Genomic DNA, 112,053 nt, shown 5'->3' on the forward strand with positions numbered 1-112,053 from the left:
AAATGGAGTTTCCTTAATCCTGTCCCTGCTTTTCTGGAACATGTTTGAATCCTAGAGTCCTCATAATCGGGCATGAAGCTGATAATTCAGTTTGTGTTCTGTTGTGATGCTGTGAGCTGCGGAAGTGACTGAGGCCTTCATCCTGACTCCACTGAGGCCTGGCTTCTCTCTGCTCAGGCCTGCTTCCTTTACTCCCCAAAGCACTGATTTTGAGAGTGCTTTTCAATAAACTTCTTGTGCAGAGATCACCATCACAGTGTCAGCTGTGCGGTTTTAAAATGCACTTCCCTGATGACCAGATAGGTTGAGCACTTTTCTATGCTTACGGGCCATTTGGTATCTCATTTGGAAATCATCTGTTCAGGTTTCTTGCCTGTTTTTCTGTTGGGATGTCTGTCTTTTTCTTAGTGACTTGTAGGAACTCTTTAAATATTTTGTATACCGGTCATTTGGAAAAGATTTAAGGCGGGAAGAGGAGGGGACAACAGAGGATGAGATGGTTGGATGGCATCACCAACTCAATGGACATGAGTTTGAGCAAACTCCAGGAGATGGTGAAGGACAGAGAAGCCTGGCGTGCTGCAGTCCTCGGGGTCGCAAAGAGTCGGACACGACTGAGTGGCTGAACAACAACAACAACAACAACAAATGTATTCTAGGTAACGCCTTTTGTAGAATAGAAATTCTTAATTTTGATATAATTCCATTTATCATTTTTCTTTGTATTTAGTGGTTTGGAGTCCTATTTAAGAAAGACGTGCCTACTGTAGGATCATGGCTATGTTCTGCTTTCCCCCTAAAAGCTTCCTGGTTTCATCTTTCACATTTTGGTCTGTATTTCACCTGAAGTTGCTGTTCTGTATATGGTGGAGGCCCAGCTGACTCTGAGCAGGTTTTTGAACCCTGTGTCCTGTCCTGTCAGCTTTGTTATGAACAAGTGCCTGTATGCCTGTGCGGTCTTTCTAGACTCGTGTTCTATTTCATTGGTCAGCTTGTTTACCCTTAAGTGCATCTCTGTTGATTCTTACTTTTTACTTGTGCTATAACGTTTTCCTTTGCACATATCATTTTTCTTCACTAGGTTTTTTTTTCCTCCACTGGGTTCCGTGAAGATGCACTCCATTACTGATCAGTCTTTTTATGGTATCATTTTGCCCAGAGACAGTGCCTTCAATACATAATTGCTGGTTGTTGTACATTCCCCTCCTGCGTGCTCAGTTCCTCAGTCGTGTCCAACTCTTTGTGACCCCTTTGGACTGTAGCCCACCAGGCTTCTGTGTCCGTGGGATTTCTTAGGCAGGAATGCTAGAGGGGGAAGCCATTCCTCCTCCAGGGGATCTTCCCGATCCAGGGTTCCAACCTGCATCTGCTAGGACTCTTGCATTGCAGGCAGATTCTTTACCACTGAGACATCAGGGAAGAAGCCCTGTATATTACAAACATCTAAATAAATGCTCTTTTATTTTTATAAAATTTTGGCTGTTTCTGGCAGCATGTGAAACTTACCAGGCAAGGAATTGAACCTGTGCTTCCTGTATTGGGAGCTTGAAGTCTTAACTACTGGACCATCAGGGAAGTCCAGATGTTCTTTTAAAAGAAATAGTCTACCTGTATTATCACAAATTTTAAGATATGAAAACCTCCATCTGCTCTTACTATTTTGCTGTCCCATTCCATTGAACTGGAACTGTGATCAGAGAAAACCATGTATTGTCGTTGTCTCTGGCTGTTACTTTTTGTGTTGGGCCAGTAATGAGCCAAAATGTTTCCTTTTTTCAGTGGTGAGGGTTTAGGCTGACAAATTCTAATGGCAGTTTTTGAAGAATTAAATGCAGAATGTTGGGTAGACGGGTGTTGCTCCCAGCTCTTCACTCTTCCTTGTGTGAGATTTCACCTGGATTCCCTTCACCGTGTGATGCTGCAATGCCCTCACCAGAGTAGTCAGTTTCTTCCCCTGTTGCGCTGACACTGGGCTTGGGGTGGGGTTCGCTTTGACTGGTAGGATGCTTAGCAAGTGTTGCGTGAGCATAGGGTTTCCATGTACCTATGTGGTTTGTCTTGGCTTCTTGCCACTAGAACAACATGCTCCAGTGGGCGACTGGTTGAGGAGACACAGAACAGGCCGGTATTAGTTCAGGCTGCCGTAACAAAATACCATAGACGGGGGGACTTAAAGAACAGAAATTTATTTTCTCACAGTTCTGAAGGATGGGAGTCTGAGATCAAGGTGTCAGCAGGTTTAGTTTCTTCTGAGACCTTTCTCTTCGACTTGCATACGGCTGTCTTCTGTCTGTGTCCTCGCATGGTCTTCCCTCTGTGCTGTGCATTCCTGACACCTCTTTATGTATCCAGACTTCGTCCTCTTCAAGAACACTAGTTGGATTGGATTAGGGCCCACCCTGACAACCTCGTTGTGACTGACTTACCTCTTTAAAGGGCCAGACTCCCAATGCAGTCACATTCTGGGGTACTGTGGTTAGGACTTCAGCATATGAATTTGAGAGGACACCATACAGCCCATGACAGACCTGTAGACAGGTCCAGCCAGTCCCAAGAGGCCAGGACAGCCACAAATCTCCAGCAGACCCTTAAGCAGGAAGTAAATGATACCTGTTGCTCTTGGTCACTGAGTTCTGATGTGGAGCTTATTATGTAAGATTATGGTAGCAATAGATGACTAAGTAAATGCATCACTTCATTCACTATTATTTTTCATCAAGGGGAGATTCACATAGCACATAATTAGCCATTTTAAATTGTACAATTCAGTGATATTTCATGTACTAGTCATAGTGCTGTTGTTTTAATTTCTTTTTCTGGCCATGTGGTGAGGCAGTGTAAGATCTTAGTTCTCTGATCAGGGATTGAACCCGTGCCCCCTACACTGGGAGCAGAGTCATAACCACTGGACCACTAGGGGAGTCCCCAGTTTCTTTAACTTCTAATGTGCAATGTCAGAGGTACTTTAACTGAAGGAAAAGTAGACCTTTTCTTTCCTCAATGGAAAAATATTTTTCTGAAAAAGAAAACATCATTGTGGTAGTATCTAAAAGTTAAAGCATATGTTACACTTGGGAAACACAGACTGAAAAGAGAAGGAACTTGGTGCTATCCAGAGCGTTTTAGTCTCCTCACAATTACGTCTGTTCCAACCACATTTCTACAAAAATTGCCGGACCTTTAATTTATTTACTTATTCAGTATTTGCTGACTGATTACCGCATACTGGCCCTACTCTTGTGTCTGGGGATTCAGTGGTAAAAGAAAAGGCAAAAAATTGTTGCCTTCTTGAAGCATGTGGATTCTAGTAGGGAAGGTGCTAAGAAGCAAAAATGACAGGGAAGATTGATACAAAGTTTTCAGTGTTTTGAAATTTTATATATTTTATATAGGATGATCAAGAAAGGCTGAGAAAGTGATTTTTAAATAAAGATCTGAAAAAAGTAGAAGAGCTGGCCATGTCAACATGAGAGGGAAGTGTGTGCTGGGCAGAGGAGACAGCAGGGGCAAAGGTGTGGGGCAGACATGTGGCTCCTCTGCTCAAGCCTGTGACTCGGGAGTGCAGAAGGAGGGGCGGTAGAGTAGGGGACGGTTGAGCAGAGATGAGCGGCTAACAGGCTGCATCCCGTGGAGCTTTGCTCCATGACATGGAGCATCCCTTGGGATGTTCATTGTCATCAGCAAGGCCAGGCTGTTCCCTGTGGCGAAACAGGAGTCACAGGAGAGTTTTGAGTGTAGGAGTGGATGTGGCCCAACAGGATCACTCCTGCCGCTGCAGGGAGGATGGGCTGCAGGTTGGCAGGAGCAGTGATACCACTGAAGAGGCTCTTGCAGGCATTCAGGTGAGAGATGAGGCAGTGTTGGACCAGGGTGCCTAGAGAAGCGGTGGTGAAAAAGACTGAATTCTGGTGTATTTCAGAAGTAGAGGCAGTAACCCTGTGTACCTGGAAGAATGAACTGACATTGAGGAGAGGAAAACTAAGAATGACCTATTTTAGGAGAAAGATATGCGTAGACTCATTTGGGCAGGTTGAGTGGAGATGACAAATAGGCAGTTGAACATTTGGGTCTAGAAGTAACTCAAGGCTGGAAATGTAAATTTAAAAAGTCATCATGTAGATGGATTTAAACCCAAAATAGTGAGTGAGAGCACCTACAGAGTGATGCCACTCTGAGTCCACAGGTGGACCTTAATATTAAAGTCCTGGAGCACTTTAATATTCAGATGGTAGGGAGGGGAGGGGTCAGCACTGCTGGACAGGAAGGAGGAAAAGTGGTCCAGACGGGGCTCTGAAACCCTGAGAGCAGAGAGCTTCCCAAGCCCCAAAGAGTCACTCAGCATTTTAACGTTAGTAACATCTCCCCATTTGTCTCCCAGCTAGTGGCGATTGCTCCTCTTCAGCTAGAAAAATGACGATGTTCAGGAACTTAAAACTTCTTCTCTGGAAGAATTTCATTTTAAAGGTGGGTATGGTTATCTGTGAATGTGAGTCTCCTTCGGAGGAACCGAATGATTTAGTTAAATTGGTTTCTAATCATGGAGTAAAGAAAAAATTAAGAACTCGTAAAGGAGCCCTTTTCTGCAGATGAGCCACGTTTCTGTGGTAATTCCGTTCGTTAGCTCTAATTACTGAAGAAAACCATTGTTGCTACTGATTTCTAGCCATTGGTATTACAGAAAAGATAAAAGCAGATGTTTCTAGCTAATTCTCATTCTGTTTTTTTTCTTTTTTATGTGTTGTACAGGAAGGCTGGAAGAAATATAAGCATTCTTTGATGCACACACACACACACACACACACACACACACACACACATATAAGTGAAGCATAGTTGATTGAAAGTGTTCTTAATGGAAGAACATTTGCCATGTCGTGACTTAATGCTTGTGTTCTATTTTGGATTAGCATATTTATGAGTGAAGTGTAGTTGATTGACAGTGTTCTTAATGGAAGAACATTTCCCATGTAGTGTCTTAACGCTTGTGTTCTATTTTGGATTAACATATGGCTTTTGTTTTTATTTTAGAAACGAAAGACTCTGGTAACAGTCCTTGAAATCTTGATGCCGTTACTGTTTTGTATAGTTATACTATATCTTCGTTTTGGTAGTTTGCCAAGAAAGAGACCTCCTGTAGACTACAGTGTAATTGACATCACTTCTCTGCCGGAATTCTTCAATCAATTTCCTCTGAAAAGTAAATTTCAATTAGTTTATATCCCTTCCAAAAGTGAAACTTTGAAGAATATCACTGAAATGGTGGAAGACTTCTTTCCTGTTGAGTTTGAAGGTTAGCCATAAAGATGGGGGCGGGACAGAGGGGTCATTTTTATAAAGTCTAGTTTGAAGTTTTTTCCTGTGAGTTCTTACAGTAGTGGTTCCACATCTGGGCTCTCCAAATTCTAAAGAGTCTGCATGTGTCTTTATTATTTCACACAACACACATGAGAGACTTGTATATTTATGTCACAAGCCTTCAAGGCTAATTAAAATGTGAAGTGTTTGTTCTAACTCACCCAAAGTGACACTGGTCATCTCATATATTTAATCAGAAGTCCTGGTTTGCAGTTATAATATGTCTCTGTCTAACAAACAGAAAACACTCAGAGATTCTGGGTTAGCCTTTTCCCCGATCTCTTTTCTCCTCTTCTTGTCCCATTCTCATCCAGTCTCTAGGTGGAGCCAAAAAGGTCTTTAAAAGACGGGTGGGATCTGGCCAGTCCCCGGCCTGCGTCCCCCAGCGGCTTCCCGCCGCACTGAGTCAGGTCGGGCCTTCCCAGTCTTGCCTGCTTGCTCTCCTCGTGCTCCCTTTCATACCCTGGGCTCAGGGAGCCTTTGCTCCCTCTGACAGAATGCTTTGCCTCCAGCTTTTCCTTCTTATCATTCTGGTTTCAGCTAAGATGGCACTTATGAGTGTAGGTTTTGGGTTTCCCTATTCTGCCTTTTTCTCCCTCACAGAATCCTGTTGGCTGTGTTCACAGCATCTTGATAACTGTTTAGTTACATCGCAGCTCACTGCTTCCTGTGCACTGTCTGCCTTTCCCGCGGCGCTCTGCCTCCGCCACAGGGCAGAGGATGTGTGCGTTCCATCCACACACTGTGCCCGGCGCACAGTAGGTGTTCAGTACATACTTACTGAGTGAATGAATGCAGTTAGGTAGGTAACATTTTTCAAAATGTGGAATACTTTTTCAAAGTTACTATAATTATATGTTTTTATAAAGTATTCTGATAATACATAAGGCAGAAAGTGAAAAGAAAGAGTTCTACTCCCCCACCTCTTGAGTGCCACTCAATGTGACAGTTCTTTTAAAGGTCCTCAGTTGTAGAATGTGGGGAAACTGTTTCGAAAGTTGCGCTTTATGCTTTCCTAGTATTCTAAAATACTATTCTAATTCAGCTACCTTTTATAAATACGAGATTACAAAATTAAAAAAAAAAAAAACCAGAAATCCTCCCTGGTGAGGTGATAAAGTGTGATAAAACGTGATGGTCTACCCATAGGAAATGGGAGGGTGGTGGGTTTCAGGGGCTATCCAGGAGGGGGACAGCAAGCAGCCAGTCCCTCAGGTGACTGAGGATCTGGAAGTCAACAGGTGAAGCTGATGTGGTAGAGCTGGGTGAGGTTGGGCACGGCTATAGGAGCACAGCGTGCAGAGCTTCGCTAGCCTTGCCAGAGCGTCGGGCTTCCTCCTGCGTGCAGAAGGGTCCATTGCAGGACTTTTGAGGAGACAGGTTAGACTGCAGTGTCACTGTTGTACCGAGATTTCTCCGACTGTCCTCTGGAGCGCTGATTGGAAGGGGCTAGTACTTGCAGCGGAGAAGGCAATGGCACCCCACTCCAGTACTCTTGCCTGGAAAAATCCCATGGACGGAGGACCCTGGTGGGCTGCAGTCCATGGGGTCGCGAAGAGTTGGACTCGACTGAGCAACTTCACTTTCACGCACTGGAGAAGGAAATGGCAACCCACCCCAATGTTCTTGCCTGGAGAATCCCAGGGACGGGGGAGGCTGGTGGGCTGCTGTCTATTAGGGTCGCACAGAGTCGGACACGACTGAAGCGACTTAGCAGCAGCAGCATCAGTACTTGCAGACATTCAAGAGGGAAAGATGACTTGCTGACTGCTAGATCCAGCACTTTCTCTCCTTTGTCCTTATCGTGTGGGGCTGCTTTCATGCATTTCCTGTCTGGAATTCTCTGCGGCTTGAGTGCTGTGATACTGCAGTCTTCATCTGTTTCCACCTCCCTTCTGTTTCCATGGGTGTCTTCCTGGCTCACTCCTTGTCCCCAGACAGCTCTCGCCTTATTACAGAACCACATGTGACACAGAACAGAGTTCGGAGTTAAAGTCCCTTCCCTAATTCCACTTCCCAGAATTCTTTGTTAACTGTTTGGGATGTATGGAATTAATTTTTTATGGAATTAAAAAGATTTTTTAAAGGAACTTAAAATTTACAATAAATACAAGAATTCCTTGCTTTGAAAAATTGCAAACAATATTACAGAGATAGGGTTTATGCCATGGGCTTCCTTAGTCACTCAGTGGTAAAGAATCTGGCTACAATGCAGGAGATGCGGGTTCAACGCCTGGGTTGGGAAGATCTCCTGGAGGAGGAAATGGCAACCCACTCCAGTATTCTTGTCTGAGAAACTCATGAACAGAAGAGCCTGGCAGGCTGTGTTCCATGGGGTTGCAAAGAGTCGAACACAATTGAGCGACTGAACAACAACTAATACCTTCAGGCCATTCCCCTAAGCAGATCCTCCAGCCTAGAAGTAAGCACAAGCAGTAGCTTGATGATCTCTTCCAAACCACGACAGACATCTGGGTTTTTCTTCCCAGCATCTACCCACCCTTTTGATATGCACACAGAGCCTGTTCCTCCCTGGAGGCCTGATTCCTTTCCCACTCTGAGCCCGTGATGGCCCCACCCTGGGTGCAGGTTGACTTGTAATCTCTCTGTACTAGTTGGCAGTCCCCTCACTGTAGGGGTTTGTGCAGGGAAGACACATAACTCAGTAAGACTCAAGGAAACAGGAAGATTTTTTCCTGGGGATCTCTGGGAAAGAGATTATTGCTGTTCTGCTTCTGGAAATATGGCACACTAGGTTATTTGGACCAACCCAACTATCAAGACAAATAAAATAGGGTAAAAATATATTGATCCAGGGAATAATTACTTAGATGTTAATTTCATAATTGTTCATTAAACTGAACATTTGTGTTTCGTATGCCTTCCTGTAAGTATACTATTTTGTGCAATTTAACAAAATATGTGTATGTATATGTGTGTGTTTAAAAAGGCAACCTAAGTAAGGCTAAGGAAACAAAATAACAACAAATCTTTATATAGGATAAAAGGAAAATTTACTCATAATCCTATCACCCAGATATAAGGGCTATTTAAAACCTTCTATGGGCTTTCCTGGTGGCTCAGCTTGTAAAGAATCCACCTGCAGTGCGGGAGACCTGGGTTCGACCCCTGGGTTGGTAAGATCTCCTGGAGAAAGGAATGGCTACCAACTCCAGTATTCTGGCCTGGAGAATTCCATGGACTATATATAGTCCATGGGTTGCAAAGAGTTGGACACGACTGAGTGACTTTCACTTTTATTTTTCAAAGCCTTGTATACAGCCTTCTTTCCTTTTTTCTAACAAAAATTGGATCGTCTTGTATGAACTCTTCTTAACATACTTTTATTGTATTGTTAAAATATTTCTGTACTCTTGGATATTTTTCTAAAAAAAAAAAATCCAGGTGAAGGAAAGAACACAGAGGTCAATGGAATCCTCAAACTGCTTCTTGTGAAACCTGCATTGTACAAGAGGGAACTGAGCTCATTCAGGTGGGATGTCTCATAGGAGACCATCTCCCATAGAGCCAGGACCTCAAATGCCTGTACTCTCACTGTAAGCTTGAGCCAGCAGAGAACAAGCCTCTTTCCCACCCCGGTTGGGCTTCGAGAAAACAGCACAGCAGCAGGAGAGCCCACCCCTGGAGTTTGGAGCCCTGATTGTCAAAAGAAAAAAAGAGAAAACCCCTCAAAGTACAAAGTAAGATGTTGATGGCCAGATGCAAATGTCACCCTCCTCTGAAAGAACATGCCATGATTCTGTATCTCAAAGAAGGGCAGCCACAAATATGTCACAGTCAGTGAGCACATACCAGGAAGCAAGAGAGCAAGGGTGAAGATCAGTGTGAACGACAGATGGCAGAAACAGAACCAGAGATACTTCAGATACTGGTATTATTAGCCTCACATTATGAAATCACTGTGTTTACTAGATTTAAAAATATAAAAAACAACCTGAAAGTGTTTGTAAATAGCATTCCACTGTAAGAGTCACCTAGCAGATGTGAGGGGGGAAAAAGAGCCAAACAGAACTTCCAGAAGTGAAAAATAATCAGAATATAATACAAAACTCAGTTGAAGGTAAAACTGGTGAACTGGAAGACAGAGCTGAAGGAAACTTTCAGAAAACAACACAGAGAAAAGTGAAATGACAAAATATAGAAGAAAGGTTAAGAGACAGGGCCCTCACTATTCCATTTAGAACTTCAGCTGGGAAGTCTTAGTCCCAGGAACTGCTAGCAACCATCTTAGGACATCAAAAAAGTAATACAGAAGAGAAAGAAAGTCTTTTTTTAAAAAAAGTTTTGTATTGGAAGTTCCATGGGATCCCAAAGGAGTTGAGCATGACTGAGTGACTAGACAACAATGACGACAGCATTGTGTTGGCTTCAGGTCTACAGCAAAGTGAGTCCGTCACACACACACACACACACACACACACACACACACACACACACACACACCCCTCCACTCTTGCAGGCTCCTTCCGTGTAGGCCACTACGGAGTGTCTTAATGAGTGCTCTACAGTAAGCCCTTATTATCCATTTTATATGTGGTGTGTGTGTCGGTCACAGGCTTCCAGTTTATCCCCCACCTTCACTGTCACACTGAGTGAAGTCAGAGAAGGACAAATACCATATGATATTGCTTATATGTGTAATCTAAGAAAAGGGTTCAAATGAACTTACCTGCAAAACAGAAAAAAGTCTTGATCATACAGTTTGAGAACTGGATCAAGTCTCAGCTTTTGTGGATCAAGTGGTTGTTTAAAGAGTGGGTTTTGTTCTGGTAGAAAGGTAAAGTTCAGTTTCACCAACAAGTCTTTTCAGGAGTTGTTTTAACCTTTTTTGTGTGTGGGGCAAGGTGTGGAACAGCTTTTGCCTTAAAGTTAATTTATTCCATTACTAAGGTGTGACTCTTCTGAACACCTCAAGTGATCACCAAGAACTGTCCCCACTGGCTGGTCAGAACTCAAGTGCCTGCTGGTCTCAGTGGGCTCTGGGCACCACTGAGCTGGTCCTGTCCTGCTCACCCAGCCAGGGCACATCATAGTAGTCATTAAAGTGTTCTCTGAGCAGCTTTCTGGGGCCATTTCCCAGCACAGCCTTCTCCTGGGAACTCTGGCCTGCAACTTAAAGCCACTTCAGACTCTTCCAACTCAAACCTCTGTCGATGCAGCCACATAGCTATCTGTGTTCCACTTGGGTTTCCCCTCCCTGTTCTGTGGTCTGAAATGTGCCTTCAGACAGAAAACCAGAGCACTCTTAGTGGTCATCTTATTTGTTTCTCTTTTCCCAGGAATCATAATGCTGTGCTATGTATTGACCGTTGTCTGAAAAACTTGATTCTCTTCTTTCCTGTCCAGTGTTTTGGTTATTTGTGGTAGGAGGATAAATTCAATCTCTGTTACTCCATCATGGCCAAAAGCATAAGTCATGGATTTTTTTTTTTTAACAATAATGTTTTTTATTATACAAAGCATTATAATTTTCTCAATATTCTTCACTCAATTGTCAACAAACTTTCCACTGTATTCATTTAACAAATCAACAGTGTCAAACTACACTTCACTACCTTTCAGCCTCCAAGCACTCAACTTAAAGAGACCAACAAAAAAGTGCTTAGAGCACCAAATGGAAAGAGAAGAAAACCTGGAAAGGTCAACAGAGATACTTAGAAGCAGTTAAAGGGGATGGGTTAGGGGAGGAATTAAATTCCTGAGTACCATCAGATTTCCCTCATGGGTCAAAGAGGTTTACAGAATCAGTTTTAAGACATGAGATTAGAACTAGGGAATCAGAGGAACCCATACTCTGGGATATTGCAGGTCATCCAAGTTCCTGGGTTGGCAGAAGTAAAAAAAAGAGGGACAGAGAAAGTGGGAATGGGGAGCAGAGGAGAGGCAGGACAGAGACAGGTGGTGAGACGCACAGAGGGAGAAAGTTGTGCCTATAAGAAATAAAGTTTGGAACTTGTCCTGAATTGGAAAAATGAAAAGTAATAGTCACAAATCTGGAAGATGGACTACTGGACATGAAAACCTGGAATTTTATACCTTCCAGGAAGTGATGACAAATCTTGAAACTGTACAGTGGCAGGCAGTGAGGTGCATTTAAGACTAAACTATCTGTTTTATAAGAGTAAGACACTGGCAACCTTGCTTAACTAATTCTACTCTGTGGATTTAAAAACAGTATGTGCCTAGAAGGGAGCCTTCCAAGCAGGTTACACGTAATATAGAAGGGCTCTAAGCCAAGTGGGTCTGTAGAAAACAAAATTCAATTAATGTTACTGTCAAGTGAAGAGACAGCAGATTTCATTGTTCTCTTCAACCTTGTTAGTAGTTTCCTAAAGCTAAGCCATTCTGACCACTTGAAATAAGCTAGTATTGCCAAATACTGTATAATCAAATAGGTTGACTGTGATCATACCCTAATTTTTCCTGAGCCTTAACTGCCTCTGTAATCTGGGACACAGTTGGCAGTGTGGAAGTTATTATTACTTTTCTGGGGGGCAGGGAGGGAACTGGGGATCAACAATTGCCTAATTATATGTGTATGTAAACAAAAGAGATCAAGAGGCAAGAATCCCTCTTGCCAAAAAGTTATAACCTTGAGACTGATTAAGCAAAACAGGATTCTGCCACTCAGATGCTCTGAGTCTGGGAAGCACTGGCTTTGATGATAATCCTGATGATAATTCAGTTACTATTTCAATCTTCTCAGGCTCTTCTTCTGCCTAAGACTACTCTGCCCAGCCGGAAAAAGCTTCACACAAATGTGTACCAGGTTTTTGCATGGTTCATTCCAAGGGGCGTCTCCCCATCGTCTTCAGTTGTCCACTTCCTCCTCTTCATTCTGTTCTTCTTCCTCCAGCCTTCCCTCATCTTCATCCCTGCTTTTGTCCTGCTCTTCCGAATCTGTTTTTTTGTCTTTGTCTTTCTTCTTTTGCTCTGAAGCTTCCTTCTTACCTTTCTGCTCCCTCCTATAAGCTTCCAGAGCTTCTTTTAATGGGGTAACGAACCGCTGAAACTCCATCTCCTCCATGGTGGACAGCACATCGCTGGCATTCAGTGTCTTGCATTTCCCTTTCATCACAAAGTTGTTGGCACAGGATGTGGCGTACAGCACGAAGACGCTGGCGGCGCGGGAGATGGCACTCTGGGCCTCCTTGGAGCTGTTGACACCATCCAGGAGTGCCTCCTTGATGATTCTGGTGATTACAGCATTGGGCAGGTTTAGGTCCTCCGGCCTCTCCGCCATGGTCGCGGCCAGGGACCGTCAGATTTTTTTTAATACACAAAAGAAACTGGCTTACAGAGATTGTGTCGTGATAAAGGAATCAGGAGCCAATGGTAGCTGAAGGACTCTACCGTTTAACCTTTAAGATCACTCAGAGTTCTACCAGGTGCATGCCCTGTTTTGTTTTTTTTTTAAATCTAGTTAATAAAAATTCCTCATTAGTATTTTCAGAGACATTTGAGAAAATATTGCCACTCCAAAGTGAAACTAGCCTCCCATAAAAAAGGAAACAGTGGAAGAAACAGAGGACTTGGAAATTAAAAATGATTATCAAAATAACATTCATGGAAATAATAGGATGGACAAGTGTGAAGTTCTGTTGGTGATGGGGAAGGTAAAGTCAAGAGAAGCCTCTAAGACTATAAAGCCAAGAGACCAAGAAATGGATGAAGGAATATGTATGAAGGATGAGGGGATAGACATGAAGGGCATGTCTGGAAGTCCCAGCTCGTCTGTTCAGATTTCTGAAAGGAAAAAAGGTGACAAATGATGGGAGGAAAACAGCAATAGAGAAAAGCTTTCTGAACACTGGCATCTGCAGCTTGGGTGGATGTGCTCATCACAAACAAGGGAGCAAGAAAGAGCAAACGTGGGCCTGTGTTAGTGACATTTCTGAACCCAGGGATCAAGGAACAGAAGCATCACAGGTTTCTAGTTGCCTCCGAGGAATCAGATATTCCCCTTGGCAGTGCTGCGCGCTCAGTGGTGTAGTCACACCTTTGACCTTCAGAGAAAGAATTATTCTCAAGGAGGATCCTGAATTACCAGTCAGATGTGAGGGCAGATGACTTTAAAAACTTAATTCTTTCATCAGAGCAGCTATACTTCTTGATGATTTTGTTTCCACTTTTGGTTTTTATAACCATGAAGAGAAGCTGGAAATGCAGTGATGATTTTCTCATTAACGTGAACAAGAATTGTGTTCTAACTACTTCAGTCCCAAGCAACTTTGTTGTTGATCAGTCACTAAGTTGTGTCTGGCTCTTTGTGACCCCATGGACTGCAGCACACCAGGCTTCCCTATCCTTCACCATCTCCCGGAGTTTGCTCAAACTCATGTCCATCAAGTTGGTGACACTATCCAACCATCTCATTCTCTGTTGCCCCTTCTCTTGCCCTCAAATCTTTCCCAGCATCAGTGTCTTTTCCAATGAGTCAGCCTAGAAGAACTCAAATATGCAAGAGCTTTGAGACCCCACAGAGGTTTAGCTGTTATCATCGACTGTGCATTCCCACTGCCCAGGGTGTTTCTGGGTGTCTTATATAGGATGTGCACATTCGTTTGCAGGATGAAGGAGTGAGTGAGTGACATTTGCTAGCCAAGGAGGTGGAAGTCCATATCTCTTGGGTTAGAAGAGGGTGGTTGGGCAGCATTTAACACCCTCATCCTCACCCCCCTGCCACCCACTCACTAACTGGATTTTTCTCTTTGCAGTTCTAGGCTGCCCTTCAGTACCTTTGTTTGAAAAGTACATAATTCAAGATCCCAAAGCTTTTTACGTATTGACTGGGATTGTTTTTGATCATAACTTCAATGACAGCACGGAACCCTTGCCACTTGAGGTAAGAGCATCTCTACCGTCACAGTCTTGTGATGCCCGCCTTCAACGTGAGTTCAGTAAGCAGTCCTGCTGCCGAGCTGCGCCTCGTCAGCTTTGTCGGCTGGTGGCTGTCTTATATCCAGAGGAGATGAGACAATAATACTGATTTCTTATCTTACATCCTGTTTTCTTATTCTTCAAAAGAGAAGACATTTTGGAGCGAGCCTGTGTCCTGAGGGTACAGGATGGCATAGTTTCAGCCACTGGGCTATGGAAGGGAGCCCCAGTGCTCAACCCCACAGACTGGAGTCCCAGTTCTGTTCTTCCTCCTGTGTAACCTTGGGACAGTCACTGACATTCTTGGGCCTTAGATTCTCTATCAGTTTAATGGAGTTAATAGTAGTTCCTAACTCATAGTGTGAGGATTAAATGAGTTTTATGCCTATAAAGTGCTTAGAATGGGGCCTGGAGTAGAGGCATTTTCCAGAAGGAATAGTAATTGTCATTATTACTAATCCCATGGACTTCAGATATGGTGGATCTGTTCATTTAAGGAAAAGGCAGGTTTATAAATATCAGAATATTTGATTTCTGCTTTAGGATGGGAAAACCACTGATGTATAGCTTTTGTGCTCTGCTGTGGCAAATAGATGGAGAAACAGTGGAAACAGTGGCTGACTTTATTTTTCTGGGCTCCAAAATCACTGCAGATGGTGATTGCAGCCATGAAATTAAAAGACGCTTACTCCTTGGAAGGAAAGTTATGACCAACCTAGACAGCATATTGAAAAGCAGAGATGTTACTTTGTCAACAAAGGTCCATCTAGTCAAGGCTATGGTTTTTCCAGTGGTCATGTATGGATGTGAGAGTTGGACTATGAAGAAAGCTGAGCGCTGAAGAATTGATGCTTTTGAACTGTGGTATTGGAAAAGACTCTTGAGAGTCTCTTGGACTGCAAGGAGATCCAACCAATCCATCCTAAAGGAAATCAGTCCTGAATATTCATTGGAAGGACCAATATTGAAGCTGAAACTCTAATACTTTGGCCACCTGAGGTGAAGAGCTGACTCTTTTGAAAAGACCCTGATGCTGGGAAAGATTGAGGGCAGGAGGAGAAGGGGACGACAGAGGATGAGATCTGTTGGATGGCATCACCGACTCAATGGACATGGGTTTGGGTGGACACCGGGAGTTGGTGATGGACAGGGAAGCCTGGTGTGCTGCGGTTCATGGGGTCTCAAAGAGTCGGATATGACTAAGCAACTGAACTGGAACTGGTACAGTCTATCTAACAATCAGTTGTTAGAACTGGTGCGGGATGTTGGACACTTACAAATGCCAGGCCCATCCCAGGGACCATCGTACTTGATCCCTCAGCACCCTGGAGGTAGGTACTGTTACCATCATTCCTGTTTTACTGATGAGGAAACCTGGCAAGGTTAGGTGACTTGCCCAGACTGCCGTGATTGCTCATTAGGAGATGGGAGTTTGGATCCCGGTGGTCTGGCTCCAGAGCCTGCACTCAGAGCCTTTTCACAGCACTGCTTTCCTGACGGGAGTCGTGACCCCTCTTGTTTCTTAGGCTGGTCACAGAAGGATGCAGGGAAGACACGTCCATGTTTGCCCCCAGAGGACGTCTGCCAGCATGGGTGCCCTTCCTCCCATCGAAGCTAATGTCAGGCACACCCTTGCTATGTCCTGTTCCATTTCTGAGTTCCTCGATCTCATGACTGCATTGGTTTTCTCTCTTTCTTCCTAGGTTGAGTACCACTTGCGCTTCAGTTTCTTTCAGAGGAATTATTTATCTTTGAGTTTAATCCTCCCTCAAGATGACGTCCAGGGCTGGCTCACATCCTTTCTTTATCCTCCTAACCTAAGTCAAGAGCCCCGAGACTATGGAGTTTCTGAAGGGGGAGCTCCAGGTGAGGAAGCCTCTGTGCATTGTCGTGAGCTGGTTTCATCCAGTCTTAATGACGCCATTTGTGTTGTTTTTGTGTCTGAACACTTGCTAAACTAACATTTCAGAAGAGATTGAAGCAGTGCATTTAGAAATGTGGCATTCAGGGAACTACCCTGGTGGTCCAGTGGCTAAGACTCTGTGTTCCTAATGTGGGGGGCCTGGGTTTGATCCCTGGTCAGGGAGCTAGATCCCACATGCCACAGATAAAGATCCCACGTGCCACGATTAAGACCCAGTGCAGCCAAGTAAATAAACATTAAAAAAAAGAAATGTGGCATTTAGTAAAATGCTTACATTCTAGAGTAAGTTAGTCCAGCAGTTTAGCCTCTGATTGTTTTGTAATGATACTGAATTGTTCAAGAGAAGAATGGAAGCATTTTACAAGAATGAGCACTTTCTTTATGTTTCCGTACGTGTTAACTTTCCCACTTATAACAACGTGTACTTGCCGTTAGCTCCCTGCACTGAGGGAAAACAGTGGGGCGATGTGGAGACTCTCTCATCCTCTCTCCTCCACAGTAAGCAGTGGCCTCCTGACTGGAGGCATGTGAACCAGTCCTCTCTGGGACTCGCGCCTTCCAAATCCCTGTCATGTTTTGGTCTCTGTCTTCATGAGTGGTTTAGGGTGACCGTCCTCTCAGGGCCCTTGGGGATGAACTACTCTTAAAAAACTAAGTCACCAGTCTGCAGCACCTTGTAGAGTGGCCACACTTTTGACCTGAAGCCTTGGGCTCGCAAGCCCTCCAAGTGGGAATCCCAAGTCCCAGGGTTTATAGTTTCATGTGATTCTAGAAAGGGTGTCAGCAGTTCTGTGGCAGTTCTCCTGCTTGCAATCACGGATATGTAACAGTTCCCAGAACTTTATCATTAACAATTTGTTCCTGCCCTTTTCACCCTGACACATCTGGAGGCCTCCCTAGGTCTTGGCCACCAGAAGACCTCAGTCCTCTCCACCCCAATGCTGGCATACCCCACTTGGCTCTGCCGGTGTGGAGGGCTGGCCACCCTTGCTTGGACATGGGCCATTATTTCTTAGAAAACTCCAGGACCAGGGATCTTTGCCTTTCAATCTATTTATTGTTCCCAAAAGCTGACCTTGGCACACCAGCTATGCTGTATTGAAACAAGAGTTGCTTATGGCGAAGACTGGTTTTGAGGTTTGGCAGCAAAATTCAGTGACCATAACCCTTGGACTTCAGCAGGGACAGTTCAGGGACAGGTCACAGCAGTTGAGAGGGGCTGCGTCTTCCAAGTTCTTTGAATTTGACTCTTCCTGTGTGGTGGAGAGCACAACTGCAGAGTGGGCACCCTCCCCAGAGCCTGAGGACTCAGGGGAGAAGATGCCCCCTGCCCCGAGGATGGTTGTGTTGGGTATCTCTCATTTGTCTGCCCAGAACTCCTGCTTACCCCATTTCTGATAAAAGACACCATCCCTCAGCCACACGAGTCCCACTGTGACTTTCTGCTCTTTTCTTCCATATCGTAGCACCTTGGCTATAGCAGTGCCTTTTCTATTCCTGACTGTGTGAATGGCTAGCCATCACCCATCTGAATTACCAGTTATTTTGCATCTTTGTTCTTAATCTCTTGTGCTTGATATCCATTGTTTTCTCATGTAGGATACTACCAAGAAGGCTTCCTGTCCATACAGCATGCGACAGATAGAGCCATCATGTGGCACCACGCTCCCACTGAGACGACCGGGCTGTTTCAGAGCCTCAGTGTGCTTCTGAAGAGATTCCCACACAGTGCCTATGTCCGGGACAGCTTCTTCCTGGTCCTGCAGAATGAGTTCCCTCTTTTCCTAATGCTCAGCTTCATCTGCATTGAGCTCATCACCATCAATTCCATCGTACTGGAGAAGGAGAGGAAGCTGAAGGTAATCGCGTCCTACAGACAGGTGGCCAGGAGTATGTGGGAACTGCTAATAAACAATGGCCAGGGTAGGAGGGAGGCCAGGGCAGGTGAGAGGTGGCTTTAGCTTTGAGAGCAGCCTTCGAGGTGAGTTGGAACTTGGATGTTCTTTCACCATTTTAACCGGCTTGCAGCTTAGCTCATGTTATTAGGTGAACTCTTACTTTCAGAAGGGGAGTGTCTGTCCTAGGTTCCTGACTTGCCAGCACACTGCCTCACACATGATAGGTGTGCAGAAATGTTTGTGAACTAACTAAAAATGAGAGGAATAATCATCCAAAATTAACTCAGTCTGTTTTGTGGCAAGGTAGACAGGGAGCGATCTCTAGAAGCCACAGCTTAAGATAGGGTAGATCTTTCTGCACTCCTCTGTTCCTTACTGAATCTCTTGTTACTTCTCTCCTCACGTTTTGCTCTTAGAGAAAGCCTCTTCTCCGTCTCTCCGGTCCCTCCTCTTTGGCTGATGCTCATGTGCTGAAGTAGGCGGCCAGTGGCTCCGTGAGCCGCACTCGGCCTCACCGGCGAGGCCTGGTTTGCTCTGCCTTCTCACGCGATCAGTCTGCCAGGGAGGCCGTGGCGGTGGGTTGCATTTCCTGCTTAATCAGACATGGTGGAGGGTAGGGGTGTTAACCCACTGCAACGGGTGCTGCTGAGACAGGGCCTGATGGCAGGCCTCTCCACTTGGCTCTGCATGGACTGTAAAGCTCCACGGAAGCCAGAAGCTTCTGGTGTGCTGTTGGAAACCCTTTCTCATTCCCAGCTCAGGGAAGGAGTTTTCTCTTTCCTATTTGTTAAGTCATTTCAGCAACAGATTGGTGGAGGGAAGGGGATGGGCATCAAATATTTTCACCCAGATCATTGACTTGGTTGTGTGTCTCCCATTTCACACTTGAGTTTGCTCTCTAGACAAAAATAAAGAACACTTTTGAAAAGCTTAAAAGTAAACACCAAATAGTATTTAAAAGTAGGACATTTAATTCTTAAAACCCTGGAGAAAATAAAAAGAAAGAGAATATAGTCCATATACCAAAAGACAAAAAACAAAGGAAATCATACACACACAAAAAAGCACATACAACAGAAGATGTAATATTAAATAAGAAAGCAGAAGGCCTTCTCTGGTGTCTCAGTGGTACAAAATCTACCTGCCAATGCAGGAGACACAGGTTAAATCCCTGGGCCTGGAAGATCCCACATGCTGTGGAGCAACTAAGCCTTTGTGCCACAACTACTGAACGCACGTGCTCTAGGGCCCACGAACTGCAGTTACTGAGCCTGTGTGTTGTAACTAGTGAAGCCTGTGGTCCCTCGACACAGGCCCATGCTCCACAGCAAGAGAAGCCACTGCAATGAGAAGCCCGTGGACCACCATGAAGAGTAGCCCTAGCTCACCACCGCTAGCGAAAAGCCTGCACCCCAGTGAAGACCCAGCACAGTCACATGAGCTCCAGTGCTCCAGTGAGCAGCACACACATCAAAAGAAGAGTTCATGTTCTGACATCACAGTACTGGCACACATTACATGTTTATGTGCTTTAATGAAGATAAAGTTTTAAATCATGTGTATGTCATTTTTGTGATTCCCTGCTTTAACCGACTCATTTTTGATTCATTGACCTACTACCACTTCTGATCTTTATAAAAGATAAAAACTCTATTTTTGTGCTTAGGGCATGGAGTATACAGAGTTATTACCACATATATATCTCCAGTACGAGACTGTGAACTTTTGGAATGCAGTCGCTCTACCTGTGGTATTTTTTCTGCATGGTACCCAGCATAGAGCTTTGCATTTATTCACTTACCAGACATTTTTTCACCAAACACGCTAGACATATGCATGTGAGTTACAGATACAAATGAAACCGTCCTTTTCCTCGGGTGATTCGTGGCAGTAAGGTCATGTTACAGAGGAACCCCCAGTGCCTGGGTAATGGGATGTGTGGATGTGCTGGCTGTATGGGGCTGTATGGAGCTGAGCAGAGAAGGCTTCACAGATCAGGTAACACTTGAACTAGGTTTTGAAAATCAAGCAAGATTTCAATAGGTAAAGAGAGAATGAGAGAAAAAAGAGAGCAACATGTGTGAGAGGCAAAGCAAACAAAAAAGACACAGAGGTTGAGATGTGTTTAGTGAATTATAGGAAGATTTTCTGTGACCAGAGCACAGGATGCCGAGGAGTTTAGATTCTATCCTCAGGGCCATAGGAGCCATTCACGGATAGTCAGTGTTCAGTAAATGAATGAACCAGCAGTTTACTAACCATAGCAAAAGAAGAATACTTTTAACCTAAGGTCTGTCTCTACCAGAGAAACTCCACTCTCTGGTTTGTTAATCTCTTTGCAACTCAGTCCCCACCACATCCATGATCCGCCTCTTCCCAGGATACACATAGGACCCTTCATCCCAGACTGCTCAGGTTTCAGTAACAGACAGCTAAACCAGACCAGTTCAGACTGAGCCGGAAGACCCTGTAACGTCTGGTTCTTTTCTCTTTCTAGGAGTATATGTGCATGATGGGGCTGCAAAACTGGCAACACTGGGTGGCTTGGTTCATCGTGTTCTTTATTTCTGCCTCCATTGTTGTTTCTTTCATGACCATTCTCTTCTGCACAGAGGTACACGTCTCTTGTCTTTCAGGATGTGCTAAGCTCTGGAGATAATGGGGGTAAAGTATGGTGTGGTGTGGGTGGTGGTGGTGAGATTCAAGAGATGGTGAAAACACAGTGATTGATGAACATTTTAAAAACCTCAGGTTGACATATGGTGGTATTTGCTAAGCCTTTGGCAGAGGAAGCATTGAAATTTATGATCTGGGAGAGCTTTGCCCTCCCTCCACTTCTCCAGTCTTCAAGTAGTGGGCCTGAGGGTGATTAGTTCATTAGGAAAGTTGAGTTATAAACTTTAAAACATTGCAAATTTTGTGCTCTGTAAATAATTGAAAATAGCTATTGTAAAAGTTAAGAATGTTCTTTTATGCTCAGGTATCTTGTTAATTGTTCCTTTTATGCTGTCAATGGAATTTTGTGTTCCAATTCACTAACTTGTGTTTAATAACTAAATTATAATATATGGATATATGAAAATCTGCCTTCTAAATTACCAAAATTGGAGCATTTTGAATGTAAAAAGGCAGGAAAACTCAGACTATATAACAAAATATATAAACAAAGAAAATTGCCTGAAAACAATAAAAAGAGGAGATATAAGAGATTGAAAGGAACACTAAAATTATTTGTAGTAGTTATAATGGTAAATATGATAAACTCTCTTATTAAAGCAAAAAGAACATTCACATTGGGCCAGAAATTAAATTCAAACTTATGCTTTCCTTAAAAAAGGTATACACACAGAGCATGATTTGTAAATGGTAATGGAAGCTGGATTAAAGGTCTGCCTTAAAAACCTATATATATATATATATATATATATATATATATATATAGTTTTATTTAAGATAGTCCTGGTTTTTAAAAATTTACATATTGTTTTAAGGGTCTTTTATGCCTTTTCTTCATTCTTTCCATGTAAGAATTATGTGCCTCTGTGATTATTTTGTAGATTGAAGAATCAGCAGTGTTTGGAAACAGTGACCCTAGTTTGATATTTGTGTTTCTAATGTGTTTTGCAATTGCCACAATTTTCTTTGCATTCATGATCAGCACTTTCTTCCAAAAAGGTGAGTCCTAATACAATTTTCTGTCAGGGAGTGTTTTTTTTTTTTTTTTAGGGAGTGTGTTTATGACTTCTTTTCTTGGTAGCATTGCTATTTCCATTACCTGTGGCATTAATTATTATTCCTTCAGAGTCAAGTTTTCACTTGTATGGTTACTTTAACAATGGAATAATTCCATTCCCCATTAAAGACATGTGAAATTAGTTCCGTATATGTACGCTTTTATGCTTCTGTGGGTTTCTAAATGTTATTTCAAAATAGATGGAAATGATAAGTCACAGTTTGGAAGGAAGGAAAGGCTAAGACATCCAGGGCAGATAATTTTCCAGGTCCTGATTGTGAAGTTGTTGCATAACAATAGTAAGACATCATAATAAAAGAGGAACTCCTGGGAATTTGGTTCTGTCAGGAGGGGTATTACCTCTAAAATGATAGGTAGAATAGATGAATCATGAAAGGCAAAAATAGTAAGAAGTTATGCCAAAGAGTGCAGGAGAATTGAGTTATGGGTCAACCTAGAGAGGTGCAGATAGAAACACTAATGGAGGACAGGCCTGGCAGCTGGCGACACAAAAAAAGAGGGTTTAAGAGAACTTGGGGAATTCCCTGGTGGCGCAGTGGATAAAAATCCTCCTGCCAATGGAGGGGACTTGGGTTCGATCTCTGGTTCAGATCTTCCTGGACCTTCCAGTTTCCCAGGAAGATCCACCATGCCATGGGACAGCTGAGCCTGTGTACCACAACTACTGAAGCTCACCTTAAAGCCCATACTCTGCAACAGGAGAAGCCCCCACAACAAGAAGTCTGTGCACCGCAGCTAGAGAGTGCACCTGGCTAGAAGTCTGTGCAGCTGGCTCAGCACAACTAGAAAACAGCCTGCTCACAGCAGTGAAGACCCAGTGCAGCCAAAGATAAATAAACAAAAGTAAAAAAAAAAAAAAAAAGAATTACCATATGATCCAGCAGTCCCACTCCTGGTCATATATCTGTAAGAGAAAAACTGTAATTCAAAAAGATACATGCACCCCAGTGTTCAAGACATGAAAGCAACATTAGTGTCTGTCAGCAGATGAATGAATAAAGAAGTTGTGGTGTACAGATAATGGAATATTAGCCATAAAAAAGAATGAAATAATGCCATTTGTAGCAACATGGATAGACCTAGAGATTATCATACTAAGTGAAGTAAGTCAGACAGAGAAAGGCAAATATCATATGATATCACTTACATGTGGAATCTAAAAAAAATACCAATGAACTTATTTACAAAACAGAAACAGACTCACAGACATAGAAAACAAACTTGTTAGCAAAGGGAAAAGGGAGAGAATAAATTAGGAGTATGGGATTAACAGATGCACACTACTATATATCAAGTAAATCAACAACTGGATTTACTTGTTACATATCAGAAGCTCTTGTTCTGGCCTCAGAGCACTGCATTTGCATCTCAGTGTTTATTCTGACTTTGAGCAGATCAAAAGATTCCATATCCATTTCTTTGGAAAATGATAGCACTTATAACATATTAGCAATTATTATCAGCCTTTACAAAAGAAGCAAATTCAGAGAAGCTACAGGACACCCAGAGTCCGCCATCATTCGTGTGGTTGGGTTCAATAAAGTGCTGCCTGATGCCTTAACGGTGGTTCTTTCTGTTATGTATGTAATCCTTACATTTTCGATCCTTGTTCTCTTAATTTCCTGGAATGCAAATGTTTGCCTTTATTTTATATTCATTTCCCAGACTTCTGTTTGATTGGTTTATCTCCAAATCTGGAACCACTATGCTTAGGGCCTGGAAATCTTGAATCCTTGACCCATTGTTTATGAGTCCCATGATCTTGAGCAAATTTATTTAATGTGGGTTAATAAATAAATTTCCTCCTCTGAAAAACAGGGAGGTTAGGAAGATTAAATAAGATACTATATATAAAGTGCTAGGCACAGTGCCAGGCAATGCTCCATAGATGCTGTTTAATCTACCGCTCATCTTTAGGCTTCCCTGATAGCTCAGTTGGTAAAGAATTTGCCTGCAACACAGGAGACCCCAGTTTGATTCCCCGGTCAGGAAGATCCCCTGGAGAAGGGATAGACTACCCATTCCAATATTCTTGGGCTTCCCTTGTGGCTCAGCTGGTAAAGAATCCGCCTGCAATGCAGGAGACCTGGGTTCGATCCCTGGGTTGGGAAGATACCCTGGAGAAGGGAAAGGCTACCCACTACAGTATTCTGACCTGGAGATACATAGTCATAGTTCATGGGGTCGCAAAGAGTCGGACATGACTGGGTGACTTTCACTTTCATCTTTGAAGAAGACGGTTTTTACTGTTGGAGATGTTATTAATGCACTATTGGAGAAGGCAATGGCACCCCACTCTGGTACTCTTGCCTGGAAAGTCCCATGGACGGAGGAGCCTGGTGGGCTGCAGTCCATGGGGTCGCTGAGAGTCGGACACGACTGAGCGACTTCACTTTGACTTTTCACTTTCATGCATTGGAGAAGGAAATGGCAACCTACTCCAGTTTTCTTGTCTGGGGAATCCCAGGGATGGGGGAGCCTGGTGGGCTGCTGTCTATGGGGTCGCACAGAGTCGGACACGACTGAAGCAACTTAGCAGCGGCAGCAATAGCAGAGAAAGTTCTAGGCAGTTAAATGCTTGTGCATTTTCATAAGATGTATTCATTTTTTTAAGTGCAACAAATCCTCTTCATCTTTTGATAGTGAAAGTACAAGTGTAAAAGGTTTCTATCAAAATTTCTGAAAAGACTGCTTGTGCATTATCAATGAAACTCTTTTCATTTCTGCCTTCTGAATCTGCAGCTCATGTTGCCACCGCCTCAGGAGGCATCATCTTCTTCTTAACCTACCTCCCATATCTCTACCTTGCGTTCACATACAGCCGAAGGAGCTCCTTCCAAAAGATTGCCTTTTGCCTCCTCTCCAACGTTGCCATGGCACTGGGAGTCCGATTAATCTCCACATTTGAAATAAGAGGTGAGCCTTACCCTTCTCAAGGTAAACTGCCTTGATGTCTTGCCATTTCCTGACAGGCAAAGTTGACCTTTATTTCCAAGCAAATATGACTGGTTCATTTTATTCAGTGTTTGGAGCATTTATAGTATACTTACATCGATGATAGGTACTGTAAGGAATACTTAGGAAATATGGAATAAAGCTTAGACTGTGCAGGTTGCAATGTAGTTTGGGGGAAAAACTAAAGTGTGCTGATGATTTAGGGAATTATATGCCTATATAATTGTATGGATCTAAAATGCATAGAGTTATAATTAGAAGTTCAAATAACCCCTCAGAACTTCACAGATGATGTCGTGCTGTTGCAGATACCATATTATATCCTCATAGGCCTCCAGGTGAGTCTTCTTTCACAACAAGCTAGTCTAAGGGACCGTCATCAGACGTGTCCTAGCTCCCTTACAGCCTACACACTTTGGGGTGGAAAGTACAATGCCAAGTTTTCATTTGTCTCATGTTTCTGAAGTTTGAAGAGTTTCCGCAATACCTACAGTCATTGCAGAAGATTGCAGCCAACATATCAATCTAATTGTAGAACGCTGAGCCCTGTGGGGTCTCAGTACTTACTGAGTGAAACTGTTTCACATTTCAGTGGTGGTAGGATGATCCACTCTGAGCACTCCAGCAAGTTGCTTCATTGCTCAGTGTTAGTTTTTATCACCAGAATCCACATCCCAAATGACACAGCTGGTTTTGCAGCAGATAGCAGGGATAGGAGTTGAAGTTGGGTCTAGTTTGCGGGTCTCCTTACTGCCACTGGGATAGTCTCCAATGGCCAGTTTAGAGGCATCGCCTACCAATGGATTTCTTTGTTAAGTTGGGATGGTCTAAATGGGTTAAGGGTACTTAAAATTTAATAAAAGATGTTAAGTTGGCCAGAATTTATTGAAGGTGAGTGATTTTCTTTAACAAAGCAATGTTGATCCCATAATTCACAAATACAGGGGAAAGAGTAGATTTTAAATGGTGTATCTGATTCCTTCCACATTTGTGAATGACTGTAGATGCTTAATGGGGTCTGTTTGTTAAAACTGAGGGAATCAGAGTGAGTGGTTGGGCCTATGCTAAATTTGTTCCTGTGCTAAGACTGTCTTGATTATTTATGATCAGTGTTTTTTGCTGAAAGGCATGGGATAGCCCACAAGTGCTGTGGCGTTACAGCTGAAGGAAATGCAAATGCATATGACCATAAACAGGTAGGATTCTCTAAGAATATAATTGATGAAATGTTAAAAATCCAAGGATAATATTTCTTAGAGTCCTCACGCTTTCACTGGATTAGGTTTTCCTGGTCATCTGACCTATCTGTTCAAATCAGACAGCAGACCTGATAGTGAGTGAATAAATGGAATTTCTCTACATTGTCTCAGTAAGTCTAGTGCAGGACTTTCAGTTCTAACCTGAAGCAGGAATCACTGTATATTAATACAACATAAAGCAGACCTGTGGTTGTATGGCAGAAACATTTTGACCTCTTTTTTTTTTTTTTTTTCAGTTCAGTTCAGTTCAGTCCCTCAGTCGTGTCTGACTCTTTGCAACCCCATGAACCACAGCACGCCAGGCCTCCCTGTCCATCACCAACTCCCGGAGTCCACCCAGACCCATGTCCATTGAGTTGGTGATGCCCATCCTCTGTGGTCCCCTTCTCCTCCTGCCTTCAATCTTTCCCAGCATCAGGGTCTTTTCCTGTGAGTCAGTTCTTTGCATCAGGTGACCAAGGTATTGGAGCTTCAGCTTCAGCATCGATCCTTCCAGTGAATATTCAGAACTGATTTCCTTTAGGATGGACTGGTTTGATCTCCTTGCAGTCCAAGGGACTCTCAAGAGTCTTCTCCAACACCACAGTTCAAAAGCATCAATTCTTCAGCTGTCAGCTTTCTTTAGAGTCCAACTCTTACATCCATACATGACTGCTAGAAAAACCATAGTTTTGTATTAGTAAACTAATTTACTAGATTAGTTTTAATTTTTAAGAGGCCCAGTAATTAATGCCTTTCCCTCCTCCTTAATTTCTGAACCAATTGAGAAACAAAACAAAGATGTCATTGTATTAATGCATTACCTCTTAAAAATTTTTTTGGATATGCAGAGTCTTAGTTGAGGCATGAGGGATCTAGTTCTCTGACTGGGGATGGAACCCATGCCCCATGCATTGTGAGCATGGAGTCTTAACCACTGGACCACCAGGGAAATCCCTGTACATTGTATAAAATAATGATGATAATGTCTTCATGGTTTTTTTTAAGAAATGGAATTAGAATATATAAAAGGATTTTTGAAGAGATAAAGTCAGAAGTCAATGGGAATAAATACTTTCTGGAAGGAGAGTAAAGATGTTGATTAGACTTTGCAGCAGAGTAGATCTGGTAATTCATTACTAAGCCCACCAGCAAAAGGCTAGAAACAGTGTAAAACTTTCAAACTTAATAGAAAATCGAATAATCAAAAGCTTGGTTAAGTCAGGAAGAAGTGGTGTGGGGGGATGAATTGTGTCACATGGCCTCTTCTACTGCAAAGGAGACTGAGAAGTCAGGGAAGAACAGTCAGGATCAAAGAGATGCAGGGGCAGGGGAATTTGCCAAACTCCTTTCAGCAGCACCTTACTCTCAAACATAATCGTATGAATTGTGCAAACAAGTAACATCTAACTCCTACCCAGTCCAAACTCCAGCAGTTTTTTTTTTTTAATAGAACTCAATGAGCTGATTCTCAGATTTACATGGGAGTATAAACAACCAAGAAGAGCCAAGAACTCTTGAGGAAGAACAAGAGAGAAAAAACGTGCTTTCCCAGATTTTGTGATTTATCATAAAGCAATAGTAATTAAAATTATAGTTGACAAATAGACTAATAGAAAAGAAGAGACAGACAAATGCACTGTTAGGTATCAGAGACAAGGCTTCAGAGCAGCGGGGTTTAATAAACAATCCTGGAGCAACTGAAGAACATTATGGAAAAAATTGAAATTGGACTTTGAATTCACACTATACACAGAAATCGTTTCCAATGTCAAAAAACTATTGTTTTTGGGATATGATATAAGAGAGTATGTTCATGTTTTTAAAGTAGGAAAGATTTCTTAAACAAGATACAAAAATAGCTGTCAGGAAAAGACTGATAAATAGTGACTTGAAACTGAGGAACACCATGAAGAAAATGCAAAGAGAAGCTACAGAGTGGGAGAAGATTCTTGAAACACATTTAACCTGCAAAAGGCTTGTATTTAAAGGATATTTAAAGAATTCATGAAATCAATTAAAAATTGTACTTTGTAGTATAAAAAAGCAAGTATAAAAATAGGTGCCTCACAAAAAAGCATATTTAAATAGCCAATAAACATAAACAAGATAGAAGGAAATAAAGTGACATGTTTAAGGTACTGAAGAAAACTCCTGTCAACCCAGAATTCTATATCCAGAAGAAAGTCAGGGATGACTTGCAAATAAACAAAAGTGACGGAATTGATTGCTAGGAGACATTACAAGAAATGTTGAGTTCCTCAAGCAAAAACAATATATCAGACAGGAGCTTGGATCTACACACAAAAATAAAGACCAGTAAAAATGGAAAATAGAATTTATTTTGTCTTTTGTGGAGTTTTTTTGGCTCTAAAAAAGAACTGACTGACTAAAGCAAAAACGGGAGCAGTGTGAGGTGCTAAATAATAACTTGTGTGACAGTAAAACTCAGGACAACAGTAGCAAAGGGTGGGAGGGAAGTACTGGAAACCGGAAACTGTTGTAAGTTCCTCACACTACACATGAAGTAACCTCCTTTTTTTTTTTTTTCATTCATTTTTATTAGTTGGAGGCTAATTACTTTACAATATTGTAGTGGTTTTTGCCATACATTGACATGAATCAGCCATGGATTTACATGTATTCCCCATCCCGATCCCCCCTCCCGCCTCCCTCCCCATCCCATCCCTCTGGGTCTTCCCAGTGCACCAGCCCTGAGCACTTGTCTCATGCATCCAACCTGGGCTGGTAGTCTGTTTCACCCTTGATAGTATACTTGTTTCAATGCTGTTCTCTCAGAATATCCCACCCTTGCCTTCTCCGACAGAGTCCCAAAGTCTGTTCTGTACATCTGTGTCTCTTTTTCTGTTTTGCATATTGGGTTATCGTTACCATCTTTTTAAATTCCATATATATGCGTTACTATACTGTATTGGTCTTTATCTTTCTGGCTTACTTCGCTCTGTATAATGGGCTCCAGTTTCATCCATCTCATTAGAACTGATTCAAATGAATTCTTTTTAATGACTGAGTAATATTCCATTGTGTATATGTACCATAGCTTCCTTATCCATTCGTCTGCTGATGGGCATCTAGGTTGCTTCCATGTTCTGGCTATTATAAACAGTGCTGCGATGAACATTGGGGTGCACGTGTCTCTTTCAGATCTGGTTTCCTCGGTGTGTATGCCCAGAAGTGGGATTGCTGGGTCATATGGCAGTTCTATTTCCAGTTTTTTAAGGAATCTCCACACTGTTCTCCATAGTGGCTATACTAGTTTGCATTCCCACCAACAGTGTAAGAGGGTTCCCTTTTCTGCACACCCTCTCCAGCATTTATTGCTTGTAGACTTTTGGATAACAGCCATCCTGACTGGCGTGTGTTGGTACCTCGTTGTGGTTTTGATTTGCATTTCTCTGATAATGAGTGATGTTGAGCATCTTTTCATGTGTTTGTTAGCCATCTGTATATCTTTGGAGAAATGAAGTATCTTCAAATAATATTGAATATAGACTCTAAAGACGATTTTACACCCTGTGTGTTGTTAGTCACTCAGTTATGTCCATCTCTTTGTGACCCCATGAACTATATGTAGCCTTCCAGGCTTCTCTGTCCATGGAATTCTCCAGGCAAGAATACTGGAGTGAGTAGCTATTCCCTTCTCCAGGGGATCTTCCCAACTCAGGGCTTGAATCCGGGTTTCCTGCATCGCAGGTGGTTTCTTTACATCTGAACCACCAGGGAAGTGCCTTTACACCCTAGAACAAAACTGAAAAACAAAATTTAGAGGTACAAATAATCATAGCGGAACTAAAATGGAATCATAAAAATTCTATTAATGCAAGAAAAAGAGGAAAAAAGAAACAAAAATTTGAACCGAATAGAAAAGAGCTGGCAAAGTGGTAGATTTTAATCCAGACAATCAATAATCACAGTAAATATGAATACCAAGTAAAAAGAGACTGTTTAGATAAAAATGCAAAATCCAACTAGAGGCTGCCTACAAACAAAGATGGCAGTGAAGTTGTAATGGGGGTGTGTATATCTGGGGTTTTGGGGGTGATTGACTTAGGTGGTAGCTGCACAAGGGTAATTCCTTTGTAATTGCTTGTTAAACTCCATTTTATGTACTTGAAATGTATATTCCTGATAAATAGATAAGGTGGCAATCAAATGTCTGCTGAGGTGGGGAAGGAGCCTCAACTCTTCTTTCCTTGGGACACTGTGGGCGTGCACTGAACAAGGTGCACCTGTCCTTCGTGAAATGCGTGCACTGACTTTACGGCACCTGTCTGTAAGCCGCAGTGAGAGGCACAGCTCTTGATTGGCACAAAGGCAGACACAAGTCAGGGAATGTCATCTCAGGAAGGGCTCCAGAGGTCTCCTGATGTTGGTCCTCTCAGCGTGGCCTGCGTACCAGCAGCATCAGAGCCCTGGGAGAACGTGTTGGAAACACAGACTCCAAGACCCGCCCAGACGTACAATCAGAACAACGTCCCAGGTGACTAGTGAGCACCATTCTAGCCCATCTGTCTGCTCATCAGCCCTTTATTTATCTGCTGTGGTGATGTTAGTTACCACCTCCTCAGTCCTGCTGTGTGGCAGCAGGTGCAGGTACCTTGGATGCTTTATGTGAGAAGTGCAGTCAGGTTGCATTCAGGTGAGACCGTTGGCATTACAAAGGATACCTGCCTTTATTCACACCCAGGAATCAGTCCCAGGCCCTTTCTCAGCACCTTCCTTTCTTCATGGAGCATATGTGTACTGAGCAGTTGCTGCATGTGAGGCCCTGGGTCAGAGACTGGAGAAACTGAGGTAATCTGACAGTCCCTGGCCCCAGGCTGGGGTGGCAGTAGGTGAGCAGATTTCCAGTGCAGAGCAGAGCCGGCAGTACTCACAGCTTGCACAGGGGACCCGGATGCACATGGGTTAGGCAGGTAATCCCAGAGGGAGAGGATGTGTGCTTGCTGGGGAAGGAGATACCTGTGCTGACCTACAAAGTAAAAATTAACCCAAGTGGAGGAGGTCAGGAGGAGTAGGAAGGGACCATTTTGACAATAAGAAAAATGTTTTATTGGGAATTCCCTGGTGGCCTAGTGGATAGGACTCCGCACTTTCTCTGCTGGGCCCTAGTTCAATCCCTACTTGGGCAACTAAGATCCTGCAAGCTGTGTGGTGTGGCCAAAAGAAAAAAACAAAAAAAGAGTTTTATCTCAAAAGAGAAACTAACAGTTAGCTTTTCCTTTCCTGTGCCTTGTTTTTGTCTCTTAATACTCCAGAGACAAATAGTCCAGTCTTCTCATTGGCCTGGTCTCTACTGTTTGATTGGAAAACTCTGGTAACTTTTCTCTGTCTCTGATGTGGTGACTGTCCTTCCTTGTGACAGGCACAGGCATCCAGTGGAGGAACATGGGCAGTATAGGAGGAGAGTTTAACTTCACTCAGGTGCTTCTGATGCTGCTGCTAGACTCTGTCTTGTACGGCTTAGTGGCCTGGTATGTGGAAGCCATCTTCCCAGGAGAGTATGGTACACCCAAGCCCTGGTACTTCTTCCTCATGGTGAGTACTGATGCTGCTGTTTTATAGATTGACACCAGGATTTTTATAGCTTGTCATCAATGTTCCTATCCCTCTTGGTGATATTGGTTGCACCTTCAAACTCTGAGAAATCTAAGTGGGGTTCTCTAATCTGGATTTACTCCAAACCTGTCAAATTATGGTTGCCAAAGGAGCATGATTAATGAGTCTCAGTCTCTCTGACCCTTGCCCCACTGCTGATTCCCTGTGCAGAGGCCCCTTAAGAGTGCGGTGGCTGTCTCATGTGCCCCCTTGAGTGGCATGCCCTACATTCCCCCACAGAATACCAGCGCAACAAGCTAGAGCCCTCAGGACTCCTTGGCCTCTTTTCTCTTGGACTGGTGGCAAGGCCCTGGCTCTCTTTGAGACCCCTGTGACCTGAGGGCACAGCTTTCATTGATGACCCCATGAAGTTCTCAGAATCTCTTCTCTCCTACAACGACTGGATTTTTCTTACAAAGTTGACCTCGTTATGCCTGATTCGGCCCTCCTGCAGATTCAGTCTGAGCCCATCTGAATTGCACAGGTCCTCACTCCAGGCCTTGGCAAAGGCCGCCATGCTTGCCCTTCTTGGTCTGTGGAGAAGTGGGTGGATTGTTAGCACCAGCGTTTCTCCAGGCCTTTGCCCACAGGGAGGCTGCTGGCCGTCCCAATAGCTTCTCCCCCCATGCACCAGGAGTATGCACATGAGGCATCTTCTGTAGCTCCATCCTCCAGGCCATGGGTTGTAGGTTGAAATGCAGTTTATTAGTAATGAGTCTGTGAGCAAATTCTTGACTCCTTCAGGCATCATCAAAGGTTCAATACCAGGAAATCTGGCTGGCGAGGCTGAGGATGGGGGTGGGAGGAGCGAAGTGTGAGAATTTAATTTACCGAAATATCTTTCTTCCAGGAGAAGAATCCAGTTCACCTAAACATATTAATGAGTTTACTTCCTCTCTAGCCCTCCTACTGGTGGGGAGAACCTACATCCCTTAGGAAACCTGTGCTAGACTTAGAGGATCCTCAGCAAGCTCTGGGAAACAAGTTCATTCAGAATGAGCCTACCAATTTGATAAAAGGAATTGAAATCCAGCATCTATACAAGGTATCAGCTCTCAGATCTTCTGAGAACTTTAGAAATAGTGTATAGAGGTTTCTGTTTCATTCTGACAGTTACAAGGTACATTTTGTGATAGATTGCTTTTTTTTTTTTTTTAACATCTCAAACAAGCAGAACTTTATTAAACAGGCAGTGAGGGCAGGCTGACCCCAAAGGATTGGCCTCGTGATAGACTTTTAATTCCCTCTGTCACATAATCCCACAAATTAGAAGTATAACATAAAATGTCCTATTTCCTGTCATAAAGTTAAATGACTGGGTAGAGGGTCTAGATGATCTCTCTTGAAACAGTCTTGCAAATGCCAGGCACCTCTTGTTTGGGATGCCGTAGAACTCAGTCATTTGATGGCCAGCTTTGATTCACCAGTGTTCTTATGCAACCAAATCAAGTAGTAAACCAGATGTCACTGTTGACTTCCAAATGTGGAAGTGTTCATCCTCTCTCCAGTGTCTGCTGAGTCCTGTGTTGACCAAGGGCTCCCCTGACTGGATGCCTGGGGGTAAGCTCTATACCTGCTGTGTCCTCCAGAGGAGTCTCCATTCCTCAGACATGATGGACCTATGGAGAGGTGGTGCCCTCCGTGTGGCTGATACACCGTCAAAGTCAAGGCACTAGCTCAGCACTTTGTGTCACCTTCCTGACCTGTGAGATCAAGTGGATCACATCCTAGTCCAGGGGATCCATGGCATGAGGGATCATCCCAGCTCCTCCACACCCTGTGGGAACAGCTGGGAATGCTCCAGCTTCACTGGATTTACTGTGGCTTCAGTACGCAGGGATTTCTCCTCTTTTTTTTTCTCATAACAGGCAGCCTGCAGGCACATGGTTCTGCCATGATGTCGGCTGCTCAGCAGAGCCATCCCAGAGCACTTTGCTTTCTAATTACTGACTTTCATTGATTTTCCCTGGACCAGTGGAAGCATGTAGCTCCCTGCTATGTGCTTGTCATTCCCTGGTTGCAAGACGGCTGTTGTAGCTCATCTATAGGGAAAGATAAGAGCAAGGGGCTTTCTTTTGGGAAAAATTTTTTCCTTCCTGCCTCCTCCCTCCCTCCCTTCTTTTCTGCCCTTCAGTAGATCACCCCTTCTTCTTGCCTGGAATTCTGCCAAGTGTCCACCTCAACTTCAGAAAGGAGACTGAGAAGTCAGGGAAGAGGCCTGTCATATTTGATTCATAATAATCACACCAAATGGTGCTGGGGGCAAGGAAGTGTGCCAGCTTCCCTTACTCAGCACCCTGCTCCCAAATGCAGTAGATGAATTGTGGGGAGGAGTGACACCCAGGTCTCACCCAACTATAGCGTCTGTACTCCAGACCTCGCACCTGGCCCTGAAATTGGCTAAGGCGTAGGCTGAAAGGTGATGTTACCTCTGCAGACAGCATTGTGGGTGTTTTCATTTTCTTCTTTATGCTCTTATAAATGGATTACTTGTATAATAAGAAAAAAATAAAAACAGGCCAGTCTGTCTGGGGTTCTCTCCCGAGGACAACACTGCCCACGGAAGAGGCAAGGTACCCTTTCTCAGGGGCTTGGCCAGCACTGAGGAGCGAGGTAGGCTTGAGAAGCAGGGAGATGGTCTCATTCCAGCTCCAGGCCCTTCGTCTTTCAACTCTGGCCTCTGTGGTCTTGCTGCTCTCCCACCGGGTTCCAGAGGCCAGGGAAATCCCCCTAGCCTTGCTGGTCCTCAGTTGCTCCAGGCAGCTAAGCTCTGAAAGAAAGGGCTCCCTTTGTGGATTTCCACTTGGAGTTCCACTGTTGAACTTTCAGGGGAAATTGGTGTGGGTGCTCAGCCTGTCATAGGTTCTTCAGAAACGCCGCAGGCATGTGTGTGTTAGGCTATCAAACTTGGCTTTTCATCAGGTGTTCTACAAGGGAAAGGATGAACTTATGGCAGTCAAAGACCTGACCATGAATCTGTACCAGGGCCAGATCACGGTGCTCCTAGGCCACAACGGAGCGGGCAAGACCACCACCTGCAGCATTCTCACAGGTGCGTGTGGATCAGCTCTCCCAAGGAGGCACTGGAGAGATCCTTGATCCAGATCAAGATTTTTTGGCTCGGGAGGGGGGATCGGGATGGGGAATACGTGTAGATCTATGGCTGATTCATATCAATGTATGACAAAACCCACTGAAAAAAAAATAAATAAATAAAGGGGAAAAAAAAGGAAAAAAAAAAAAAAAAGATTTTTTGGCTCCATTTCCGGTCATTGGATTTCCCTGACATTTTTGTTTGTTGTTTGTTTTTTACCATCTAGTGATTCACATTACCCTGTGTCAGGAGGAGAGAATATCTAACTTTTTCAGTCAGTCTGAGGTACTTAGTTCCAAACACTTCCAGGAAACTGTGAACACTGCTGGGCATGTTTCCTTCCAGGCAGAACCTTCCAGTACAGTGAGGCACCGCTGATCCCTCAATCAAACATTTCATCCAAACAAATCATACTTTTGATTGCCAGGGGCCCATTTAGAATGATACCTGGTGAATTATGCTGAAGTTGTCTGTTTAAGAATAATTTTTATGCCTAAATAATTCTTCCCATCACTAAAATAATATCTGTGACATTTGAAAACTCATTCATTCAAGAAAAATGTATTTATTGAAGGGTTAGCCCATGTAAGGCTCTGTACAAAACCAGCAAGATACATTTCCAAATCTCAAGGAGCTGTGAAAACCAACCAGTTCCTCCACTGGTTTTGGACACAGAACACCAGATGTCTGGAGAGCTGTGAGCTCCTCAGAGTCCAGCTGCCACAACCCTCCTCACAGGTTGCTAACACACCTTCCACTGAAAACATTGAAGAGCAGTGATATTGTGAAGCTTGGTCTGAGGTGCCTTTGGTATTGGGACACACACACACACACATATATATTCTTTTTTCAGATTCTTTTCCATTATAGGTCATTACAGGATATTAATGAATATAGTTCCCTGTGCTAAAATATAGTTTATCTATCTATGCTAAGTCACTTCAGTCGTGTCCGCCTCTGTGCGACCCCATAGACGGCAGCCCACCAGGCTCCGCCGTCCCTGGGATTCTCCAGGCAAGAACACAGGAGTGGGTTGCCGTTTCCTTCTCCATCATCTATCTATAGTGATGTATTAATCCCAAGCTCCTAATTTATCCCCCCCTTTCCCCTTTGGTAACCGTAAGTTTGTTTTCTATGTCTGTGATTCTGTTTCTGTTCTGTAAATAAGTTTATTTGTATTCATTTTTTTTTAGATTCCATATATAAGTGATATCATGATAATTGTCTTGCATTTTCTGCCTTCACTTAGTATGATATCTTTAGGTCCATCCATGTTGCTACAAATGGCATTATTTTATTCTTTTTTTTATGTCTGAGTAAAGCCTTCTTTATCCATTCTTTTGTTGATGGACATTTAGGTTGCTTCCATGTCTTGACAGTGAACAGTGCTGCTATGAACATGGGGTGCATGTATCTTTTTGAATTAGAGTTTTTCTCTTTTCCAGGTATATGCCCAGGAGTAAGATTGTTTGGATCATATGGTAATCCTGTTTTTAGTTTTTTAAGGAACCTCCAGACTGTTTCTTATAGTGGCTGCACTAATTTACATTCTCGCCAACAGTGTAGAAGGGTTCCCTTTTCTCCGTACCCTCACCAGCATTTACTATCTGTAAATTTTTTGAAGTTAAGATGGCCATTTTGACTTGTGTAAGGTAATACTTTGTTGTGGTTTTGCTTTGTATTTCTCTAATAATTAGCGATATTGAGTGTCTTCTCATATGCCTGTTGGCCATCTATATGTCTTCTTTGGAGAAATGTTTATTTAGATTTTCTGCCCATTTCTTGATTGAATTTTTTTATATTAATCAGTGTAAGTTATTTGTATATTTTGGATATATTAATCCCTCGTCGGTACATCATTTGCAAATATTTTCTTCCATTCTGTAGGTTGTCTTTTTGTTTTGTTTATGGTTTTCTTTGCTGTGCAAAAGCTTTTGGATCCCATTTGTCTATTTTTGTTTATGTTTTTCTTGCCTTAGAAGACAGATCCAAAAAAGTATTGTTATAATTTATGTCAAAGAATTTTCTGTTTTCTTTTAGGAGTTTGAGAGTAGCCAGTCTTACGTTTAGTTTTATTTTGAGTTTATTTTTGTATATGGTGTGAGAAAATGTTCCAATTTTGTTCTTTTACATGTAAATATACCAGTTACCTCACCACCACTTATTGAAAAGACTGTCTTTTCTACATTGTATATTCTTGCCTCCTTTGTCATAGATTAATTGACCATAAGTGCATGGATTTGTTTCTGCCTTTCTATCCTATTCCACTGATGTATGTGTCTGTTTTCATGCCAGTATCATACTGTTTTGATTATTGTAGTTTTGTAGTATAGTGTGAAGTCAGGGAGCATGATTCCTCCGATTCCATTCTTCTTTATCAAGACTGTTTTTGTGATCCAGGTTCTTTTGTGTTTTCATACAAATTAAAACCATCTTTTTGTTCCAGTTCTGTGAGGAAAAAATGCCTTTGGTAATTTGATACCAATGGCATTGGATCTGTAGGTAGCCTTGGTAGTTCGGTCATTGTAACAGTAATAACTCTTCCAATCCACGAGTGGTAGGTCCTTACATCTGTTGGTGTTGTCTTCAGTTGCTTTCATCAGTGTCTTACAGTTTTCCAGATTCAGATTTTTTTATTATCTCCTTAGGTAGGTTTATTCCTAGGTATTGTGTTCTTTTTTATATGATGATAAATGGGATTGTTTCCTTCAGTCCTTTTTCTGATATTTCATTGTTACTGTATAGAAATGCAACAGATTTTTGTATATTAATATTTTTATCCTGCAACTTTACAGAAATATGTGTCCATATTATTACTTAACTCTTACAGCAGTGTAATTACAAACACCTGTGTGTATTTTGCTCAGTTAACCACGTTGGAGCTCATCAAAAGCAGGAAGGACATGTGTTTCTGCTACCCCTAAATGTCCTCTTACACTGTCATGGAACATATACTCCTTGGATGCTGCTGACTGTGACATGAAACATAGGATAGTATGTGTAAGAGCAGCAGACAAAGCAGAGGTCATCATTAAGCCTTTGTACTGTTGTGGCTCTGAATGACAATGACTTTAGGATATTATGTCTTCCACTTGCTTCTAGGACTTATTACTCCTTCAAGTGGAAAGGCATTTATCAATGGATATGAAATTTCTCAAGACATGCTTCAAATCCGGAAGAGCATGGGCTGGTGCCCCCAGCATGATATCTTGTATGATAACTTGACTGTAGCAGAACATCTTTATTTCTATGCTCAGGTGAGTCAGTGGGTGATAGACTTGGTTTCCTCTGTATCCACTTTTAAGGATGGTAAGATAACTTGCAACTTTCTGACTCAACCTCAGAGGGACTTGAAACCTCTTATGGACACTATTCCCTAAACATTCAGAAAGAGGAAGGGGTGTGGCATTTAAAATCTTTGAATTAAAAAGTTTCTAGAAAGTATTTTTTTAGTCTAATTATTTACTTCATTGATGAAATTCACATATCATAAAATTCACCATTTTGCTTATTTTGCAATATAAAATTCAGTAGTTTTAAAAACTACGTTCACAGTGCTCATCACCACTCTCTAACTACGGAACGTTTTCATCTCCCTGAAAAGAAACCTGGATCCATCAGTGGTCACTCCCCATTCTTCCTGCCCAGCCCCTGAGCCACTAATCTGCTTTCTGTCACTGCAGGTTTGACTGTTCTGAGTAGTTCCTGTGAATGGAATCACACAATTTGACTGTCTGTGTCTGGTGTCTTTCACTTAAAGTGTTCAGGAATTATCCATATTTCGGCATGTATCAATACTTTACTCCTTTCAATGGTGGAATAATGTTCCATTGTGTGGAATTGTATGCCATATCTTGGTTATCCATTCATCAGCTGATGGACCCCTGGGTTGTACCTTTTGGCCATGTGAATAATACCATGAATACTAGTGTTCAAGTTTTTGTTTAAACACCTAGTTTCAGTTCTTTGGAGTATATACCTAGTATTGAAATTCATGGGTCATAAGATCTACCTCTGTGTTTAACTTTTTAAAAAACTTTCTGAGGTACTTCCATTCTAGGTGCCATAAATTGGTATCTCATGGTGGGTTTGATTTACATTTCTCCAGTGACTATAATGATATTAAGCATCTTTTCATTTGCTTATTGGCCATTTATTTATTTACTTGGAGAAATGTCTATTAAAGTCCTTTGCCCATTTTTCAGTTGAGTTGCTTATCTCTTTGTAGTTTAGCTTTGAGAATTTTTCGTGTGTTCTAGATGGTAGATCCTTATCAAGTATATGATTTGCAAAAAACTTTCTCCCATTTCTGTGCATTTTCTTTTCCCTTTGTTGATAATGTCCTTTGATGCACAAAAGTTTTAAATTCTGATGAAATTCAGTGTATCTGCATTTTCTTTAGTTGTTATGCTCTTGATGTCATATTTTAAAAAGCATGGCCTGGGATTTACACCTGTTTCCTTCTGAGAGTTTGTTACATTAGTTCTTACATTTAGGTCTTTGATACATTTTGAGCTAATTTTTAGATGGTGTGAGATAGAGGTCAGATTCATTCTTTTGCATGTGGATATTCAGTTGTCCAGCACTATTTGTTGAAAACACCATTCTTTCCCCATTGAATGGTCTTGGCACCTTTGTCAGAAATCAATTGACCGTAGATATATGGGATTATTCCTGGAGTCTCAACTCTATTTCATTGGTCTATGCATCTATCCTTATGCCAATACCACAATTTCTTAATTACTATAGCTCTGTAGTAAGTTTTTTAAAAATATTTATTTATTTATTTGGCTGTGCCAGGTCTTAGTTGAGGCATTTGGGATCTAGTTCCCTGATCAAACCTGGGCCCCCTGCATTGGGAGCATGGGAGTTTTTGCCCCTAGACCACCAGAGAAGTCCCTGTAGTAAGTTTTGAAATCAAAGAATGTGAGTCCTCCAACTCTTGTTTGTTTTCAAGATTGTTTTGTCTGTTCCAGGTCCCTTGCATTTCCATGTAAATTCTAGGATCAGCTTGCCCCTTCAACTGTTTATTCTTCTAATATGCTGTATCACTGCAATGCAATCCAACACTAACGATGGAGTCAGTGCACACTTCACATGCTACAGGCACACTTCCCCACAAGACTGCTGCCACATCAGAAAATAGCCAGAGCTTGGGATTCCCAAACAAAGCACTTCCAAGAACCTGACTACAAATGTAGGAGTTCCCACTGACTCCTCAGTTTCACTGATTCACTAGAATGACTCACAGAATTCAGGATTATATTATATATTATATGTGTATATTATAAAGGATATGTAAATCAGGACCAGCCAAGAGAATAGACATGCAGGGTGATGTCTGGGAGGGTCCCAGATGAAAAGCTTCCATGTCTTAAGGGTGTGTCACCCTCTTGGCGCATCACTGTAAGAGAGTAACTCACCTAAGCTTCACCTAAGTGTCTAGTTTTTATTGGAGTTTCATTACACAGGTTTGTGATCGAATCATGAACCTCATGACTAAACTTAATCTGCACTCGCTCCCTCCTAGCAGATCGGGAGATCAGACTGATAACCTGGCTCAAAGCCCCAACTCTCAGATCACATGGTTGATCTTTCTGGTGTGACCAGCCTGGATCTTTATCACTTCAGTAGCAGGTGTGACCTGAGGGTACTACCAGGAATAACAAAGACATATCATCACTCCCAGGATTTAGAGGCTCCTCCCAGTAACTGGAGACAGACACCAGCTAGATTCTTTATTATTTAATACTTACAATGATTCTTAATATATTGAACCTTTCTTGCATTCCTGGGATAAATCCCACTTGGTCATGGTGTATAACCCTTTTAATATGCTGTAGTACTTAGTATTAATAAGTCATTTATTTAGATGGTTCAAGATGCAAAAGCAAGGTCTTCTCTGGCAGTCAGTGGTTAAGACCCTGCCCTTTCACTACCAATGGCCCAGGTTCAATCCCTGGTCAGGGAACTAAGATCCCACATGCCTCACAGCTTGTGGAATAAAAAGATGCAAAAGCCTTGTATCCCTTTCCCTAAAGGTAGTAACTTTACTGTGTATTTTTCTCATGTATGGTTTATGTATATATGATAGCCCCCCCTTATTTGTAGGGGATTTGCTCCAAGACCACCAGTGGATGCCTGAAATCTCAGATAGTACTAAAGTCTATATGTCCTCTGTTTTTTTCCTGTACATGCATGCAACCTATGACAAAGTTTAATTTATAAATTAAGCACAGCAAGACATTAACAACAATCAATAAAATAGAACAATTATAACAATATACCGTAATAAAGGAGCTTCCCTGGTGGCTCAGATGGTAGAGAATACGCCTGCAATGCAGGAGACCCAGGTTCAATCCCTATGTCAGGAAGATTCCCTGGAGAAGCAGATGGCCACCAACTGCAGTATTCTTGCCTGGAGGATTCCATGGACAGAGGAGCCTGATGGGCTGTAATAAAAGTTATGGGAATGTGATCTCTCTCTCTCAAATTTTTTATTGTACTGTACTTAAAGGTGGTGCTAGTGGTAAAGAACCCACCTGCCAATGCAGGAGATATAAGAGTTTGGGTTTGATCCCTAGGTCAGGAAGATCCCCTGGAGGAGGACATGGCAACCCACTCCAGTATTCTTGCCTGGAGAATCCCATGGACAGAGGAGCCTGGCGGGCTACAGTCCATGGAGTTGCAAAGTCAGACACGACTGAAGCGACTTAGCGTGCACGCGCTGTTCTTGTGATTTGATGTGGTAAGATGCCCATGTGATGAGATGAAGTGAGGTGAAGGATTTCCGGCATTGTGACACAGCTTTAGGCTGTTGACCTGATGATTCATCAAAAGGAGGATCCAGGCTCCAGGTGATCCTGGATCATCAGATCATGGAACTGTTGATGGTGGTTGGATGTCAAAAGCAGACAATGTCGATGGGTGGGGATCCTGGACAGGACAGAGCAGCATGGCACACGATTTCAGTGTTCAGAAGGGTGTGCACGATTTAAAACTTACGAGTTTATTTCTGTTAATTTTTTATTTAATGTTTTCAGACTATGGTTCACTGTGGGTAGTGGGTAACTAAAACTGTGGAAAGAAAAATCTCAGATAAGGGAGATAAGGGGGTACTGATCTACAAGCAAAATGCTTGTTGGGCGGTCTCCGGCCCCGTTGGAAGCCCTGGCCGGATCTCCATCCCTGCCGTTTCAGCTGAAAGGCTTGCCACGTCAGAAGTGCCCTGAGGAGGTCAAACGCATGCTGCACGTGCTCGGGCTGGAGGAGAAGCGGGACTCCCGGAGCAAGTTTCTGAGTGGCGGGATGCGGCGCAAGCTCTCCATCGGCATCGCCCTCATCGCGGGCTCCAAGGTAGGCCCAGGGGCCTGCGGCGCGGCCTGCAGCCCGGGCGGGGCTCTGCCATCCTCACGATGCCGCCCCTCCGCCCTCCAGGTGCTGATGCTGGACGAGCCCACCTCGGGCGTGGACGCCATCTCCAGGAGGGCCATCTGGGACCTTCTGCAGCAGCACAAGAGCGACCGCACCATCCTGCTGACCACCCACTTCATGGACGAGGCCGACCTGCTGGGGGACCGCATCGCTATCATGGCCAAGGGGGAGCTGCAGTGCTGCGGGTCGTCGCTGTTCCTCAAGGAGAAATATGGTGAACGGGGTGGGCGGGCAGCCGAAAGTCCATTCCGCACGGGGTCCGCGTGGCTGGTCCAGGTGTGGGAGAAAGTGTCCACCGGTCACGTTCCCCGAGGGCCCCTGAGGTCAGGCAGGGAGCGGCCTTCTCTAGACGGCCTGTCTGCTCCCTGTGGGTGGAGACCCGAGGCCCAGGCAGAGGAGGAGGAGAGTGGAAAGAATCTCTGAGACTTGGAATCAGAAGGCCTGTGCCTGAGCTCCATGCTGGTAGCTCTTCACCCTTGTTACCAAGATAGTTCGTCGTTTTGTAGCCTTAGTTTCAGTTCAGTTCAGTCGCTCAGTTGTGTCCGACTCTTTGCGACCCCATGAACTGCAGCATGCCAGGCTTCTCTGTCCATCACCATCTTCCAGAGCTTACTCAAACTCACATCCATCTAGTCAGTAATGCCATCCAACCATCTCATCCTCTGTCATCCCATTCTTCTGCCTTCAATCTTTCCCAGCATCAGGGTCTTTTCAAATGAGTCAGCTCTCCACATCAGGTGGCCAAGGTATTGGAATTTCAGCTTCAGCATCAGTCCTTCCAATGAATATTCAGGACCGATTTCCTTTAGGATGAACTTGCTGGATCACCTTGCAGTCCAAGGGACTCTCAAGAGTCTTCTCCAACACCACAGTTCAAAAGCAGCAATTCTTCAGCTCTCAGATTTCTTTATAGTCCAACTCTCACATCCATACATGACTACTGGAAAACAATAGTTTTGACTAGACAGACCTTTGTTGGCAAAGTAATGTCGCTGTTTTTTAATATTCTGTGTAAGTTGGTCATAGCTTTTCTTCCAAGGAGCAAGTGTCTTTTAATTTCATGGCTGTGATCGCCATCTGCAGTGATTTTGGAGCCCAGGAAAATAAAGTCTGTCACTGTTAGCATTGTTTCCCCATCTGTTTGCCATGAAGTGATGGGACCAGTTGCCATGATCTTAGTTTTCTGAATGTTGAGTTTTAAGCCAGCTTTTTCACTCTCCTCTTTCACTTTCATCAAGAGGCTCTTTAGTTCTTCTTCACTTTCTGCCATAAGGGTGGTATCATCTACATATCTGAGGTTATTGATATTTCTTCTGGCAGTTGTGATTCTAGCTTGTGCTTCACCCAGCCTGGCATTTTGCACATAAGTAAACAGAGTGACAATATACAGCCTTGACGTACTCCTTTCCCAATTTGGAACCAGTCTCTTGTTCCATGTCCAGTTCTAACTGTTGCTTCTTGACTTGCATATAGATTTCTCAGGGGGCATGTCAGGTGATCTGGTATTCCCACCTCTTGAAGAATTTTCCACAGTTTATTGTGATCTACACAGTCAAAGACTTTGGTGTAATCAATAAAGCAGAAGTAGATGCTTTTCTGGAATTCTCTTGCTTTATCAATGATCCAGTGGATGTTGGCAATTTGATCTCTGCTTCCTCTGCCTTTTCTAAATCCAGCTTGAACATCTGGAAGTTCATGGTTCACGTACTGTTGAAGCCTCACTTGGATAATTTTGAGCATTACTTTGCTAGCGTGTGAGATGAGTGCAATTGTGCAGTAGTTTGAGCATTCTTTGGCATTGCCTTTCTTTGGGATTGGAATGAAAAATGACCTTTTCCAGTCCTGTGGCCACTGCTGAATTTTCTGAACTTGTTGGCATATTGAATACTGCACTTTCACAGCATCATGTTTTAAGAATTGAAATAGCTCAGCTGGAATTCCATCACCTCCACTAGCTTTATTCCTTGTGATGCTTCCTAAGGCCCACTTGACTTCACATTCCAGGGTATCTGGCTCTGGGTGAGTGATGACACCATTGTGTTTATCTGGGTCGTGATGATCTTTTTTGTATAGTTCTCCTGTGTATTCTTGACACCTCTTCTTAATATCTTCTCCTTCTGTTAGGTCCATACTGTTTCTGTCCTTTATTGTGCCCCTCTTTGGATGAAATATTCCGTTGATATCTCTAATTTTCTTGAAGAGATCTCTAGTCTTTCCCATTCTATTATTTTCCTTTATTAAAATGAAGATTAAGAGACCATGTTCCTCAAAGAGGGAGCTAATGCCTGCATAGGGTGAGTTGTCCTCTCCATAGCGGGGTGCACTCCTGCTGGACATCCCACCACAGACATCCCCCTGCCTTCCTGGACCCCAGCCCTCTGGGTTTCCCTCTAGCGTCTCTGACTGCTCCTCTGCATCACTTCTGCTGCTAGGCTTGGAAGCGCCCAGGCTGCTTCACTGCTTTTCCCCTGCTCACTGACTCAGCGGTCTCACTCAGGGTCCTGACTGACATGTGTCTGTGCTGAAACGTGTCTGCGCAGGACCTCTCAGTGGAGCTCCAGCTTGGTGCCTCTACTGCTGACTCTCCACACCCTCAGACAGGGAACGTGCCTGTTGGACTGTCCGTGGCTGATGCACAGCTGAACTCCAGCTCTTGACCAACACACCAGCTCACCCACAGTAAAGGCAGCTCCATCCGTTTAGCAGCTTGGCCAGAACCTCAGGGCCCCTGATCCTCTGTGTGTCATAGCCCACATCTGATCCATCTGCCAACCCCAGTGGCCTTGCCCTCCTGACACCCTGGCCCAGCCTACTGTCTCCCTGCCTGGATCATGGAAGTTGCTTCTAGCCCACGCCTGGCCTCTGGCCCACTTGTCAGAATGAGTGTGCCACTCTGCTGCTCAGTCCATTGATGACTTCCCATCCCACTTTCTGAAAGGAAAAGGCAGGGTCCTGGGAGTTGCCCAGATGCCTTGCTTAGCCTGGTCCTGCTACCCCAGCCATTTCTCCTGATATTCTTCTGCTCCCGCCTCAGGGCCCCCTTTCTGATCCAGGACATGGGCCGCCTCCTTCATCCCAGACCACATATCGCCACGCCTCCTCCTTTTCCTCAGGTCTTCAGTCCTTTCAGAGATGTCACATTCTCAGTGAGGCCTTCCCCACCTTCAAAGTCACGATCCCCAATATTCTGTATCCCCTTCCTGTTCATCTTTTGCCTTAGCACTTGACACTAGCGTGGCCTTGATTTACTTATTTACCTTATCATATGTCTCACGTTCCTGTAATGAAAGCTCCTTGAGTGAGAGTAGGGATTTTTGACTGTTTGATCTGCTGCTATGTGCTCAGTATCTAAAAAAGTGCCCGTCATGTCATAGGAGCTCAGTGAATGTTTGTTGAATGACTACAGTGCCAGCAATGTAGTAACAAGTGTTACTAGTAGCTTCTGAAAGAATGTTTAGAATACCATAGGGTATGTGTTCTCAAAACGTAATTAAATTATGAAAGAGATATTTTTGTTCTTAACTTTAATGTTCAAGGTCTCTCCCTGCTCAATTTTCACCTCCCCACATTAGTTATCCCTTAAGCAGAGTGTTGCCTTTAATGCAGCCCTCCTTTATTTTGCCTAGTATTGCTAAATGCTGTTAAGTGATAACAGCATTTATAACATAACATAACAGCATTGGGAAGTGTCCCAACTATGGAGTCAAAGGAGAGACTCAAGAATAGTATTATAGACCTCCCAAGGCAAATCCACCACAGGTCTCCAGCTTGTCTAGCCTATGGAGCTGTCCTGTTCTAGGCTATAGAACATTAAGTGTAACTAAAAAGAGAAAAACCGTTTCATGATGTTTTAAATGTTTCAGGTGCAGGATATTATATAACTCTGGTGAGAAAACCACATTGTGACTCAGAGAAGCTTTCTCTTCTGATTTACCAGCACATACCATATGCAGTCTTCCAGTCTAGCATTGGAGAAGAACTAACATTTATACTTCCTAAAGAGAGCATGCACAGGTATGGACCTGAGAGGGCTGGAGTAATTGTTTGCATATGCTCAGTGTTCAGTCATCTCTCCCGTCCCTGTCCTCACCAAGGGCTCTCAATTCTGTAATGGTCTGGATCTCTAGGCCTTTGATATTTCCTAGAAAGACACCGCACTCCAGCCAGAGTGCACTTGAAAATACAGGACTCTGTTGTTGCTGTTTAGTCACTGAGTCATGTCTGACTCTTTCGCAGCCCCATGTATTGTAGCCCGCCAGGCTCCTCTGTCCATGGGATTTCCCAGGGAGGAATACTGGAGTGGGTTGCCATTTCCTTCTGCAGGGGATCTTCCTGACCCAGGGATCGAACCTGCATCTCCTGCACTGGCAGAAGGGTTCTTTACCATCTGAGCCACCAGCGAAGCCTTTTGATCATGTTCCCTCCCTCCTTAAAAACCCCTGATGGCTCCCAGCTGCTTTCAGATTAAAATCAAATTCTTTATGATGGTGTCAAAGGGGCCCTTGACTGTGTGAACTCTAATTACAGGTACCCAAGTAACTGAGCTCAGATGAAAACTACTTGATTTTCCTTTATATTACAGTTGACCCTTGAACGACATAGGTTTGAACTGTGTGAGTCCACTTATACCCGGATTTTTCAATAAATAGGTTATTATGGTACTACTACACTACCCTTCATTTGGTTAAATCTGTGTATGCAGAACATTTGGATTTGGAGGGCTAACTATAAAGTTATAAGTGGATTTTCTATGTGGGGTGGGAGCCGAGGTCAGCCTTGTAATTATTTCAGACCTCAGACTCGTTCCCAACATGTCCCTCTCTCCCTCTCCTCAGTCCTCATGTTTCTTTTGGATAGGAATCTTAGTTATACTTCATTGAGAAAGTAAACACCATCCGACAAGTACTCTATTTATCCCTTTTAACAGACCTACAGACTTGCTTTTTTCAACACCAGCTCAAGTACTCAGCCACTTGGGAATTTGCTGGTTTGATTATTTCCTCTTTCATCTACATCATCAACTTCTCTGTCTTTGGCTCGTGTCCACAAACATATTAGTGCGCTCTGGAGATCCACTGTCTTGAGCCTGCCTCTCTTTCCAGACACCACTCCGTGTCCTGTAACCCTGCGCAGCTGAAGCTCTCTAAAAATAGGTTAATCAGCTTGCTTTATCTCATTGCCCATTCAGTCTACTTCACACTGACTTTCACACCCTTCATGTGAGCTGGAAAAATGCCTATTCAGGTCTTCTGCCTGTTTTAAAATTAGGTTGTTTGTCTTTTTGATATTGAGTTCAATGAGCCATTTATATGTTTTTGGATATTAACCCCTTATCAGTCTATATACTATTTGCAAATATTTTTTCCCATTTCAATAGCTAATCTTTTTTTTTTGTCAATAGTTTCCTTTGCTCTGCAAAAGCTTTTAAGTTTAATTAAGTCCCATTTGTTTTTGCTTTTGTTTCCTTTGCCTTAGGATATAAATCCAAAAAAATACTGTTACGGTTTATGTGAAACTGTGTTCTGCCTTTGTTTTCTTCTAGGAGTTTTATGATTTCTGGTCTTACATTTACATCTTAGTCCATTTTGAGTTTATTTTTGTATATGGTGTGAGAAAATGTTCTAATTTCATTCTTTTACATGTAGCTGTCCAGTTTATTTCTCAGCACAGCTTAACAAAGAGACTGTGTTTCCGCATTGTGTGTCCTTGTCTCCTCTGTTGTAAGCTGATTGGCCGTAGCTGCGTGGGCTTGTTTCTGGCTTCTCTGTTCTGTTCCATTGACCCACTTGTCAGTTTTTGTGCCAGTACCGTACTCTTTTGATTACTGTCGCTTTATGTGATACTTCCAGCTCTGGTCTTTTTTTTCTCAAGATGGCTTTGGCTATTGAGGCCCTCTTGCGTTTCCATGAAAATTTTAGAATTATTTGTTCTAGTTCTGTCAAAAATGTCATTGGTATCTTGATAGAGATTGCATTGAATGTGTAGATTACCTTGGATTGTATGGTCATTTTAACAATAATAATTCTTCCAATCTAAGAACAAGTGTATTTTTCTACCTCTTTGTGTTGTCTTCAATTTCTTTCATCAGTGCCTTATGGTTTTCCAAGTACTGGTCTTTTATCTCCTCAGGTATGTTTGTCCCTGGCTATAATGTTCTTTATGTGATGGTAAATGAAATTGTTTCCTTCATTCTCCTTTCTGATAATTTTTTGTAAGTGTATAGAGTTCTGTATATAGAACAGAACAATATAGAACAGTAGAGTTCTGTATATTAACTTTGTATTCTTCAAATTTTACAAATTCATTTATGAGTTCTAGTAGTTTTTTTATGGCATCTTCAGGATTTTCTACATAATAGTATCATGTCACTTGAAAATGGAGACAGCTTTACGTCTTCCTTTCCAATTTGGATTTCTTCTATTTCTTTCATGTCTAATTGCTGTGGCCAGGACTTCCAAAACTATGTTGAATGAAAGTGGTGAGAGTGAGCATCTTTGTCTTATTCCTGATCTTAGAGGAAACACTTTCAGTTTTTCACATCAAGTGTGATGTTAGCTGTGGGCTTATATGTGGCTTTTATTATGTTGAGGAACGTTCCTTCTATTCCCACTCTGTGGAGAGTTTTTATCATAAATGGATATTGAATTTTGCCCAGAAACTTTTCCTTCATCTGTGGAGACAATCATATGAGTTTTATTCTCTAGTTTGTTAATGTGGTGTATCACATTGATTGATTTGCAGATACTGAACCAACCCTTGTATCCCTGAAATAAATCCCACTTGATCACAGTATGTGAACCTTTTAATATGTTGTTGGATTCAGTTTGCTAATATTTTATTCAGAATTTTCGCATCTATGCTCATCAGTGATATTGGCATGTAATTTTCTTTTTGTGTGTGATAGCTTTGTCTGGTTTTGGTATCAGGGCCTTATAAAATGAGTTTGGAAGCTTTATGTCCTCTGCAGTTTTTTGGAATAGCTTGAGAAGGGTTTTTCTTCTCTAAATGTTTGGTAGAATTCACCTGTGAAGCCAACTGGTCCTGGACTTTTGTTTGTTTGGAGTTTTGTAAAATTATTTCTGATTCAGTTTCGTTACTGATAGTTGATCTGTTCATATTTTCTATTTCTTCCTGGCTCAGTCTCGCGTTTCTGTGAATTTGCCCATTTCTTCTTTATTGTCCATGTTATTGGTCTATGATTGTTCATAAACAGTTCTTATATTCCTTTGTGTTTCTGTGGTGTCCGCTGTGGCTTCCCCTTTTTCATTTCTGATTTTATTGATTTGGGCCCACTTTCTATTTTTCTTAATGAATCTAGCTAAAGGTTCATCAGTTTATCTTTTCAAAGAAACTCCTCTTAGTTTCATTGCTTTTTTCTATTGTTTTTGGTCTTTGTTCATTTCTGCTCTAATATTTATGATTTATTTTCTTCTACTAACTTTGGGTTTTGTTTCTTCTTGTTGTTCCTTTAGGTTAAGTTTAGGTCATTTATTTTAAAATTTTCTTGTTTCCTGAGGTTGGCTTGTATCACTATAAACTTCCGTCTTAGAACTTCTTTTGCCACATCATGTAGATTTTGTATTATTGTGGTTTCATTTTCATTTGTCTCTAGGTGTTTTTAAATTTCTTCTTTGATTTCTTCAGTGACTCATCAGTTGTTTAGTAGCATGTTGTTTAGCCTCCATGTTTGTGATTTTGTAGTTTTTTTTCATGTAGTTGATTTCTAGTCTTATAGTGTTTCAGTCAAAAAAGATGCTTCAAACAATTTCAGAGATGAATTAATATTTACTTTGCACCTGCAGTGTGCTAGGTGTATTTTGATTTATCCTTACAGAAAGTTTTGAAGTAAATGGTATTATTTATGCTCATCGTTCAAGGTCAGAGTTATGAAGCTCAAGAGGGACAGAATTGAGATTTGAACAAATATCTTCTTAACTCCATAACCCATGCTTTTTCCTTTGTAGAAAGCCAAGGGTAATAAGGAGGGATTCAAATAATAAGGATTATTTGATGAATAACCTGCTCTTCCCTTCCAGGTTTGAAGCTCTGTTTACTGACTTGGAACTGAGGCAGGAAGAGCTGGGCATTGCCAGCTTTGGGGCCTCTGTCACCACTATGGAAGAAATCTTCATTCGGTAAGTGAATACGGAAACCATAGATTCCAGGAATCTTAGGGTTGGAATGGTACTTAAACATTGCCCTGTGTTTGAATCCTTTCTGTAACATCCTCACTGAATAGTCTCCCAGCCTCTGACTAGTGCTTCCAATAATAGGGATATTCATTAGTGTAGAAAATATTGAATGTAATATCATCCAACAAACATAATTTTAACATAAATTCCTAGGAATGAAAAGCAAAAAGTGGCATCCTATCAGTTGGGATGCTTTTGACACTAAGTAACAAATAACCCAAACTCGACTGGTTTAGACAATTAGGAAGGTTTATTATTTCATTTAAAATAGCATTGAAACATGTTTATTATCATATGTGAAGTAGATCACCAGTCCAGGTTTGATACGTGAGACAGGGTGCTCAGGGCTGGTGCACTGGGATGACCCTGAGGGATAAGATGGGAGGGAGGTGGGAAGGGGGTTCAGGATGGGGACACATGTACACCAGGGCTGATCCATGTGAATGTATGGCAGAACCACCACAGTACTGTAAAGTAATTAGCCTCCAACTAAAAGAAGAAAAAAAAGATCTCCCAAGGTAGGGCAGCTCTGGCATTGACTGACTCATCCACCAAGCTATTTGAATGTAATGAAGCAGGAATGCTGGCTCAATGCTAGGAAGGCTTTGAGGGGGCCTCCCTGGTAAACTACCCAGGCAGCCACACTGGGCCATAAAGTGGCAAGGAAACCAGGTCAGTATTATTTTACCCAGTCTGGTAATGTTTGTCTTTGAAATAGAATATGCAGGCTATTTATGAGTATTACTTATGATATATTAAAATTTATATCTATCATTTTATCTTATATTTTCTACAAGTCCTGTTGAGTCTGTATGGCATTCTCTCCCTTTTATGGATTATTTTTTTCTCATTCTGCAGTTTCCTCCCTACCCCACAGTAGTTGGAAACTATATTTTCTTATTTTATTATTTTAATGGTAAGCCTAGATATTAAGATGCACATAAGTAATTTATCAAAGTCTCAGCTGAAGTAACATCTTTTACTCTGCTCCTGGAAAATACCAATACTTTGAAACACTTTAGTTTTATTCACACACATCCTACCATTACCAACTTATACATTATACTATCATTATATATTTTAATTCTCTTTTTTAACATTGCACAAAACATTACCGTTTTATCAAAGACAGTGGTCATTTACATTCATATATATATTCAGCTCTTTCTGTGTTTTTTTTTCCTAGTGCTTCTCAGACTTTCCTGCTGCCTGAAGTACATTCTGTCCCATGTCCTTTACTGTTTTTATGCTGGTTGGTGCCAAATGCTCTCAGTTATTTTGGTCTGGAGATGATTTTGTTTCTCATTTTTGAAGGATATTCTCCTTATCCATTCTTTTGCATTCATTCATAATATAGCCACATATTTTAAATGTGTTTCTTATAACGGCATATAGTTGGAGTTTAAAAAACATTAATTTGTGTATCTTTATCTTTTAAGTAGTTCTTTGTTGTTGTTTTTCAGTTGCTAATTCATGACCAACTCTTTCCTACCCCATGTATTACAGCACACCAGCCTCCTCCGTCCTCCACTGTCTCTTGGAGTTTGCTCAGATTCATGTCCATTGAGTCAGTGATGCTATCTGACCATCTCATTCTCTGCTGCCCCCTTCTTTTGCCTTCAGTCTTTCCCATCATCAGGGTCTTTTGTAGTGGGTAATAAACTTCTAATTCATTTAGTTTTAGATCTATCATATTGCTCAGTGTCTTCTATTTATCCCACCAATTCCATATTCTCTTATTTCCTTTCTAGTTTTTGGAATTGATTTAGTGGGTTTTTGTTTTTTTTTTTTGCTTTCTATTTTCTCCTCCATTAGTTTAGCATTTGTATGTTATCTTGCTCTTCTCTTACTAGTTATCCTAAGATTTCAATGTGCATTTTTAGCTTATTAAAGTGTACAATAAACTAGCACATTTACTGCATTCCAGACAATGCAATGAATAGCACTGTTAAATTCCATTTGTTCCACTTTTGTTATGTGGTATTTATTCAACTATTTCAATTCTGTGTATATTTAAAAGTCCATAGCACATTATTGGTTTTTTGTGCAATCAGCATTCATTTAAATTTAGCACATATTTACCCTTTGCATTGTTCTTACACTCTTAAGCATCATTCACCCTTAAGCTTCCATCTCGGGCTATTTTCTTTCTGCCCAAACAATATCTATGTCCTTTAGTGCAAATTTCCTGATCTGATGAAGTCTCAGAGTTTTTGTTTGCCTGAAAATATATTTTTGGCCTCCATTTTTAAAAGAATTTTCCCTTGATACAGAATTTTACATTGTCAGGGGTTGTTTTTAATACTTCTACAATGTAATTCTAATTTCTTCTTCTTAAAACAGATTTGTTGGGGTATAATTTACATACTGTAGCATTAACCAGTAATTCATACCATATAGTTTGATAGCTTTTAGTAAATTTATGGTGGGACCATAAGCCGACACTGTAAGCCAATATTAGAACATTTTCATCACCTGGAAAGATCTTTCATGTTCATTTGCAAATATTCCAAATATTCCTTGTTCCCATTTCTAGTCCAAAGAAACCACTAGTCTACTTTCTGTCTTTATATATTTACCTATTTTGGACATTTCATAAGAATGGAATCATTTGGATTCATATGTAGAAAAATCATACAGTGTGTACTTTATGTCTGGCTTCTTTCATGTAGAATAATTTTTGGAGGTTCATTCATGTTGTAGCATGTATAATAAATACTTTAGTTTTTTTATTGCTGAATAGTTCTCCATTATATGAATAGATCATTTTTGCTTATTCCTTCCATTCTATTGTCTTCTGACTTCCATTATGTCCACTGGGATGTCAGCTGCTAGTATTATTGTTATTCTTCTAATGCAGTCTGTCCTTTACCTCTGGCTGCTTTTAATATTATTTTTTCTTTGTCTTAGGTTTTCAACATTTTTACAGTGATGTGCATTTGTGTGGTTTTCTTTGTGTTCCTCTCCTTAGGATTTTTACCGCTTTTCACATTGTGGTTTGCTGGTATTGGTCAGTTTTGGGAAATTCTCACCCAATCTCTCTTCTGATCCATCCTCTCTTTCCACTCTTACTGAGACAGCTACTTACATACGATTTTTTCCTTTCAGGTGTCTCCTGTCTGTTATACTCCTTTTTTGGCTTGTATTGATTATCTATTGCTGCTAGCAAATTACTCTGAAACTTAGCAGCCTTGAAACAACAAACATTTGTCACCTCACAGTTCCTGTGGGTCAGGAGCCCAGGAGCAAGTAGTTAGCAGGTTCTGGCTCAGATCTCCTTTGAGGTGGTTGGAAATGGCAACACACTCCAATATACTTACCTGGAAAATCCCATGGACAGAGGAGCCTGGTGGGCTACAGTCCACGAGGTCGCAAAGAGTAGGACACGACTGAGCATCGGAGCATGAGCATGTAGTCAAGTCTCCAGCCGGGGCTGCGGTCTCTAAAGGCTCACCTGGGGGAGAGCCACTTTCATGTTCACTCCTGTTGTTGTTGGCTGGCCTCAGTTGCTCATGATGCCTCCCGCCAGGGTGCTGGTGTGACCTTGTCATATGGCAGCTAGTATCCCCCACAGCGAGTGATCAGAGAGAGATGACCAGATGGAAACCATGTTCACTTTGTCACCTAATCTTGGAAGTGTCATTTTATCACTTTTGCTATATTCTGTTTACTAAAGTTAGTCACTAGGTCCAGCTCACAGTAAAGGGGAGAATATTAGCACAAGTAACAAAAGGAAAAATAAACAAGTAGAACTACATAAAAATAAAGTTTCTGCACAGCAAAAGAAATGATCAACAAAATGCAAAGGCAACCTGCTGAATGGGAGAAAGTATTTGCAGACACATATATGATAAGGGGTTAGTATCTAAAATATTTAAATTCATACTATTCAATAGCAAAAAAATCCAATTTTTAATTAGGCAGAGGGCCTGAATAGACTTTTTTCCAAAGAAAATATTCAGATGGCCAAAAGATATATGAAAATGTGTTCAGCATCACTAATCATTCAGTTCAGTTCAGTTCAGTCGCTCAGTTGTGTCCTACTCTGCGAGCCCATGAATCGCAGCACGCCAGGCTTCCCTGTCCATCACCAACTCCCGGAGTTTACTCAAACTCATGTCCATCGAGTCGGTGATGCCATCCAGCCATCTCATCCTCTGTCGTCCCCTTCTCCTCCTGCCCCCAATCCCTCCCAGCATCAGGGTCTTTTCCAATGAGTCAACTCTTTGCATGAGGTGGCCAAAGTATGGGAGTTTCAGCTTCAGCATCAGTCCTTCCAGTGAACACCCAGGACTGATCTCCTTTAACATGGACTGGTTGGATCTCCTTGCAGTCCAAGGGACTCTCAAGAGTCTTCTCCAACACCACAGTTCAAAAGCATTAATTTTTAGGGAAATGCAAATCACATTGAACCACAGTAAGCTATCACTTCACACCCATTGAAATGGTAGAGAGACAGGAGATGACAAGTGTTGGCAAGAATCTGGAGAAAAGAGAACCCTTGTATTCTGTTGGTGAGAATGTAAATTGATATACAACCACTATAAAAAGCAATATTGAAATTTCATCAAAAAAATTAAAAATAGAACTATCATATGATCTGGTTCCACTTTACGGGTATATATATAAAGAAAGTGGACTCACTGCCTCAAAGAGATATCTGTCCCAGCATGTTTGTTTCAGCATTATGAAATAATGCTGAAGTTGTGCAAACAACCTAAGTGTCCATCAGCAGGTGAATGGATAAAGAAGATGTGATTGATACACACACACACACACACACACACACACACACTGTTTGTCCATAAAAATTTTTTTTAAAAGAGGAATCATGCCATTTGCAACAACATGGATGGGCCTTGAGGGGATTATGCTCAATGAAATGTCAGACACAGCACTGTGTGATCTCACTTATATGTGGAATATAAAAAAAAAATTCACAGAAACAACAGATTTGTGGTTGCCAGAGGTTGTAGGGAGGCTTCCTTGATAGTTTAGTTGGTAAAGAATCTGCCTGCAATGCAGGAGACCCCAGTTTGATTCCTGGGTGGGGAAGATCTGCTGGAGAAGGGATAGACTACCCACTCCAGTATTCTTGGGCTTCCCTTGTGGCTCCGCTGGTATAGAATTCCCCTACAATGTGGGAGACCTGGGTTCCATCCCTGGGTTGGGAAGATTGCCTGGAGAAGGGAAAGGCTACCCACTCCAGTATTCTGGCCTGGAGAATTCCATGGACTGTATAGTCTATGCGGTCGAAAAGAGTGAATACAACTGAGCAACTTTCACTTTCACTTTCTTCAGAGGTTGGAGGCAGGAGTGTGGTAATTGGGTGAAGGTGATCAAAAGTTCTAACCTGCCAATCACATGGTTTTGGTTCCCCTGGCAACCAGACTCCATCTTGTGGTGCTTTCCAAAGTCACCACGACAAAGGACACTCTTACGGCTCTCTTCACTTAGAGATTTGCAGGAGTTTTAGGAGCTCTGTTCCGGAACCAGGACAAAGAACAAATCTATATTTCTTATAAATAACAATAATCACAGAGGGAAATAATAAAAACTATTTCCTCATGATTTGGTTATATTTTACTATCAGTGTTATTGAGGTTATTTTTACGTCTACTTACAATGTGTGATGGAAGCATTATGTTGACAATTTGAGATCAATACTGGTGAGAGTGTTTACAACATGAAATTGGTAAACACTATAAATTGGAGTTTATTTCTTTGCTGACTGTCTATATTTAGAAAGTAATGACTTGTCAGGGAATGTTTGACGGGAGGATTCCTACGTGCTGTCTCTCATGAGTCCTTTGTCCCTCTTCAAGCGGAACAGCACGCTGCTCCCAGGGACTAATACCTATCAATAAATTTCAATTTGAAAGTGCAAAATACAAACTTCCACCGATTTTCAAATAGCCTTTCTAGAATATTTTGGAGAAATTTCATTCCATTATCCATCTAGCAAGTTATGGAATTTTTTCAAAAATACTGAATTTATTATTTCCCACATTGTCAGCTCACAGCCTATACCACAAGCTGAAATTTTTTATATAGATGGAACTAAAAATGCCAAAGCCTCATTCTGGTCTCTCAAAGAATATAAAGTCTTTTATACTAAGTTCCATTCTGCTCAACAAAATGAATTATATGCTCTTATTCAAGCTATTTCCCTACACCTTACCCCATTAATATAGTTTCTGATTCTTTATATTCAGTTTTTGTATTAAGTAATATAGAAACCTCTATTATAAATTCCAATCAACCTATTATTCAACAACTTTTTTCAGAATTACAATCCATTATTAGAAGCCGCACTTCTCCCATTTATATTACACATATTCGGGCGCATTCTTCCCTTCCTGGTCCTATGACTTATGGTAATGAACAGGCTGATAAACTTGTTTCTTTTGCTACTCGGGAAGAACAACATGCTTTGTTGCACAACAATGCTGGTTCCCTACACCAACTATGGAAAATCCCATACCGCCAGGCTAAAGAAATTATTAATAATTGCTCTACTTGTAAACCCCTACATCTTCGACCCATTGCACAAGGTGCTAATCCTCGGGGATTACAACCTAATGAACTATGGCAAATGGATGTAACTCATTGTCCTGAACTTTCTCCATCTTCCTTCCTACATGTCTGTATCGACACCAATTCTTCTTTTATATGGGCCACACCTCTTCACGGTGAAGCTACACATCACGTTATAACTCACTTACTAGCCTGCTTTGCTATAATGGGAACTCCTAGCTCTATTAAAACAGACAATGGCCCTGCCTACACTTCAAGATATCTCAAACAATTTTTACAATCCTTTTCTATCAAACATATTACCAGCATTCCTTATAATCCACAAGCACAAGGCATAGTGGAACGAGCACATCACACACTAAAATTACAAATAAAGAAATTAAAAAGAGGAAAATACATTGCTGTCTTCCTCATCTAAAACAGATTTTACTAAATTCCAACATAAGATATTTTCTAAACCTACAACTATTGTTAATATGGCTTTATTTGTTTTAAATTTTTTAAACTTACCACAAGGAGATATCTTGACTAGAGCAGAAAAACATTTCGAAGAATTGAAAGATTCTTCTTCTCCTCTGCCCATTTGGTACCAAGACGGGTTAAATAAACAATGGAAACCTGGGAAATTAATTTTACAGGGAAAGGGGTATGCTTGTATTTCCCCAGATGGATCCAACAAGCTCACATGGCTTCCTCTTCGGAAGATCCAAGCCAGGGCAGCCCCCAGCCTTCAAGATAAAGAAGAAACAGCAAAAACCCCAGGAAGAAGAAATTCCAATACGGGCCATGACAGCTCTAAAAATCTCTAGAAAGCGCCACTCTCGGCGGCATCAACCTTATGATCTCCCCTCATGGGGACAAATAAAAACACTCACTAATCAAGCTGAAAATCTGGTTTCTCAACAGGGAATGCCTCGGAATCCTGAAAATGTTTTCTTTGCTTTGCTTGCTTTGCTTGCTTGCGCCTCCCCCGCTCAAGCTGAATCAATAAATCACACTTACTGGGCTTACATACCTAACCCCTCTTTACTTCAGGTAGTAGACTGGACGGAGAGAGGACCAATCGTATTAACTAATGACTCCACACATATGCCTTCTCCCTGGAGCTTTAAAGGGCCCTCACACCCTGAAGAAGAAGGGAAACTAATTAATATCTCTTTAGGTTATGAAGTCCTTCCTTTATGTATGGGCCCAGCAGAACTATGTATGACAAACTTGGGCTTTCGTCCTGTCTCCAGAAGAGGATTTTCGGACACTACTTGGATTATTTACTGCCCTTTCTTTGTCAGTGAACCATGTTTATACTACTGAAACTTTAGGGAAAGAACAAAGAACAACATGCCAAGCGTTTACTAATAAGAACTTTAAAAATATTCCTGTTCAATGGGACAAATGTCAGGCTAAATCAGGGAAATTAATATTTTTAGCCAATCATACGATTGTTGATTGGGGACCCCACGGTATGTGGTTATCTAACTGCTCAGATGATATTAACAGTACTGTATGTGATTACATTACCCAAGTGGCATGGAAGGTTACCAATACTACAATGGAGCATCACCATGACAGAGGACTTCTTGGATGGCATGACAGTGGAATGGCCCCCCCTCGTCCTCGAATCATCCTCGATAAACAGACTGGGCCTGAACAATGGGATATCTGGAAGCTTGCTGCAAGCACTGAGGAACTTGGGACTTGGACTGGACATTTCACAAGGACCAATCATAGCCATAGCAATTATTTCTTTCGCTATAATCAATCATATTTTATACAAGCCTGTGTTCCATTTCCTTTTGTTATAGCTATAGGAAACTTAAAATTCAATAAGACTATACGTTCTGTAACTTGCATAAATTGCAGATTATATACTTGTCTTAACTCCTCTATTTCCTTAAGATATGATTCTCTTTTAATTCTTTGATCTCGACGTAGTCTATGGTTACCAATAAATCTCCAACGGCCCTGGGAAGAAGGTCCCATGGCTGGACTTGCTTCCCGGTTGCTTACTAAATTGCTCCAGCGATCTAAATGATTCATTGGATGGCTGATTTTTAGTATTTTGGGATTAATAGCCATTTGCACCACTGCTGCTGTCACTGGTGTTGCTTTACAAACCTCTATTCAGACACATAATTTTATTCAAAATTGGACTAAAGATGCCTATACTATATGGGCCACTCAGACTCAGATAGATGAGGAAATTCAAGAAGAAATACAGGAACTGAAAACAGCCATTGAATGGGTTGGAGATCAATTAACAGATGTACAAAAACAGGTGATGCTAAAATGTGACTGGAATTCTACTCAATTTTGTGTTACTCCTGTTCGTTTTAATAATAGTGCCTACAACTGGGAACAAATCAAGTTTCATTTACAAAACATACATGATAATGCCTCTCTGAATGTACAATTATTACAAAAAGAAATATTTGAAGCCTTTTCTAATAATCTGCCCTCTTCCATTGATATGGAAACTTTAGCTAAACAATTAGCTGATCAATTATCTGGGCTAGACCCACGTGGATGGTTTCAAAGTCTTACTCATAGCATTGGATCTGGAACCATAATTTTGGTGATTGTCTTAACAATAATATTTGTTGTCTCCCGTTGCCTTCATGCAAAGATTGTCAAAACTAAACAAACTTTGATAGTCAGAACTCTTCTTACAAATATTATAAATAAATAAGGGGGAATTGTCAAGGAATGTTTGACGGGAGGATTCCTACGTGCTGTCTCTCATGAGTCCTTTGTCCCTCTTCAAGCAGAGCAGCACGCTGCTCCCAGGGACTGAGGTCATTGTGTGAGGCAAGCATGAGTCTCCTTTAGTAAACATTCTCCTTAGGACAAAACAGCTTAGTCTCCTTCCCCTTTCTTGAGATAGGGATTGTCTCCTGACCTTGTGACTAACATTAGCCCTTGTTTCCTTGGTAACGTTTGCTGTACATTTGGTTTTCTGATCTCTATCATTCCCGAAAGAAGTTTCTTGTACTGCAGCCTATATATACTCATAGAAAAATCATTAAAGCACCTTTGCTTCATCAGAGCTTGGGTCCCCGGGTCTTTTTTGTCTCACTCTCTCTCTTTCTCTCTCTCTCTCTCCTTTTCTGGCTGACTCTCTGGAGCGTGGAGACCTGTCGTGCTCACTTTTCTGCCCGGGCTTTTAAGACCCCCTCGAGAGGGCGCCTGGTGCCTTCGTGAGCGATGCAAGTCCTGTATCTAGGACTTTATTGGTCCTCTGCGTAAACCAAGGGACATCAGCCTCTTTCTCTGTTTCACTTTCTTATCGTCGACTCCGTACCACCAGGTTCCGGTCCATTAAAGGACCCCGACAATGACTGATAAAATGTTAATAGTGTGAATTAAGCTTCAAAGTATGTCCTATCTGAAGCAATTTCATTAACAATAGAATTTGAGGAAATACTCTTCGATATTTTTAAAATGTGTTATTTAGTCCAATAAAAATGTCACCTCATGGGTGGATGAGTAAAGTTTTGACATGACACCTTTGCTGTTTCAGTTTTGTCTTAATCATTAATGCTAATTAAAACATCAACCAGTGTTCTTGTCCAGACTACGCTTAGAGAGCCACACACCACTGCCGCCTCCTCACTGCCACATACGGGCACTCTCCTGTGAGTGGGCCAGACCCTCTGGCCCCAGTGCAGCCTTCAGACAGCTGTAGCCTGGCCAAGAGCTGGACTGCATCCGCAGGAGAGACCTTGAGGCAGAACCACTCAGCTGAGCCACCCCCAAATTCCCAACCCACTGGAACTGTGTGAGATTGTAAATGCTTACTGTTGTTTTAAGATGCTAAGTTTTGGGATAATCTGTGTCACGGCAATAAATAACAGTTAATTTACTGTCCTTTGCAGAACTGTACTGGAGGGAAAATGAACCAGTTTATTGAATTATTTTCTTGTGACAAATTCCCAGCAATGGAATAACTGGCTCAAAGACTATGAGTAAAAGTATGTTTTTTGACCTCATACTTTGCTGAATTTTACCCTGAGCAGGGGTTCGGCAAACTTTTCTAAAGGGTCAGATAGTATATACTTCAGGCTGTGTAGGCTTGGTCGCATAATCGAGGGTATTGTGTCATTGTTATTCAGTTACTGAGTCGTGTGTGACTCTTTGCAGCCCCATGAACTGCAGCACGCCAGGCTTCCCTGTCCTTCACTATCTCCCGGAGTTTGCTCAAACTCATGTCCATTGAGTTGGTGATGCCATCCAGCCATTTCATCCTCTGCTGCCCACTTCTCCTTTTGCCTTCAGTCTTTCCCAGCATCAGGGTCTTTTCCAGTGAGTCAGCTCTTTGCATCAGGTGGCCAAAGTATTATAGGTTTGGTAAATATTTTAGGCTGTGTAGGACTGGTCACGTAACAAGGGTATTATGCAGACACTTAATTAACCATGTAGACACTTAATTAACAGTTTACAAGTGTGAAATCCTTTCTGAGCTTGTGCCATACCAAAACAAACCTTGGGCTGGATTTGGATCTCTGGCCATAGTTTACAAACCCCAGACCTGGAGGGTCAGAAGTGCCGCATTTTATAATTTATAGTTTTGCTCATAAAGTACATATTAAGTGATATTATATTTTTGTTTTAATTTGTGTGTGGGATCTTTTAAGGAAAATAATGAAATCTATTCAAGCTAGTGTTGCCTCAGTTATTTGGAGAAGCCATTGGTCAGTTAATTCAGTTGTTAGTTCCTTTTTAAGCCCTTTCTAGCCAGTATACACTTGCCAACAGTATGTAATCATGGTGTGCCTTTTTTTCTCCTTATTGTTTGTGTCCTAACTTATTTTTTTCATATCTTAACATGACTTTCATTCTTTAAATCCAAAAAAAAATGGAATGTGTTGTGATTTTGAGAATTCTCATTTCTGTGTTTTTGGTTTGGTTTAGGGTTAATAAACTGATGGATTCCAACATAGACTTGCAGATCATAAAGCTTCCTTCCTTCCATTCTCATCCACTCGTGAGCAGAGTTCCTGTCAACAGGATTAGACGTCTTCATTCAAGGATTTTCTCAATACCATCCGGCCTACCCATCCATCCTAACACTGGGGTGAGCAGATACATCAAATGCAAGAAGCAGGTTTCTGTTCCATTCCTGGAATCATGATATTATTCTGTCAAGACATGAATGTCAACCTTTAATAGGGGCTTAAGAAAAACTGTGCAGATTTTAGACATAAAAGATTGGCTCTGCTGGATTTCAGGAATACCGTGCTCCAGTTGAAAGTCAGAATGCTGGTGTTTTTCTGACCAGGAAAGGAAGTATCAGAAAAGCTCATAGAAAGGGCGTGGCCATTTCTTTCACCAGGAAAAAGAGTAAAAGCAGTAAGTCGAGCTTCCCTGGTGGCTCCGTGGTGAAGAGCCCATCTGCCAGCACAGGAGAACAGGTTCAATCCCTGACCTGGGAAGATCCCCACATGCTGTGGAGAGACTAAGTCTGAGCACCCCGACTACTGAGCCTGCGCTCTAGAGCTCAGAGGCCACAACTACTGAAGCTCAAGTGCCCTAGAGCCCATGCCTGGCAACAAGGGAGGCCACTGCAGTGGGAAACCAGTGTACCACAGCTGGAGAAGGGCCCCAGCTCTCCTCAACTGGAGAATGGGCCACACAGCAGCAAAGACCCAGCACAGCCAAAAATAAATAGATAAGCATTAAAAAAAAAAAAAAAAGAAATCAGGAGAGTTAGCTTTTTAAAAAAGCATTAAATCTACTGTCCAAAAAGCATATTTAACCTTTCTTTTTAGTCTTTCACTATGAAACAAATCATGCATGGTACCACCTGAAGTTAAAAATTCTTAAGATTTTTTTTTATGTGGACCATTTTTTAAATTCTTTACTGAATTTGCTTCTGTTTTCTATTTTGGTATTTTAGACACGAGGCATGTGGGATCTTAGCTCCCTCACCAGGGTTTGAACCTGCACTCCTTGCATTGGAAGGTGAAGTTTTAATCACTGGACCACCAGGGAAATCCTTAATTTAAAAAAAAATTCTTATGAAATATATGGACAACCTGTATTTCATGCAGATTTTAATGCTTAAAAAAGAACGTTGATATACATTTTATATAGTCATCTTGATTTAGCTATCTATATGGTTTACTACAAAATAATGAGGTTGGTTTTCATGGATTGCATGCATGCATGCTCAATCACTTAGTCGTGTCCAACTCTTTTGTGACCTCTTGGACTGGAGCCCACCAGGCTTCTCTGTCCATGGAATTTCCCAGTGAAAGTGGGTTACTGAAGTGGGTTGCCATTTCCTCCTCCAGGGGGTCTTCCTGACCCAGAGATCAAACCTGTGTCTCCTGCATTAGCAGGCAGGTTCTTTTCCACTGAGCCACCAGGGAGCCCTTTCATGGGTTAGTGAAGATGACTGACTGTTTCATAGTCTTAAATCACCTGTTCAAGGGGAAGCTGCCATCCACAGAGCCCCCAGTCTTGGAGGTTATCTAGACCCAGTGCCTGTCCTACACAGGAGGCTCTTCTCCAACCCCAGGAAGGATCTATCCAGCCTCTATTTGGCCAAGCTTTGCTTTTAGAAACAACTCCAAAACCTTCCCAGGAAGTATTTCTCAGAGCACCACCTCCGGCAGGGTGATAGTGATGCCTTTTGGTGAATGCTTGAGAGGAAGGAGCCTCAAATCCAAATGTGGGAGACATGGTGGGTGCTTCGAAGAGGTTTTCTGGGGTGTTTTGGTATTTGGTATTTGGGAAACCTGAGGCTTGAAGGCCCCAGCCCACCCAGCTAGCGCAGCGCCAGTGAAAGAGAAGCTGATGGGAGCCTGTGGCGCTGACCTCCACAGCCGCCACCTCTGGGCCCAAGGCTGGATCTTGGGATCTCAGTGCACATGACTGCATGCTTTGATTTTCACTGTTGAAGCCCAGGGACCTCGCAATGCGTGGCCTGCATCCTTACACAGGTGCATCTGTGGTACGCATTACTAGAAGTGGAATCTCTAGCTTAAAGACTGTGTGGCTGTCAAGAAATCAAAGAGGACACAAATAGATGGAGAAATATACTGTGTTCATGGATTGGAAAAATCAATATTGTGAAAATGACTATACTACCCAAAACAATCTATAGATTCAATGCAATCCCTATCAAGCTACCAACGGTATTTTTCACAGAACTAGAACAAATAATTTCACAGTTTGTGTGGAAATACAAAAAACCTCAAATAGCCAAAGCAATCTTGAGAAAGAAGAATGGAACTGGAGGAAGCAACCTACCTGACTTCAGGCTCTGCTACAAAGCCACAGTCACCAAGACAGTATGGTACTGGCACAAAGACAGAAATACAGATCAATGGAACAGAATAGAAAGCCCAGAGATAAATCCATGAACCTATGGATACCTTATCTTCGACAAAGGAGGCAAGGATATACAATGGAAAAAAGACAACCTCTTTAACAAGTGGTGCTGGGAAAGCTGGTCAACCACTTGTAAAAGAATGAAACTAGAACACTTTCTAACACCATACACAAAAATAAACTCAAAATGGATTAAAGATCTAAATGTAAGACCAGAAACTATAAAACTTCTAGAGGAGAACATAGGCAAAACACTCTCCAACATAAATCACAGCAGGATCCTCTGTGACCCACCTCCCAGAATATTGGAAATAAAAGCAAAAATAAGAAATGGGACCTAATTAAACTTAAAAGCTTCTGCACAACAAAGGAAACTATAAGCAAGGTGAAAAGACAGCCCTCAGATTGGGAGAAAATAATAGCAAACGAAGCAACTGACAAAGAATTAATCTAAAAAATATACAAGCAACTCCTGCAGCTCAATTCCAGAAAAATAAATGACCCAATCAAAAAATGGGCCAAAGAACTAAACAGACATTTCTCCAAAGAAGACATACAGATGGCTAACAAACAGATGAAAAGATGTTCAACATCACTCACTTTCAGAGAAATGCAAATCAAAACCACAAAGAGGTACTATTACATGCCAGTCAGAATGGCTGCTATCCAAAAGTCTACAAGCAGTAAATGCTGGAGAGGGTGTGCAGAAAAGGGAATCCTCTAACACTGTTGGTGGGAATGCAAACTAGTACAGTCGCTATGGAGAACAGTGTGGAGATCTCTTAAAAAACTGGAAATAGAACTGCCATATAACCCAGCAATCCCACTTCTGGGCATACACACCAAGGAAACCAGATCTGAAAGAGACACGTGTATCCCAATGTTCATCGCAGCACTGTTTATAATTGCCAGGACATGGAAGCAACCTAGATGCCCATCAGCAAATGAATGGATAAAGAAGCTGTGGTAAATATACACAATGGAATATTACTCAGTCATTAAAAAGAATTCATTTGAATCAGTTCTAATGAGATGGATGAAACTGGAGCCCATTATACAGAGTGAAGTAAGCCAGAAAGATAAAGACCAATACAGTATAGTAACGCATATATATGGAATTTAAAAAGATGGTAACGATAACCCTATATGCAAAACAGAAAAAAAGACACAGATGTACAGAACAGACTTTTAGACTCTGTGGGAGAAGGCGAGGGTGGGATGTTCTGAGAGAATAGCATTGAAACAAGTATACTATCAAGGGTGAAACAGACTACCAGCCCAGGTTGGATGCATGAGACAAGTGCTCAGGGCTGGTGCACTGGGAAGACCCAGAGGGATGAGATGGGGAGGGAGGCGGGAGGGGGGATCGGGATGGGGAACACATGTAAATCCATGGCTGATTCATGTCAATGTATGGCAGAAACCACTACAATATTGTAAAGTAATTAGCCTCCAACTAATAAAAATAAATGAAAAAAAAAAGACTGTGTGGCTGTCAAATTTATTCATTCAGCTCATTTGTTTCCTAAAACAGTAATGTCAAATTAAAATGCCAGCAAGCAATGGCATTTCCTTCCCCCTATATCCTCATCAACATAAAATTTTTGCCAATCTGACAAGTAAAAAACAATGTATCATGTTTACATTTGATGTCTGTTTCGACTTCTCTTTCAAACTCTTTCCAATCTGTGCCTTTCTTTTCTGCCATTAAATGTTAATCTAATAATTAAGTCAAAGAACTTTAATTTGAAGCAATTTTTGACACAATCAAAATGTTAGACATAATATGAGAGAACAGTTGAACATGAGCCACTTCACTGTCTGCCAGCTCCTACCTAACATGTGACCATGTTAATAATATGTCCTTCTTTTTTTAAATTGTAGTTCAGCCTTCTCTGCCAACAGTTCTATGCCATGTTCTTGAAAAGGGCTACCTATTCTTGGCGCAACTGGATGATGATGCTGTCAATACAGATCCTGGTGCCTCTGGTCATTCTTAGTATCAGCCTCTCATTCCTCACCTTCGATATAAGCATGGACAACAGCCCATTGGAGCTGACCCTAAAAGTATATGGTCAAACTATTGTTCCATTCTACATTTCTCCAAACTCCAGGCTGGGTCCACAGTTTGTAGAACGTTTGACAGATGTGCTTGTGGCTGAGGGCCAGATTCCTCTGGAGCTGCAAAGTAAGTACCAGACCCAGGAAAACGGGGCAGGAAGCAGGCCCATTGCTCCCTGCAGTGAAGCCATGTGCTTCCACGGTACATGATGCTCTCTGAAGTCAGAATATGTGGCTAGAAGCCTCAGAAAGAAATCTTTAAAAAGGAACAGGAAAGGGAAAGTTCCTAGAGATGGGACCAAGTTGTGTCTTTCTAGGGACTAAAGCATGTCCAAAAATGAAACAAATGTTCTGTTATGTTTGAACGTGTTGAGAAGAGATTTACACTTCTGCCAAGGGAGTTTGTGGGTGATTTGGTGACAGATGGGACAAAAACTAAGCAGACGAGAAAAGGAGAATAGTGTTTCCTTCAGAGGGGCACAGGTGTACAGAAGAAAGAAACATGTCCTGGTGTGCTACTCGGTTCAGCTGTGAATAACTTCTACTTTTTCATAGTGAATGTCAAAACTGACTACTGGTTAAACTGAATTTATGATACAACTGTAGGGCAGGTGGGGAGGGGTGGGGAAGGCCCTAGGAGGTGGGGATAGTCCTCTAAGAGAGCTAAGTCCTTGCTTCCGAGATAGGCTGTCAGTAGAGAAATGGACTATTTAGCGATCCTGAGAAACACGGACTGAAAGACTTCAACATGGTTGCCCTGGTGAGCAGGAGCCAGGAATAGTGATGCGGAAGGCCATGGCACTGCCATCTCCCATTGTAAGTTTTGTATAATTATTTGATTTTTAAAATTATATTGATGTGTTATTTTAATTTAAAATGAAAATTTTCAAGATTTATTTTTAGTAAAGTATAAGAGATCAGCTGCAGAAATGGTTGGGATTGTAGTGCTTTACCTCTCCCAACCTTGGTTTCCTCACACTGCCACCGGAGGGTCTCCAGGGGAGTGCCCATCACAGGTGCTTCACACTGCAACACTGGCACTCGGTAACCCTCAGCCACCAGTACAGTGATCATTCCAGCGTAAAAATTCCAGGGTTCTTGGCCAGTCAGCCTGTGTGCTAGAAGTGTGGTGATGAACAGCTCTCAGGGAGCTCCTCACCCAGAGGTCTTGTGGATAAGCAGTAGTGCAGAGGAACAGTCCGTGATGGTCACACAGACATAGCTTAGCCTCAGAGGGTCAGAGGGCGCTCCTGAGCTCAGAGCCTGTCGTGTGCATGGGGATTGCACAGCAGGGAAGCCTGAAAGATGCCTGGGCAAGACTGTTCACTGCCGCTGCAGTCAATGAACGGAAAACTTTCTTGAGGCCCCAAGCCTGAGGGGCTCAGGCAGGAGGCAGCCCTGCGGGCCCAAGTGGATGGCCGGAAGTCAGGGCATGGCCACGACAGGAGGACCCCACTGGGGATGTGTGTGGGGCTTGGTAAGGAGAGAGACGTTCAGGAGGAGCCGCGGTCCTCCCTGCCTCGCGAGGCCCTGGTGCGACCCACTCAGTGGTCTGTTCTCTTCCAGGCCCAGTGGAAGCATTCCTCCTGGAAAAGTTAGAGGAGGAGCCCGAGGTCTTTGACCAGAACTACCTGGTGGCCATTTCTTTTGACGACATGGGGAACCACACCATCGTGACAGCGCTGTTCAACAACCAGGCGTACCATTCCGTGGCCCAGGTGCTGGCGTTGGTGGATAACGTCCTGTTCAAGTTGCTTTCTGGGCCCCGGGCATCCATAACGGTCCTGAACCACCCTCAGCCTCAGTCAAGCATGGAGACCGCAGAGGACATCTTGTATGAGTATGTGCAGCTTTCCTTCCTCCTCGTTGAGCGTCTCCCGTTACCGCCAGCTTCCTCCCTTTTTGTCTCTTTGTTTTAATTACAAATTGTTATTTTGGAATATGGTTGCTTTGACCAGTTCTACTTAAATGACTGCCTCTCTCTTTATATCCTGCCTTTGACAGGGGCCCTAAAGGACATTATCTTGTCATCAACTTGCTTTTTGGAATGGCTTTCCTTTCGAGTTCCTTTTCCATCTTGACAGTCAAGGAGAGAGGCCTCAAGGCCAAGCAGGTCCAGTTCATCAGCGGCGTCCACGTGGCTACATTCTGGCTCTCCTCTCTGCTATGGGACCTCCTGTCCTTCCTTGTTCCCAGCCTGCTGCTGCTGGTGAGCTGAGTTGTGAGGGGCCCCTCCTCCCAACCCCCTGTGTCCAGGGGACTGGCCTTGGGGCCCCTGCAAAGAACCGGGACCCAACCAGACGTCTAGGCTGGCAGCTCTGCCCCTGATGGGCCACATGGCTGTGAATGCAGCTTCCTCGCTGACCCTCAGTAAAAGGTGATTCCCGTCCCAGCGTCATTAGGAGCGGGGGGCCCTGCTCTAGGGTCCCTAGGTGGTGACTTCCCCAGAGCTGCTGCCTCAGGCTGGTAAGACAGTACCCTGGGGATGGGTGTTTACGTTCCAGAAGTAGCCCTCCAGGGCACAGAGGGGTGCAGCCTGGAGCATGTCCTCCCTGGTTCTGCCTCTGCTCCTCATCTCACTGCACTGGTGTCCTCTGCACGGCCAGAGGAGTGAGGGAAGGGCAGTGCTGCTGGAGTCCTGCCAACACCTTGTTTACCTTATTAAGAATAACTTGAGATTATTGTATCCTTTCTCTCATGCTTAGGGCTGACTCTGAGTGACTTCTCCAAACTCTGCCCCACTTTCCCCAGGTGGTGTTTCTATACTTCAATGAGGAAGCTTTTACACACAAGGAGAATGTCCCAGCTGTCTTCTTGATGCTGATGCTCTATGCCTGGGCCATCATCCCCTTCATCTACCTGACCAGCTTCTGCTTTGACAATGCGGGGAACGCCTGTGTCAAACTCATCATCATGCTGACCTTTCTGAGCATTGGCCCCTTTGTTCTTGTCTCAGTCACAAGTGAAAAAGGTGAGGCCCGTCAGGTCTACACATCACACAGCTTTAACCATCCCTCTGGCAGCCACACAAGTCGTGCCTGCAAGAGCATGTGTCTGCAGGGGCCTGCGTGAGGCTCTTCTCAAGAGTGGTCGTTGGAATAGCCCCAAACGGTCAGTGTTGCAGACACGCACCTCCAGGGGGACAGCCACTCAGCACAGGTAGCAGTGCGGACAGACGTCATAACCAGGTGCTGCCTGGATGAGGCACACACTGAGCTCGGAGCTGGGGGGTCCATGAACGGAGACCATAGGAAGCCTGGAGGGATGGGGACATCCATATCATCATTAAGGTGTTGCTTACATTGGCAAAAACACTTGTCAGAATCATCACACTGTCCACTGACAATCATGGACTTCACTGAAACAGATTACTCCTCAGTTTGAGAGAAGGTAATAAGAGACTTCTGTAGAATTCCATGAAGAAGAAAAACTTTGGAAACAAGAAAGATCTGATTGCCAAAATAAGAATTTAGCAGAGGGGTTGGAAAATAAAGGCAATGAATTTCCCAGAAAGTAGATCAAAAAGTTAAGAGAAATAGAGAAGTTGAGAGAAAAGGCAGGTAATGTGACAGTAAATGCAGGAGATGCTATTTGTATTCAATTTATTAATTGAATTAGCCTTATTAGCCTTCCAGAAAGAGAAAACAGGAAATCAGGTTGAGGAAACTACCCAAGAAACGAAACAAAATTTCCCAGAGTTGAAAAAAGCAGACTTCAAGATTGAAAGGATTTATCAAATGTCTGACACTGAATGAAGAGAGACCCAAACACTTCCTGAAAGACACGGGTTTCTGTACTGAGTTCTGTCATCAGGCAGTGGGGGGACAGAGCAAAGACAACTTCAGTTGGGCAACAGCAATTGAACCCATACCCAACTTTCTTGGAAAGTTAGTCAAGGATCTCAGCCAACAAAGTGCAGGAGTAAAGTGAAGAAGGAAGAAAGCACGAGAGTCAGAAGAGGATGGACCCCGCCCCGGAGTGTGGCAGAGAAGATTCCTCAGTCGGAGGACTAGGTAGGGGTGGTTTGTGACCTCTCCTCTGCTCTTAGCCAGTGTTGGAGTAGGACCTGCAGAGAAGGAAGGAAGGAAGGCAGGTGAATAAGCAGGAGCTGTGAATACCTGTCCCTGTGATCACAGGTGGGATTGTTGAGCACTCTCCTGAGTGTCGGAAGATGGTCGCTGACCTGGGAGGGTGTGGGAGCCACTGTGGCTGACTGTTCATCCCAGGCAGGGCTCTCAAGACTGCCTCGTGGTTAAGTCTCTCTCTATCCCACCCAGGAGCCACAGAGCTGAGTTCGGGCAGTTTCCCCGCTCCCCTCTACTTCAGTCTCCAGGGTAGATTTGTACATTTAGACTTCTACAGAGAGATCGTTAAGAGGACATGAGCCACTGTGCCTCTTCCCCAGGGCCATACCTGCCCCCTCTGCAACTACCCACTGGGGCCTGGTCTCCACAGGTGCAACTCTCTGATCACCAGAGCCATGACCCTGATGCCTCAGCCACAATGTGGAGCCACGACTTCTGAGCTGTGCCCCTAAACGGCGCTTCCATCCCCACAGGTGGACCCTGGCCCTGCTGCTCAGTTACTGAGTCCTGGTCCAGGAAATGTTGGTCTGGAGACCTCACATCCAAGTTCAACTCCCTGTATGTCGCAGTGGCCTCCACTGACAGAAATTTCATAAATTGATCCCCCAAGGCTGTACTACTCTAAATCCAAGCCCTGAGAGGAGAGTCTGTTTTCATATGAAGACTCTGTTCAGCCTCTCTTCAGGGAGTCTGAAGAAAGTCACATGTCCCCGGGCTGTCTTTCTTGCAGGGCCCCCTGATTTGGAGTTGGTGGTGTAGCAAGTCATGAAGCCTGAAACGAAAGCTCTAATCCCACCTGCTTGTTGGTGGAGATGTGTTATGGTTTGTGCAGGGCAGCAGCTGGCACGTGGAGTGGCCTGGGGTTAGCACCAAGCAGCCTGTGGGGTGGGAGAGGGCTGTAAGTGCAGCCCCACTGCAGGTCCATTCCCACGCAGCACACTGAGTTCATCCTCTTACAGATTGATTTGCTTATGGGTAGCATAGTTATTTCACAGAGCAGTTGTGTTTATTTGTTGTAAATATTTAAAATATTTTAAATATACCAAAGGTTATTTATAACCTTGTTTGTTATTTCTTCAATTAACAATATAGCATAAAAAATTGGCTTCTCTACTCTCTAAGAGGCCCCAGTTTCCGCTATTTGTTCTCCATGTCCTTGAGTCTGTTCTCTTTTCTTCTTTCTTTTTACCACAAAGCTTGTGGGATCTTAGTTCCCTGACCAGGGATTGAACCCATGCCCCTTGCATTGGAAGCACAGAGTTCTAACCACAGGACCACTTTGGTTGATTCTTGTGGCTTTTCTAGGTATGTGATAATATACAGCATCTGCAAATAATGGTGGTTTTGTCTCCACAAACTGTCCACACAGGAGCTGTGTTCTCCTTATCTACTTGTAAGATGACACTCGAATAAATCCAAAGCTGGTCCCCCGGGCTTTCCTGTCTGGCCCTAACTCATTTGTAAGCCTTTAGCCTTCAAAGCCACAACTTCCACAAGTGCATCCCCTACTGTAGCCATGCCCGTGCTGGTTTTTTCAAACACACCAAGCTCTTTCTGACTTGTCTGCATAAACAGTTGGAATAGAAGTAAAATGACCTCAGGAAGCGCTGCAAAAGAAAAATAGTTACAGCTTAGAGGCTAGGTGACTGCCTCAGGAGAGGGAACACTGGGAGTCAGGGAGAACCTGATTTCTGATCTTGGGCCTGGGAGTGTGGCGAGCGGAGACAGGTAAAGCCACAGGAGGAAAGAACAAACCCTTTATACAAGAGAAGAGGCCCAGTGGGCCTAGAGAGTCGCTGGGGGATGTACCCACTTCTTCCTGAAAGAAGGGTTAATATCTTCTGTTCTTCTCACAGAACTTGGCTACACAACAATCTCAGACTCCCTGGATGACATGTTCCTACTACTTCCAGGCCATTGCCTGGGGATGGCTTTATCCAACCTGTACTACAACTTTGAACTGCAGAAGTTTTGCAAGGCCAAGAGCTTAGACTATGTTGAGTGCAGTAAAGTTTGTGAGTATGACAAACAGACTTTTGTTAATTACATTGCTTTTTAATTTTTACAATGTTGTGTTGGTTTCTGTGTTAATTACATTTTTATTAAGATATAATTCATATAAAATTCATCCCTTTATAAAGTGTACAATTCATTGGTTTTTGGTGTATTCCCAAGGTTGTGCAACCATCACCACCATCTGATTCCAGAACATTCTCGTCACCTGGAATAAAAAAATGTTCCATCCATTAACAGTCACTTCCCATTCCCTTTTCCCCCAAGCATCTGACAGCTAATAATCTACTTTCTGTCTCTCCTGATTGGGCTGTTCTGGGCATTTCTTGTAAATGGAATCACTGTGTGACCTTTTGTGTCTGGCTTCTTTCACTTAAAGCAGTATTGGTAAGGTTCATCCAGGTTGTGGTGTGCATCAGTACTTTGTTCCTTGTTATGGCTGAATAATATTCCATTGTATGGATGGACTACTGTTTGCTTATCTGTTCATCAGCTGATGGACATTTGGATTGTTTCTATGTTTTTGCTATTATGAATAATGCTGCCATGGACATTCACATACAAATTTTTGTGTGAACCAGTTTTCAGTTCTTTTGATTATATACTTAGGAGTGGATTTGCTGAGTCTTATGACTGCATGTTTAGCTTTTTCAGGAAGCACCAAACAATTTTCCACAGTGGCTGCACCATTTTACATTTCACCAGCAACATATGAGAGTTCCAATTTGTCCACATCCTTTCCAACACCTTTTAAAATTAGTTATTTTCTTTAAATGTGGAAAAATATGTGAAGTTTACCATTTTAACCATTTTTAAGTGTGCAGTTCGGTGGCATTAAATACATTCACACTGTTGTGCCATCACCATCATCATCTCCAGAACTTTCTTCAACTTGCAGAACTGAAATTCTGAACCCACGAAACAGTAACGGCCCCACCCTAGCCTCTAGCGACTACCATTCCACTCTCTGAGTTGGGCTACTCTAGTTACCTCACATGAAACATTTAATTCCTTTCTCATTTCCTCTTGGGTATATTCAATAGCTATTTTCTTTGTGGTTACCATGGGAATTGCATTTTAACATCCTTAACATTCTAATTTGAATTTGTATCAGCTTGTCTTCAACAATATAGAAAAACAACCCTTATGCAGCCCTGTCCCCAATCCCTTTTAATTACTGATGTCACAAGACCTCTTTATCTACTGTGTGCCCAGAACCATAGACTCGTTGTTGTTTTTTTATGCATCAGTTTCTTAAGTTACACAGAAAACAAAAAGTGGAGTTACAAACCAAAGTTACCGTAATACTAGCCATTATAACGTCCATGTATCTGCTTTTGCCAAAGATCTGTATTAGTTTGATCTGTATGTCCAGATATGGCCGATGTCTGTTGTATATGCATAAACAAAACAACCTCCTTCCATAGTTCTTCAGGCACTCAGTCTATCAGATCTAATCCCTTGAATTTATTTGTTACTTCCACTGTATAATCGGAAGGGATTTGATTTAGGTCTCACCTGATTGGTCTAATCAAAATTGTAAGGAATTTGATTTAGGTCCCTACTTTCTTCAGTTTAAGTCTGGATTTGGCAATAAGGAGTTCATGCCAGTGACGCAAAGGAGAAAAGGAAAGATAAACCCATTTGAATGCAGAGTTCCAGAGAATAGCAAGGAGAGATAAGAAAGCCTTCCTCAGTGATCAATGCAAAGAAATAGAGGAAAACAATAGAATGGGAAAGACTAGAGATCTCTTCAAGAAAATTAGAGATACCAAGGGAACATTTCATCCAAAGATGGGCACAATAAAGGACAGAAGCGGTATAGACCTAACAGAGGCAGAAGATATTAAGAAGAGGTGACAAGAATACACAGAAGAACTATACAAAAAAGATCTTCATGACCCAGATAACCATGATAGTGTGATCACTCACCTAGAGCCAGACATCCTGGAGTCTGAAGTCAAGTGGGCCTTAGGAAGCATCACTATGAACAAAGCTAGCGAAGGTGATGGAATTCCAGCTGAGCTATTTCAAGTCCTAAAAGATGGTGCTGTGAAAGTGTTACACTCAATATGCCAACAAGTTTGGAAAACTCAGCAGTGGCCACAGGACTGGAAAAGGTCAGTTTTCATTCCAATCCCAAAGAAAGGCAATGCCAAAGAATGCTCAGACTACCACACAATTGCACTCATCTCACACACTAGCAAAGTAATGCTCAAAATTATCCAAGTGAGGCTTCAACAGTACGTGAACCGCGAACTTCCAGATGTTCAAGGTGGATTTAGAAAAGGCAGAGGAAGCAGAGATCAAATTGCCAACATCCATTGGATCATTGAAAAAGCAAGAGAGTTCCAGAAAAACATCTACTTCTGCTTTATTTGGAGAAGGCAATGGCAACCCACTCCAGTACTCTTGCCTGGAAAATCCCATGGACAGCAGAGCCTGGTAGGCTGCAGTTCATGGGGTCGCTAAGAGTCGGACTCGACTGAGCGGCTTCACTCTGCTTTATTGACTACGCCAAAGCCTTTGACTGCGTGGATCACAACAAACTGTGGAAAATTCTTCAAGAGATGGGAATACCAGACCACCTGACCTGCCCCCTGAGAAATCTGTGTGCAGGTCAAGAAGCAACAGTTAGAACTGGACATGGACCAACAGACTGGTTCCAGATCGTGAAAGGGGTACATCAAGGCTGTATATTGTCACCCTGTTTATTTAACTTACATGCAGAGTACATCATTCAAAATGCCAGGCCGGATGAAGCACAAGCTGGAATCAACATTGCCAGAAGAAATATCAATAACCTCAGATATGCAGATGACACCACCCTAATGGCAGAAAGTGAAGAGGACCTAAAGAGCCTCTTGATGAAAGTGAAAGAGGAGAGTGAAAAAGCTGGCTTAAAACTCAACATTCAAAAAACCTAAGATCATGGCATCTGGTCCCATCACTTCATGGCAAATAGGTGGGGAAGCAATGGAAACAGTGAGACAATGTATTTTCTTGGGCTCCAAAATCACTGCAGATGGTGACTGCAGCCATGAAATTAAAAGATGCTTGCTCCTTGGAAGAAAAGCTATGACCAAACTGGACAGCGTTTTAAAAAGCACAGACATTACTTTGCCGACAAAGGTCCATCTAATCAAAGCTATGGTTTTTCCAATAGCCCTGTATGGATGTGAGGGTTGAACTATAAAGAAAGCTGAGCGCCAAAAAATTGACACTTTTGAACTGTGGTGTTGGAGAAGACTCTTGAGAGTCCCTTGGACTGCAAGGAGATCCAACCAGTCCATCCTAAAGGAAATCAGTTCTGAATATTCATTGGAAGGATTGATGCTGAAGCTGAAACTCCAGTACTTTGGCCGCCTGATGTGAAGAACTGACTCATTGGAAAAGACCCTGATGCTGGGAAAGATTGAAGGCAGGAGGAGAAGGGGATGACAGAGGATGAGATAGTTGGATGGCATCACTGACTCGCTGGATGTGAGTCTGAGTAAGCTCCAGGAGTTGGTGATGGACAGGGAAGCCTGGCGTGCTGCAGTACATGGGGTCGCAAAGAGTCGGACATGACTGAGTGACTGAACTGAACTGAAACAAAACAAATGAATTGGAGAAGATAACGCATAGTATCAGTCTACTTGTATTTTAAAAGATTATATCCAGAGAGTATGGAAGTATTATATTATACACACACACACACACACACATAAAACAGCTGTAGGGAGAGGAGAAGTACCTTGACTCTACCTCAGACGTGTCTCTCTTTTCCAGTGAGTGTGTATTGTATAATTTAAAAATGCATGTATTTAAAAGAAAATTTGTAGGCAAATCAGATTAAAATAGGAGACTTGAGGCTGCTGAGTGTTTCTGCATGAGTGGTCAGTTGAAGTTACAGGGTGATTAATAATTGATAAAAGAATCAAACATATAAATAGTTTGCATTTCAAGTAACTGTCATATGGACAGGGAGAAGTCTTTTTACTTTACTGCATAATTTTTGCTAAACATTGGTTCCAGCAAGAAAAGCAGAATACTGTATATGTTTCCCATCTGGGGTGAAGTGACCACGTTGATGACAATAATGCTCCTTTTAAATGACATTTGTTATCGTAGGAATCTAGCTGCTCTGTGTAATCAGATCGTGTCCGTTTGTCCCATTGTAGCAGAGGGCTATGTGGTCCAGGAGGACATCTATGCCTGGAAGTCTCTCGGGATGGGGAAGTACCTGACAGCCCTCGCCATCTCAGGGCTCGTGTACCTCATCCTGCTTTTCCTCATTGAAACCAATGTCTTATGGGAACTGAAAGCCAGGTTTTCTGGCCTCTACTGGAAGCAAAAATTGGTGAGTGAGTCCAAGTGTAAGTCTGTAAGGACAGGTAAGGGGCTGGCTTCACAGCTTAATTCCTGCAGTCTGCAGTGACCTTGATTCTCTTAAGTCAGAGGACCTGGAGATCGTGTAACCCACCCTCAGGGCAGAGGGGTTACTGAGGTCCCCAGGACCCCAGGCCCTGAGGGGAGAAGGGGGAAGAGCATTGGCCTGGGCCCTGTGACCCTGGCCAGCCATGGACTACCTAAAACTAGTCAGCTTGTAACACCTCTCCCCTCAGTCATTCAGGAGCCAGATAGGAGAAAGGTCTGTTGTGTCAGTTCTTGACCTGAATATCTTCCAGTGGCAAAGCACCTCCCCCACCCCCATGATCATGGAAATCCTGTAGAAAATGGGATTTGTTGTATCTTGACACCTCTGGGCTTCAAGTCTTTTTTATTTTCTTTAAAAACCAATGCTTTCCTGTCCAGCGTATCAGAGTCGTGTCAGCATGCACTCAGTCCTGCCTGCAGCTTTCCCTCAGAATGGGTGGTGGTGTGCAAATGGGAGCTGGCGTGGCTGGGGCACCTTCACAACGTTACGGGGAAGGACCTTTATGTCTCCCTCCTATCCTTGCAAAAGCACTTACACCTGCCATCCTTATCTTGGGAAAAACAGGTTGTTTTACAGAATGCTGAGTCTGTGCCTGGAGACCAAGATGTGGAAGAGGAAGCAAACATGATCAAGAACTCTTGGGAAGATCTGTGTAAGAAAAACCCACTGGTCCTTAAAGAACTATCTAAGGTAAAGTCCGATGTAGCTTGAAAAGCATTACTTTACTTTTCATCCCCGTTACTCTTGGGGATCCTTGTGTAGGGAAGCCGCCATCATGGCTCCAGGACCCCACCCGCTGACTTGGAGTACAGTGTAGAGCCCATTTATCAGCGGCTTTGCTTTCTGAGGTTTCAGCTACCTGCGGTCAACCATGGTCAAAAAATATTAAATGGAAAATTCCAGAAATGTCATTTCATAAGTTTTAAGTTGTGTGCTGCTCTGGGTAGCGTGGTTAACTCAAACCCTTCCACTCCGCCCCTTTGTCCTGCTTGTCCACAGTTTCATCACTTAGTTGCCAGCTCAGTTATCTGATCCAATATCGCAGTATCAAGTACTTGTACTCAAGGACTTCTCATTTTACTTACCCCAAAGCCCAAGGGTAGTGATATTGGCAATTCGGATATTCTCTTACTGTGCCTAATTTATAAGTTACACTTTGTCAGAGGTATGTATGTATAGGAGAAACATAGTAAGTAAAGGGTCCTGTGGTGTCCATGGTTTCACGCCCCCACTGGGATTCTTGGACCATATCCCCGGGGATAAGGGAACTACTGCACTGGCAGAGGATTCAGATGAGTTTCGATGGGAAAGACTCAGAGAGAGGTTTCCGCTGTGAACAGATGGCATCTGAGCTCATTCTTGTACCCAGAGACAGCAGGTAGTGCCTCAGCCCCCCATTGTCTTCTGGGGGCCCCTGAGGACAAGGAGGCCTGGGATGGGAGGGGCACCGGAGCCATGGATCCCCAGAAGCCTTGAAGGTTGGACATGATTGAGTCTCTCCTGGATCTAGAAAGCAGTCTGGAGGAGCCAAGGAGGGGATGTGGGCTCTGAAAGCCCACAGCAAGCTTGCTAATCTCCCTGAGAGCCCGTGGGGACTGTGCTGAGAGATTCTTCAGACAGCCAGGAATGTACACACACTCACGCACACGCACACAGACATGCACACGGAGAGGGAGGAAGGGAGACAGAGACAGAGAGAGTTGTTTCCCTATAGTTACTAGGAGTTAAAAAGCCCCCAGAATCAACCTGCCTGACTTCAGGCTCTACTACAAAGCCACAGTCACCAAGACAGTATGGTACTGGCACAAAGACAGAAATACACACCAATGGAACAAAATAGCCCAGAGATGAATCCACGCACCTATGGACACCTTATTTTTGACAAAGAAGGCAAGAATATACAGTGGAGAAAAGACAACCTCTTTAACAAGTGGTGCTGGGAAAACTGGTCAACCACTTGTAAAAGAATGAAACTAGAACTCTTTCTAACACCATACACAAAAATAAAATGGATTAAAGACCTAAACACAAGACCAGAAACTATAAAACTCCTAGAGGAGAACATAGGCAAAACACTCTCCAACATAAATCACGGCAGGATCCTTTATGACCCACCTCCCAGAATATTGGAAATAAAAGCAAAAATAAGCAAATGGGACCTAATTAAACTTAAAAGCTTCTGCACAACAAAGGAAACTATAAGCAAGGTGAAAAGACAGCCTTCAGATTGGGAGAAAATAATAGCAAATGAAGCAACTGACAGAGAATTAATCTCAAAAATATACAAGCAACTCCTGCAGCTCAATTCCAGAAAAATAAATGATCCAGTCAAAAAATGGGCCAAAGAACTAAACAGACATTTCTCCAAAGAAGACATGCAGATGGCTAGCAAACACATGAAAAGATGCTCAACATCACTCATTATCAGAGAAATGCAAATCAAAACCACAAAGAGGTACTATTACACGCCAGTCAGAATGGCTGCTATCCAAAAGTCTACAAGCAGTAAATGCTGGAGAGGGTGTGCAGAAAAGGGAACCCTCTTACACTGTTGGTGGGAATGCAAACTAGTACAGTCGCTATGGAGAACAGTGTGGAGATTTCTTAAAAACCTAGAAATAGAACTGCCATATGACCCAGCAATCCCACTTCTGGGCATACACACTGAGGAAACCAGATCTGAAAGAGACACACGTACCCCAGTGTTCATCGCAGCACTGTTTATAATAGCCAGGACATGGAAGCAACCTAGATGCCCATCAGCAGACGAATGGATAAGAAAGCTGTGGTACATATACACCATGGAATATTACTCAGCCATTAGAAAGAATACATTTGAATCAGTTCTAATGAGGTGGATGAAACTGGAGCCTATTATACAGAGTGAAATAAGCCAGAAAGAAAAACACCAATATGCGTATAATAACACATATATATGGAATTTAGAAAGATGGTAATAATAACCATGTATGTGAGACAGCAAAAGAGACACAGATGTATAGAACAGTCTTTTGGACTCTGTGGGAGAGGGTGAGGGTGAGATGATTTGGGAGAATGGCATTGAAACATGTATATTATCATATGTGAAACAAATCGCTAGTCCAGGTTCGATGCATGAGACAGGGTGCTCGGGGCTGGTGCACTGGGATGACCCAGAGGGATGGGATCGGGCAGGAGGTGGGAGGGGGGTTCAGGATGGGGAACACATGTACACCCATGGCGGATTCATGTCAATGTGTGGCAAAACCAGTACAATATTGTAAAGTAATTAGCCTCCAATTAAATAAATTTATATATTCTTTAAAAAGCCCCCAGACACCAGCTCAGGCAACATCAAAGTGGTTTTCTTTGCTTCGAGGAAAGCAGAGAAGAGGCTTATCTTAGAGAACTATGTTCTCAGTGTGCAGGGGCAGGAAGAGAGAAAACCTCCTGAGCCCACTGGGAGCAGCAGCTGGGATGAGAAGGCAGATCCCAGCCTGGATACCTCGGAGTCCTGGGGCCCTGGGGGTAGAACTGGAGTGCAGCTGACAACTCCGGGCTGCTGGCTCCAGGCCGCCTCACTGGTGTCTTGTCTTCTATCTTGGCTATCTCAGGTCTATTCCAGGAAGGTGCCTCCACTGGCTGTGAACAAGGTTTCCTTCACTGTTCAAGCAGAGGAGTGCTTTGGTCTTCTTGGCCTCAATGGAGCCGGGAAAACCACCATTTTCAAGATACTGACTGGGGAAGAGTCTATCACCTCTGGGGACGCCTTTGTCAACAGCATCAGCCTCAGCTCTGACTTGAGGAAGGTAGGCGGTGACCTGAGACGAGGGGGCATGAACCTAGGGGTGGTGTGGGTGTATCAGGAAGAGGGTCCGCTGAAATACACCTGTGGGTGTTATAGAGGGTTGGGGACAGGGAACTGGAATGAAACCCATCTTTGAAAATTCCAGGTGTCAGATTTATCTCTGACTCCCAGATCCATAGCTCCTTCCTAGACCTCTTCTCTGAGCTCCAAATTGTATGTCAAGCTGCTTATTCAACATTGCCTTGGAAATGTCCCTGAAACCCAAGGCATCTCAAGTCCAGTGGACCCCCAAAGCCATCAGCTGTCCCCACAAACTGCCATCTCTTCCCCCCCTCCCCCTGTGATCCTTGGAGGAGTGAATGGCACCATCTACCGCTGTCCCAGGCACCACTCAGGACACCCAGCCAGCAGCCATGGTCCATGGATGCTCCCTCCCAATGAGCCCTGGAATCTCTTCTCCCTGGCCCTGTGCCCACTGCACTTCCCGAGCCAAGGCCACTCCTAACTTTGAGCTCAGCTTCCTTGCCTTCTCCGAAGCATTTCTTCTTGCAGGCCTTTCTCTCCTTTACACTCTAGCTTTCCTTTGTTTGCTCCTATAGCTTCCCCTTTCTTCTGGCTCTTTTCTCACACTTCTTCCTTAGACTCCTGTGGTGGATCTTCTTCCTCCAGCCCATTAGACTGCACTGCTCCCCAGGGCCGCAGCATCAGCCCACTGTCTCTTCCACACACACTGTTCCCACTCCCCCAATCTCATTCTTTATGCTGACTCCCATTATCTTCTGTTTGCTGATGGCTCCCAAGTAGCCATACCCTCAGCCCAATCCCAGTCCTGTGTTTCAGACCTGCATATACATCCCTTCTAAACAGCTTGACTCAGACATAGTCAAATTTAGTATATATCCCTCACACCTGACCCTCTTCTTGGAGTCTACTTCCATTATTGGCACCAATTCAGTGAAACAATTTTTGAATGCCTAGTGTATGCCAACAGTTGTGTAAGCCCAGTGACTCTCACTTGCGAGGAGTTCATGATTTTGAGAACCAGCCGTTGCCATGCAGTGACTTTAGTGTAATGATGGTGGAGGAGTGGGGTCAGTATACAGTGGATTCAATGACAGGCATATGAGGAGACCAAACTACAGGGGTCTAATCGAAGCTGTACCATTCACGGCATGCACTGTACTAGCTTTACTGTCCATGACCAACATAAAGTTTAGAGAGAAAGCGGAAGAATCAACATGGGCTAGTTGCAGAATCCATGCTCGTAATTATCACTCTCTGTCACCTTTTAGCATACACTGCTTGGCCAAACAACCATAACCAGTATAAGCATCTCATAGCTATGAGCCATTTACTATTAATTTTAACTTTTGTTATTTTAAAAATTATGGACAAGTCTTTTGGTAATGGCAAATCAGGTAACTCTAATCCCTTTCCTGGTGGTCATTAATAACTAGAAAAATAGAACCAAATTTTGGAAACAGGTCTTTGAAGGATTCAGAGAACTAAAAAGATAGTGAAGACTTATGAGCCAAGAGGTAGAGGAGGACAGGGACCCAGGGAGGTGGCCCATTCAAGGCTGGGTTGCTGAGATCTGAATATTTTTTGCCCTTAGTTTTGAACTGGCCCGCACTGGAGTTCAGGATGAGCCTTCTGGGGCATAGGGAGGCCTGGTGCAAGCATCCTTTCCTTGAGTCAGGACCCTGGAGGGCTGCACTCAGGCGTAGGGATGAACTGTACTTAGACAAGTTCATGCAAGCATTGCAGAACAACCTGGACTCTTATCAGTCCCTGAAATGGAATTGATGTGACTCTAAATCACAAGTGCTCCCAGGTGCCTGGCAGAAGCAAATGTCAGGAGAAGCTGGCAGAAGAGGCTCACATCCTAGGCCTCAAATGATTTCGGGAAACAACTTGAAATGCAGTGTTTGGTGCCCATTGAAAAAAAAAAAAAAACCACACATGTGTACCTAAATAGCAACTCCTCCCCGCAAAAAATAATTTAGAATGAAGCATGGAGAATCAAAGTGTAGAAAACAAATATACAGAAGAAGATAAGAGACATTGTGGTATACCTTCAAGACAGCCCCTAGTAACCCTCCTGAGATTTACACCCTTAAGAAGATCACCCCAGATGGTACCAGGGTTGGTCTGTGTGACTGATGGAATACTGTGGAAGAAGTGGTATGTCACTTTTGAGACTGGGTCATGAGGGACACTGCAGCTTCTCTTTTGATTATACTCCCCTTCACACCACTCACTCTGGAGAAGACTAACGGCCATGTCATGAAGACTCTCAAGCAGCCCTGTGGATCATAAAAAATAATCAATGCAATAGGAGACAAAGTAAGAGAGAAAAAGGAATATAGAACATATGGGACAAGTAGATAGCCCTAATAAGATGGTAGATTTAAATCCAATTATATTAGTAATTACATTACTTATAAATGGATGAAAGACTTCAATTAGAAGATTGAGATTATTAGAGAAGATACTCAAAGGTTAAAACAGAGTTCCATATGACCCAGCAGTTTCACTCCTAGGTATATATATCCAAGAGAACTAAAAAACTGTTAATACATTCACACAAAAATTTGTACATGAATGTTCATGGCAGCATTTTTCACAGTAGCCAAGAGGTAGAATCAACCCTATGTCCACCAACAAACAGATGAATGGATAAACAAAATGTGATCTATCCGTGCGCTAGGATATCATTCAACCATAAAGAAGGAATGAAGCACTGACATACGCTACACTACGAATGGACCTTGAATACGTGATGCAGAGTGAAAGAAGCAGATCACGAAAGGGCACAGATTGTGTGATTCTGTTTATATTGAAACATCCAGAACAGGCAAATCCATGGTGATAAGCAAATTGATGGTTGCCAGGGGTTGGGCGTTCTGGGGAAAATGGGTAATAACTTTTCATGGATTTGAAGTTTCTCTGGGGAGGAGTGATGCCATGTTATAAAATTGACTGTGATCATGGACCACCAGTGTGAATATACTAAAAGCCACTGAATTGAACACATTTGATGAATGAATTGTATGATACGTGAATTATATCTCAATAAGCTATTACTAAAAAAAGGAAGAAGGAATGAACAAGCAATGGAATAAAAGACACCACAAGACAGGGTGAGGGCAGGTGGTCATGACAGACCTACCCACTAGCCTTATCATCACCAGTCATCCATCCAACTTGTTGAAGCTCACTGAGAGGCAAGTACAAATCGGCTCTGTAAACTCAGATGAAAAGGAATGTTACATTTCTTTGTATTATTTAAAATCAAGCGGCATCTGCCTATAAGACCCTCCTCCTGTCTGACTGGCAAGAAACTGGATTTCCGTCTTCCTGGAATCTGTCTGCATATCACCTCCTGGAAATTTGTGAAAATTCATGGTAGGAAATGTAGTTCAATATGCTCCTCACTTCACTTTCTCCTAGAAATCCCACATGGATTAATCTCATTAGCAAACTCAAACAAATCTATATCCTTGCTCTCTTCCTTTGTGAGCTTTCTGCTTACCACCCTTTACATGTGCAAGTATTTTTAAACATTCTTTCACATTTCCTAAAATATATTCTTATCACATGTGAAGAGCCGACTCATTGGAAAAGATCCCTGATGCTGGGAAAGATTGAGAGCAGGTGAAGGGGGCAACAGAGGATGAGGTGGTTAGATGGCATCACAGACTCAGTGGACATGAATTTGAGCAAACTCTGGGAGACAGTGAAGGACAGGGAAGCCTGGCGTGCTGCAGTCCAAGGAGTCGCAAAGAGTCAGACACAACTTAGCAACTGAACAACAACAACAATTCTTTTCAGAATCTGCTGGTATGGCAAAAGTCAACAGTGACTTTTGAGTGTCCACATTCATTTTTGTCAAAGTCATTCACTGTCTCAGAATCATTCAGCTCCACTGTGGGACTTTCCCTGGTCCGTGGGGCCTCCGTGCTCTGAGCAGGGCTCCGTGGCCATCCCATGGCAGTAGGCTTACTCCAGACTCAGGTATGTAAGAAACAGCACATTCCTTAATTTTCTTTGCATCAAATTATAACATTTTCAAGCCTTCTATCCAAAAATTTGTTCACAAAGTTGAAAGCCTATATAGACCAACACTGGAGGTAAAGTTGAAATAATGACTGAAGATCTACCCTTTCTTAAAAGAGTCCACACTAAAAGGGATTGATGGGCAAGTCTACCAGCCACCACCAAGCAGTTATTTCCTTCTTGTACATCTCTTCCGAATCACAGAAGGCGGGGTGTTACCCAATCTGAAGTGAAAATCATACAAAGACAGTGTCCAACATGAGCCATAGGCCAACTTCATATAGGAACATAAAGCCTTAAGTAAGATATTTAGATAGCTGAGAAAAGAAGAGAAAGGCAAAGGAGAAAAGGAAAGATATACCCATTTGAATGCAGAGTTCCAGAGAATAGCAAGGAGAGATAAGAAAGCCTTCCTCAGTGATCAATGCAAAGAAATAGAGGAAAACAATAGAATGGGAAAGACTAGAGATCTCTTCAAGAAAATTAGAGATACCAAGGGAACATTTCATCCAAAGATGGGCACAATAAAGGACAGAAGCGGTATAGACCTAACAGAAGCAGAAGATATTAAGAAGAGGTGGCAAGAATACACAGAAGAACTATACAAAAAAGATCTTCATGACCCAGATAACCATGATAGTGTGATCACTCACCTAGAGCCAGACATCCTGGAGTCTGAAGTCAAGTGGGCCTTAGGAAGCATCACTATGAACAAAGCTAGCGGAGGTGATGGAATTCCAGCTGAGCTATTTCAAGTCCTAAAAGATGGTGCTGTGAAAGTGTTACACTCAATATGCCAACAAGTTTGGAAAACTCAGCAGTGGCCACAGGACTGGAAAAGGTCAGTTTTCATTCCAATCCCAAAGAAAGGCAATGCCAAAGAATGTTCAAACTACCACACAATTGCACTCATCTCACACACTAGCAAAGTAATGCTCAAATTTATCCAAGTGAGGCTTCAACAGTATGTGACCCGTGAACTTCCAGATGTTCAAGGTGGATTTAGAAAAGGCAGAGGAAGCAGAGATCAAATTGCCAACATCCACTGGATCATTGAAAAAGCAAGAGAGTTCCAGAAATACATCTACTTCTTCTTTATTGACTATGCCAAAGCCTTTGTGTGTGTGGATCACAACAGACTGTGGAAAATTCTTCAAGAGATGGGAATACCAGACCTCCTGACCTGCCTCCTGAGAAATCTGTATGCAGGTCAAGAAGCAACAGTTAGAACCAGACATGGAACAGCAGACTGCTTCCAAATTGGGAAAGGAGTATGTCAAAGTTGTATATTGTCACCCTGTTTGTTTAACTTACATGCAGAGTACATCATGCAAAATGCTGGGCTGGATGAAGCACAAGATGGAATCAAGATTGCTGGGAGAAATATCAATAACCTCAGATATGCAGATGACACCACCCTAATGGCAGAACGAGGGCCTAAAGAGCCTCTTGATGAAAGTGAAAGAGGAGAGTGAAAAAGTTGGCTTAAAGCTCAACATTCAGAAAACTAAGATCATGTGCTCCCTTCGGCAGCACATATACAAAAAACTAAGATCATGGCATCTGGTCCCGTCACTTCATGGCAAATAGATGAGGAAACAATGCAAACGGTGACAGACTTTATTTTCTTGGGCTGCAAAATCACTGCAGAGGGTGACTGCAGCCATGAAATTAAAAGATGCTTGCTCCTTGGAAGAAAAGCTATGACCAACCTGGACAGCATATTAAAAAGCAGAGACATTACTTTGCTGACAAAGGTCCGTCTAATCAAAGCTATTGGTTTTCCAGTAGTCATGTATGGATGTGAGAGTTGGACCATAAAGAAAGCTGAGCACTTTTGAACTGTGGTGTTGGAGAAGACTCTTAAGAGTCCCCTGGACTGCAAGGAGATCCAACCAGTCCATCCTAAAGGAAATCAGTTCTGAATATTCACTGGAAGGACTGATGCTGAAGCTGAACCTCTGATACTTTGGCCAACTGATGTGAAGAACTGACCCATTGGAAAAGACCCTGATGCTGGGAAAGATTGAAGGCAGGAGGAGAAGAGGGCAACAGAGGATGAGATGGTTGGATGGCATCACCGACTCAATGGACATGAGTTTGAGCAAGCTCCAGGAGTTGGTGATGGACAGGGAAGCATGGTGTGCTGCAGTACATGGTGTCTCAGAGTCAGACACGACTGAGCTACTGAACTGAACTGAACTGAAGATATTGACAATAGAAATTCAGCAGGATATTGAAAGAATAAAAATTACAATTGTCAGGCTAATTCCAGAAATGTAAGTAAGATTTAACAGTAGGAAATCTACCAGTATAAAGCACTACCTTCATAGATGAAAGGAGGAAAATATTTATCAATAGAAGCAGAAAAAGCATTGGATGAAAATTCAGTACCCACTCATGATTTTTTTAAAAATATCAACAAACTGTCTTGAGATAAAAGAGCTAGAGGTATCATGCTCCCTGACTTCAGACTATACTACAAAGCTCCAGTAATCAAAACTATATGGTACTGGCTTAAAACAGACACATAGATCAATGGAACAGAATAGAGAGCTCAGAAATAAACCCATGCATTTATGGTCAACTCCCCTGGAAGAGGGCATGCCACCCACTCCGGTATTCTTGCCTGGAGAATCCCATGGACAGAGGAGCCTGGTTTGCTGCAAATTCATAACAGCAAAAACTCAGAAATATCACACATGTGCCTGAATCTTTTATAAACAGCCAATCCAAATCTGAATGATTGAGTCGCAATCAAACTGAGTTGGAATAGGCTTGTGTGCTCAGTTGCTCAGTAGTGTCCAACTCTCTGCGACCCCATGATCAGGCTCCTCTGTCAATGGGATTTTCCAGGCAAGAATACTGGAGTGGCTTGCCATTTCCTTCTCCAGGGGATCTTCCCAACTCAGGGATTGAAAGAAACTGTGTCTCTTGTGCCTCCTCCTTTGGCAGACAGATTCTCTACCACTGTGCTACCTGGGAAGCCCAAGTTGAAATAGGTTTGTATTAATATTTACTGACCAAGCAAGATGTTTAATACATAATATTGAATTAAAATGATAGAATGGTAAAATGGTAAGTGCAGAATGGTAAATAAAGATAATCCAGTTGTGTTTTACACAGCCATGCAGAAGTCTGGAAGTGCACCTTGATGTGACTGCACCACCTGGGGCAGGCCCCGGACAAGAAACTCCAGCATCCTCACAAAGAAAATGTATTTGTGGGTTACTTGTCTAATAGAAAATATGCTTAAACGGGAAGAAATAAAGTGTCTTCTGCTGACCATACACTTGAAACGTGACAAGAGATAGGGCAACTCTGGACATTGAGATTTCCTGCCGGGCAGGCAGGTTTGTAAGCACTCCAGACCCACGTGCACCCTCTGGGGTCGGGATTCACACTAGAAGCCAGTGCTGCATCCAGGCTCCCAAATGTCACTGGTGGCCCCTGGCACACGTGTGTTCACCTGGCACTTGTGGGTGTGCATGAGGCAGAGGCCAGGCACCTGCCCAGTGGGCAGCTTTCCTTCTGACCCGCCTTCCCCTTGGGCTGTGCTCCAACTCCAGGTGCGACAGTGGATCGGCTACTGTCCCCAGGTTGATGCCCTGCTGGACCACATGACGGGCAAGGAGACGCTGGTCATGTTCTCCCGGCTCCGGGGTATCCCTGAGCGTCACATCAGCTCCTGTGTGGACCAAATTCTTGATGACTTGCTCATGTACACGTACGCCGACAAATTGGTGAGGACCTACAGGTGAGACTCGGGGCTCCCTCGGTCCTCCCTGTCCTGAAATAAGATGTCCTCTGGTTCTGTTCAGTGCTGGGGGGTAGGGCAAGGCCTGCTGGCTCTGTGCCTGGGGGAGCTGTATGGTCCTCACCACTGCACAGGTTTCCAGAGAGGTGGCCTTCCTCCCCTGTGAGAATGGGTCAACGGCCTGGGCTGTCCCATGGCCCTGCTTCCTCTGGTTACCTGGCTGAGGATTGGCTGACGCACCACAGCTGTTACTCTTCCTGCCGCTTCACAAGGGCTTCTGACCTGTGGCACTCCCGCACCCTGCTCTGTGCGAGCCGTCTGAGCAGCTGATGTTCTGCTGAAGAGCGTGGGGACTTCCTGGGTCTTCTGTCACCAGTGATCCTAACCCAATTCCAGTTAGCTTAAACGAAGCAAGGCTACTCGGTCCCAAGTCCCAGGCCACCCCTTGAGCTGTGCACAGCGCCCCTGCAGACTGTTAGCAGGACTGGGAGTCAGGGCGCCCAGGAGTTAGAGGATGGTGCCCTCTTTCTTCTGTTAACTTCTGTTTCAATCTTGTTTTCATGTTTCCCTGCATCTTTTGATGATTAAATGAATTAACATTTGGGAAGTACCTTTACATCATAAATGCTATGTGTTCGTTAAAAGAAATGAGCTAAAACAGTTCTATGCCCTTACCCTGTGACACCCATAGAGGCCCTCAGAGGAGATCCACGGACCATGTGCTCAGCCTGGACCGATCCCTATGCCCAGGAGAATGGTTTAGATGCTGAGTAGACAGCTGAGTCATAATGTATCCCTGGGGGAGGGTAGTGGGTCATGTGACTGAGCACCCCACCAGGGCACATGAACACTTTCTTAACAAAGGAAAATGCAGGGAAGATTGCACTTCTGGAAACTTAGGGTTGCCAGTCACCCAATTTCTCCCCCTTGGCCCCAGCGGCGGCAACAGGCGGAAGCTGAGTGCTGGCATTGCCCTGCTGGGAGAGCCTGTGGTCATCTTCCTGGACGAGCCATCCACTGGCATGGACCCTGTGGCCCGGCGTCTGCTCTGGGGCACTGTGGCACGGGCCCGAAAGTCCGGCAAGGCCATCATCATCACCTCCCACAGGTCCAGCCAGGATGGGGGCTGTGGGACGGGTGGGCTGGGAAGGGCTGGGTGAACAGAAGATCTGTCAGCCTCTGGTGAAGAGTCTGTGAGGCGAGTGGGCCACACCCTGCACGTGGGAATCAGGAACAGCTTGATCTGGGCGTCAGCACTCTCCCAGGTGCACGGTTTTGACGTGGAGGGCGGGCATCAGCATTCCCCGATGCTATATCAGGCTCCGCCCCCTCTCCCCAGCATGGAGGAGTGTGAAGCCTTGTGCACCCGGCTGGCCATCATGGTGCAGGGTCAGTTCAAGTGCCTGGGCAGCCCACAGCACCTCAAGAGCAAGTTTGGCAGCGGCTACTCCCTACGGGCCAAGATCCGGAGTGACGGGCAGCAGGAGACACTGGAGGAGTTCAAGGCGTTCGTGGGCCTGACCTTCCCAGGTATGTGCCGCAGAGGGCGCCGTGCGTCTGTGCATCCCTGAGCACTGGGATGAGAGTCACAATTCGGGGGCCAAGGCCACCCTCCCCTGGCCATCCAGCCTGGCCCTCAGGGTGACATGGTCTCTCCTATGTGTAGGCAGCGTCCTGGAGGATGAGCACCAAGGGATGGTCCATTACCACCTGCCCGGCGATGACCTCAGCTGGGCAAAGGTGAGCACATACCTGGACATCAGGGAGCACACCTCTGATGTTGTGCACTGAGTTCTCTCCAGTGGAAGTCCAATTCAGCCCTGCTGCAACATTCATGTGAATTTCATAGAAAATGTTGATAAGAATATTTGAACTGGAAGGGACCTCAGAGATCAGCTCCTCCCGCCCCCTCATCTCACAGAGAGGGGAGCTGGCTCAAAGAGGGCACGCCACATGCCCAGGGCACACAGCAAGCCAAGACCCTGTGGGACCTCTGCCTCTGGCACCACTCCCAGCCAGGTCCCTTTCCCTGCGATCGCAGACAGCTGAATTCCGCAGGACTGCCTGCCTGAGAGGTGGTCTGGGAGCAGCTGAGAGAGGAATGGGCCTCTGGGGGCTGTGTAACAATCTCAAAGACCCTTCCTCTTCCCACCCCTTGCTGCGTCCGCCCCCGCTCCCCTGTGCCTGCTGTCCACAGCGGCCCCCCTCTTCCCACAGGTGTTCGGCATTATGGAGCAAGCCAAGACGAAGTACATGTTGGAGGACTACTCAGTCAACCAGATCTCCCTGGAGGACATCTTCCTGAGCTTCAGCTGCCCTGTGCCCCCTGCCCAAGGGAGTAACAGACAAGAGAGGGCCAAGCCCGCAGACCCCGCGTCTCCCGGTCGACTTCTCTCTCCCTCTTCTTCCCAGCAACTGTCTCCACCTCCCACTCCACCCCCTACTCCATGTTCCTCCCAGCATTTCTCCCAGCCTCTCTCCTGGCCTCCCACTCCAATTCCCTTCAGGTCTTCATCCCAGCCACCGTCTCTGCCTCGCTCTCCACCTGCCTCCCAGCCTCCCTCGCCACATCCCTCAAAGACTGCCTTGCTATAATAAAGAGTTCCCTGTGCCAGGTTAGCCCGAGTGCACACAGCCTGCCATGGGCTGCAAGGCGTACAGAGGCAACCTGAAGACCCAGTAAGCTCAGCTTGGGGGTGGAGGGGTGGGTTGGCTTTCTGCCAGATTGAGGGCACCAGCCTTAGAGGCCTGGTGGAGAATCCAGGTCCGTTTCTGTGGAAAGGGATCCCCTTGGATCACATATGGGTGGCCTGCAGCCACACTGAGACCTGGCCGTGGGATCAGAGGGACACCTGTCACATCCCTTCAGGAGCACGAAGGCCTGGGGGTGACCATGGCTGTAAGAGGGCCGTGCTTCTGAGCGCGGTGTAACAGGGCCGTGCTTCTGAAAGTAGGAGGCAAGAGAAGTTTGCAAACCTAAGTCACCATTTTTCAATATTTCAATTTGTGTGGCTCCATCTGTTCTCTGCCCTGGCCCTAACACTAACCCTAACCTGTGTGTGGCCCTCTATCAACCTGTGTTGTAGTCATAATTATTATCTCCATTGCCTGGAAGAGTAAGCTGAGACCTAGAGACATCCAGCAACTTTCCACGGTCAGCTGATGGCAGAGCCAGGATTCACCTCAGGCAGAAGTTCTCAAGTGGGGTTCCTGACTGGAAGCATCCACCTCTTCAGAAACTTGTTAGAAATGCAGGTTCTTGCGCCCCACCCCAGCACCGTTGAATCAGAAATTTGGGGGGTGAGGTCCAGCAATCTGTGTTCTGATGCAGCTCGGGCCTGAGAGGCAGTGAGCGAAGGCTGTGAGCTGGGACCATCAAGCCTGAGTGTGGCCCTGCCTTTTTGTCACAACGGCCCTCCAAGAAGGGCCCAGGCACACAGCTGCTCCTCCAGCGTGGTCACGCCAGCCCCTCTCACAAGCCCCGCTGGGCTCCTTTGCAGGTAGCCCTCTCCGTCCCTTCTTAGCCAAGCTCTGGGAGGGAGTGTGGTGTCTGCTGTCCCTGGCCCCACTTCCCACCCCAACGCAACATTCCCCAGAAGCACAGCGTCCTTATGTACAGCTGCATACCCATCTTTCCTGTGACTGCTCAGAGCCTGGGCCTCTGCCTTGAGGAGTCCGGCAACAAAGTAACAGTGCAGGGGGAGGACAACAAAGTACCAAGCAGGGAAACTGTAACCAGTGGGAACACAGGTGTGTGAGGAAGGCTGAAAGCCCTCAGGCCCGAGGATTCCCCCTCCTCCAGTGTGGACAGGCCCCAGGCTTGCTCTGCCCTACCCACTCCTCCTCTGCACACACCACCCCCACCTCCTCACCCCGGCTTCCTCATAGCCGGCTGTGATCGTCTGTTCACTTGTCTCCTACTCCAGACTGGCTTGGAGGCTTTGCACCTTGGCTCCAGTGTGTGTTCAGCTGCTGAGCACAGAACGAGTACCCTGATGGAGTTCAGAGAGCAGCGTGAGGGGTGGGGGGACAGAGCACAGTTTGAGGCCTCGGGAAGAGGGTAAGAAGAGAACCTTGACCCAGGTTCCCTAGCTTCTCTGGGAAAAACCAGTGTCCTCGGCCATCAAGCACTTCTCCCAGAAGTCGCATTTCTTTCCTTGTCAGAATATCTCACTGGAGGAGGTGGGATGTGAGATGGTTCCTGAAAGACAAGGCCCGGTGGGCACTGCCTGATACCTGGGTGAACAGAATGTTGCCGCCACTAAAGCAAGCAGATGTGCTCTTCGGTTTTAGTGGGCTCCCAACTGACCGCGAGGAGGTGTTGAGGACTGACAAGGTCCGGGTGAGACGGTGAGGGCTTGCCCTGGGAGGGATGGAGGAGGGGTCCAGGGTGAGCCACGTTTCAAGGGAAGGAGTCAGACGTGCTGGATGAGTCACCCAGGTCTGTTTCTGCCCTGCGATCTATGCCAAGAGCGACGCAGCACAGAACCAAGGGTCTCCTCGCCTGAAGCAAGGACGGGAAGCAGGGCCTGCGGCCTCAGGGTGCGGGCCACTAAGGTCATGGGCAGCCTCGGTGAGGTGCCTCCCGTGGGCGCTCGCTCGCCTGCGTCCACGCAGGTAGAAGACCGCGTCGGGGTCCGGGCTCAGAGACCCCGGACTCGGAGGCGCGGCCGGTCCGCTCAGAACTTCACTGACAACCCACTGTGCGCCATGGGCTCCAGTCGCCGTGACCTCTGCCGCCGAGTCAGCGGCAAGGCCAAATCCCAAAATAAGGCATGTCAACGCGGGCCGGAGCGGACCCAGGAACTCCACTGCCGGCTGCCCGGGAGCCGCGCTCCTTCAGACCCCAGCCCGTACCGGGGAGGCGGGGCGGCCGCGCAGGCTCCACCAATCAACAGCCGGCGTTCGAATTCGCATCCTGGAGCTGCCAGTCGCGGGCGCCCGATGCCGAGGGGGCGTGGCTTGGGGCGGAGCCCGGCGGGGTAGTGGCGCGCGCCCCCCGTGGTGGACCAATGGGAACGCCCGGCGCGTTTGAAAACTCAGGCGGGAGGCGGGCGGGTCTGCGCCTGCGTGGGGAGGCGCGCTCTGGGCCCGCGGGCGGGTCTGGCGGCTACAGCGGCGGCGGCGGCGGCCACGGCAGCGGCGACGGCTATGGGGAGCGGAGGCGGTGAGCGCGGGGCGCGGGGCGCGGTGCGCGGTGGAGCGGCCTCCAGGCTGAGTGGGGCCAGCTTGAGCCTTTCGGCCCGGGGTTCGGATCGTCCCGACGGCGCCTGCCCGGCGCGCGGTTTAAATACCCAGCGGCGCCCGGCTCCGCGAGAAAGCGACGCGAGGGGACTGCCACCTGTGCAGGGCCGTGAGCGCCGCCGAGGTTTCCGTGGTTATACCATGGCTGTCCTAGGGCAGGGGGGTGAGGAAAATGGGGCAAAAGACAAGGATCAGTCGAGCTGCGTATGCGCTCGGCTTTCGCATTAGGTTAATTACTGATGGGAAGCCCGGGTGAGGAACGAGGGGAGAGGGCAGGAAGACGCCCTGAGTAGGGAACTTGCCGGTGGTGGAGCAGCCACCTCCCGTGGGGACTGGAGGAAGGAGCGGATGAAGAACCGGGTAAAGCGTCAGAGATGGCTCCTTCTGCCACAGGCTCCTCTGCTTGGAGTGAGGAAAGAGTTGCTGGAGTTGAAGTTGGAAGGACCCCCTGTCCGGGTCTCAGAGGACCTTGAGACTGGTCGGACAGCTCTGACATCCACAGAGCTGGGATTGGCCTGCCCTCCAAGTCCACTCTTGGCTTCTCTGCAGGACGGACCCTCGGAATTTGAACTCAAAAACCAGATTGTTCAAATCCTTAACATTTCATGTTTTAGTCATGTGTGCAAATAGAAGCAAAGAAATCAGCTAGGGTCCAGGCGTCTCCCTGGCTAATCATCATCAACACTGTCTGCTCTTCCTTTCTTCCTTCTTGTTATCTGGGCTGTGGGTCAGATGGTTTCCCAATGGCCAGGTTACATGATTACTACTCACCATAAACGTTTATCAAATATTTGAATGAATGAAGATGTCTCTTATATTTAATCTTTGGGACTGCAACTATGGCTGGGGCAGAGGACCAGTAACTGTTAAAACATGTTCAGGTGTAACTTTTCATATCAGCACAATTCATTTCCAACACATCACTTAAACCATTCCAATTTTTTTTCTTAAGTGATCCACTGTAGGTGTGCCAAGTGTTTCTGTTATCCTTCAAAGCGGAGAATAAGAAGGAGACCTCGAAACCTCACAATCTTGAATCTCCCTGAAGATGCACTCTTTCATATCCTGAAATGGCTTTCTGTTGGAGATATCCTCGCTGTCCGAGCTGTAAGTTGTCAGATGAACACAGTGTCAGCCCTGACATTGTTGGTTTTACCACGAAGGCTTCATGTCTCAAATGTCAGAACAAAAACTCTGGCTAGCAATGGGAGTAGATGATCCACAACGGTGATGTTGGTAATAGACATTTGAGATTGTTCTGATGACAGGAAAGCAAAAATGTAGGACACCGAGGTTTGAGTCTGCTCTTTGCAGCGTTTATTTTAACAGAGAAAGTACCTTTTCCTGGCAGTGAAATTTGAATCCCTCAAGAAATGAAACAGTATTAAGAAGAAAAGGTATGTTCTTGAGGATGGTGTGAAGTAGAAGTGTTGGTTGTTCAGTTGTGTTCAACTCTGTGATCCGTGGACTATAGCCCACCAGGCTCCTCTGTTCATGGCATTCTCCAGGCAAGAATACTGGAGTGGGTAGCTATTTCCTTCTCCAGGGGATCTTCCTGAACCAGGGATTGAACCCTGGCCTCCTGCATTACAGGCAGATTCTTTACCGTCTGAGCCACTAGAGAAGCCCTCATGAGGACAAAGCCCATATAATATCCAGTGCTGAAAGGGACTCTGGGCCTTATTGTGCAGATATCAGAACTGCTGCCTTACCCTAAGCCACTTAACCAAGGGCATCCAGCAAATTAGTGTGGGAACACCCATAAGAACCCATTTGTCTGACTCCCAAACCTGCCTCCATTGCATTCATAACATCTGCAGGTGCCATTTCCAGTGGCAGTAGGAGCTTTTGCACTTAAAATGCTTACCTGTGCTCAGGGCCCCCGGCCTGGACACTGCCTGCCCTCACCCAGGGCAGAGGTCCCGCCTGAGGCTGCTGCCATGTGGTTCAGTTTTTCCTGAGTGCCCCCATTGACCCCCAGGTTCCAGCTGTGCTCCCACTAGCAAAACTCTAAGTAGAGGAGCTCAAAACAGATTTCTGACCTACCCGTTAGCCTCAGAGTTGGTTTCCCTGGTCGTTGCATGTATATAGCATTATATCCCGTTTCTCAGCCTGATGTTTACTCCCACTTCCAGGACCTGTCCCCACCTTTAGAACCACAGAGAAAGTTGTGTCTGATTTCTCTGTTCAAAGCAACTGCTAGTTACTGTGATACACAGAGCCCGGGAGGCCTTACTGGTAGGGTCAGAGGGAGACAGGAGACCCTACGTCTTCAGGAGCTCCAGAAGTGGGGCTTCCCTGTAGCCCCTTGATAACCCCCACCCCACTCCCGTTTTTCCTCAGGTACATTCCCACCTGAAGTACTTGGTGGACAACCATGCCAGTGTGTGGGCATGCGCCAGCTTCCAGGAGCTGTGGCCTTCTCCAGGGAACTTGAAGCTCTTTGAAAGGTATCTGCACCCGAGAGCAGCCGGGCTTCCTCTCAGTCCTGGCCTTCCCCGCCATGCCAGTCTGTATCAGGACCGGACCTGGCCACAATTTTCCTTGTGCTCGTAGCCCCCTGTCAACACCACATCCCCCAGGGAGTGACTGAGCGTGTAGACCTCACCCATTGAGTCACACAACTTCCAGCACGGTCATGGGTCATCCACACCCCCAGCTCAGGCCTGCCACTTATTAGTCACAGTGGTGCTTCCAGAAGGTCCGCGTAGGCTGTGACCCATCCCGTGTGGCTCAGATGCAGGTCACCTGCACGTGGAAACTTATTTTTCTTACTTTGGTCAGGACCATGTGGTTTGAATCCTAGTGCATTACACTCCCTGGCTGATCCCACCCCCTCCGACTGAGACCTGGAGGAAGAGCCAGAGGGGCCAGGAGTCACACAGTGTGCCCGTGGTCACAGGCAGGCTGCCTGAGACATAGTCCACGAACCATACAGCCCACCTACTTAGAGTGTACTGATCAAGTGGTTTTTAATATATTCACAGCGTTGTGCAATCATCTACACTGTCTGACTCTAGGACCTTCTCATGACCCCTGGATGAAGCCGCATAACCATTCGCAGTCCCTCTCTTCCAATAGTATCTTCCAATAGTATCTTCCCAATAGTAATCCAGACCCTAGACAACCTCTCATCTACTGTCTGTCTCCATGCATTTGCCTGTCCCGGGCATCTCATGTGAGCGGGGTCACACACCGTGTGGCCTGTTGTGATTGTCTTCTTTCACTTAAGTGTGTTTTTAAGCCTCATCTGTGATGTAGTGTGTCGTGGATAATAGATGTTTAGTCATTACCAGAAAAAAGCTTCTGTTCAGAAAGTAAGTACTGTAGTTTCAGGTGCTGTGGTAGGACATAACCTTAATAAAATAAAATCATGCAGTGTTTCATGTTCCTGTTGTTCCAGGGCTGCTGAGAAAGGGAACTTTGAAGCTGCCGTGAAGTTGGGCATTGCCTACCTCTACAACGAAGGCTGTAAGTGCTGCTGGGTCTGGGGCTGGCCTCGCCCCGCTTGGCGTTGACACTTTAGAACAAGCGCTAGGGACTTCCCTGGTGGTCCAGGGTTAAGACTCCAAGCTTCCAGGGAACTCAGATCCCACATGCATTACATTGCAGTCAGAAAAAAAAAGAAAACTAGAACTCACATAAGCCCATGCCCGTGTTAGCAGTTTAGTCGCTGCTCTCGCCGTGTCTGGCTGTGTACCATTGTATCTTGGGAGCTTGGGTCAGAGAGGCGTCCTGCTCAGGGACCCATTGATGAGCTTTGATTCTGTAGGTCAGGAGGTCACCTCTTACTTAACGAGCCTTTAATTTCGATTGACAATGAGTTGCTTTGAGTAGAGACTGGGAATGGGGGCTCCTCAGGCGAGCTAGCCCTCCTGGCTCCCTAGTTAACACCGTAGCCCACAAGTAGACCCCAGCTTCTCTCCTTGGCCACAGCTCATCTGAGGGACTTGGGGCGGCAGTCACAGCATGCCTGATGCCTGGTGTCGGTAACACAGGGAGGGAGCCAAGGCCCTCTGTGGGAGGCAAGTTCAAGCAGGCCAAAGCCAGCCTGGTACCTAGATTCCTTCACCCCCAGGGGCAGGTGCTGCTCAAAAGAGCCTGATACAACCCTCTCTCCTGACTCCTGCTGATCTGCTGGGCTCACTAAGGAACCTCATCCTGGTTCCTCCTGCAGGCAGGAACCAGCCTGCACCTCATCCTATCCCAGCTCCCAAAACACATAAAGTCTTGAGTACCTCCTCCATTTTTCTGCTTCTAAAAGACCTGGCATCTTGCTGAGAGGTCGCCCCAGTCATGGTTGGTTGACTGGACTGTTGATGTGGAGACGATGAGCCGTCCTGTGCCCACCCTCCCGTCATCTGATCATCCCATTATCCAGGCTTTGCCCAGAGAATTCCCACCGTTCAGCTCACCCATCCAGGTGTGCAGCCCAGTCGGTGTCTTCAGAGCTGTGCGACCAACACCGCTCGTTTTGAAATGCTCTTGTCACCCCAGAAAGAAGCCCCTGCTAAGCGGGGGCTGGGCGGCAATCGTTCACAGGAGGGTGGGCCTGTGATACCTCCATGGGGTGGGGGGTGGGGGGCACCTTCCTGGATTTTCAGACTCCAGGCTGTGGGAGGAGCCACAGGGCACTTGGTTCACAAAACACAGGAAGAAAAGCATGGAGCCCCCATCCCGGCTCTTCTGTCCTAAAGCACCAGCAACCTCGCGTGGCAGCGGCCTAAGGCCCTAGACTTTGCGAAAGGACTGGGGGCACCGCTGTGCCCGCCCCCAGACATCCTGGCTCGCTCTGTCCGTCTCTGCAGTGTCAGTGTCTGACGAGGCCCGGGCGGAAGTGAACGGCCTGAAGGCATCTCGCTACTTCAGCCTGGCGGAGCGGCTGAACGTGGGCGCCGCGCCCTTCATCTGGCTCTTCATCCGCCCGCCTTGGTCGGTGTCCGGGAGCTGCTGCAAGGCCGTGGTTCACGAGAGCCTCAGGGCGGAGTGCCAGCTACAGAAAGTGAGTCCCAGACCGGAGTGCGGGTGGGGCACCCCACAGGGTCCCAGGAGAGGAAACGGCCCTGAGGGGAGATGCTGTGGACCACGTAAAGTCAGGGACTTGAGGGCAGCGGAGGCTCCAAAAACAATGTGAATATGGGAGCGTCCGCAAACAACCAGCAGGCGGGGAGACGTCAGAGCCAGGATTGGGGGCCTGGGGGCGGGGCGGGGCTGCAGACGGTGCCCGCGGAGAGGGACGGCCAGAGGCTCCGTGGCGCGGTTGGCGGAGGCCGGCCGGGGAGCAAGAGGACCTGCACACGGGGGTGCGGCGGGGGTAGGGGGGCCCCAGGAAGTCCCCCACTGACGGTCACCCTTCCTTCTCTAGACCCACAGGGCGTCCATACTGCACTGCCTGGGAAGGGTGCTGAGCCTCTTCGAGGTGAGTCCCCCGCCCGCCCGCGTGCTGCTTGGCGTCCTGGCCCGGGTGGGCACGGGCACAGCGGGTCTGCGGCTCTGTGCTGCTCGCCTCTCTGGCAGCTGCAAGCACCGAGGACTGGGACGCTCACGAGAGGCCGCGGGAGGGGGCCGGCAGGTCTCCCAGCCGGGAGGAGCCTGTCTGTGCGGCCAGTGGAGCCAGAGCGTCTGATGGGCAGGACGGCCCGCTTGCTTCCCAACCGGCTCCGGGCGGCTCCCTCCACCTCCTCACACCGCGGACTCCACTTAGCACGAGTGTGAAAGGGCCCCCAGCAGCAGTTCGGGGAGGGCGGTGGCCTCTGGTGACAGGCACTCTGACTGCAGCGGGGCGGGACGCGGGGTGTGAGCAAGGAGCCAGAGGGCCTTGGGGATCTCCACCACCCCCCACCTCTGTCACTGAGCTGGCAGTGCCCGGCCAAGGCCAGCCCAGCCCCCGGCAGGAGGAGCAAGGCCCAAGGGCAGAACTCGTGGGCTCACATCACCTCGGTTCTCACATGGCGTATCTCCAGGGAAGGTGTTTCTCTGCTAATTTAGTTGACTCATTTTATTAAAGGTGAGCACTGCATGTGTGGTTACTTATTCTAGGATGAAGAGAAGCAGAAGCAGGCCCGGAACCTATTTGAAGAGTCTGCTAACCAGGGGTGTCTGACCAGCTCTTACCTCCTCTGGGAGAGTGACAGGCGGATGGATGTGAGTGGGCCTAGGTCTGGGAGAGCCAGGGTGATGGGGGCCAGAGGCTTGGTCTCAGAGCAGCCCTGGACAAGGGTCTGCCAACGCAGGGGGTCCTCCTGGGGCCCCCGGGGCTGCTCTCAGCTCCACCCTGGGAACGACCACCACCACTCGGGGCAAGAAGGGCCGGAAAGAAGGCCCAGCTGGGGCCCCTCTGGGGGTCTTGGGGGAACATTGAAGAACCCCGGGGGTTGGTTCTGAGTTCCTCCAGAGACACACCCATGTAAGGGCATCTCACATTGACAGATGCTGGACCCCGGACGGTGCCTCCACAGCTTCCGGAAGCTCAGGGACTTTGCTGCCAAAGGCTGCTGGGAAGCGCAGGTGAGCTGGGAGCCAGCTTGGTCCCAGTGCCTCCTCTCTGGGACCTGGGGTGGGGCTGCCAGGCTCCCGCGGGGGGCGGGGGGATCATGGCAGGGCAACTCTGAGGGTGGTCAGCTCTGAGGTGTGCAGGGAGGGCAGCCTGGGAACGCTTTGCCCATGGCACTGAAGACAGCCAGCCTTGTCATCCCTGCGTGCTGTGGACTAACCACAGCTGCTGTCAGTGTGGACAGCTCCCTAAAGCAGGCCTGCGGGGACAGCATCTTGGCAGCGGGACCTGAGGCTCCTTAGAGCAGGTTGGCGTGAGGAACGCTATCCTCTTCCCAGTATCTGACCCCTCACCAGGTGGTCCGGCGTTGGACCTGGACGTTGGAGGGTTGTAGTTGGCGTTCACCAGACACTGTCCCTGTGCAGCTGTAAGGAAGTCACTATTTCCAGACAAATCAGAGGAAGTCCCATTGGCCAAGCTGGTGCCTGTGACCCCATCAAATTGGGGCTTCAGTCACTGGCCCTTAAAAACTTGGGACAAAGTCCGCAGCAGGGATGCCCACCTGCCACATGACAGGCCACTATAACGTTTGTGTCCAGGAAGGCACACAGCATGTTTACGAGAAATGTAACAATCAACAGCGTGTTGCTAAGACAAGGTCAGACTGATGAGTAAGAACAGTAAGGCCCCATAGAAGTACACGGGGCCTCAGTATGCTCAGAAACGAGCAAGTAAATACTAGCCTACAAAATACAGGGCAGGTTTGACCTCACTGCTCCTTGGAAAGGCACCCGTTCAGAGAGGTCATGGCCGATCCCACGAGCAGATCACACACATGTATTCTTTGCTTCTGAGTGGCTAGCTAGTAACTTCTGAAAACAAACATTCTCAAGGAGAGCAGTTTGGGCCGGCCAAGATGTGATAAGATAGTCTTCGGTGTTCCTGTGAGTGGGGGTGACAGTCCGAGCAGGCCTTCCAGAAAGCGTCAGGGCACAGGCAGCGCCTGGGGGTTGGCTGCACGAGCAGAAGGCTCACAGGCCTGCACAGCGGCGGCCCCCCAGGTGACAAAGCCAACAGAAACCCCCTCAGAGGAAGAGCAGGGCGAGGAGGGGCCGACCTCCCGTTCTGTACCTTTCATCCCTTTTAAACGTTCTACCGTGACTTACTAGTTACTTCCAAAAGCATAAGTAAAATCGTGGCCCTCCTGTTCTGGCAGGCTTAGAGGGTGTAAGTGGGCCAGGGTGTTGACAGACAGGAAGGCCCTGCCCCTGCTCACCCCATGACTCTTCCGCCCGCAGCTGTCTCTAGCCAAAGCCTGTGCACACGGACACCAGCTCGGATTGGAAGCAAAAGCCTCCAGCGAGATAGTCTGCCAGTTGTTCCAGGCCTCCCACGCTGTCAATAAGCAGAGGGTCTTCTCTGTCCAGAAGGGGCTCAACGACACAATGAGGTGAGGGGCCAGAACTGCCCATGGTGACAAGGTCCTATGACAGGCCCACCAGGATTCCCCCTCTCCCCCGGTGTGCACGTACATGCATGCACATGTGTGTGTGTTTTCTAAAACCAGTAATGCCCGAGTTATCTAGGGCTTTGGGAAAAAAAGAAAACTCCCATATGAGTGTCTGTTCGCTCCAGTTTCCCTTTTTAAGCCTCAGAAAGTGTTAAACCATTTTAAACATCTTTCTAAAATGATGCCAGAAAAACCACCTTTTTTTTCCAACCCATCCTCACGAGCATCAGCATCAGCAGGGGAAGTGGGGGCCTGCAGCCTCGGAACCCCGTGACCTGCCTCTTTCCGCAAGTCCATTCTCCTCTGAAGTTTGGAGATGACACACTGTTACAGAACATGTTAGAAAGCAAAATGGAAAATGTGAATAATTTTTCAAGCTCATGCTAGGGATCTCGAATGCGTTTTAGATGTATAACGGGCAGGCCCTGGCTGTGCTGCTACCTCTCCGCTCACAGCAGGCGGGCAGTGTCCCCTGCTCCCACATTAAATGTCACCAAGCTGCTGTACCTTTTTTATTTGACTAATTTATCTGGCTGCACCAGGTCTTAGTTGCAGCATGCAGGATCTCTTCGTTGCAGCACATGGGATCTAGTTCCCTGACCAGGGATCGAACACAGGCCCCCCTGCACTGGGAGCTTGGGAGCTCGGAGTCGCAGCCACTGGGCCACCAGGGGAGTCCCAAGCTGCTGTGCTCCTGAGTCGACCTGCCGTGGTGGTGCCCCTCCCGCCTTGTGCCCTCCCAGTCTTTCCGTTTTTTGGCGGGGGTGGGGGGCACTGTTGCTATTCCATTTGTGTGTTGGGAGTGAGGGTTAACATAAACAACCTTTTTTGCTTTTCAAAAGCTAAAGTAGTTTTATTGAAGTAATAACATAATATTATTTCAGCCACAAGTTGAGCATTTGTCTGTTTTCCTCCGTGTCAGACAACAGCCGACTACTTCTTCCTTTTCTTTAGTTGAGTCATAATTGATTTCCAGCATTAGTTTTGGGTTAAACCACTTTAAAGTGTGTGGTTTGGTTGGTCGGTTTTTGTCAGGTCATTATGTTTATCCAGGGTGTCCTTGCAGGGAGCATCGTCCTCTGCTCCCAGTCGTGGCTGGTATGGCCCTCACACTCCTGAGCGCTCCTCCCGGCCACCCCCTCCACTCCCCCGCTCACTCTGCCCTCACCCCCCTGTGCCTTCCCTCTGCCTGTGAAACACGCTCCTGTCTGGCTGCCCACCTGGAGCCGCCATCCACCTTCACAGAGCCCCTCGCCATCATGGCTCGTCCCTCTGGCTTCTGTTCTCCCATCTCCTCTCCTTTGTCCACTCCGCCCGGGCATCCTTGCTGCTGCGTGCAGTGTCCCCTGTGGCATCAGGGTCCCGGCTTGGCCTTGGCGCCATCGAGGAGGAGGGACCCTGTGTCTGCTAGCTCTGCAGCCTGAGCCCTCCGTCGTGGTTGCCTGGTGGCTGAGAGCTCAAGTGCCCGGGCTCAGTGCATCCTGCTTGGGCTGCATTCCTGGCTCTTTGCTCAACTGCAGGGGGTTGTGACAAATGACCCCATGGTGAGAGTTCTTCAGGGAGGAGACAGGTTTCCAGGATAGTAACCTTTCACCTGTGACCTGTCCCCAGTCTCCAGAGCAGACCCGCTCTGCCCCTTTATAAGTGACGGTCCAAGTTTATCCGGTGCCAGGGGGCCCCAGGGTGGAGGTGGGCAGGGTCCACATGTGTGCGCCCACCTGCCTCCCAGGAACCAAGTCAGGAGTGGTGGGGCCCCCACCCCCTTGGACGGCTGCCGGCATAAGCCCGTGACACCTGAAGTGACCGCTCGCCCCTCGGGATGGATGGCTGAGCGGGACTGGGAGACAGGACCCCGTGAAGTTTCGGGGAGTGGGAGACAGGACCCCATGAGGTTCGGGGCCCTGCAGAGGCTCTGCCTGGTGTTCAGGGCCCCGTGGAGGTTCGGGGAGCGGGAGACAGGACCCCGTGGAGGTTTGGGGAGCGGGAGACAGGACCCCGTGGAGGTTCGGGGAGAGGGAGACAGGACCCCATGAGGTTCGGGGAGCGGGAGACAGGACCCCGTGGAGGTTCGGGGAGCGGGAGACAGGACCCCGTGAGGTTCGGGGAGCGGGAGACAGGACCCCGTGAGGTTCGGGGAGCGGGAGACAGGACCCCGTGAGGTTCCGGGAGCGGGAGACAGGACCCCGTGAAGTTCGGGGCCCTGCAGAGGCTCTGCCTGGTGTCAGGGGCAGCACTCCTCCCACAGGTACATCCTCATCGACTGGCTGGTGGAGGTCGCGACCATGAAGGACTTCTCGAGCCTGTGTCTCCACCTCACCGTGGAGTGCGTGGACCGGTACCTGCGGAGGCGGCTGGTGCCCCGGTACCGGCTGCAGCTGCTGGGCATCGCCTGCATGGTCATCTGCACGCGGTGAGAAACCCCTGGCCGGCCCTGCGCAGGTCACAGGCTGGCCTCTCAGTGGGACGAGCAGGCCTTCGGCACCCCACCTCATGATAATGGGGCTCTAATCTCAGGGGTGCCCAGAGCAGGTGGTCCTCCCCACACGGGGGCAGCAGGGCTGACCCTCCGTGCGCGGGCAGCCGCTGTTCATCCCGTGGTGGCCTCACTTGGGCAGGAACTGTGTTCCCCTGGCCCCTGAGGGCAACATGGAGATGCGGGAGGCCGCAGTCGGCTGCCCTTCCGAGTCAGGCTGTCAGCTCTGTGTCCAGAGACCCACGTCCAGCCGGGTTCACACCCCCTCCTACCCCGGGGACAGGATGCGGGCTCCTCAGAGGTGGCTGTTCTGACTCTTCCCATCAGCCGTCTTAAGTTTCACGAAAGTCCACCTTCCTAAAACCAGCACTTCTTCACCCAGTTTTGCCTTTGGACAGAGCGTGGGTGGCACGTCCCACCACACGTGTTGCTTTTTTGTGTGTTTTAAACCAGCTTTCTCCTACATGGCCTGCCATCGCCCGGGCAGTGCCTGTCTATAAGGCGTAGGGGGTGAGGGGCTCGCTGCACACAGTGGCGTCAACTACGGAGGACTGGTCTATCTTTGGCACAGTGACCCAGAGGCGTGTGTCACTGGGATGTAATGTATCTGCTTCATCAGCTCATGCGGGCGCCTGAGGCCCTGACTTGCTCTCTGCCACTTGCCATGGCCCCTGAGGCCACCCAGTCCACGCCTGCAGTGTGCTCCGTCCTGTGGCCCTGATGGGAACTGGGCGCTGTGTTTCCTGGTGGCCAGGGAAGCAGGGTGTCCAGAGGCAGAGGGAGCGGGGCTCAGGCCACACACAGTCCGGCACCTCTCACACGTGCCTCAGAACCCGGAGCTCCGGGTCTTGTCACCAGAGAGGGCTGGACAGGTAGGTCCCCAGCCTCCCCAGGTCTAAACGGCATGGTTACGTCCTTGCCATCAGAGACCGGGGGACCGGCCGTGAGATAATCGCTTTAAAAGATTTTTAGGGGCTGAGACACCCCTCCATCCCCTCTGCCACTGCCTGAGCACAAACTCGCGTCCACCCCTCTCGACGTCACTGCACCCCGCACCTATGGTCCCCACTGTTCTGTCCTCTCAGCCAAGCCACCGCGTGAGCTACAGAGTGACCGAGCGGCTGCAGGCTCGGCCCCCATCACCCTGGCGCGGGGAGGGGCCCTCAGAGGCCGCCAGACCAGCGTGTCCCTTGCTAGCTGGCGCTGGGAGAGAGGAGAGAACAGGGTGACCACCTGCCCAAGGACCGCCCAAGTCCCTCTGCCCGACCCCGGGCCGGGTCCAGGCCTCCAGACAGCCTCTGGCTCTGGTTCTGCTGGCTCGGCTGCCTTCTGGGTTGAAGCTGTTCATGCTCGCTCCGGAGCGGCTGGCACAAGGCAGGGCAAACCCTTATCCCTCGGGAGATGAAGACGATTGGCCGCTCACACCCTTCGTGGCTGGATTTTGCAGAAACACCTGCATGCCCAGCAGCCCAGCCACTCTCCTGCCACAGGTCTGTGGCGCTCATACCCCTGCCCCTCAGCCTCTACTACAGGCTCACGTGACCATTCCAGTTAACCTCACCCGCCGGGGGCAGCCAGGTCAACCCGTTGGAATCCCCACCCCATCACTGAAGCCTGAAGCCCGCCGAGGGGCGCGAGCTCAGACCCCTTGTTGACACTCCAGGTTCATCAGCAAAGAGATCCTGACGATCCGGGAGGCCGTGTGGCTCACAGACAACACCTACAAGTACGAGGACCTGGTGAGGATGATGGGCGAGATCATCTCGGCCCTGGACGGGAAGATCCGGGTAAGCGGCCACTCGCCTTTTCCTCCCGAGTCGAGGCCGAGTCGCACCAGGGGGTGGGAGGAGCAGAGGGCACATGCGTGGCTCTGGGCTTCTCTGCTCAGGGAAGCCCTCCAGGACCCAGAGGGCACGAGGCTACAGCCACTTGGCGTGCCCAGTGAGTGTGCTGGCCACTAGGAGGGCAGCGTGTCTGCAGTCCAGCCTCCCCCGAGCGGGCAGAAGGGCCCTCTGCATGCCGCGACCCCACGCCCACCGCCCTGTCCCGCCAGGTCCCCACCGTGGTTGATTACAAGGATGTTCTGCTGACGCTGGTCCCCATGGCACCAAGAACCCAGCACTTGTGCGGCTTCCTCTGCGAGCTCTCCCTGCTGCATACCAGCCTGGCCGCCTACGCCCCGGCCCACCTGGCTGCGGCCGCCCTGCTGCTGGCGAGGCTGACACACGGGCAGAGTAAGCAGCCGGTCCTTCCCACCCGCCTCTCAGAGCTGGGCTGAGCCCGCGGGCAAGGGTCTCCAGGAGTCGGGAGCTGGTGCTCAGGTCCGGGGGAGGGAGGGGGAGACAAAGCAGCATGCTTCTCTTTCCTGAGGAGGAGGCAGCAGGATAGACTAAGAGCCCTTGTCTGGGGGTGGCTTGGTATTCCCCCCGCAGGGCACAGTGGGCATGTGTGCCCTGGGCACAGGGCCTTTTCAGCGCTGAGCCCTAGGAAGCTCCATCCCAGAACCACTGGGGCTGTGGGCGTCAAGGCGGCCCCATGACCCCCACTTCCCTCCCCAGCGCAGCCCTGGACCACCCAGTTGTGGGACCTCACCGGCTTCTCCTGTGAAGACCTCATCCCCTGTGTCTTAAGTCTTCATCAGAAGTGGTAAGTGTGTAAGGAAGCGAGCCCCACACACAGGGTACATCCTCCACGCCGTGGGTCCAGAGGGCGTTCACATCACAGGAGGGCTGTCAGGCCATGAGTTGCAGGTCTGTGTTGGCGTTTAGAAGTCCCAGGGCCATGTTGGTTAGCGCACACGTTTTTAACGTTTCCTGTGTGGGAAGCAGCTCCTCCCCACCCAAACCTAACTCTACAGACAGTAGAGCATAAGAAAAGATGGTGGTAACTCACTGCAGGAGGCTGGCATTGTCAGGCTGCAGCCCAGGCACAGGCCGGCCGTACCTGCCTCAGGCGCTTGGCCCTTCCCCTCTCATCTCACCCCGGCTGGCAGCCTCGCTGCTCCCACTCGGTCCCACCCGCACTGCGTGCTCTGAAGCCCCCAGGGCCTCCCCCTTTCTCAGGCCACGTGGCCTCAGCGTCCCCTTCCCCCACCCAAGGGGCGGGGTGATTCTGCCTCCCTGCTACCTTCCCCTAGTTTTTTTGTTTTTTCAATCCAGATAAACTGGAAATATTTATTTACAAATGAAACTTTTTTTTTAAGCGTGCAGTTCGACAGGCTTTTGGTATAGAGTTGTGCAGGCATCACCACCATCAGTCAGAGAACATCTTCTCCCTCAAAGAAACCTGCCCTGCCTCCCTAATACCTTCGGGTGTCCCCTCCCCACCGGCCCCCACCCCGCAACACTCCTCTCCTTCCTGTTCTGGACGCTTCATCACGGGCTCGCGCACCATGAGGCCTGTAGGTGTGAGCGGCCTCCGACCTGCACGGTGTCGCCACTGTGCAGGGAGCCCCCGGGCGGAGAGGCCCCGTCTTACTTCTCCATCTCTGCACTGACAGACATTTGGGGGTTTTCTGCCTCCCCACTGCTGTGGACGACTGTGTCCAGGTCTCTGCGGGGACCTCTGCCCCCCTTTCTCTTGGGGACACACCTGGGAGTGGGCGCTGGGTCATAGGCGCCTCTCGGGTTAACCAAGGGACTGCCAGGCGTCTGCACGGTGGTGCTGGGCTCGCTTCGAGGACGTCAGGTCCTCTCCCGTCTGAGCGGGGGCTGCAGGTGGAGCCTCCTAGGGGCGGTGCCAGCACTCCCCGCCCCCCGCGGTCCCTCATGTGTCCATCTGTCTGTCGGTAGCTTCCACGATGATGCCCCCAAGGACTATAGGCAGGTGTCTCTCACTGCCGTCAAGCAGCGATTTGAGGACAAGCGGTACGAGGAGATCAGCCTGGAAGAGGTACCGAGGGGTGCCGGTGGCGGGCCCACCCGCCTGGGGCCTTGCCGCCCTCTGACCGTGTCTCCTGTGCAGGTGCTGAGCTACGGCCAGCTGTGTGCCGCCCTGGGCGTGAAGCAGGAGAGCCCGGAACCTGCGCCCTTCCTCAGCGCAGGTGACATTCACGCCTTCCTCAGCTCGCCCTCCGGGAGGAGGGCCAAGCGGTGAGTGAGGCCGCAGGCCCAGCTGGGCTCCCGTGTGACCCCTGCAGCCCTTGGGGATCCCCCGGAAACGGAAGCTGGGCCGGTGGTCTGCACTGCCTGCAGCCCTGCCTCCTCCCCTGCGTGGCTCCAGCCCAGCTCCCTGTGGGCTCAGTGGTCCTGAGCACAGGTGGAGCCCCCCCCGGGCCATGCTGCCCCACCACGCGTCGCCCCAGTGCTCCAGCCGCACCCCGAGGAGAGGCTGGGGCGCTCGGTCCCCATCACCCCATCACCCTGTCTATTCTGTCTCAGTGTCCTGGCTGTGGTGCCTGGAATAAGCTCCCCTCCGCCCCCCCCCCCCCCAAAGAACTCCTATTCATCCTACAAAGTCCAGATGAGCAGGGACCTCACTGTGCTGCCGGCCCGACCTCTGAATCAGCTGCGAGCCTCCGAGGGCACTTCCTGGGTGCTCACAGCACACAGGGCAGGGCGGGGCAGGGCAGGCGCGTGCCAGGGACCAGGCTGGGCCCCCTGACGCTGCCGTCTGTGACTGCATTCCCAACTCCCTTCCCCAGGAAGCGGGAGAACAGCCTCCAGGAAGACAGGGGCAGCTTCGTCACCACGCCCACCGCCGAGCTGTCCAGCCAGGAGGAGACACTGCTGGGCAGCTTCCTGGACTGGAGCCTGGACTACTGCTCGGGCTACGAGGGTGACCAGGAGAGCGAGGGCGAGAAGGAGGGCGACGGTGAGTGGCGGGCAGTGGGCGGCGGGCGGGCCTAGCCGGGGCTGCAGGAGCTTGTGTACGAGGAGCCCGGGAGAGCAGAGCACCCGGCACTGCGGCCCACAGGGAGGACAGGCTGTGGCCCAGCCAGACATGTGCTGCCGGGAGGACTGCACGGGGCAGGGGCAGGATAGACCCACCTGCGTTCATGACAAGATCTTTCTAGAACATCCTATGCCACGTGACCCCCACTCCCCCCCTCGCTGGGTCCTATGCCTCGGGCGTCCCTCCAGGCCAGGCCGCAGAAGGCTGTCCCCATGTCTGGTGAGCCATCTGCAGACAGGGGGAAGGGAACTTGAAGGCCCGGTTTGAGGCCATGTCTATGGATTTTCCAGTTGTGTGCTTCTGCGTCCACTCAGGATTAAGTATTAGATGGCCCTCAGTTTCTTGTCCCTTCTTCCTGTTCCCCATGTCACATGGGTGTCACCCTGAGCTTGGAGGACACACCTCGCCCTTGACTTCTTAAGCAAAGGGAAGGGGACTGACCAGCGAGGGTGAGGAGCTGTGGCTGAGGTGGGACCCCGGGCTCCCCTCGGTCCTGGCTGGGCGGAGGCTCACTCCGACGTCCCCCGTCCCCCACAGTGACGGCTCCCAGCGGCGTCCTCGACGTCACCGTGGTCTACCTGAGCCCCGAGGAGCACTGCTGTCAGGAGTCTAGCGATGAGGAGGCCTGCCCGGAGGAGGCGTGGGGGGCCCAGGACACACAGGCGCTGGCGCCGAGCTGCCAGGCACTGCGGACCCCAGGGCCGGAGCCCCCCCTGTGCGGCAGGCGGGGGCTGGGCAAGGACGTCACGACGTCGGGGTACTCCTCCGTCAGCAGCGCGAGTCCCACAGACTCCGGGCATGCCTCGGGGGGGGCCCCCCAGTCTACCTCAGAGCTGCCCACGGGCAGCAGCTTGAACACACAGCCCTGCCACCACCACACCCGGAAGTCGTGTTTACAGTGCCGCCCCCCCAGCCCCCCGGAGAGCTGTGCTCCCCAACAGCAGGTGAAGAGGAAAAACCTGTCGGCCCCCAGCGAGGAGGAGGAAGACATGAACTTGGGCTTCTTGAAGCTGTGAGTGTGTCTGAGCGTGTGCCGCAGTGGATGTCCGCTGAGGGGGCGCTGCTGCTGTGCTGGTGTGGGGCGGGGGACGAGACGGTCCCTGCGGGTCCCCGCTGGCCTCGCTCGGGGCCCGAGGGGAGGTCTGGGGGCAGGGACTCTTTCTCCAGGGGAGCCCATCACGAGCTGTCAGAATCTCCAGAGCACAACGAAAACTCAGATCCTCCTCTTTGGGAAGTTTAGCCTCGAAGCAGTCACACCATGCCACGTCAGTCCTGTGTCTCTGTCCCCTCCCGTGTCTTGTCTTGCTTCCTCTGGGAAACTCAGCCCACATCCTGGGTGAACGTTCCCCACCCCCCCAGCACCCCAGGAACTGAGCTTTCACAGCTGAGAACATGTGTAGCCCAAGTGTCCAGGCACAGCTCCCCGTACCCCCGTCTGTTTCGTCTGGGGTCCCGGGAGAGCCAACAGCCCTGAGCATGTCGCCATCCCTGGGCCCACACAGCCCTGCCCTGGGCATGCATTCCTTTCCTCACGGGCTGGTGCCTCCTGCAATGAGAGAGCTCTGCCCCGGGCACCGTGGTGGGCTGTGCGTGAACACCAGGCTCGAGGGCCTGGATTCTCAGTCACAGGCTCGCTCCCTCCCATGTTCTCAGCTCCTTTTAAAAATCTGTCCCTTCTCCTGCAGTGGTCCATCTGTGTCCCCAACAGATGGTATCTGCATGACCCTCTCTCTGCACTGAATTGCTGGACCATTTGTTTCCCTGTCTTTATTTCCATTCTTCATCCCTCTAGGATAAAAAACAGAAGAAAAATTAAAAATAGAAGGTATTACATTTTAAAAAATTCTCACCATTATTTAGGCTCAACTGAAAAATGAAAATTTGATTCAAACTCCTCAGTGCTCTCCTGACACTGTATGCAAAATCAGTTTTCCCAGAGAGGTTATCCAGGAAAAAATTAAATGTCATTTGTAACATCTGAGGTGACCAAGACACGGAAAAGCATGAACCAGAGGACTGGCTTGCTGGGTGAGGGTGAACCTCCTGTGACTTCCTGCAAATCATGACCCTGACCGCTCTCCCCTGCTGGGCTGACCCCAGCACACTCACCTGCTGTCGCTTTTGCTTCCTCTTGAAATGTCAGAAAGAACCACTTAACCAGGAGTGTCCCCCAAATGCTCTTGAACCAAAACTACAGGGACCAGGAGACGCTTGCCCGGAGAGGCTTTTCTGGGCTCTTGACTCCCTGTGGGAGCTATCTTTTTTGCTGCTGTAGGCGAATTCTGACCACCCTCGGTAGGCCATGGTTGAGTAAGGGAATCCCAGCATCGGGACTGCAGACCTCCCTTGTCGACTGTGTGCCCCTAGGCATGTGTGAGCCTCAGTTTCCTCATCTGTACGATGGGGTGACAATACCTACCTCACAGGGGTGTTGTGAGGATTAAATGTGATGAGGATAGTAGTAGCTGAGTGATGTGCATGTCTGAACTGCCTTGTCCCCTTGGCCCCTTATCAAAACCCAAAAGTTCTCTGCCTTCTCCTGGCCAGCCTCCATCCGCAGGAGAGTGCTCTGGTAGGGACCTAATACTGCCTGACTGGAGGGTGGGGTCTCCCTGTGTCTGCTCCCCTCCCCTCCTTTCTCACTGAGAATCTCATTTCAGGCTCCCCATACTGGGCAAGAAAAGAGGTCGCTGCTGATGGAGGTGCCCACCCTAACAGCAGTCCCAGGGCTGCCTGGGTCCCACTCGACCCTTCCCCCTTTTGTCCCAGCACCCTCAGCTTCTTTCCTTTGCATCTGTTCTCTGCTGTGGCACCTTCCTATTAGCAACAGTGAAAGGGACACTCCTCTATCTTTAAACAAACCCCCTCCGAGGTCTGTCCTCCATCCTGCTCTCCCCTGAGATTTCTTGGCCCCTGTGGGGTTGGCACTCATCCTTTTCTCTTGTTAGATCCAATTACAATGGGCCCTGCTGCCAGCATCACTCCTCTCAGCCAGCATCTGTCCCCACCACCCCCACTCCCACGT

At 46.2% G+C, this 112,053-nt stretch overlaps 3 protein-coding genes across 3 annotated transcripts; 2 read left to right on the plus strand and 1 right to left on the minus strand.

The window, feature by feature from the left end:
* Positions 1 to 4,410: 4,410 nt before the first annotated feature.
* On the plus strand, positions 4,411 to 91,016 carry LOC133063989 (ATP-binding cassette sub-family A member 17-like). Its single transcript, XM_061153930.1, has 30 exons — positions 4,411 to 4,464; positions 5,029 to 5,197; positions 14,094 to 14,221; positions 15,960 to 16,122; positions 17,780 to 18,039; positions 20,576 to 20,692; positions 21,636 to 21,753; positions 24,575 to 24,748; positions 31,412 to 31,584; positions 32,546 to 32,689; positions 34,567 to 34,696; positions 37,841 to 37,995; positions 41,939 to 42,094; positions 42,176 to 42,386; positions 46,036 to 46,186; positions 50,209 to 50,307; positions 61,810 to 61,972; positions 66,118 to 66,421; positions 67,861 to 68,134; positions 68,299 to 68,503; positions 69,046 to 69,265; positions 72,236 to 72,394; positions 76,556 to 76,734; positions 77,377 to 77,502; positions 80,406 to 80,600; positions 88,228 to 88,415; positions 89,353 to 89,523; positions 89,755 to 89,945; positions 90,082 to 90,155; positions 90,633 to 91,016. The coding sequence occupies exons 1-30, from the start codon at positions 4,411 to 4,413 to the stop codon at positions 91,008 to 91,010; spliced, it is 5,229 nt and encodes a 1,742-aa protein (XP_061009913.1). The 3' UTR covers positions 91,011 to 91,016.
* LOC133063349 (DNA polymerase epsilon subunit 3-like) lies at positions 12,188 to 12,619 on the minus strand. Its single transcript, XM_061152607.1, has one exon. The coding sequence runs from the start codon at positions 12,617 to 12,619 to the stop codon at positions 12,188 to 12,190; it is 432 nt and encodes a 143-aa protein (XP_061008590.1).
* A 2,475-nt stretch (positions 91,017 to 93,491) lies between the features above and the next one.
* On the plus strand, positions 93,492 to 111,494 carry CCNF (cyclin F). Its single transcript, XM_061152608.1, has 17 exons — positions 93,492 to 93,582; positions 94,612 to 94,766; positions 96,003 to 96,109; positions 97,063 to 97,130; positions 98,468 to 98,661; positions 99,025 to 99,078; positions 99,699 to 99,803; positions 100,089 to 100,166; positions 101,451 to 101,602; positions 103,908 to 104,072; positions 105,799 to 105,922; positions 106,189 to 106,369; positions 106,694 to 106,781; positions 107,927 to 108,026; positions 108,099 to 108,226; positions 108,778 to 108,947; positions 109,566 to 111,494. Exons 1-17 carry the CDS (start codon positions 93,567 to 93,569, stop codon positions 110,042 to 110,044), a joined length of 2,364 nt encoding a protein of 787 aa, XP_061008591.1. The 5' UTR covers positions 93,492 to 93,566; the 3' UTR covers positions 110,045 to 111,494.
* Positions 111,495 to 112,053: the final 559 nt, after the last annotated feature.

This window comes from Dama dama, chromosome 10 (genome assembly GCF_033118175.1).
Source record: "Dama dama isolate Ldn47 chromosome 10, ASM3311817v1, whole genome shotgun sequence".
Taxonomy (NCBI): domain Eukaryota; kingdom Metazoa; phylum Chordata; class Mammalia; order Artiodactyla; family Cervidae; genus Dama; species Dama dama.

Coding starts and splice junctions, on each gene's coding strand:
- LOC133063989 (XM_061153930.1), top strand. CDS start 4,411: ATGACGATGTTCAGGAACTTAAAACTTCTTCTCTGGAAGAATTTCATT. Junction 16,123..17,779: donor TTCTGAAGGGGGAGCTCCAG/GTGAGGAAGCCT, acceptor TTTCTCATGTAG/GATACTACCAAGAAGGCTTC. Junction 72,395..76,555: donor TGTTGAGTGCAGTAAAGTTT/GTGAGTATGACA, acceptor GTCCCATTGTAG/CAGAGGGCTATGTGGTCCAG.
- CCNF (XM_061152608.1), top strand. Junction 96,110..97,062: donor AACTTGAAGCTCTTTGAAAG/GTATCTGCACCC, acceptor CTGTTGTTCCAG/GGCTGCTGAGAAAGGGAACT. Junction 106,782..107,926: donor TTAAGTCTTCATCAGAAGTG/GTAAGTGTGTAA, acceptor GTCTGTCGGTAG/CTTCCACGATGATGCCCCCA.
- LOC133063349 (XM_061152607.1), bottom strand. CDS start 12,619: ATGGCGGAGAGGCCGGAGGACCTAAACCTGCCCAATGCTGTAATCACC.